General features: G+C 40.9%; 1 protein-coding gene across 2 annotated transcripts; it reads right to left on the bottom strand.

The window, feature by feature from the left end:
• Positions 1–216: 216 nt before the first annotated feature.
• Positions 217–95,527, bottom strand: scp2a (sterol carrier protein 2a). 2 transcript variants are annotated; one of them, XM_072273821.1, is made up of 16 exons: positions 95,455–95,527; positions 92,502–92,550; positions 90,575–90,646; positions 88,287–88,418; positions 83,539–83,603; positions 73,086–73,212; positions 63,650–63,713; positions 61,231–61,317; positions 57,236–57,386; positions 50,685–50,832; positions 48,052–48,159; positions 30,367–30,520; positions 27,314–27,413; positions 7,029–7,158; positions 5,302–5,381; positions 217–814 (listed from the first exon to the last, which is right to left on the bottom strand). In XM_072273821.1, the coding sequence occupies exons 1-16, from the start codon at positions 95,524–95,526 to the stop codon at positions 719–721; spliced, it is 1,635 nt and encodes a 544-aa protein (XP_072129922.1). In that variant the 5' UTR covers position 95,527; the 3' UTR covers positions 217–718. The 2 variants fall into 2 exon arrangements, with proteins under 2 accessions (XP_072129922.1, XP_072129923.1); XM_072273822.1 differs by lacking the exon at positions 90,575–90,646 and having other exon boundaries at positions 218–814.
• Between the last annotated feature and the right edge of the window lie 21,434 nt (positions 95,528–116,961).

The following is a 116,961-nucleotide window of genomic DNA, read 5'->3' as shown; positions in this document are numbered from 1 at the left end:
CACAAAGTAAATTGTTCAAAAATTTCTAAAATACAAATTACATTTATAACCCTTTTTTAAAATAATAATCGTATTACCTTCACAAATTGTAATGTTTTAACCCAGAAGTATTATTACAATCAGTCTACTTTTAGAACTGTAAAATAAATTCTGTAACACATCCAACTATGGAACGTAACAATCCTACCACATCAAAAAGAAGAGCCAACCGTTCACAAGCAGATAAAGTATGATTTAGTTTTATTCTTTGACTTATCATGCTATAACAAGTACATTATAAATCCCATTTATTTTACTGATTAAGGACTTGCAGTGGTTCCTAAACCCAATATTATTGTAAGTATAATAAATTTTTGGATTAAAGTAGATTAAGTTCTGACAGCAGAATCTTAACAAGCAATGACTTAACTCGTTTAGTGCAGGTACATAGCTAGTATAAAGCACTTTACAAAATATATTCAAAATTACATATACATCATTTTCAGAAATGTACTGAATCAGTTAGAATATAACAATTGCTTTTTGTCGAAAGTCAAACCTGCTCAGCAAGATACCCAATGTTATTAACTTCAAGATTAATTAGTGGACGTTGCACATTATTCCAATGTTTCAGAGATAAAGATAGCAGCTCCAAACCACCTCACTGGTAATCTGCCACCAAGATACCACATGGCCAAAGGCTGGTGCACTTCGAAGAAAATCCATTTGTGATAAACCTTCACAGTTTAGCTTTGCCAGGTTGAAGTTGTAGATTCTGAAGCTTCATGGCTAGTCCCATGTTACCAGCAATTTTCAGTTTCCCCTGGAAGAAGGCCTAGACAGACAAATTATACTTTAGAAAAAAAATCATTATTGCTTAAATAAGAGCACTACAGTTAAATACTTCTCCATACTTCACAATGAGTGCATATAATCCATGCATTCCCAAATTCAAGAGAATAGAATAGATATCAAATAATGATCAATAACTGAAGTGCAACTATAGCGAGAGCATTTGCACTTTTCACCCGATTCCAACCACCGTTTCATTGAAAATATATATCATTTATGTCTTCCTTAAAACTTTACATTTTAAAAAGCTTAAAAAATCTCTATAATCATTTTAACACTTGTTAAAAATGACCTCATTCAAGAATTGACAAAATGGAAAATGAAAGAGCCAGCACTCCCGAGACATCATGTAAAGGCAAAATTACATTCAAATCTGGTAACAACAGAGGAAGAACTCAGCAGCTCAGGCAGAATCAGGAAGGTTAAAATAGATGAAGGGAAAACAGCAGAGAAGAGCAACAAGTGTGGAAAATACAGCTGCAACGTGCTACTATTCATAATTGAGTTCTCTGGCCTTGGGAATCTTCATAATCAGACTTTCCACTGTACTTTGACATGTATGCTGTCCATGGACACTGGTGATCACTAGCGAACACTGTACTCAAGCTGAGGTTTCACAGCACAGCAACGTTAGACTTGCAATCTCATATTCCAGCAATGAACTTGGAGAGGGTACCAAGTCTATAAATTTCTCCAAATCTCCCTCAGCATACCCACTAGACAGTTTGTTTTATTAACTAAGGATGTTGCTTATCCTACCTCACAATTTCAGGGACATACAATCAATTCTGATCTTGGGTACTCTCCTATGAGGAGTGTGTGCCTTTAATACATAATATATCACACACATTCCCTCTCAATGCAATCTCAGTTTAGTATCATGAGAGGTTTGGATTGACCAATACATATCGGTCAATTATGCAAATTATAAACCATACAGCTCTTATTACAAATCATTCAGACACTTTCCTCAGCCAAACATCACGCCCTAGCATCACCTGCTTCTCTGTTTTAGGTAAATCTTTATCAATCTGCACCGCTTAACTGGAATACCAACTTTTAACATTTTTATGGTAGTCTTTTACACACCACCACTGTCAAAAGCTTTCTGAAAGTTTATATTAGAAAGATTTCAACATTTATTTGTGTAATTTCCTTAAAACAAAATCAGTGTGATTGGTGAGATCACACCTACAAATACTTCTCCTTCAATAACCAGATCTACCTGCTCTAAAACAGAATCTCATTACCACCTTCTCTAAAATGAATGGTAAAATATTTAATGTAAGTACACTATTAACTTCTTGACTAATAAATACTTACACAAAATTATCTTTACATATGCTAATTATATTTCGGTTAATGAATTTCAACTCAATTTAAATGAATTTTATAATTGTTTATCAAATAATGGAAGAATTTATTGCAATTAGTTTTCACGGCAGTAACTATGTTTTTAATAAGCAAAGACAAATACATTGAATACCTTTCACTGTGTTAAGTCCTTTACATCAGTGATGTAAATTACATTACTTGTAATGTAGCCATAATTGTGACACAGGCTAACGTGGATCTAACCCGCACATAGCATGCACCACAAAGGGGGAATTCAGTTAGAAATTAGTACAGATGTTGTGGGAGGACAGATTGAGAAAATAATGTTGATTAGTTTTAAAAAAATTGTTTCCTTCAATTAGCACCATGGACTACTTTAGCAAATGAACCTTGCATAGTCTTCCATCTAATTGCAGACGTGCAGTATTCTCCATACAGCTTTGAGAGGGTCTTGAACTCACAACTGTGTGACTCTAGAGGTGGGTGTCTTATCACTCCTGTTCCCATGTCCTGCCAACTGTATACTTGGACTTATTTGTTGGCTCCTGTTACGTTTCTTATTGCTTAATGGATGGATGAAATACACTATATATCAGTCAAGCAAGGTACTGACAGTGCACTTCGGTAACCCAGTTACTATGGTGTTTACTTCTGAACATTTAAATAAGAAATCATGCCAGGGAAGTTGTAAAACTAAATTCCTAAAATTGTATAATTTATATAATGACTAACAAAAAAAGCCTAAAATTCTTATAATATGTGTTGATTCTTAATATATTCAAGATTAGACTGTAAGTATATCATGAAATGAAATCTATCATAACTTAAAAGTGCAAGGCAACGCTTTTTGTTTATTTAGTACTCATATTTGAATATATACAATGAAAACGTGATGAAATTCATCACACACAAAATCCCAACTAAATACCAAAATAACAATGATTCAGTATACAGGTGTCCCCCACTTTTTGAATGTTTGCTTTACGAAACCTCACTGTTATGAAAGGTCTACATTAGTACCCTGTTTTCGCTTTCAGAAGGTGTTTTCTCTGTTACGAAAAAAAATCAGCGCGCAATAAAAGGCAGTGCGCGCCACGAGCAGCCGCTCTCCCCGGATTCAGAACTGCATTCTCGCCGGCATTGCTTAAACACATGCCTGCGAGTAGTCGTTTGCAAGATGAGTTCTATGGTATCGGAAAAGCCTAAAAGAGCTCGTAAGGGTGTTACACTTAGCGTAAAACTAGACACAATTAAGCATTTCGATAGTGGTGAACGAAGTAAGGACAAAGTGAGTTTGGCTTGTGGAAGCTGACGAACATGATGTTTGAAGAGGTTTTGGCATCCCATGACCAAGATCTGATAGAGGAAGAGCTGATGCAATTGGAAGAAAAAAGGATAACAATCGAAACCAAATGCAGTAGCAAAATGAACGTGAAGCAACTGCATGAGATTTTCGCTGCACTGATAAAGTACGACTTTAATTTTGAAAGGGTACGTAGGTTTAGGGGATATTTGCAAGATGGTTTGAGTCCTTACAAGAACTGTGTGATAGAAAAATGCATGAGGCTCAGCAGTCAGGCAAGCCTTCCACATCAGCCACAGCAGACGACGAACCTCGACCTTCGACATCGAGGCGGGCAGAGATAGAAGATGATCTGCCTGCCCTAATGGAAACAGACGATGACGAGATGACACCCCAGTGTCCTACCCCAACTCCCAGGCCACGGACAGATACCGATTTGCAGAGAATGCAGCAGTAGCCAGGAGGCACACAGCACATCTTTAAGAAAAAAGCCGAAATAAACATGCTAATTAATTAGGTGCCGCCCGACACGTAATTGTCCGCCCAGATCAGAGACAACACAATTGGAAATCGGCACTGATCTGGGCCGACAATTATGTGCCGGGCGGCACCTAATTAATTAGCATGTTTGTTTCAGCTTTTTTCTTAAAGATGTGCTGTGTGCCTCCCGGCTACCACTGAACCCCTGCATGCTTCACAGATCGGTATCGGTTGGTGGCCCGGAGGGTGGGGGCCACTGCACCACCCCAACCTGCGACGACTCAGCCTAACACACCATCGTCAGTGTGCTCGGCGCTGTCCCGATTCCGGTAAGTGATACTACACTGTACATACATTATTTCAACTTTATATAGGCTGTGTATTTTTACGTGTTATTTGGTATGATTTGGCAGCTTCATAGCTTAAAGGTTACTGACGAGCGCTTGCACCGTGTTTTTGCCAACAGCGCTTGCGTGAGATTTTCGCTCCGGAGAACAGTGCAGTAATGATTGTGGAAAAGTATTTCTACTTTATATAGGCTGTGTATTTATCATATCATTCCTGCTTTTACTATATGTTACTGTTATTTTAGGTTTTATGTGTTATTTGGCATGATTTGGTAGGTTATTTTTGGGTCTGCGAACGCTCACAAAATTTTCCCATATAAATAAATGGTAATTGCTTCTTCGCTTTACGACATTTCCGCTTACCAACCATTTCATAGGAACGCTCTACCTTCGGATGGCGGGGGAAACCTGTACCTGAAACAATTTATAAGGCAGTAGATAAATGCAAGCCTTGCACTTTAAGTTCTGGTAGATTTCAATTGACAAACACAGTATGATCTGTATCTCAGTGTGGTGCTGAGGCAGACAGAGCTGAGGTCATTTCTTGGAAGGGAGATCCTGCTGAGTGGAATATGGATAAAAAGTAACTTAGATGAGATCTGGACACTGTAGGGTGCTTTTATGGTGGGAAAGAGGATTGGGGAATGGAAACCACAGGCCTTATTCCAACTTTCTCTCAGATCCAGGAGATGTTTACCAATATGAGAGAAAATATTCTACAGATTATAGTCTTTGCAAGTGAGCTGCACCAATTTTCAAGTGAATCGCAGCAAAAATGAGAATTAAATGCAAGTTATTTTTCCAGTAAGTATATCATGTTGATGCAATGTCTGCATTTGGTTTCCGTTATTCATTTTGCTCCCATTATTTACTTTGCTACAGCAGGTGTTAAAGGCAATATAGTGAAATGAAGGAAAGAGGCACTGAGCCAGACTCTGCCATTGGAAAAAAAGCAAGCATGACATTTAATAAATTCAACCCTCTGTTGAAGCAGAAACTACTCACAGTCTGAGGATTCATCTTGCCAGTCATCAAAGCTAACAAATCATTATCAGACATGGTTATGGTGCAGTCAGCTTTCTTCTCTATAGAAAGGGAAAAGTAGTTCATAGAACTTATATGCAACACCATCAAAATACATTTGGAATTCTTTCATTACATATTAAATTGCAGTCTTGTCCCAATATTGTGAAAACCACTGATGATATGATCTATACCTTGGCAGTCAATGTCAGCAATCCCACAATTAAATTTCTTCTGATGTAGATCAATATAAATTTTTCAAAAACTATTTTTTAATAGTGCAAAGGCTTTTTGCCCAAATCCCACATTAACTACACCTTGTCCTTTCAAGCAGTCTGCTAACTACTGGCAAACTTAAGTGGCTGATTTATACGGTGGGACCCTGAGTTTAGTTATCCAGGACTACTGCTAAAAGAAACCTCATTTTGTTGCTCTAAAGTTATAAATCTGCAAGATTTAATTGTGCTACTTTATGTATTTTAATTCCTTTTAATCTGTCAGGAAAATAAAAGGACTTTAATGTGTGAGTAGTGGTTCCAAAAGGAATACTGATTTTAGCCACCTGTAGGTAATTACACTGAGTCAGATATTTGGCCTTACCAGTCTGCCACATTGTTTAATAAGCTCTACTTAAACTCTACTTTTCCTCTCATGGATTCTCATAGCTGCCAAAAATCTTGCTCAATGTCTAAACCTCAGTAATCTGCTCATTACTTGGCTTCTAATAAGTGATCTGTTTGAATAAGATTCAAAATGTGCATCTGTGGAAAGAAATAACCTATTTTTGAAACACAGAAGAAATATCAAAATCTCAGTAAAATGCAACTCATGTATCTAACCAAATTGTAAGAAAAAAACAAATTAATTTTAAGAAACAATTGTTGACTTGCTCCAAATTCTTAAGTGTTAGCTCTCTCTGCTTCATGTATAAATAAATTTGAAGTTCCAAAAAAAAGGACAGTTCAATGTGGAAAAACTTTTAAATAAACTGAGTGGCATAAAATTCATTGTGTACAATCGACCAATTCAAATGAAATTCACCAAGTTTCAGCTGTATGCTTCATGAAGAAAAGTACTTTACCCTCGACCTCTACATTGAATCTTTCTTGAACCTGAATAATTGTTGAGTTCACTGTTCCAGTACACTTCCTCACTTCATTGCTTAGATCTTGTTTTGTCTTTTTAACTACTTTTCTATAGGACAGGTTTAAGAAATGTATGGTTGCCTGCTTTCTTCACCCAAATGGCCAGAAGGAAGTAGTGTATTGCCTCCCCCTCACTCTTCCTGCAACTTGTCACCCAGATTAAATTGGAAAAGCCAAGTACAAATAACACTACTGAGCAGTTACAAGAATCTTTCAGTTATTAAATGCCTGCACTGAAATCCCTAAAGCTTTCCTTTTACTTAACTTCTACTAATTCACAACTGCAGCCTGCTGCCAAATACAGAAATTCAAACAAAACCCTATGATATTGAGCTGGATTATTGTATCTTTTATGTAATCTGTATGGCAATGGGAGCTATAGAATGCTACTACGTAAACCACTTGCATGCCTCCTTCAATAAACCACAATCAGCCAAATATAATAGAAATAAAATATTCTCCCAGACCACAGTGTGTTATTAACATGTTGGTGCTTCCTTTTCATTATTATTCAAGGGCAAAAACACAATATCTGTGTGCATCAGAGAAGAAAATTTATGGTACCAGAATTGAAGTCCACAGATCCTTTTCCATTCTTGACATCCACCACCCAGAGCCCTTCTTTGCCATCTGGGCCATCTTTAACTTTAAAAGCAAATACTCCTCCAATTTTCTTCACGAACACCTCTCCTTCCTAGGGGAAAGTCAAATCAGATATAGGAAATTCATTCAACTCTGTTCAAATGAAGATTATTCATAGATAATATATTCCAAGTGATAATGTATCAAGTCAGTCTGAAATCTAACAGCTCTAATGACATGGGTTTGATGCTGATGTCCTGTTTGAATGAAATATGCATATTCTCCCTGTGACCCCCTGGGGTGCTCCTGTGTCTTTCCATCTCCCAAAGACGTGCAGATCAGTACATTAATTGCCATTGTAAATTGCCCTGAATATGCAGATGACTGGCAGAATCTGGAAGCTGGTGAGAATGAGGAAAGAATAAAGTGGGTTTAAAACAGGAGTAATGTACAGTACTGTGCAAAAGTCTTAGGCACATTTATATAGCTAGGGTGCCGAAGACTTAGGCACCTTTATATAGCTAGGGTGCCAAAGACTTTTTGCATCGTACTGTATATTTGTCAACACAGAGCAGAGAGTGAACTTGTAAATCTGGCGGGAGCAATAAGTGTTGGGAATGATGAGGGTGGAGTGCCACGGGAGGGGTGTGGGACAGGTGGCAGGGGAGGAGTTCCAGGGGCGGGGGTGTAGACAAACACAGCCCTGAAACACCAGGCAATGTCATTTGATTTCAAACAATTTGTTTATTGATCATTACAGAATGTCTCTCTGGTGCTTCCCGCTCCCTCCCCTCTCCCTTTCTCTTATCTCAACCACGATTTCCCTCTCCCTGCTCCCTTCCCCATCTCAGTCCACAGCAGACAGCCATATCAGAATCAGGTTTGTCATCACTCATATATGTTATGAAATTTGTTTTTTTCGTGGCAGTGCAGTGCAATACATAAAATTACTACAGTACTGTGCAAAAGTCTTAGGTACTGTAGCTAGCTACTTCAGGGTAAAGAGACCACAAGCTCTGCTTAATGGGGAAAGGCGTATAAGAAAATAACACCAAGACTGTAAACTTTTTTAATGTGAGCAGGAAACTATATGTACAAAAAGATCTTTAAAAAGTTTTCAAAAATGCAACAAGAGGGAGGATTTTTCAACTAAAGCAAAGCACATAAATTTAAAACAAATGTTTACTGCCCAGAGGTTTAGATGAAAGAAAACTGTAAATTGTTACAATATGGCAATAACCAAATTTCAAAGCACTATTTTAACGAGCTACCTATGCTGACATCCTCCAAGAGGTATTCAGGCAGCACACTGCTTAGTTTTATGCTGATCCACAATCAACTACTCTGCTCACACTAAAAAGATAAAAGGACCAGAACTGTAGACAGGTTGTTTAAACATCTGGTTTGAAGCAGTAATAAATGTGAATTTATAGTTGCACTCAGTAGTTATCATGGTGTATGGTTTCCCAGCACATATACCATGAAGTAATTTACTACAGCTCCAAGTTCATATGCGTGCAGATTCAAGTTCCAACATGTAACCTAGAAACAAGTAATTACAGAACCTCGTGATAAATACAAATAGTTACCAAATTCGCTATAAAATAATTCATGAACTTGGATAAATGCAAAATGTAGCAGGCATGCAATGGGTAAAACTTCAGAGTTTTCCAACATATGGGCAAAATAACCAAGAAACTAAACTAACAAGTAATGAAAATGGGGGACATAGCTGATTACTGAGGATTAAATTTCATTGATGATAATTAAAAACTACTGCAATGTATTTTCCACAATGATCTCACCATAATTCTTCAACAGTTAGCTATTCGAAGGGATCTAGATTTTTTGTGTACAATTACAATATTGATGCCTGAACAGAAGAAAAAGAATCTGGTGTAGGTAGCATAGACATGGTTATCCAAATAATATCCTACACTGATATAATTTCTGATTCATAAAATTCTATATCAGAAACTAGCAAGAATATTTTTGTAGAATGTAGACAAGGAATATAGCATCTGAAAGCATACACTGAATACACAGACAAGCCTGGCCAAGCCAACATAAAAATTACATAATTTAAAAAACACAATGATTAAGATATCACTATGGGATGGTAATGTATCATTTGAGCTTATCATGGAAACCTGACATAATAAAAGATATAAATGAACAAATGCACCAGAATTATACATTCAACATACAAAGTAAATACATAAATCAACTGATTCACCTGCCATTCTCTTTTTTTTTTGCAAATAATGGCATAAAATATCCAAAAGGCAAGCAAACAAAACATCAAAAAACCATCAGGATCTGCCCATTAATAGTTCCTTTTGCTGGCCCCGATCTTGTGTCTACTAATGGTTGGACTACCCAAGGCTGTCAAAGAGTTCTGAATTCCCTCCTTCTTGCCGTTGTAAAACCTCCTCTGACGATAAACTTGAGAACTACATCCAAAATTTTGTTCTTTGACTTGACATCCCATGATTTTAATTAACTCTTCATACAGCACTTTGATTGATGTCACAGATAAATTCTTTAAAAGTTACAAAGTCAATACTTAAATTGAGTTGTAGTTTTATAATATATGAGGGGTGATTGATAAGTTCATGGCCTAAGGTAGAAGGAGTCAATTTTAGAAAACCTAGCACATTTATTTTTCTACATAGTCCCCTCCTACATTTACACACTTAGACCAGCAGTTGTGGAGCATATGGATCCCTTCTTTGTAGAAGTCGGGGTCTTGGACCTCCAGAAAGTGGTCCACAGCTGAGTGATAAGTTCGTGGCCCAAGGTAGAAGGAGATGAGTTATTAACTTCAAGCTTGCTGCATAATCACTCAAAAGCCTGATTTATACTTCTGCATCAACTCAACGCCGTAACCTACGCACGTTGTGAGCATTTATACTTGTGTGTTGGTGTGTCTGTGTTGCTCTGCAATTCACGCACGTCACGCATGTGCACACACCTGCCCGTGCAAGGCTTCATGGTCATGGTAGTCTTTCTCGGGGCAAACAAGAAGCGAGCATCTTTTCTCATAAAAGCGAAATGTGTCCTCCATAATTTCGGAGGTCTGTAAAGCTTTATGGAAAGCATTGCAGCCAGAGTTCCTTCCCTGCCCTCCAGTCGCCCCATGGGAAGCTATTGCAGCATAGGAGAAAATGCGATGTTACCAAACGGACCAATCACAGTTGTTGCATTCTGCGTTGCCGCGACGCGCAGTTACATTTTGGGAGAGGTGCGCGTCAGGCTACGGCATAGGGATCCGCGTCGGCTCTGCATAGGGTTTGCGGCGACGCAGTACTTACAGCGTCGAGTTGACACAGAAGTATAAATCAGGCTAAAGAGTTGAACTGCACATGCATGTAACGACAGCTGTATAACTCATCTCCTTCTACCTTAGGCCACAAACTTATCAATTATCCCTGCTGTGGACCACTTTCTGGAGACTTCTACAGAGAAGGGATCCATATGCTCCTCGACCACTGGACTAAGTGTGTAAATGTAGGTAAATGTAGGAGGGGTCTATGTTGAAAAATAAATGTGCTAGGTTTTCTAAAATTGACTCCTTCTACCTTAGGCCACAAACTTATCAATCACCCCTGCTGTGGACCACTTTCTGGAGGTCCAAGATGCCGACTTCTTCAAAGGGATCCGTATGCTCCACAACCACTGGACTAAGTGTGTAAATGTAGGAGGGGACTATGTTGAAAAATAAATGTGCTAGGTTTTCTAAAATTGACTCCTTCTACCTTAGGCCACGAACTTATCAATTACCCCCACGTAGTACACTGTTTTGCACACTCCATTAACTTAATTGATCTATTAAGGTACTTTTGCTGGCTGATATAGCAACTGCTGCACTCAATTCATGAATGACATCTGGCGTGTGCACTCCCAAGCACGTTACCATTTTCTAACCAGTGACATACTTACAAGTAAACAATATCCCAGTTTCTCACACTAATAAACGTAACGAATACAGTACTTGTCCCCAAAAGAGTATTTATAGCCATGTGGGAAGCAAGGAAGGTATGATGCTGAAAGGAGCAGAAGGATGTATGATAGGGTTAAATAATAGACGGCCATTGTGCACTGTCTCAGACTATTTTGTTGAAATGGCTGTTTCTGTGCTGTAATTTCTCTATGTGATTCAATACAATCCTTGTTTCCCTATTTCTTTGCCAATCAAATTACAGATCACATTACAAATCACCACTCAATGAAAATTGGAAATATTCCAATTTATTTTGCACAGCACCTTTGCAATCTTAACTCTTTTTTTGGGGGGCTAGTTTCAATCTAATTCTCAAAAATGAAAGGACAATGTGGATTCACCAAGGAAGTAAAACCGATGTAGCTGACCAAAATAGAATTAAGTGAAGAAAGGTGCTGCATTATTATCAGGAAAAATAAAGGAGAGTCAGTAAACTTTTACAACAGTAACAGAAATTTAATTAACCTCTTCACATCGCCCTCCCCAACTGCCAATTATTTCTCTAGCACTGATTAATCCATTTGGACACCTTTTGCCAGTATTTTTCTAGCAAAACACTGACCAGCTGAGACTGATGACTGAATTTTAACTAGACAGCACCAAACTGGAGAGCCCACTTTCAGGCTTGCATAAGAAATATTGCTGGAAGCATTCAACAAGTCAGGCAGTCTTGTGGAAAATTGGTATTTCATGTCAAGAATCCTTAATCAGAATTGGAAAATTGAGAAGACCAATGAATATTAAGTTTTAGAGTAATGCCTCTTCCACTATAACAACTAATTCTTTTCACTACCCCCTCCACTCTCTCATTAATTTGACCTGTAAAGTTAATGGTTTCCTCCCCCCCCCCCTGCCCCAATGCTGCCTAACAAATTTAATATTTCTAGCAATTTCTCTTCCTCCGGTCTTCAGCATCTTCAGGTTTTGGGATCTAATGCATTTGGAGTGGTTGCCTTTTGTTAAATCAAAACTGAAACAATTGCTTATTTATCTGATAAATTTATTTTCATGCTAAGTCACTTTTCAAAATTATATGCTTGATTGATTTTTACAAAGCATATGCATAAAAGTACAAAGGCAGAGATGAATTTGAATTCTTTCAGAATTCAGTCAAGCTAGGATAATCCCTTTACAAGGCCATATTTATAATATTCATATTTAAAAATACTAAAATAAGTATATGTAGATTATCTATGGACCAATCCCTGTTCTTTAGAACAGTAATACTCAACAGTACTGCGTCTGCTGTGGAGACCTTCAGATTTCTGGGTGTCACAATCTCCCAGGATCTGAAGTGGACACCCAACGCAGACACTCTTATCAAAAAGGCTCAGCAGAGGTTGTATTTCCTACGTCAACTCAGGAAGTACACCCTGCCTCAGGAGCTGCTGATTCAATTCTATTCAGGAATAATCCAGTCTGTTCTCTGTTCGTCCATCACTGTCTGATGTGGATCAGCTATCAAACAAGAATAGACTCCAAAGAACCGTCAGGGCTGCGGAAAGGATTATTGGTGTGAAGTTGCCCTGGATCCAGGACTTATATGCTTCTAGAGTCAGGAAGCGAGCAAGCAGCATCATTGTAGACCCATCACACCCTGGACATCACCTGTTCCAACTCCTTCCTTCTGGTAGGCGCTTTAGATCACTGTATACCAGGACAAATAGGTACAAGAACAGTTTCTTTCCATATGCCATCAGTCCTATGAACACTTGAATTTTAGTCTATTATAAACCAAGTCCACCTGTGCATACACAGGTATACCTCATTGTATATAGTCCACGATTATTTGCACTATTGTTTTGTTTGCTTTTTGATTCTGTACAGCGAGAGCTCAGGGAAACCGGCATAAAATTCCCTGTATGTGTCCACATACTCGGCGACAATAAAGGATTCTGATTCTAAAAATAGTGTCCAAGTGGAAGGTGTCCATTCAAAAACTATAATAAAAGGAAATCTCAATATTTTCAATCATACACTTCTGCTCATTTAGCCAGCCGGTGGTGTAGTGGCATCCGCACCGGAATTCGAGGCAAATGGTCTCAGGTCTGAATCTGGCCGGGTCCTTGCACGCTTTCCATCTGTGCTGGGTTAAGCATCGAGCTAGCAGCTCGACCTCGTAAAAAACAAAAAAAAATGCTATAGAAATGGCAATGTTGCCACTCGATAGGTCACAAGGCACAGAAAGGAACAACAACTTATGCTCATACAATCACTATATTTGGTCTCCTGTGTATCTTCAGAATCAGAATTGTTATCACCGGCATGTGTCGTGAAATTTGTTAACTTAGCAGCAGCAGTTCAATGCAATACATAATATAGAAGGAAAAAAAGAAAAAAAAACACAAAATAAAATAATAAATTACAGTATAGCCGGTTGGTGGCGCAGTGGTATCTGCGCCAGACTTCGGAGCGAAGGCTCCCGAGTTCGAATCCAGCTGGCTCCCTTGCATGCTTTCCATCCGTGCTGGGTTGAGCATCGAGCTAGCAAATCGGCTTCATAAAAATAAGAAAGCCTGCTAAAAAAAAAAACGCTGTCATGACGGCGTCCCAATGACTCCACTCTGAGCTAAGGGCTTTCTTCTTCTTCTAAATTACAGTATACGTATATTGAATACATTAAAAGTCATGCAAAAACCAGAAATAATATATATTAAAAAAGTGAGGTAGTTTCCAAGGGTTCAATGTCCATTTAGGCATCCGATGGCAGAAGGGAAGAAGCTGTTCCTGAATCGTTGAGTGTGTGCCTTCATGCTTCTGTACCTCCTTCCTGACAGTAACAATGAGAAAAAGGCATGCCCTGGGTGCTGAAGGTGCTTAATAATGGACGTTGCTTTTAAAGCAATAGCCGTTTAATACAAGCTGACATTTTAAATGATGCATGTGAAGGTTAGCATTTCACAAAAATGTAAACGCACATGAAGTAACTCATTATGGCTTTATGCCACGGCAGGAGTTGAATTTTATCTTACTCTGCCTGGAGTTTCAGACCATATCACCTTCAGTCCAAAGTCAGCCTGTTACCCTCAGTTTTTCTCACTCCCCTGCGGAGCTGATTTTTTTTCTGTGACAGGGCCCCCAGATGCTCCCCGCCACATCACTCACACTTACATTCCTTTTATAAGAGCCTGAACAGCAGGCTTTTGGCAAGCCTTCTAATCAGGGATGACATGATTCTGTCCTCAATGCACTTTTCCACAGCAGCAAAGACATGGGCTGATGTTTATTCCCATCCCCACTACCCTTATTCAGGGGAACTAGCAGCAATTGTAGTTCAAGACTTGTACATCTGACACAAACTACTCATACTTGGCCTTTGCAAGAGGCCATCAGGGAAAAAAAAACACACAAGCCAGAAGTCGTGCCTGCTTGAAACCAATTTTATACTTCTTGAGAAAATTGATTCAGTCAGTGAATTTTTTAAAACTTCATTTCTTGGGATGCAGGTATTGCTAGTAAGATCAGGATTTGTTGCTCATTCCTAAGTGTCCTTGAACAGAACTGCAAGCTCTGATCTTGAACCATTGCAGTTCCTGTTGTTGAAAGTACTCTCATAACTCCATTAGGTAGGGAGTTCACAGATTTAAACCTAACAACCATAAAGACCCACGTTAGGTGTGTGATTTGTAGAATACTTCACTCGTGCGAAAGCAAATCTCTCAGACCAGGAGTATCCTGGGATTGATTCACTGTTTCTCCCAAGTTTAACATGGTTTGATAAGATGGTGATAGAGAAAACGCTACAGGATTTTATGCTCCTGCTGTCATTGGCTACAGCATAAGAGCAAGTAAAGACATCACCAGCTTAACAGTACACTATCACTGGCTAGACAACTCCCTAACACCAATGATAAAGCCTACATAAGAACGATAACCACTGGGTTCTTCGCTTTAGCACAGGCAAATAAAAACAAAAGATTAATCTGTGATGATCAAACATGTTGGACCATTGGGTGAGCCAGCATACCAGTGGTCAATTGAAGCTTGTTTTATCTACACCATAGATGTGTAATACTCTTTTGACCTTAGTATGCTGAAAGACTGGTTTTCAGCATACACTAGAAGCCCTCAAACAAAATAAAAAACTGGACTGTAACTGATTGTGCATCCTCTGGAGTTTGGAAATTCATGGTTTGAGAGTAGCTGTTCTGACCATGTCATAGAGTCATAAAGCACATCCTTCCTAGAGTGGAGCAACCAAAACTATACACAAGGACAATCTAACCATAGTTTGGTAAAGCTGCAACGTAACTTCCCAGCTTTTATATACTATGCCCCGACCCGTTGTATAATGCAAACATGGCTTATGTCTTCTTCACTACCTTATCCACTTATGTCGCTACTTTCAGGAAACACTATGGCCCCTCTGTTCACCAGCATCCCTTAACATGCAACCATTTACTGTACATGTCCTACCCTGATCTGTCTTCTCAAAATGCATCACTGCTACTTGTTCGGATTAAATTCATTTTATCCCTCACCCTCATTGCCGAAGTCCACACATTGTTTACCCCTTTGGTGCTTAAGGAGATCCAGTCTTTCCTTTTCCTCTGAATAGACTTAATAAAGACTTAAGACTCTCTTTAATCTTATCATGGCTCATTTGTGCCCTCCTTTCTTGATTTCTTTCCTATATGATATTTCTGTAGAGATTCACATGCTAATAGTTGCCTATACCTGTCATGTGTTTCCTTCCTTATCCTGAACAAGCTTTCATTATGCCTTAGCTGGCTGCAATTATAGGGTGAGATTAGACAGGCTGGCTTATTCTCACTGGAATACTGGAGACTGAACTGTAACCATAGAAAAGATTTACAAAATTATGAAGGGTATAAACAGAGAAGGGAGTCAGGATCTTTTTGGCTCAGGCAAGGCAGTCTAGAGCTAAACAGAAGTCCACCTGGACAACAGACATGCTCCCTTCTCATTACTAATATCAAGAAGGAAGTACAGGAGCCTAAAGGCACACAGCCCTGCCATCAGGTTTCGGAATGGTCCCTAAACCCATGGACACTACCTCACTATTTTTGCTCTCTTTTTTGCACTACTCATTTATTTTTTATCTATGTATTTCTTATTGTAACTTCTAGTATATTTTGTGTATTGCGCTGCAATTGCAGCTGCAAAACAACAATTTCTATGACATTTGTCAGAGATAATAAAGCTGATCCTGATGGTAGTTTTCAGGTGAGGGGGAAAATATAAACGATATCTGAGGGGTAGTATTTTCACATAAAAGATGACGAACATTTGAAATGAGCTGCCACAGGAGGTCATGGAAGCAGATACTATTACAAGATTTAAAAGGGTTTGGGACAAGTACTTGGATAAGAAATGAATAGAGGGATACACTTCTAATGCAGGCAGTTGAGATTAGCAATACATAGGCATCATGGATGAGGTGGGACAAAAGGGCCTGTTTCTGGACCGTGTGTTTCTCTGAAAATTAACCTTATTTCTCTTGCACCTTTCTCCAATTTGCTTACCTATTTGTATTTCTAATTCCTGCAGACTACTGAGAAGCCTTCAGTATAATCTCAGCAAAGTGACTGAGCCATTCTTATTCCAAAATTCCACCCATGTGGCATCATTTGTCAATCTGTCCAGGATATCTTCTCCAAATACTGCCCCGATACATTCACACCAGGTGAAAAAAAAAATCACTTCGATGTTTGACGTATTTTGAAAGCACATGATGAGGGTCACACAGATAGTTCAAAATATACAGTAGATTCCAGTTAACTGGGCTATCTATTAATCAGGATAGCTGTTTATCTGGGACAACTCTTAAATGATAAAAAGTAAATCGAGAAAATAGCTGGGATTCCCTTCATTTATTTGGGACACTATGCCACGTAACTGGGGCAGGAGACTTGCTGAACAGCTTCTAACTAGTCTCGGTCACGTGCACTGATTGTTTGCTAGAAATAAGCAGTAGGACAATTGGGAATCGTTTTGATCACTGCAGTTTCAAGCATTCAGTCTTGGAGATGCCAGAAACGGCCGCGAGTGAAAATGAAACAATTTCACTCATTCAACAAGTTAGGTATTACGAAGAATTTGAAGATATCTTGAATGTTACAATGAAAATGAAGATTTGGAGGATGCAATCATCGCTAGCACTGTATGAAGGCTGTCCATTATGTGCAGTGGGTGTCTATGTTGATTTTGTTCATTTACAGTCAATCATGAGAACACGGCAGATGAATTCCTCCATCAAGAACCATTAGGAACCAATACACAGTTTTATAGTACTGTAGTAGTATTGGCAGTGATCTAATTTGTTCTGTTTTTCATTTAAGTACATAATTTGATACTCAGTTAAACGGTAGTTTGTCTTTTTATACCTTTTTTACTATTTCCATGAAACTTCAGTTAATTGGTGCAGCCAATTAATTGGGCCAAAATGTACGGGTTCCGATGTGTCCCAGTTAACTGCAATCCACCGTATAGCAATGGAATTAAATACATAAAATAGCCATACTGGAGAAAACTAGGGAGATGAACATGACATAATCAAAAAGACACTATCTAAGGTAGACTTATTAGTCACAATACCTCCCATAAAATTTACTGCACACTAACACAAATATTGTATATTAATAATGCTGCTCTGATATTTCAAAGAAGCGAAATGGTAAATTCACACTTCAATAATATAAATGTACATCAGTTTATCCACAGAAGATATTGAACTAACGTTAGTGCAGAGCCATTCCACCATACTTAATGATGATTTAGCAAATCAATCTGAAAACTCCAGCAAAACTACTGTCACTGGGTAAGGGAAAAGCTGAGCTGTCTGTGGTGGACACACCCCAGCAGTAGTGGTGTGCATGTATGAATTCTTCTTGAAGAGGTAACCGAATCTTTGGATAAAGCCAGTAGATAATATCAAGAACATTATGGAAGAAGGAACGGCTTTTGTGAGATGACACAACCAGGATTCAATTGTGACCATGGATAGTATCTGCCTGGAATTTGCACATTCTACCTGTGACCATGTGCACTTCCTTTGGATGCTTTGCTTACCTCCTATATTACAGAAACACGTGGGTCGGTTGGTTTACTGGCCACTGTAAATTGACACCAATGTGCAGATGACTGAGTAGAATCTTGAGCAAATTGATAGTTATAAATAAAATGGGATTAATGTAGAATTAGTGAAATAGATCATGGCTGACGTAGACTAAATGGGCTGAAGGGTCCATTTCTGTGCCACATCTATCTAAGACTTCATTAATAAATGTGCTCAAAGGGTATTTAATCAAGTTGAAGCTCAAGAAATTGAAGGACAGTTATTGAGGTGATAGTTCTGACACCGTACGCAGGAGAAAATGGAGTCTGTGCTCACTGGCGGGCGCTCTAAACCAGCATGTGGCTCATGGAAACCCAAAGGTCTGCTTCAGTCCCAGAACAATTCATTTTATCAATTAATATCTTGGCTGGTGGGTTATAGAGGCATATAGCCAATTTTCTCAGTAATATGCAAATGACACTTATTAGGCATAAAATTACAAAAATGTTAATATATTAAGTAAATGGAAAAACTCCTAAACAAATAGATTTCAAAAGTGACAAAGATGATCATGTTCTGCCCACAGTGGAACGCTAGTAAATAGTTTCTAAATGGTGAAAAGCTAAAACTGGTTTGAATCCAACAAAACTGAGGAATCAATAGCCACAGGTTACTAAAATCCCACAGATTGATAAAGCGAGATGATTTCTAAAGTATGGCGTAGGAGGGTGGCATTGACTTGGCTACACTTGGAGGGTTGTGGGTTGCACCCTTTAGAATGGATATATTATTTCTGAAATGATTACTCACACAGGTTGTGTAAAGTGAAACTTGGACACCCAGGTTTTAATATAGGAGAAATTACACAAACTCGTGATGAATATCTTGGAAATATGTAAAATAGAAAAAATTACACAAACTGGTGCTAAATATACAGGAATTTTGTAAATCAGGAGAAATTACATTAACCAGTGATGAGTACCCTGAAATTTTGTAAACTAAGGAGTGATTAGATCCAAGTTTATAAATTACAGGGAGTAATAAAAAGCAATTTTTTTCCCACAGGTTGGAGAAACTATGGCTGGGATCACTGTTCAAAAAACAAAATCAGGATGGTCCTATTAGCAGTGAATCTAGGAAGACTTCAATACTGAAAGGATGATGGCAGTTTGTGATCCTTCTCCCCAGCCTGCAGTAAATGTAAGAATGCTACAGCATTGTCAACCAAAGGTAAACAGGCATTAAGGAAAAAAGCAGGTATACTGTAAACGCCACTTTTCAGTTGTGATTTCGCTGAGCAACAGAACAGACTCATGACATGGGATAAATATGGTAAAATATGTACCTTAACAAATACAATACGTTGATTAAAGACACATTAACCCAAGCACCCTCCCAATTGATGAGTAGTAAGATTTTAATTCACAGCAACAAAGCTTCACTCACATTCCTTAGGGAAAAGCAAGATAGGATATTATAATTGATAAGAATGCTGTATTTTTAATCATCAATTATTTGATTTTCTTAAATTATGCCTACTTTCTCTCTGCGTGTAAAAGATGGACATTTCTAACCCAAACTTTTAGTCATATGGTTGACGCATGCATACACAGACTGGTGTTAATTGCTGCTTTAAGGGCATATAGCTGTTTCACTTCGTTTTTGTCATGCTTTACACTGAGTCCAAAGCAGGGAAGCATTGCCATATCAGTGCAAGCAGGACCCTGAGAAGACATCCAGGTCTAAGGCTGTGCTGTATCAGTAAAATCCTGCCAACAGTTCAGATCAACAAGCAAATGCCTTGGACTTGATATCAAAGTCAAATATATTTACTTTCTTCCTATTAATAAAAATGTGCTTTCTGTCTTATTAATTAATAAAGCATTATTATGTTGTTGCTGATCATCTTAATGCTGAGAGTGGGAAAGGAAAAATTTGGTGATTCTTACGTCAATAAACTGACTGGATAATGGAACTTGAATCTTACTTGCATTTGTAAAAACAGACCTTAAACTGAATGCAAAACGTTTGCAGGATGTAGTTGATATTGGTATAGCCAGCATCTAATGCCTAATATCAATTAGTCATAGTCACAGAAAAGTACAGCACAGAAATAGGCTATTCAGCCCATCTAGTCCTTGTAAAATTGTTTCAACTACCTACTCCCATTGACCTGCAGCCTTCCATAGCCCTCCATCAATGTACCTATCCAAACTTCTCTTAAATTTTGAAATTGTGCTCACATGCACCACTTGCGCTGGCAGCTCGATCCACACTCTCACCACCCTCTGTGTGAAGAAGTTTCCCCTCATGTTCCCCTTAAAATTTTCACCTTTCACCCTTAATCCATGACCTTTAGTTGTAGTCCCACACAACCTCAGTGGAAAGTCTGCTTGCATTTACCCTATCTATACCCCTCATAATTTTGTATACCTCTATCAAATCTCCCCTCAATCTTCTACGTTCCAAAGAATAAAGCCCAACTAACTTGGGTCTTCCAGACCCAGCAACATCTTTGCAAATTTTCTCTGTACTCTTTCAACCTTATTTACCTCTTTCTTGTAGGTGGGTGACCAAAACTGAACACAATACTCCAAATTAGGCCCCATTAATGTCTTATACAACTTCAACATAACATCCTATCTCCTGTACTCAACACTTTGATTTATGAAGATCAATGCACCAAAAGCTTTCTTTGCGACCCTATCTATCTATGACGTCACTTTCAATGAATTATGGACCTGAATTTCCAGATCCCTTTGTTCTACCACACTCCTCAGTGCCCTACCGTTCACTGTGTAAAAACTACCCTGGTTGGTCCAATTGAAGTGCACACATCACACTTGTCTGCATTAAATTCCATATGCCATTTTTCAGCATATTTTTCCAGCTGGTCCTGATCCTTCTGCAAGCTATGATAGTCTTCCTCGCCGTCCACTACACCCCCAATCTTCCTGTCATCCACAAATTTGCTGATCCAATTAACCACATTATCATCAAAATCATTGATATAGCTGACAAAAAGCAACAGACCCAGCGTCAATCACTGCAGTACTCCACTAGTCACAGGTCTCCAGTCAGAGAGGCAACCATCGACTACCACTCACTGGCTTCTCCTACAAAGCCAATGTTTAATCCAATTTACTACCTCATGCAGGACCTTGTCAAATGCCTTGCTAAAGTCCATGTAGGCAACATCTACTACCTTCCCTTCATCAACTTTCCTGGTAACTTCCTTGAAAAACTCTAAGACTGATTAGACACAACCTACCACACACAAAGCCATGCTGACTATCTTTGATGAGTCCATGTCTATCCAAATACTCATATCTTGTCCCTTAAAATACCTTCCAGTAACTTTCCCACTACTGATGTTAACGTCACCGTCCAATAACTTCCTGGATTATTTTTAGAGCCTTTCTTAAACAGCAGAACAGCTTTGGCTATCCTTCAATCATCTGGTACCTCACCTGTCACCAAGGATGATTTAAATATCTCTGCTAGGGCACCAGCAATTTCTGCATTTGCCTCCAGCAGGGTCCAAGGGAACACCTTGTCAGGCCCTGGGGATTTATCCACCCCGAGTTGCCTCAAGACAGCAAACACCTCCTCCTCTGTAATCTGTATAGGGTCCATGAAGTTGATGCCATTTTGCCACATTTCTATAGGCTCTATGTTAGTGGTCACTAACCTTTTTAAGCCCAAGATCCCCTACCTCGACCTTAGTGAAAGGCAAGATCTACCTACTAAATCGTTTATAGAGAAAACACAGCCCAGATTGTACTTCCAATTTGAGGCCTTTTATTTGGGCTAATTGTATTTGAATTACACAAAATACTTTTGTCAAACTTTCAAATTAGTTCAAACTAGAAAACACCGTAACTAGCATATCAAACAGGCCATAGCTGTCTTTCTTTAAGAATATTACAATACATAGACATACTTTATTGATCCCGAGGGAAATTGAGTTTCATTACAGCTGCATCAACCAAGAATAGAGCATAAATATAGCAATACAAAAACCACAAACAATCAAACAACAGTATGCAAACTATGCCAGATGGAAATAAGTCCAGGACCAGCCTATTGGCTCAGTGTGTCTGACCCTCCACGGGAGGAGCTGCAAAGTTCGATGGTCACAGGCAGGAACAACCTCCCATGACACCCGGTATTGTATCTCGGAGGAATATGGCCGGAGTCCAACAGCAAAAAGTTCAATATCCGGGCTACAAACATGTTCCTCGATCGTAATAAGACCAGGATTGCACCACCCGTTGTTAACCAGAACAGCAAGCCTCCAACTCCTTTACGCTTACCACTCTCAGTGCACTTCCAGTCAGCACAAACGGTCTGGAAGCCCTCCATGGAAAAGTATCGGTCGGGTATGTCCACGTGCAGCCAGGTTTCAGTAAAACACATAACACTGCTCTCCCGAAATGTTCTCTGACTCCTGGCTAGCGCCGTCAACTCCTTTAATTCTAAGTTTCATTATTTAGCAGGCCAGGCAGCATCTGTAGGAAGACGTGCAGTCGACGTTTCAGGCCGAGACCCTTCGTCAGGACTAACTGAAGGAAGAGTGAGTAAGGGATATGAAAGTTGGAGGGGGAGGGGGAGATCCAAAATGATAGGAGAAGACAGGAGGGGGAGGGATAGAGCCAAGAGCTGGACAGGTGATAGGCAAAAGGGGATACGAGAGGATCATGGGACAGGAGGTCCGGGAAGAAAGACAAGGGTGGTGGGGGGACCCAGAGGATGGGCAAGAGGTATATTCAGAGGGACAGAGGGAGAAAAAGGAGAGTGAGAGAAAGAATGTGTGCATAAAAATAAGTAACAGATGGGGTACGAGGGGGAGGTGGGGCCTTAGCGGAAGTTAGAGAAGTCGATGTTCATGCCATCAGGTTGGAGGCTACCCAGACGGAATATAAGGTGTTGTTCCTCCAACCTGAGTGTGGCTTCATCTTTACAGTAGAGGAGGCCGTGGATAGACATGTCAGAATGGGAATGGGATGTGGAATTAAAATCTGTGGCCACTGGGAGATCCTGCTTTCTCTGGCGGACAGAGCGTAGATGTTCAGCAAAGCGGTCTCTCAGTCTGCGTCGGGTCTCGCCAATATATAAAAGGCCACATCGGGAGCACCGGACGCAGTATATCACCCCAGTCGACTCACAGGTGAAGTGTTGCCTCACCTGGAAGGACTGTTTGGGGCCCTGAATGGTGGTAAGGGAGGAAGTGTAAGGGCATGTGTAGCACTTGTTCCGCTTACATGGATAAATGCCAGGAGGGAGATCAGTGGGGATCAGTGCATGCTTCCTGCACGCATGCAGAACTCGTTGACTTTATTAACTTTGCCTCCAACTTTCACCCTGCCCTTAAGTTTACCTGGTCCATTTCCGACACCTCGCTCTCCTTTCTAGATCGTTCTGTCTCTGTCTCTGGAGACAGCTTATCCACTGATGTCTACTATAAGCCTACTGACTCTCACAGCTATCTGGACTATTCCTCTCCTCACCCTGTCTCTTGCAAAAACGCCATCCCCTTCTCGCAATTCCTCCGTCTCCGCCGCATCTGCTCTCAGGATGAGGCTTTTCATTCTAGGACGAGGGAGTTGTCTTCCTTTTTTAAAGAAAGGGGCTTCCCTTCCTCCACTATCAACTCTGCTCTTAAACGCATCTCCCCCATTTCATGTACATCTGCTCTCACTCCATCCTCCCGCCACCCCACTAGGAATAGGGTTCCCCTGGTCCTCACCTACCACCCCACCAGCCTCCGGGTCCAACATATTATTCTCCGTAACTTCTGCCACCTCCAACGGGATCCCACCACTAAGCACATCTTTCCCTCCGCCTCTCTCTCTGCACTCCGCAGGGATCGCTCCCTTCGCAACTCCCTTGTCCATTCGTCCTCCCCATCCCTCCCCACTGATCTCCCCCCGGCACTTATCCGTGTAAGCGGAACAAGTGCTACACATGCCCTTACACTTCTTCCCTTACCACCATTCAGGGCCCCAAACAGTCCTTCCAGGTGAGGCAACACTTCACCTGTGAGTCGACTGGGGTGATATACTGCGTCCGGTGCTCCCAATGTGGCCTTTTATATATTGGCGAGACCCGACGCAGATTGGGAGACCGCTTTGCTGAACATCTACGCTCTGTCCGCCAGAGAAAGGCAGGATCTCCCAGTGGCCACACATTTTAATTCCACATCCCATTCCCATTCTGACATATCTATCCACGGCCTCCTCTACTGTAAAGATGAAGCCACACTCAGGTTGGAGGAACAACACCTTATATTCCGTCTGGGTAGCCTCCAACCTGATGGCATGAACATCGACTTCTCTAACTTCCGCTAAGGCCCCACCTCCCCCTCGTACCCCATCTGTTACTTATTTTTATGCACACATTCTTTCTCTCACTCTCCTTTTTCTCCCTCTGTCCCTCTGAATATACCTCTTGCCCATCCTCTGGGTCCCCCCTCCCTCCTTGTCTTTCTTCCCAGACCTCCTGTCCCATGATCCTCTCGTATCCCCTTTTGCCTATCACCTGTCCAGCTCTTGGCTCTATCCCTCCCCCTCCTGTCTTCTCCTATCATTTTGGATCTCCCCCTCCCCCTCCAACTTTCAAATCCCTTACTCACTCTTCCTTCAGTTAGTCCTGATGAAGGGTCTTGGCCTGAAACATCGACTGCACCTCTTCCTACAGATGCTGCCTGGCCTGCTGCGTTCACCAGCAACTTTGATGTGTGTTGCTTGAATTTCCAGCATCTGCAGTATTCCTGTTGTTTTCATTATTTAGTTTTATTTCAACATGAAAAATAAATGAATAAAAATTGACTGTTGCACTCAGTGTGATGGCTGGGGCTGAATACTTTTCTGCTAGTTCCCTGAAATTTGGCTCATAACTACAGACAGCCAGCCTGAGACAGTCTGTGAGATGTCTGTCAGTAAGACAGCCCCTGTACTTAGATTTAATAATTTTCATCTGTGAAAATGGAATTTCACACAGATAAGTTGACCCGAAGTAGGCACTGACTTTTAGTGCACATGTGGTGAGATGAGGAAACTTCTCCCTGCTGACAAGCCCCCAAAAGTCACCATCCCTTGATCTTGCTTTAAGCTTGATGTCATTCTGCAAATCAATTATTTCCATTTCAGTATCACTTGGCACACCAAATACTTGCTGGAATTTGGCTGCTATCTGTTCTATATTGATCGGCAGAAATGGGTTTGAAATAAATGCAGCAATATCTTTCATGACATTTAACTCCCCAAAATGCCAATCGAACTCTATTGCCAGTTTGTCTAGGTGAGCACAGTACTGCTCAGGGCGAAAAGCATTTTTTCCTTGATGGCCTGTAACATTTTTTCCAAGTTGGGAAAGTGTGTCAGCCTCCCATTCTTTAAATTTGAAATCCAAACACCGAGCTTGGCCTTAAATGCATTTACTGCACTTATCATGTGGGTTAGGTGTTGGTCTTTTCCCATGAGCTCATTGTTAAGTGGGTTTAATTTAGCTGTTATGTCTGTCAGAAACCCTAAATCCAGCAGCCACGTATCATCTGACAACTCCTTGTGCTCCTCGTTTCTTGTTGGCAGAAAAGTCTTTATCTCAGGTAGCAAGTCAAGAAATCGTTGCAGCACTTTGCCACGACTCAACCACCGAACATCAGCATGAAGAATTATGTCTCCGTAAGCAGCATCGAGCTCATCCAATAATGCCTTGAATAATCGGTGCTGAAGCACTTTTGCTCAAACCAAGTTTATCAGTTTGACCACCAGTGTCATTACATGAGAAAAGGCCACGACCTTTCCAGCCAAGGCCTGCTGATGAATCACACAGTGATAATCCAGGAAGCTGGGAAAATCAGGGTCATTACGGCACAGTGCTATAAAACTAACGTGCACGCCATGCATTGCTGGAGCCCCATCAGTAGTAATTGCCACCAGTTTATGAATGGGGATGTCATTTTCACGGACATATTTTTTAAACTCATTGTAAATATCCTCACCTCTCTTCTCTCCTTTCATTGCAAAAGAGTGAGGATATTTACAATGAGTTTAAAAAATCCTCACTCTCCTTTGTTGTAAAATCCTGGCAAGCCATTCTGACAAACACAACAAGCTGAGCTGTTTGCATTACATCCAGGGATTCATCAAACTATAGTGAAAAATATTCACAGAGTGACAAGATCTTTAACACTTGTCGATCCACGTCCTCTGACAGTGACTCCACCCTGCTTGTCACTGTTGCAGGGCCAAGCGGTACATCATGTATTGCAGTTGTGATGTCATTTTTGTTTTTAAAGCCATTAAAAACAGTCTCTGCAGTAATGGCCATTGCTTCCTTGAATAAATCGCCATCTGTAAAAGGCTCCTTGTGTTTAGCCAAAAGGTGACTTACACAAAATGATGCTTCAATAGCAGCCTTATTTTGAGCAGCTTGTTTTATGAAAAAGGATTGCTGGGCCTTCAACCCCGATTTCAGCTCCTCAACTTTCCTGGCACGAATTGTGCTCTTTGGGGGGGGTACGTGTCTTTAAATTTCTGGTGGTTGGTGTTGTGGTGCCGCTCCAGATTCCCTCTTTTAGTCAGTGCTTGTGTTTGGTGGCACAACATACACACACACTTGTCTTTCACCAAGGTAAATAGAAATTCCTCTTCCCATTCCGGATGGAAGTTGTACGTTTTTGCCTTCTTTCGTGGAGCCTCCGCCATGCTAGCTAGCTACCTTGCAGGATATCACCAGCGAGTGCCGTATATTGATGTTTGCGACAGTCTGTACTCTTATCTAACCTAATTGGTCACTTTGATGCAGCACAAGCTACGCTGAAAACGCAGCTCATGGCGGGGGAGCTACATACATGCGCAGCGGGCAGAAAGAATGGAACTAAAACCCTGCAACCCGGAAACAATCTCTCTTTACAAGTAGTTTTCAATAGTGAAAATATTGCTATATTACCATTATCCTCATTAGTATTACTTATTTTTATAATGCTCACATTACAACAGTATTTGTGTATTTATTTTTCTTTTTTTTTCGGGATCTACTGGGAAAGTCTCAAAGATCGACCAGTTGATCACGATTCACGGGTTGGTGACCCCCTACTCTATGTCCATCTCCTGAGTAAATACAGATGCAAAAGTCTCATTTAAGATCTCCCCTATTCCTTTTGGCTCCACACATGTTAAACCATCCAATCCCTGATCAGCTGCATATCCAACAGATACTTAGAGTACACATTAGTCTCACCTCTTGAAGTTTTTTCTCAATTTCTTTAAAAACAGTTTGGGCTTTGAAGCCATTAACACTGGATTCAGCACTGGTCGGAACTGCTTGGATGTGCTGGCCTCTGAAATCGAGAATAATATAAAGTGAAAGTCAAAGAATTTGAGCATGTTCAGAGTTGCATTTCATTGAGATCTACAACTTGTGCTGAGCTCTCATGTAGTGTAAACATAAATTTCAGTGTCAGCATCAGCACACCTGGGTCAGGGAGAGGCAATGCTTTTCTGATAGGAGTAAAAGATAAACAGTCTTATTTACTACGTAAACATCGCCAATTGTAGTTTCAATGTTAAAATGCCAGTACTTACAAAACTTCAATTATTCAAACCCACTAGGATGAATCAAGATACACAGGCAAAGATTAAGTTCTTCCTTCCTAGATATCTTGATGTAATTACATTATAAAGTCTCACACACCAGATTTCACTAATACGTCATCCATTAAAAATGCTCAACGTGATTACTGAAAAAATAACTCTGTTAATTTCAATTCCTCACTCAGAAAATGAAATTATCAAGCTCAATATATCAAAAATAAAAAACAAATACTTCACAACATGACAGACTTATTCAACTGCTCTCCATTTGTTAAAGGTTTAATATCTGGCTTAAATTGAGTATTCTAATTTACAAAATTAGTAAGTTTTCTGTGTAGAGTTGGAAATGCGTATTCTTTCCTAGAAATGTTTGTAGAATTTATCAAATTACAGCTTTGCAGAAAGATGCAAAAACAAATTAATTGAAATAACAAAGCTTTATTGCACATAATAATTATTGAGGTAAGGTTGTATATAGCAACAGCAAGGTTCACAGTTGAATGAATCATGCCGCATTATTCACAGTTGGAGATTGCACTGACACAATTGATTAGTGTTGTGTATTTAGTATTTCAGTAATACATGAGTAATGTAAATACATTGTTTGATTAAGCATTCTTTGTTTAAATAATTCATTATAGACTATATGTTAGAGTAAGGGAATTGCATACGTTATTACACTACCGTGTGATGAAGTGTGTGCCTCACTTAAAGTAAATAGACAAAACTACGTGGTCTCCCAGAATCCCCATGTATTTCTATCAATTATTTTTATGTTTTGGAGTTAAAAAACATAACACTGGTGATGAATAAGTTTTAAATGAATTCAGGAAAACTAGCTACCTGTTGAAGTGCAGCAAAATGCTCGGGTTTTGAAAAGGCACAGCAGGTGCTTCTTTGAGAAGAGACAGAGTTAAAATACAGAAAATGGACAAACTGATGGGCTCAAACTGTGATTACTAATAGTCATAATTTTAAAAAAAAACAGAAATGGCTGTCTACCTTGGAAAGATGCATTCGATTGTACAAGTGATCAGGATATTGTATACTAAGTGAGTTCAGCAGTAGTTTGAAGCAAATAAAATAGCCAATGAAAAGCTATTTTTGCTGAGCATATTGGGTTTAAAGGCAGACGGTCTGCATAGACGTTTAACTGCTCCAACCAAAACACCCAAAATGAGCTTTGCAAATATTGCGAAAGTAATCCAAGAACATTTAGAATTGAAGCCATTGATGGTTGCAGAACGCTTCAGGTTTCATAACCAGAATCAAAATGAAGGGGAGTCCATCTCAGTACACGTGGCTGAACTGAAGAAGCTGCCTGAACATTGTCAATTCAGTGATAGGCTTAATGATGCACTGAGCGATCACTTAGTTTGTGGAATCTTACAAGAAAGCATTCAAAAACTGCTCCTAACTGAAGCACAGCTTACATTTAAAAGAGCAGTTGAAATAGCTGCATCAATGGAAACAGCAGACAGAGATGCCATGTTTTATGTTTTGGAGTTACAAAAATAACAATTAGTATTGTATAAAAATTTTCCACTCATTCTTTTTTTTGCTGGAGAAATAATTTTGCCTTTAAACTGTTGTTATTTGTGTCTCTGGTTCAGTTTGATGTGTAATTAGGTTTTTATTTCCCAATTTACTCATTCATGTAACACTATTATCATTTATCATCCATCTCCAATTGTCTTTTAATTGAGGAGGTGGTTAAGAGTCAACCACAATGGTGCGTCTCGAGTTATGTCTAAGTCAAAAGTAGTAAAGGCTTCTTACCCTGAAGTCCTGTTGTAAAGGAAGCCCTACCTCCAAATCATTCTTTGGCAAAGCTGTGTGAATGCTTGTGTACGCTAATACTCTTTTCAGTTTGTGAACAAATATCTCATAGTGATAATATATATCCACAAAAATTATTGTAATTTCTTTCATGAGAGTCATGGAAAAATAAAAGCGCGCCTTGCTGCATTGAAAATTAAGTTAAGCATTTTCACGTCTACATAATACTGACATTCATATAATAAAGAATATAACAAGTTAGAGACTGCATTAATGAGTTCTAATAAATCTTATTTATTTATTGGAAATTATTCTCACCAAAGATACATGACTGCATTAGGTAAAAGTGAAATTTTTTTTTAGACAAAGAAATGTTGTACAACAGATAGGAGTGGATCCATTGACTAACCAAACTAAAAAGTTTATACTAATGCAGTAATGTATGAATAAGAACACAGAGACGGAATAACGATGGAAGAATTGTTGGCTGTTTACCCGAGGCAAAATTCTGATCTCATGGTTATCTCTCATTTTGTGAAAGTGCACCTAGGGTCAAGCAAGTGATACATCCCATTTGACAGTCCCCTACCAGTTTACGTGGGTTCCAAATATAAGATTTTGTTCAGGGCCTCAGTCTATTTGCGTCTGGTAAATAGGAAGTAGGAAGAGATTGAAAAGCTGTAATCTCATTACTGACGGGCAGGAAAAGGTTTTTGTCTGGTTCAAGTTCTTTAAGTTAAAGTGAAGGACCACATTGTTTCAGTGTAAAGGTAGACCTCTAGTTTGCATTACAGGCAATGCCTAAGCACACAGGCTGAAGCTGAATGGAGATCTCGGCTTATGCTGCACACACACACACTGCATTCACTACTGCATCTTCATGCTACCCAGTTCCCTGGTATATAAGGAGTATTAACTCACCTCACAGCATCTGGGAAACCCATCCTGTATATCGTTACAACCACAGCACCACCAAGGCCGATATTATGCTGCAAGGCGACCTTTGCCCCAGGAACTTGCCTCTTGTCGGCTTCGCCTCTCAGCTGCCAGCACAGTTCAGCACACTGGGCCAGACCTGACAAGTCAAACACAGACACAGTCGATGTTTAAGCTCGCTCAGGCACAAAACCAAGAAAGCCAGAACACAGCAGCACTTTTCAAGCTTCCAAACACGGGGTTTGATTAATTTAAATACTAGAGAAAATCGGTGGCTTTAACCAACTATGTGCAATGATAATATATAAATGTATATCATGGAGATTTTGCAAGATTGTTCCCAAAACTGAGTTATTGATAAAAGTCTGTCTGACTAAAACTTACAGGTTTTTCCTCTGTTTTAATGCAACTGGACCAAAAGCAGTATAGTGGGAATGCAGTTGTGTGGGTCTGGTTCATGCAGAGGCACATTTACAGTAGATCATTAAAAAATTGATTAAAAGATACAGACATGAACATTTTTCCATTTTTTAAGGATAGCGATGTGTACTTGAGACCGAATTACATGACAGCTTAAATCCTATCGCCCTACAGTCCCCCAAACATGATAATCCAGATGATAATTCTGTATAACACAGGACTTAAATTACTGTACTTCAAACCTGTAACACTAGTACAAGCAAAGTTTTGTCTTTACAAGTTCCCAGGCAAAGCAAACAATGCAGCTCTATGATTTTAGAGCAATAGGATACTATCAAAGTCGTCCAGACATTAAAGTAGCAAGCATAGAATTAGGATTTCTATTAACAGGAGTGCTTTGAGCAATGTGGAACAAGAGATCAATTCAAAGTAAGCAAGCTTATTGTAGAACCAGGGAAGGCATGAATATCTGTTGTTTTGAAATAGTGCTTGTGACATGACTGGACGTGGGAAGCTGGGTTTGAAGAGCAGGAGAAACATTGCTAACATTAGCAGATGTTTCTGATAAAGTCATGTTACCGATTCCTTACATTCTTGTAACTTGCATACAGAGCTAAAGATTCTGTGTGCAATCTTGGGTTTCAGCAAACGAGTTATTATGGAAAAGGAAATACAGGATTTCTGACCAAGTACCAGTTATACAGGTCACACAAAAGTAATAACAAATACTTGGAAATGTCTGCTTCAATTAAAATACAAACCATATTTTTAACAACTACAACACATGGGACAGAAAATTGCTGATAAAGTAATTTATTTTGCATCTAAATAACTCAAATAATCTTGTTTTCCCTTTCATTGAAGAATAATCCCCTACACTTGCCAACTATATGTATATTTACAGAACCCATTGGAAACATAGAACTATGTCTAATTCTCCCCATATGACCCACTTACAGTGCCTATAAAAAGTATTCACTCCCCTTGGAAGTTTTCATGTTTATTGTTTTATAACACTGAATCACAGTGAATTTAATCTGGCTTTTTTTTTGACAGTGATCAACAGAAAAAGACTTTTTCATGTCAAAATGAAAACATCTCTACAAAGTGCTCTAAATTAATTACAAATATAAAACTCAAAATAATTGATTGCATAATTAGTCACCCTCTTCAAGCCAGTATTTAGTAGATGCATCTTTGGTAGCAATTACAGCCTTGAGACTGTGAATCTGGACACATCTGTACCCTGCAATTTTTCCCATTCTTCTTACAAAACTGCTCAAGCTCTGTCAGATTGGTTTGGGATCATAAGTGAGCAGCCCTTTTCAAGTCCAGCCACAAATTCTCAATTGGATTGAGGTCTGGACTCTGATTTGGCCACTCCAGAACATTAACTTCCTTGTTTTTAAGTCATTCCTGTGTAGGTTTGGCTTTATGATTGGGGTCATTGTCTGGCCGGAAAACAAATCTTCTCCTAAGTTGCAGTTCTCTTGCAGACTGCATCCAGTTTTCCTCCAGGATTTCCTTGTATTTTGCCGCATTCATTTTACCCTCTACCTTCACAAGCCTTCCAGCCCTGCTGCAGTGAAGCATCCCCACAGCATGATGCAGCCACCACCATGCTTCATGGCAGGGATGGTATGCTTTTGATGATGTACCATGTTTGGCTTATGCCAAACATAGCATTTAGTCTGATGACAAAAAGCTCAATTTTGGTTTCATCAGACCATAGAATCTTCTTCCGGCAGACTTCATAGTCTCCCGCATGCCTTCTGGCAAACTTTAGTCAAGATTTCACATGAGTATTGTTTTCCCAATGGTGGCCTTCTCTTTGCTACTTTTCCATAAAGCTGCAACTGGTGAAGCACCCGGGCAACAGCTGTTGTGTGCGCAATCTCTCCCATCTCAGACACTGAAGCTTGTAACTCCTCCAAGAGTTGTCATAGGTCTCTTAGTGACCTCCCTCGCTAATCCTCTTCCTGCATGGTCACTCCGTTTTTGAGGACAGCGTGCTCTGGGCAGATTTACATCTGAGTCATAATCTTTCTATTTCTTGATGATTGACTTAACTGTACTCCAAGGGATATTCAGTGACTTGGAAATTTTCTTATATTCATCTCCTGACTTGTGCTTTTCAAAAACCTTTTTGCAATGTTGCCAGAAGTGTTCTCTTGTTCTTCCTGGTGTAGTTTTTGTCAGGATACTGACTCACCAACAGCTGGAACTTCTAGATACAGATGTATTTTTACTACAGTCAATTGAAACACCTTGACTGCATCCAGGTCTCCACAAGCAGATCTCCATTTAACTAATTATGTGACTTCTGAAACCAATTGGCTGCACCAGTGATGATTTGGTGTGTCATATTAAAGGGGGGGGGAATATTTATGAAATCAATTATTTTGTATTTTATATTAGTAATTAATTTAGATCACTTTGTAGAGATCTAGTTTCAATTTTACACAAAAGTCTTTTTCTGTTGATCAGTGTTAAAAAAAACAAATTAAATGCACTGTGATTCAATGTTGTAAAACAATAAAGCATGAAAACTTCCAAGGCGAGTGAATACTTTTCAGAAGCACTGTACACTGCACACAAAAAGTAGATACAGATATGTGCAACACAGAAAAAAAGCCCTTTGGCTTATGCTTGTACATGCCAAATAAGATGTATACTTAATTCAGTCCTACTTCCCGGCACCTGGCCCATATCCCTAACTCATGTTACCCATTTACCTGCCTACATACAGGACTTCTTAAATCTACCTAATGTACCTACCTCAACCACTTCCTCTGACAGCTGTTCCCATATACCTACCACTCGTTGTGTTAAAAACTTGCCTCTCAGGTTCTTACTATTCCTTTCATCTCTTACTTTAAAACTATGTCCTTTAGTTTTCGATTCCCTAACCTTGGAAAAAAGACCACTCACCTTGCCTTTGCCCTTATGATTTTATGTACCTCAAAGAGATAACCCCTCAGTTTCCAGCCCATCTAACCTCTGCCTACAATTCAGCTCCTTGAGTCCTGGCGACATCCTTGTACATCTTGTTTACACTCCTGTATATGTTTCATCACATCCTTCCTGTCACAGGCTGATCAAAACTGAACACAATATTGTAAGTGTGACCTAATGTCTTATATAATCATAACATAACTTCCCAACTTCTATATTTAATGCCCTGCTGACTGATGAATAACCAGAATGTCAAAAGCCTTCTTCACTGCCATATCTGCATATGAGTCCACTTTAGGGGAATTATACACCTGGACTCCAAAGTCCTTCTGTTCTACAACAGTACCCAGGGCTCAATGCAAACATCCTATCTTGATCTGTCCTTTCAAAATGTAACACTTTTGTCTGCCAGTGCCACTTTTGAGGACATAAATAATCTTCCGGAAATAGTAGGGGACTGAGGGTCTCATGAGATGGAGGAACTGAGGGAAACACATGTTAGTAGGGAAGTGATGTTAGGTAAATTGAAGGGATTAAAGGCAGATAATTCCTAAGGGCCAGATGGTCTGCATCCCAGAGTGCTTAAGGAAGTAGCCCAAGAAATAGTGGATGCACTAGTGATAATTTTTCAAAACTCTTTAGATTCTGGACTAGTTCCTGAGGATTGGAGGGTGGCTAATGTAACCCCGCTTTTTAAAAAAGGAGGGAGACAGAAACCAGAGAATTGTAGACTGGTTAGCTTGACATCGGTGGTGGGGAAAATGCTAGAGTCAGTTATCAAAGATGTGATAACAGCACATTTGGAAAGCAGTGAAATCATCAGACAAAGTCAGCATGGATTTGTGAAAGGAAAATCATGTCTGACAAACTTCATAGAATTTTTTGAGGATGTAACTAGTAGAGTGGATAGGGGAGAACCAGTGGATGTGGTATATTTGGATTTTCAAAAGGCTTTTGACAAGGTCCCACACAGGAGATTAGTGTGCATGGTATTGGGGGTATGGTATTGATGTGGAAAGAGAATTGGTTGGCAGACAGGAAGCAAAGGGTGGGAATAAACAGGACCTTTTCAGAATGGCAGGCAGTGACTAGTGGGGTATCGCAAGGCTCAGTGCTGGAACCCCAGTTGTTTACAATATATATTAATGACTTAGATGAGGGAATTAAATGCAGCATCTCCAAGTTTGCAGATGACACGAAGCTGGGCGGCAGTGTTAGCTGTGAGGAGGATGCTAAGAGGATGCAGGGTGACTTGGATAGGTTAGGTGAGTGGGCAAATTCATGGCAGATGCAATTTAATGTGGATAAATGTGAGGTTGTCCACTTTGGTGGCAAGAACAGGAAAACAGATTATTATCTGAATGGTGGCCGATTAGGAAAAGGGGAGGTGCAACGAGACCTGGGTGTCATTGTACACCAGTCATTGAAAGTGGGCATGCAGGTACAGCAGGCGGTGAAAAAGACAAATGGTATGCTGGCATTCATAGCAAGAGGATTCGAGTACAGGAGCAGGGAGGTACTACTGCAGTTGTACAAGGCCTTGGTGAGACCACACCTGGAGTATTGTGTGCAGTTTTGGTCCCCTAATCAGAGGAAAGACATTCTTGCCATAAAGGGAGTACAAAGAAGGTTCACCAGATTGATTCCTGGGATGGCAGGACTTTCATATGATGAAAGACTGGATCAACTAGGCTTGTACTTGCTGGAATTTAGAAGATTGAGGGGGGATCTGATTGAAACTTATAAAATTCTAAAGGGATTGGACAGGCTAGATGCAGGAAGATTGTTCCCGGTGTTGGGGAAGACCAGAACGAGGGGTCACAGTTTGAGGATAAAGGGGAAGCCTTTTAGGACCAAGACGAGGAAAAACTTCTTCACACAGACAGTGGCGAATCTGTGGAATTCTCTGCCACAGGAAACAGTTGAGGCCAGTTCATTGGCTATATTTAAGAGGGAGTTAGATATGGCCCTTGTGGCTAAAGGGATCAAGGAGTATGGAGAGAAGGCAGGTATAGGGTTCTGAGTTGGATGATCAGCCAGCCATGATCATACTGAATGGCGGTGCCAGCTTGAAGGGCCAAATGGCCTACTCCTGCACCTATTTTCTATGTTTCACACTTATATGAATTAAATTCCATTAGTCGCTCCTTAGCCCACCTACCTAGCTGATTAAGCTCGCACTGCAGCTCTTGATACAGTTCACTGTCATTAATACCAGCTATTTCAATGTCATCTGCAAACTTACAATTCCTTGTATATTGTCATCCAAACCATTCATATAGATGATAAATAACCCTGGGGCACACTCCAGCCTGTTTCCTACTGTCCAGCCAATTTTATATTGCTTGTTAGCTCTCACTGGATGCCTTATGATCCAACCTTCCATATGAAAGAGCAGCCTACCATGCAGAACCTGATCAAAAGCCTCACTGAACTGTATATACTCTACATTTATCACCCACCTCTCGACAATGTTCCCCATCAATTCATCAAAAAATTCTAATTAGTAAGACAAGATCTCCTGTGCACAAAGCCATGCTGGCAACCTTTGGTCAGTTCCTGCCTTTCCAAAAACAATAAATCTTATCCATTTCAATGTTTTTCAGCAACTTACTGGATGTTAGGCTAATGGGTCTCTAATCACTAGGTCTATCATTATAGCCCTCTTGAATAAACGTACAAAAACATCAAGAGCTTGCAATTTTTGGAAGTTACTTAGAAATGATAAAAACGCAGCACAGAAACTATCCCTGCATCCTAACGCATCTAGCTCCATGTACACTTCCTCCCAGTTTACGTCATCACACTGTGTCACTACATTCCTCGACTCCTCTAAACCTCATGTTTTTTTTTCCGGAATGAAAATTTGCTTTGGCCAATTATCTTTTCACTGCCGCCCATAGAATGCAATGTTCTGCATTTCAGCACACCACTGCATAACCTTGGAATTATCCAGTTCACAGAAAATGAATTACAGTCACTTTCAGCAGGGCTAAGAAATATATAACAATAGGCAGCACAGCAGCAAGGCTGGTAGAGCCCCTGGCTCACTGACAGGTTCATTCCTAACCTCAGGTGTTCCTTTTTGGAGACTACACTTTCCCATTGTCTGACTGCTTTTCTCCCAGTTGTTCCGGTTTGCTCTCATATTCCAAAGTCATGCAGGTGGGCAGCTTATCTGGCTGCTCTAGATTGCCCCTGCATGCAGGTGAGGGATAGAACCTGGGGGAGTTCATCAGAATGTGAAGAAAATAAATAAGGATTACTGTAAATGGTTGGTTGACAGCTAGTAAAGTCCTGATAGGCTGAAGGGCCTGCTGTGTGTTATACCACTCCATGACTGGTGGTGCAAGTTAAATATTTATCACAAAATGGTAGTTGGAATTCTGGGCATGTTATAAATCAGGACAATGGAAGAAGGTTGATTACAGTAATCATTGAGGACTTCAATCTACTTAAAAACTAGATAATTACATCAGTACTGTATTTAAAAGATGTAAACCAATTTCATGAAATGTATACTATCTTGAGGAATCAAGAAATGAAAAGACACTTGATGCTGTTTTGTGCATTGAGAAAGGGTTAATTGACAATATTTTTAGAAAGGATTATTCAAGGAAGAGTGACCAACAAACGATAGAATTTTATACTGAATTTTAGAACATTAAAGCAATTTCTGTGCCAGACTAAGCTAACTCCCTTCTTCTTATGCACCATTCATATCCCTGCATGTTCACGTGTCATCAGCTACCTCTTGAACACCACCATCATATCTTCTATCACAAATACCCTTGATCAGGTTCAGTCCAAAATTAGGCTCCAAAATATGGACAGAGGGAACTATGTAGTTATGAGATAAGAGATGGCTATGGTAGAGTGGGAAAATACACAAGTGTATAATAGCAAAATAGCAAACAAGCGTGCATATTAAGACACAAACAGCTGTGGCTTTGACAGATGAAATTTAAAGTGTTACTAAATCTAAATCTATCTCTATCAAGTCACCTCTCAGTCTCCTTCACTCAAGAGAAATCAGATAGCATATCCCATCACTTTCACTAACTCAATCCTCCATTCAAAGCAACATCCTCGTGAATCTGTTCTGTAAACTCTCCAGCTTAACCCTATATTATGGTGATCAAAACTGTACACCATATTCATATTATGGCATAACAAACATTTTGTCCAACATAATATGATATCACCACACTTAATAGTAGGAAGAGTAGATTCAGCATGGATTTATGGGTGGAAAATCATATGTGACTAATCTCCTAGAGCCAATTTTTCATAAATTCTATTGTATTTCTTTATTTTCCTGTAAATGCCTGGAAGAAAATGAATCTCATGGGGGTATATGGTGACATATATGATCTTTGATAATAAATTGACTTTGATTCTTGAAGGATACAAACACCAGAATAGATAAGGAAACAACAGAAGTGTATTTAAATTTTTAGAAGACAGTCAAAATTGTTCCTACCCAGGAGCGTAGTCAATTAGCTTAGAGCAAATTTGGGGATTAGATTTGGTTTGAGAATTAGCTATCAAGAAAACAGCAAACCGCGGGGGAAAAAGTTCTTTCCTAGCATTTGTCCATAACTAGCTGGGTACTGCAGGGATCAGTGCCTGAATCAAAGATTTGTCAGTGGGCACCAGGTTTCTTACTTCCAAGCTTGTGATGATACAAAACAAAGAGGAATTCTGAGTAGGAAGGAGGATAAAAATGAAGTTTCAAGGTGATGCGGGAAAGATGACTGAGTAAGCAAGTACAAAGCAGATGACATTTAATGAGAAGATGTGAAGTTATTCATTCGGTGCACAAAAACAGCAAAACAGATTGTTTTAATGGTGAAAAATTGGGAAATATTGATCTTCACAGGGTCTAGGTTAAGTTCAAGTTCAGTTTATTGTCAATGAATGGTACATGTGTATACCACCAAACAAAACAACATTCTTCTGGACCAAGGTGCACAACACAGTACATATAACTCAAACACACAACACATAACATAATAAATTAACAAACAATAAGGTGCATTTACAATAGAAGCTAAAAATTAAACAGTATAATGCTACTGGTATTGCACATGTGTTGAGACCTGGGTGATGGCAGGGAGTTCAGTCGTCTTACAGCCTGGGGGAAGAAGCCGTTTCCCATTCTAACAGTTCCTGTCCTAATGCTCTGGTGCCTCCAGCCTAATAGTAAGGAGTTAAAGAGATTGTTGGATGAATGGGAGGAATAACTGATAATGATACGGGCTCTGCGTATCTCTGATAGGTGGAAGACAGACCCCAATGATCCTCTCAGCAGTTCTTGCAATGCTTTGTAGGGATTTGCGATCAGATGCCTTGCAATTCCAGTACCTCTATGATGCTCCTGTAAAATTTGGTTAAAATGGTGGGGGGGCAGTGGGGAGAAGAGCTCACTCACCTCAAACTCCTCAGGAAGTGGAGACATTGCTGGGCTACTTTGACCAAAGAGGTGGTGTTGAGGGACAAGGTGAGATCGTCCATTATGAGCACTCCCAGAAACTTGGTGTTTCCACTCTCTCCACAGAGTAGGCCAATGAGGGGTGGTCAGCCGGCAGCTTTCTGAAGTCCACAATCATCTCTTTTTTTTGATCTGGCCCACGTTGAGACTCAAGTTGCTGTGCTTGCACCATTCTACCAAATGCTCTACTTCTACTCTGTACGCTACCTTGTTGTCATTGTTGACGAGGCCAACCACTGTGGCATCATCAGTGAACTTGACCATTCAGTTTGAATTGGATCTAGCAGTGCAGTCATGTGTCAGCAGCAAACTGAGCAGACAGTCCTGGGGAGCGCCAGCACTCAGCGCGATGAAGCTCGAGATGTTTCTGCCAACACAGACTCTCAAGAAGTCCAGGATCCAGTTACAGAGAGAGGTGTTGAGACCCAGAGAGGACAGTCTACTCACCAGCTTCTTCGTATTAAATGCTCAGCTGAAGTCAATAAGCAGCATATGAGGTACCATTTTCCAGATGTGACAGGACAGAGTAGAGTGCAGAGGCTACGGCATCATCAGTGGACCGATTTGAGTGATAAGCGAACTGGAAAGGGTCCAATGTAGCAGGAAGATGGGATTTAATGCAACCTATAACCAGCTGCTCAAAACTTTGTTGTGGTCAGTACCATTGCACAGGAGTCATGGAGGCAGGTTACTGTTGCCCTCTTGGGCACCGGGATGATGGTGGCTGCCTCAAAGCCTGAGGGGACAGTGAACTGTGCCAGAGAGATTTTCAAGATGTCTGTTATAACCTCAGTTAACTGTCCCTCAGCAACCAACCAGGTACAGTATCAGGCCCCAAAGCTTTACGTGGGTTGACCTGGACAAGGGCCTTCCTCCCATCAGCTGCAGCCAGAGTGCTTTCTGGGGCGTGGGGGAGGTGGGAGCGGGAGGAGAGTGGGGACCCTTCCTCGCTGGCACATCATTCTGTGTATGAGACTGAGTGTAAAAGAGCACAAAAGACAGTGTCCCAAGTCACTGAAAGCTAACATACAGGTCCACAAGCCATTAAGAAGCCAAATAGTATATTGTCCTTTATTCCACGATGATTTGAGTACAGCATTAAAAATGTCTTATTGCAATTATACTATGCCTAAGTTGAGACTCCATCTGGAGTAACATGCATATTTTTGATCTCCTTTCTGAAGAATGAGCAGAGATCGATTCCTCTAGGCCTCTATCTCACTGAAATTAGGAAGGTGTTTCCACAGGCTTCTGGACATATTCATTAAATGGTAAGCTAGAATTGTCTGCAGTGCTCTTACCCAAGCCCTGCATCTTTGTAGCAAGAGCTCTCCACACATGCACTTTTGTGATAAAGTGCAGCAGTTCATTTGTGTTTCTCCTCACACGCAGTGGCTGCATGGTACCTTTGTGGTGCTTGCACAAGGTACAGTATATCTGAACACCAGCATTCAATGGTCTCACTGTTTAAATGTTTTACTGTTTTCCTTGCTAAAGTGAAAAGCTTCACTGCTTATTCCCCTGAAGCAATTCCTGCCGGGCAATGAACGTGAACAAAAGACACTTTGAAATACATAAATCAAGCAAGATCTGGTTATAATATGGTCAAATAGAAGCAAAAAAAAAAGGAAAAAAAAAGACCTACGATGAGAGAAGGCAGACTGTAGATACTGGAGTCTGGAAGAAAAACACTGCTGGGGAATGAAGTGGATCTAGCAGCATTTGAGGAGATAAGACAGGGGTTCTCAAGGGCTCGGTTTAATGGTAGGGGTCCATGGCATTAAAAAGGTTGGGAACCCCTGAGATAAGGAATTGTTGATGTTTTGGGTCAAGACCAGTATCAGGACATCATGTGACAAACCGTTGATGATTGATGGATGCAATATTTCCTCTCAATATCCTGCATTCCTAAGGAGTTACTGTAGCAGAGATAAACCACAAGATCCTTAGGTTTTGAGCTTGATGCTAATGACAATAAGTTGGCAGTAAGATTCATTGCATTTTTTAGAAATTGCAGCAAATTGCCTACACTGAGCAGGTCTGAATAAGTACTTAACCAGTTGGATTACTAGGAAATAAACTCAGTGGTCACTTTATTAAGTACACCTACACACTTGCTCATTAATGCAAATACCAAATCAGGCAACTACGTGGTAGCAACTCAATTCATAAAGGCATGGGTCAAGTGGTTCAAACCAAACATCAGACTGGGTAAGAAATGTGATCTGAGTGACTTTGACTGTGGTGCCAGACGGGGTGGTTTGAGCATCTCAGGAACCTCTGATCTCCTGGCATTTTCACACACAACAGGGTTTGCAGAGAACGCTGCGGAAAACGAAAAACATCCAGTGAAAGGTAATAATGCGGGTGAAAATGCCTTTGTTAATGTGAGAGGTCAGAGGAGAATGGCCAGACAGGTTCAAGCTGCCAGGAAGGAGAAAGTAATTCAAATACAACGCATTACAACAATGGTGTGCAGAAGAGCATCTCAGAATGCACAGCACATTGAACCTTGAAGTGGATAGGCTGCCGCCGCAGAAGACTACAGACATACACTCAGTGGCTCATGTATGTAGATTCAACACTTTGGAGGAGAAGATGGCGGCGCGACACAGCGTGCACGGCCTCTTCAGTGAATGATATTGGTATTTGTTAAGTAGGGGACCGTGCACAATTCTGATTTGATGGAGACAGATGTGAGAGTATGGAGGAACATCTGGAGAAACTACTGAATGCCCGCTTCGCTGCCACTGCTACTGTGTGACCCAGAATCTCCGGAGGGGAAGGCCCCAAATCCTCAGCTTTGCCTGTTGCTGGCAGCCCGGGATGGGGTCGAAGCGCTCGGCAGAGATGGTGCTCGGTGCCGGAGGCTCGAAGTTTTCAGACGGACTCAGAGTCGGCTGTGGTCAGGTGCTTCCAAGGTGCTGCATCGGCAAGTTTGCGGCGCTGGAAGCTCATGGCAGGGAGAGTTTTCTTCCTTCAACCGTCTACTTGAGATGATGGGACTTTCGAGAGACTTTGAGACTTTCTTTTACCATGCCCATGGTCTGTTCTTTATTAAATTATGTTACTGCTTGCACTGTTGTAACTATATGTTATAGTTATGTGGTTCTTGTCAGTTTTTCAGTCTTGGTCTGTCTTGTGTTTCTGTGATGTCACACTGGAGGAACATTGCATCATTTCTTAATGCATGCATTACTAAATGACAATAAAAAAGGACTGCGTGTCCTCATAATCTAATCTAACAGTCGGCCATAAGCCAGCTCAGGTATTAACAAAGTGGCCCCTTAATTGCTATCCGGAGCGTGTGACATTTATTTAGCGGTACAGCATGGAGCAAACCCTTCCAGACCTTTCAGCCTCTCCGCTCCAGCAACCCCACCAACCCAATTCACCTTAATCGGGTCAAGGGACAGTTTACAATAACCCAGTAGGTCTTTGGACTGTGGATCGAAACCGGAACAGCCGGAGAAAACCCACACATTCTACGTGGAGGATGTACGGATTCCTTACAGGTGGCACTAGAATTGAACCCTGAAGCGCCCCGAGCTGTAGTAGTGTAGCACAAACCTTAACGTTACCGTGGCGCCACTGAGAGTGAGCGGTTAATGATTAGGAGCTGGTTGGTTTAGATTCAGCTTGTCAAAGCACATCCATGACTAATGGCTCCTTAATTACTTTCAGCGCAGCTGAGTTGGGAGAAAAATACTGAAATAATACATTTTATTAGACAAATACACCCTGCTGCATTTCAATATTCTGTCATTTGGTCTCTTAGTGAAGAAACTGACTTTTGCAATAGTTCATAGATGCACGGAACATTTCAGTGTCTCTCATTGGACACTGAATATCAGATTACCACTATTAGACTGGACTGGAGAACATCTGACAGCAAACCCCTATGAAGAAAACATCTGGCAAGGGGAAAAGAGAAAGCAAACTGCTGTTTCCCATACAGATTAATATGTGTACTTTTTAGAAACATTCCCTCCCTTATGATTTAACTGCAATTACAATCCAACAATTCTGTTCTGAATATATTTACATGAACAGTAACATTCATGCACAAGATGATATTAAAACTGGATTTCTGAGTGGATTAGCTTTACATATTTTCTAAAAAAAACTGAGATCATTAATATGCAATTAAATAAAAATCTCTGCAAAATATTGCAGTCATTAAATTAACCGTAGTAAAATTATTGGTCACTGCTAATATGGTGAACATATGGGTGCTGGGAAAAAGGAATAATTTCCTGTAATGAAACCACAGAATGTGCTTTCCAGATGGAGCTCAATCTAAAATGCCAGCAGAAAAGCACAGCTGATAAAATATGAAAAGCAAACTGATTAGAAGCAGCAGAGTGGTTTCTAAAGGTACATACACTGAGTATGTAAAATCATAAGGAAAACACAACTACATCTCTTTTTACTTAGCAGATTAAATTCATGTATAAAATCCAAAGGACACTTGTCATTTTGCAAACAATAAGCTTTACAGGTTAATTTTCAGAATCTACAATATTTTATATTCTAAATCCATGTTCTTCACAAATAGCACTCATTTGATTCCTTCATGACTCCTGCTTCTATCTAGAAAAATTAATTACCTATACTTACCATACTTCTTCTTTCCAAAGCTCCTCTAAGTGGCATGGCTATTCTGATTCTTATTGCTCTCTACACTGCCAAAACCGTAGCTACATAATCATGAATTCAGACCATGATATACATGTACGGAAGCACCAAAGTATGCAACTTCTTGACAGGTTTTTGGCACTGTCATTCTGATTCCACACTGATGTAAGGGGTGCCAATTTCCTGAGGTTTCCCTATGGGAATTCTGTGGCCTTGCCAATGAGGTAAGAGCCTCCTTCATTCAGGAAGTACTCACCTGGGAATTCACTCCAACTAAGTGTAGATTCAACTAGTAGGTAGTTTCCCACCAACTCTCAGGCCATTTTGTTTTATTACTGATGGCCCTTAGCTTTAAGTTCTTCAACTACAATCAGTTTTTTTCTTCTATAGTTATGTGTGAGAAAAACTATCAAAAATTACAATTAGGATATCTTTTCCAGAATTTTTCAAATACAGGAACTTACAGTAATTTCTCTATCAATTTTGAGATTATTGCCATACTAATGTATTTAAAAATTTACAAAAACACAGGGGAAATTAATGTAAACTACTGGGCCAACATCAGCATTGTAATTATACCTTACCTCTTCCTTCATTGTAAAAATATAAATGGTTGATCCAAACACTTATAAGAATTCACCCTCCTGGAGTTTTTCAATTTTTAATGCTGAAAAGGCTGCTGCCACAAAAATTAGGTTGGTTGAGTGATTAAAACTGATTAATCATGAGGTAATTCCAGTTAAATTATAATGCTATAGAAATTCTATAATATTAATGCAGTCATAGGCAGGAATGATTTGCAATTTCAAATTCAGTAGTGGTTAAATATTAAAGCTGTTTTTAATATTTTAAAAAATCAATATTAGCCTTTAAATGGATTCATGGAATGTTTTAATAGTTATTGAATACTTCTGAATAATTCCCACTCAGAGAACTACACTAGGCAGCTTGCAGACAGCCTGCAGAACAGCAGTGAGTACAGCAGCTCAATACTGACCAGAAATTCTGGGCTAATATTTTTTGTTTACCTGTTCAATAAAGGAGGTTACCTTCCCCTTGTATAAACTTTACATGTTAATTGCAGTTAATTAATAGCCAAATAAACATCTCCCTGGTGAAAAAAGTACAATATTTCTGAAATAGCATCGTTCATTCATATTGCATAAAGATACAGATATAACATTACAGTCTTCTCGAAAATGGCATAAATTCAGGATATACTTTACATTAAGGCAGACAGCTTCTCCTGGTTTTCTGAAATCACTATCTACATTAAAGATAGTTACACATTTGTAAAAATCTCTCTCCATTTTTTTTCCCTTCGTGTCTTGAAGGTGCTGACAAGCTTTGACATTTGTAGCACCATTCTCAAGGCATGGGTATAGACAGTGCCAAAAATCACGAATTTTACCATCTTTAAACAATCTGGGTTTAACGTAACTTCAGACAGGAAGGATAAAAGCACCATATTCTTGAATGACATTTAAGGAAAAAAGATGAATGAGATGCAGTTGGCAGGTTTTAATTCAGCTCTCATAAGACAATAAAATACAAAAGAAAATGCATAAATAGTTTCCAACTGGCATTAAGTAAACTAAATTTTCCTGGAATCATTTTTCTCCATGAATATTTAAGAAACCAGAGCTGGGGTTGAAAATAATAGAAACCAGGTGATTTTAGACAAAATAACAACAGCCAATGTAATGCAACAGAGTAACTATCATCACGTTTAATAAGTATATTTGAATCTTGTTTTGAGCACTATTTTTCCATATGTTTCCTATGTTGTAAGGTGAAGCTCCAAACATTGTATAATGTTCAAAGTTTAATGTAATTTTATTATCAAAGTACATGTATGTCACCATATACAACCTTGAGATTCATTTTCTTGTGAGCAGTGAGCTGAAGTAAAACATGCTGTGAATGTACAGGAACCAATGGATGTTCCATATTTCAAACTGCAGACAAGTGCAAAGTGATGCACTTTGGTAGGACCAACCATGCTTTGTCTTACACAGTGAATGGGAGGGCACTGAGGAGTGTGCTAGAACATAGCAACTGTGAGAGGGCACCTCTTCCCTCACTACCATTCAGTGCCCCAAACAGCCCTTCCAGGTGAGGCAACACTTTCACCTGTGAGTCTGTTGGGGTTATCTGCTGTATCCGGTTCTCCCAGTGGCCTCCTGTTTATCGGTGAGACCCCATGTAGAATGGGAGACCGCTTTGCCAGGCACCTATGCTCTGTCCGCCAGAAAAAGCAGGATCTCCTAGTGGCCCCCCATTTTAATGCTATTTCCCATTCCGACATATCAGTCCACGGCCTCCTCTACTGCCACGGTGAGGCCACACTCAGGTTGGAGGCTACCCAGACAGAATATAAAGTGTTGCTCCTCCAACCTGATGGCCTGGACACTAATTTACTGAACTTCCAGTGAAGCTGCCCACCCCCACCCCACCTTCACCATTCCAATTCCCCTCTCTTGTCTTTTCTCCTTATCTGCCCATTATTCCCTTTCTTCCATGGCTTTCTGTTCTCTCCTCTCAGACTCCTCCTTCTCCAACCCTTTATCTCTTTCACCACCTGCAGGGAGCTATGGACTTGCATCCCGATGTCCATCAGTAAACATTTGTAAGATCCCTGCCATTTGCTCTATGTGTCCTAACAGAATTTGACCTCTCAAAGTGCATTACCTCACACTTGAGATCACAAACAGGAGAAAATCTGCAGATGCTGGAAATCCGAGCAACACACACAAAATGCTAGAAGAACTCAGTAAGCCAGCCAGCATTAATAGAAAAAAGTACAGTCGACGTTTCGGGCCGAAACCCTTCTGCAGGACTGGAGAAAAAATGTTGAGGAGTAGGTTTGAAAGGTGGGGGGGGGAGGGGAGAGAGAACCGCAAGGCGATTAGTGAAACTTGGAGGGGGAGGGATGAAGCAAAGAGCTAGGAGGTTGATTGGTGAAACAGACAGAAGGCAATGGAAGAAAGAAAAAAGGGGAAGGGGTGGGGGGAAGAGCACCAGAGGGAGGCAGTGGGCAGGCAAGGAGATAACATGAGGGAGGGACAAGGGGATGGGAAATAGTGAGGGGGGAGGCATTACTAGAAGGTTGAGAAATCAATGTTCGTGCATCAGGTTGCAGGCTACCCAAATGGAACATAAGGTATTGTTCCTCCAACCTATGTCTAGCCCTATCCCAACAGTGGAGTAGGCCATAAAGTACCATTCAGGGCCCCAAACAGTCCTTCCAGGTGAGGCGAGTCTGTGGAGGGGTTATATACTGTGTCCGGTGCTCCCAGTGTGGCCTCCTCTTGTATTTGGTGAGACCTGATATAGATTGGGAAACCGTTTTGCCGAGCACCTACAGTCCATCCACCTGAACAAGCAGGATCTCCCAGTAGCCACCCATTTTAATTTCACTTCCCATTCCCATTCTGATATGTCCATGAATGGCCTCCTTCACTGTCGGAACATCAACTACCTTACCTTCATTATCTCCTTGGTTACCTCCTCCCCCAAAAAAAAAACACAAACAGATTTTGGAACATTATCTCCCCTGAACAAAACTCTGCTGACTCCTCCCATTCCGTCCCTGACTTTCCAAGTGAACATAAATCCTATCCTTCATAATTCTTTTCAGCAACTTCCCTACCACTGATGCAAGGCTGACACAGCCTGTAGTTTTCACACTTACCTATAATGCTCCTTTTGAATAAGGGTCTATTCCCTCATCTTCTCGTAACTCACCCATGCCTAATGAAGATGCGAAGATCTCTGCCAGAACCCCAGAAATCTCCTCCCTTGCTTCCTTTAGCATCCTGGGCTTGATCCTCTCTGGCGCTGGGTCTTTATCCACTCCAATGGACTCTGATATTATTCACACTTCCTCCTTCCTGATAAGAAATACCCTCCACAGTCACAACATACCCTTCCCTTCCCTTAACTCTCCAGTCTCCCTATCCTTCTCTCTGATGAATACTGATGAGAAATATTCACTCACAATCTCACTTGTATCCCTGGTTCCACATAAATTTCTTAGTTTTACAGGTCACATTGGAACATTTGCAGAAATAGCTGAGTTACTCTCTCTGCTTTTCTATCACATTATTCCAGGTTACTTTCTCTCAATTAGTGACAGTCCTGCAACAAAGAACAGTTTGTACCTGTAGCACCCAATGGATGTCCTTTAGATATCAGTCCGCCACTTGGATTTATGACCCATTTTCCACCATATGTATTATCACCTCTGTCAATCAATTCTCCAGCTTTACCTAGAAGAGCAAAAACCAAATCAGCAACAGGAATTAGAATCTAAATAGACAGAGAGCTGAAATATGATTCCAGCACTCCAGATTACTTGACACAAGAGGTACTGCAGATTCTGGGAATCTACAGCAATACACACAATGTGCTGGAGGAGCACAGCAGGTCAGGCAGCATCACTGGATGGGAATAAACAATCGATGTTTCAGGCCAAGACCCTTCATCAGGATATTGCTCCAGATTACCTGACAAGCTTGAACAGAAAAGCAAAATTTGTTGCTTGCTGGAAAGACGAAGAAAGGAAATTTTGGAAATGCTCAATAATCTTCCAGAACGGTAAAAAAAAATGAAGCTGTAATTGGATACATCAGAATATATCACTTCTAACAACTACATGGGCCTTCAATGGCAGGAAGAGGCGGGGATTAAAAAGCCAGATGCTGCAGCTGTCACAAGTGTTGGGGTGACTGAGGAGTGGATCAGAGTGCTGCAGCGGGAAGTCATACCTGAAGGTGAAACACTGGTTCAAGTGCGCTATGCAGAAGTCTCTTGTCAGTGACGAGTGAGTACTGAGCACTGAATAATGTTTGTACTCAATCTCTCCCAGTAAGAGGGATTGCATGGTAATAGACCATTTGACAGCAGAGGGAGAGTGGAATGGAACTACTGATACACCACTTATGTGGCCAAACCTACAGGGCCCAGGGTGTGAATGTTAGTACATTAAACTGTTTTTCTCAGATTGACATGTATTCATTCTGCAATTAGAAGAAATATTACTGATTTTGCTGTTCTGCTATCTCATTAAATCAGAGCTAATAATTAAATCCTCACTGTTATTCTGTGCATGAATAACTAGTACATTGCAAGATGGGACATTTCTAATTGCTTTGTCCAGTCCATGCCATGTGACCAGGAATTACTGTTCAAGGAACCCTGACACTAGAAACAGATTATTATGTGGACATATATAGTACTGTGCAGAAGTCTGAGGTACATATTTATAGCTAGGGTGTCTCAGGCTTTTGCAGTATTGCACTGTACTGCTGCCACAAAATCAAAACTAATTTCATTACATATGTGAGTGGTGGTAAACCCCATTCTGATATTGGTCTCCACTGTTGACTGAGAGTGGGAAGTAGGGAGGGAGAGGGGAATCATGTTTGGGAAATGGGGAAGAGGGGACGGAGCAGAGAGCACCAAAGAGACATTTTGTAATGGTCAATAAACCAATTGTTTGGAATCAAATGACCTTGCCTGGTGTCTCAGGGCTGGGTGTGACTGCACCTGCACCACTGCCCGCCCACAGCATTCCTTCTCTGCCACCTGCCCCACACCCTTCCCAGGGCACTCCACCCTCGCCATTCCAAACATTCTTTACTCCCCCAGATTTACAAACTCACTCTCCACTCCATGTTGACAAGTACAGTATCGTGCAAAAGTCTTAGGCACCCTAGCTATATACATGTGCCCAACACTTTTGCCCAATAGTATGAATAATTATCTGTGCCTTAGAAAGATTATTAACAAGAAAATTAATAATGGCGCAGGTGAGCACACTGATCTCTTTTCTGGAAATAGCGTTTTAACCTAGTTAGTCTGATGCGCTGAAGGTCATTTACATTTACAAGCTGCATTGTCTGTTTGTGAAATTCTTTACTCCAATTCCAGGTGAGAGAATATGCACAGCACTCCTCAATATTACAAAAAGATAAAGGAATATTTCGGTACAGAAATGTCATTCATTTACAATAGAGGTGGTGACAGAAGCCTCCAAGCTGAGCAATACAGAGGCCATAGATATTGCAGAGGGTGAGACTAAGGGGGAAAGAATCCAAGAAAAAGGCACAGTAGGAGCCAGCTGAAAGATCACACAAAGTTGGTATTTGAAATAGCGGGTGAGTTATTAAAAACTGGTGTGCACCAGAAGACCAGCCAAAGCTGATACACCTGAGCATAAATTCGGTACAGCTTTTACAAACTCATTTGACGCGATTACGGGTAAAACTACATTTTCATAAGAGAATGGAAGCTACAGGAAGGCTTAATTAAGTAAGAGACTAGATCCTAATTACAGAATAAAATGATTATCCACAGGTCTAGCAGTAAATCCAACAATAGGTGCATGATGTTACACAATTAGTGAAGTTTCTGAAGCTTGGATGTCGTCACTGCTACATTACCTCTCTACTTTTGTCTGCGGCTCCCAGTTACTACATTAGCACAATCTACGTCACTATTTACTAGTTATTAGCCCTCGCCGTTCTTTCCTCCTACAACCAGTATAAAGAATAAACAAATCACGACATCAGCAGATATGCTTCACTCCTCTTAAAAAAATTAAGAGCCTAATCCTATCCCACCAAATAGAAATATTATACTTCTTTATGAACAATTATGTAGCTCATTGTTAACGGACACATATTAAACATCTACTGAGGTTCTTTAGTCTTTCCATCAATCCCCAAATTATTACCATGTCAAGTTATAATACAAATAAAACTTCCAATAGTCCACTTCAATCAATAATTACCTTCAGCACAAAGTCCAAGGGCTTCGTAAGTGATGAGTTCATTCGCTGAAAAGCAGTCATGAAGTTCAATGACATCCACATCAGTGGGACGCACACCAGATTCCTCATAACATTTTTGTGCTGCTTCCTTTGTCATATCAAAACCAACCTGCAAAGCAAAAATAAACAAAGGTCATTCTAACCTTCAGAGTTGTGTGTATCACTGGCATCCTCAAATGGTGAGCCTCTGTAGTTCTTCTGGAAAAGATAGCATTTTCACAATAGCACTGGGTGGGGATTTCCAGGATTTAGTTCCAGCAGCAAGGAAGGGTGACACATGACTATGTCAGGATGATGAACAACTTGGAGGAGAACTTACCACTCCCTTCTGCCTTTTCCCTTGTTGTCTTGTGTGGATGCAAGAGTAGCCTAGGCACGCACTGCTCTGATCAGTATTATGTGGTCTATTACAATCTGATCATTTTATGATCTAATTTTTAACTGGAAACTTAATTTATATTGATCAAAATGATTACAGCATAAAAACCAGGATGAATGAAAAGGAACTCCCCACTTAGAACCTTGGTCTTATACCTATTTTTACTTTTGATCCAAAAGTTTCACACATACTCAGGAGTGAAAATCTTGGGCCTGGGAATTGTCCAATATTTATAATTTCGGACATAGTTATTTCAAAAGCCCACAGAGTAAAATTTGATTAATCAGTAACCAAATACCACTTTCTAGACATTTTAATGGTGAGAATGACCACTTTCTGGTCATTCTCACCATTAAACTGTTGCAAGTGGTGGGGACAGCCAATACTTACCTCAGGTGGATGAAGAAACATAAAACTGCATCTCTTTCATACTAAACCCGCCTGTTCCCACTCCATTTAGCCAATACCACATAACCAGAAAAAATGGTTAAAACAATCATTGGTGGCAATTTACAGATAAATCTACTACTTATGGTAATAAATATATAGCTGACAAAAAATCTCTGTTTAAATGAGTTAGAGATTAACAAAACAAACATGTCACATAAAATAACCCTGTCATCAAGCCAAAGTATTAGGTGCAACAGATGTTTCTATATTCTTCAGTCCAAAGTCATTTGTCTGTAATCTCAAACAGCTTTGTAGATTCTAATGTCTGTAAAAAGCATCAACTTCCATGATAGACAATTTGAGGATTTACCAACTCTATTAAAAGTACATGTATTTTCTTTGAGAATTCCGGGTTTTCATTTTGATAGTATCTGATGCATCAAGCACCAAGATTTAAGTATTCAGGAACATTCATGTAATCTTATATTTGCTTGTACATCTTGGTGATCATCACAAACTTTACAGAGAGAAAACCATCCTTAGGAAAAATGTTCCACCATTGCACTTCTGTGTTATGTTTTCCAATGACTGTTTCAAAAGTAAAGATCAACTCCTCTCAAGAGTATTCAAGTCACAACTGATCACGTGTTCATACTTTCTGGAGTTCGTGGGAAGACGTGTTCCACATCTTTATTGAGTCCATGTCTGCTTTTGTCAGGGATTATTAAGGTTGTACGTAGTGTTACGTACTCCGTAACTGGGTTGCCAAACCAGCAGAAATGGATCACTCAGTTGGAGTCTGGATTACTGGAACTAAGAAAGTTTTGTTAAAGAAATAGGCAACACAGTACTCTAATCAAAAGGATAATGAATACAACAGTTCAGTAATGATAAACACACATGTACACAGAAACTAGGATAATAGGATCAATCAAGCTCTATCGTCGTCTAGGGGTAAATGACCAGTTTCAAAGTGATGCAAAGTTCAGTTCAATTCACAGTAATCACTGCCGTGGGAGAGAGAGAGAGAAAGCGAATGAATATTCAAAAACGGCGTCCACACAGACCTTCGATATTCCTCGCAGTCAGCTTTCGGGCGAGCCCTTTGTAATGTCTTCTGAGGTCACCGACTGTGACCCCTCCGTTCCTCTACAGTGAACCTGGCACCCAGGCAAGGGCGGACACACACCAGGATCCCGCCGATCGTTCCTTTCCACCCTGTGCGTCTATGGCTTGGTCCCGCGACCAGCCCTCCAAAAACTCCCACCGACTTGTGGGAGACGCACTGCTTCCAGGGTCTCGTTACCTCGGGGTGTTGTGTGTGTGTTGCCTTAGCAAACCTGTCCCTTTTTATCCCCCCGCTGGGGTATCGCCTGTCCATCACTTCAAACAGTTCAGGGTTCAAAGAGGAGTCGATCTTGACAGCTCTCAGACCGTGTATCCTTCCGTTAACTCTCCCGTCCCTTCATTAACATCTCCAAATGCTGCTCCATTGTTTTCCTTATCTCTGTTTCTCCTGAAGACAGGTGGCAGACCAACTGCTGATCCCACTGGTGCCAGCACAGGACAGCTACATCTTAATCTATGTGTACTTTCGTCACAGTAGGTACTAATAATAGCAGCATACATCATGTAAGAAAATAGAATTATCTTCCATAACATTTTCTTTTGTTAGTCATCAGAAGTAGTGCATGTACCGGTAATAAAAATAACTTGCTATTTTTGATATCCAAAAAAGTAAATCTTATGAATATCAAAAATGCTGAGTCACAGGTCACAAAGAAGTGAATTTAATCAAGAAAAGTTTTAAAGCAAGTTTTGAAACTAGAAGATTACTTCCACTATTCAGATTCCAAATGATTCACCTCATGGAAATGTTATTTTCCCTTCTTTACAACCATCCTCACATTGACAAACCCCAGACTCGTCATTAACTCAGTATCAATCCAGGACTGCCATATTTCACTATTCCCCTAACACCACCACTGGATTATTAATGTAATTTATTATGTTGCCTTTGCCTCAAGACCCCACTCCTAAATCTTCTCAGTCAGTAGGAATTCTGGAAAACATTAATAAAGTGCACCATCTCTCTTCAGTACGCTTCAAAAATTGAGTTCCAGTAACTAATCCCTACCCATGAGATACTGCTAATTTAGAAATGCTGTATTTCTTGGCTTCACGTTCAGTTATCATAATGAAACACAGGGTACATTATTCTCCCATTGAACTGGTCGTGTTGATACATCCACATTATTCATCTGAAATCAGTTAACGCCGTTGAAGAGATTGAAACCCATCCGTGTTGGGATTCAACAGCTCCCTCTGTAATTGGATCTTGGATTCCTGATGTAGAGACCACAGACAGTCCGTATTGCCAGCAATATCTCCAGCTCCATCATGTTGAGTACTGGTGCCCCTCCCCCCCCCCGGACTATGTGCTCAGCCCGCTCCTGTTCACGCTGCTAACGCCCAACTGTACTGCCAAATGCCCTTCTCGCCACATCATTAAGTTCACTGACAACACAACAGTGGTTGGCCTCATCAGCAACAATGATGAAATGGCATGAATGGAAGAGGCAGAGCAGCCTGTAGACTGGTGCAAACACAACAGCCCAAGTGACAGTGGGGACAAGACTAAAGAAATGACTGTGGACTTTAGGCTCACCGCTCCCAAATGCACATCAACGTGTTCTCCATGGAGGGAGTCACAAACATCAAGTTTCTTACTGATGATCTCATCACCCCTTTAGCCAAGAGAGCGCAGCAGTGCCTCCACTTCCCGAGGAGACTAAGGCAAGTGAAGCTTCCCCCACCCGCATTCTCAGCATATTCAACCTGAACACCATCATGAGCGTCCTCACTGGCTGCATCATTGTTTGGTGGGTGATTTGCAATGCATTAGATCGCAAACCTTGCAATTGATAGTGAGGACAGCTGAAAACATCATTGAGGTCTCCCCTCCTCCATTTAGGACATATACCAGCACCACTGTATATGTAGTTCGCCCAGCATTATCAAAAGGGACCTCTGCTATTCTTTCCACAATCTATGTCAGGAGCAAGGTGTCGCAGCACAAAAACTAGAACTGTCAGGTTTAGTAACAGCTTCTTCCCCCCAGGCTGTTAGACTTCTCAATCCCCTGCTGCCACCCTGCACACCTGTACACCCTGTCTGAATGCCCTGCCGACAACCACGCACACACACACACATACCCTCATCCTGCAATAATCACTTTTTGTCTTGTTTGTTGCTGTTTTCACATATTTATATGACTGCCTGTTTTATTATAATAGTGCCCTGTCTCACATAAACATGCCGCTTGTACTTTATGTCAACCAGTAGATCTTTAGGCCCGGTTACTCAGGGACTTGTGATAATCTTATTTCACAGCAGTATACACTGGATTGTTCTTTTGACCTCCGATATGCAGACGACACAATGCTGACTGCTATTTCCAAAGAGAAGCTCCAAAAAATACGAGATAAAGTCTTTGAAGAAAATGCAAAGAGAGGATTGACCATCAACTGCAAGAAGACTGAATGTATGGTTGTCACAAAGTAGAAAGAAATACAGAAATGTGAACTGAAAGTGGGCAACCAAACAAATGGCGGTTCAATTACTTAGGGAGTGCAGTAACATCTGACAGTAGGGCTGATGTTGAAATTAGAAGGAAGGTTAGCATTGCTAAATGCATGTTCCAGTGTTTCAGCAAGACACTAAAGAAAGACAATTTCTATGGATACAAAACTCAAGAGTGTAGCAGTGCTATGTTCATTCTTCACGGACATATGGAAGTGAATATTGGATAATATCAAGGCAAAATGAGGGAAGACTCGAAGGTGGTTTGTGAGAAAGACGATGAAAATATTGTGGAAGAACAGTGCAACAAATAAGGAAGTGTTGTGAAAAGCCGGAAGAGATAAATCAGGAAACAGCAGCTATAATTTCTGGAACATGTACTGAACAAAGAGAAACTTAAGCATGATGGGAAAAATCAATGGAAGAAAAAGTCAGTTGACAGCACATGACATTCATGAGTTACATCAAGATATGGACAGGCAGAAGTCTTGAAGAGTTTATTAATACTTCCCAGATTAAAGACAGATGGAAAACCATAATAGCCCACACGGTACGTAATGATAATGATGATAATATGCTGGATTATAACTATGTGCTGTGTGTGACTATATATAGTGTGTTTTGAACCCAGGCCCCAGAGGACTGTGTATGGCTGAATGACAGTACACTTAATTTAAGTCAAACATGCAACTAACAAGCTATAGCAACTTAACTGATATGGCTATTTGCAGAAAAGCACCATGGAAGGCATTAGTTGATTTAAATCCTTTACAAATTTGTAGTCATGCTTGGTACACTTCACCTTTAATATGAGCCCTGCAATGCAAAGCTCTGTTGATAATTGTTTCTTTCCAAAAGTGAGGCATCTCCACCTAATGGCTAACTTTGGAACTGAATCCAATCAGAAAGGTTTGTCTTCGCTGTCTTTTCAGAATTGACAACCAGAATCCACCCATTTCTCTACCTCCTTTCATTCCAATCCTGATGAAGGGTCTTGGCTGAAAGATCAACTGTTTATTCCTCTCCATAGATGCTACATGACTTGCTGAGTTCCTTCACCATTTTCTGGGTATTGCCCCCCATGCTGTTTTCTATTTCAATCGTTACGTAGGCTAGGATCACTAAGCTAGGGGCCACTGTTTCATTCTCCCTTCTATCCTACATTTAAAACAATGGTGGCATTTTACACCACTTTTCCTTCTTTTCATTAAAGTATTGCAATTAATATACAGTATTATTTACCACACGGAGGGAATTTGCTATGTTCAAATGCAACATTCCTTCCAAAAACTCAAATTCATTGTTTATTTTTTCAGAGATATACTGTCATAGCCAGTGAATATCACAGGATTAATAACCAATTTATGGATTCCACAAATATTGATCATGATAACATTATGGGAAAACACTAATCAGTAGGTAGATTAATGAGTTTCATTGATCCTGATGTTAGATTCTACACTTAATCTTTCTTTCACTCTCGGAAACTTTTGGAATTGATATTAACATTAACAATTTGCTGAGGCAATTTAAAGCTTTTTTTCATTTTTCTCCTTTACAGTCAGTCATTACAGCACAACCTCAATATCATTAACAAGTTATGGTCCAGTTGAGAACATGATCCCACTATTTTCAATAACTCATGGCTGGAGTTAATGCTAGTGAGTGGGAATCATTTATCCTTGGAGGTTCTAGTCTGCAGGATCCAGATTTCAATTTGATCTCAAATCACAAACAGTAGTCTTATTTCTGGCTGGAATAGCTTTACAATAGGTAAATTGACAATTCATAACCAGTAGGTGTCATTTCTATACTGTCTTGAAAACTATGCAATATGACAACCTACTTCAGATTGAACTCTGAAGACCAGGGTAGCAAAACAGTAAACCTGTTTTCAGATGTTCATGCATATTAATAAACAGCAACCAATGGCTTTCAAAGGGACTATGGTTCACAGGCAGCACGAAAACTTGTTAAAATAGTACTGGAGTGAGTGAAAATAGTTCAAGCTACACATTGCATTATCCATGCCCTGCCCAAACCACTCATCTTGGTTTGGAAAAATTAAAATTCAAAAAAAATTGTAACTTAAAAATCTAAAATACTGCACACAAGTAGCTCTTCCATTTATAAAGATCAGACATAAAATTGAAAATCCTACCGCCTTAATGCAGCTGTTTTCTTGAAAGGTGCTGGGCAAATCAGTTCTCATTTCCTGGGCAAGGATTTCAACAGCTTTGGACTCCAGACCATGTCTCTGTACAAATTTCTCACTTGCCAGGATTGCTGCTCCTGCCCCATTAGACGTTGGGCTAGTTAGAAAAAAAAAATCACAAATTAAGTCAAAACATGGAAATATTTCACTATTTTATTAATTACAGTAATTTCATCAAACAAAAATAAAAAAAAAATTCTGGGATGGAAAAGTTTTGTTTAACTGCTATTTTGGCCCCAACTTTCATGACCCTTCCTGATGTTACTGCACCACATCCTTAGCAGTTGTCCTTTATGTGTGGTCATAGACAAAGGTTTTAAATCATGAAAAAGCATCATCAATTACCACCAACACCAAGCTCATCCATCACTATCTCCAGATACATCCTGAACCAGGAGCTGACAGGATCAGACAGTGACGGTCCTGACAAGATGGCACCAGCGACCGACAGACATGCTGCAGACAGCTCACCAAACAACTAGATACTCTTCTAGATACTCCTCTTCTTTGAGATATTCTTCTTCTCAATTGTGGATCAGTTGCAGCCTGTAATTTCTCTCTTAAGGATATATTTTTGAATTTTTAAGCCGTACTTTGAGAGCAAGATTAAAACTGTTGTGTGATGGGGTCCTAAATTACCCTTTATGAACTGTGCTCGATTACCCCTATGAACTGTGCTTTTGAAAAGAGAGAGAGAGAGAGAGTTATTTAACACTGACATGTTGATTTGAAAGAGAGAGAGAGAGAGAGACGAAGACTGCTCACAGGTTGTTTATACTTCCTTCAAGGATATTTGCCTGCTTGCATTTCTTACAGACAGAGAGGAAGGAGAAGTTATTTGAATGACAGCTGGTATCCAGTACGGTGAGATAAATAGGAGGTCAGATGATATAGACCTCAGACACATGTTTTGGACACTGAATGAGCTTTGTTGTGCCGCAGAAAAAGTGGGTTTTTGGAGGATCGATCAGGCGGATCGATCAGTGGCTCCTGCAGTGAAAAGGAAAGGTAGTGACCGGTGGGGAGTTGTTCATGTGTCCACCCTTGCCTGGGTGATAGCTCCACCACAGAAAACCGGTCCCCTTTGTTGTGGTCACAGTCGGTGACTTTTAAAGGATTTCGGAGGATGTAGAGAAGATCGATGGCATCAGCTCACCTGAAGACTCAAATCTCTCCCTCTCTCTCTCTCCATCACTACTCAACTCAATACCACCAACTGAACTTCACTCATCATCGTAAGAATGTATCTTTTTACCCCTAGACTTGAAGAAGCTTGATTTTTATATATATTCCACACTTACTTTTATATAATCATTGCTAACCTGTTTGATTTATCTACATTTACATTACTGTATTGTGTAGTTACTAATAAATATTATTAGGTAATAGCCGTACTGGACTCCGAAGTGTTTTCTATTTCTGCTGGTTCTTTATTCCCGTCATGGGGTACGTGACAGTTGAGGAAGACAAGAGCAGAAAACAAACAGCTGTTCAGCACCATCTGTCTGCATTTGACCAGTCACCCTCTCTTCTCGCTACTGCCATCAAGTGGTAGGTGCAGAAGTCTTGGGTCACACAATGCCAGGTTCAGGAGCAGTTGTTGTCCTTCAGCCACTGGGCTCCTGGACGGGCTTCACTTGCCTTAGTGCTGAATGTGCTCCACAGCTGTGCGCGCAATCACTTTCGGGAATCTACAGTTCATGTTCTATGTTCTTGTTTACTTTTTTTTCCACTATTTGTGCAATTTGATTAAGGTGCTTCAGTGCTGAACTGACTTTGCAGCTGTGGCCTAAACCTATTGGGCTCCTGGACTGGTTTCACATGCCTCAGCAGATCCGAGGCTGTGGACTCACGTTCAAGGTCACTGTGGCTAATATTCTGTGTTTTATTTGCTTATTTTTTATTGTTTGAACAATCTGTTCTTTTTTCGCCCCCACACATTGGGTGCTTGATGGTCTTTGTTTTGTGAGGTTTTTCTTTAAGCGGATTCTACTGTGTTTCTTCGTTTTGTGGCTGCCTGAAAGAAGATGAGTCTTTAAGGTTGTGTACTGTAAACATACTTTAATAATAAATGTACTTTGACTTGAACTTTAATGTCCAATCAGAATGGTATTCTCAACAAACTGGATCCCATGATACTTCCCAGCACCAATGATCATTTCATGCTGTTAGATGATGAATTGGAATTCTCTTCTCGAAATAAACAAAGACAGATATTCATTGTCAGTTGTCAAGAGTATCATGTTGTACCATTGATCAAGCTGGCAAAGTCCTGAAGAACATGCTAGTGAGATATGATCTACAATAGGTGTTGACACAACTGACGAAACAGATAAACCTAGTTGACCTCATTCTCACTAATTCTGCAGATGTAACTGTCACGGCAGCATTAGTGAGAGTGACAGATCAGATGAGAACACACCCTACCCACATCACGTAGCTTAGCAAAACAATTGCAAAACTGAATAGATTAGAACAAATAGTGGGGTGCCAAGACGACAGACGTATTTTTAGTCAGACCAAAACTAGACATCCTTTGGCATATACATGTAACTTCATGTTTATCATATCTGTCCTACATCATTAATAACAATTAAGGGATCACGGCCAATTCGAAGAAGTACAGAAGTTGGATGCAGCACCAAACATACCTCATAACAATGTCTCAAACTGATGAAACGGAAAAACAGGGCTACAAAGCAACATTGGAGTTAAAGGTGGTGAAAGAGGGCGATTTCTCCCAGCGCATATGCATAACAGTTTAAAATATTTCTTTCTAATGCCTCTTCTTTCCTTTCCAAGGTGGCTGGGGTCCTGTCAAGAGTCCATGATCTACAGCAGCATACAAACTACAGTTCTTCATGGTGGCATGTTCCTGTTCTTGAAGCTCGCTGATTGGCTGCATTTCAATATCTCCAGGAGCAGCCTGGAGACAGGCACCTTTGGGGTGTGGCCTCGCACAGCCCTGTGGATTCAATTTCCCACTTGTGTCACGAACTGAGGTGTCGCAGGAGACTGGAACACCATAACAGTGGGTAGAGCTATCGGAGGCCTCTGTACTTGCTCGCTCTCTCTCTCTCTCTCTCTCTCTCTCACGATGGTGTGCGAGAGTTTGCTGTCAATTCTGGAGTCAGGGAAATGTAATAAAAGCAGTGCCTGAGATTGTAACATTGAAACAGCAAGCTATTTGTCTCCCCTCTCGCTGCAGAAGGACCGATACTTCCCTCTCCCTTGTTGGTAAGAGAGAGCCTGTGCCATGTTGAATTGTCAGGCGAACAAGTTTTTGTTGGACTGCAGATCATAGTCTCTCTTTAGAGGCTTTGTTATTCCTTGCTTGCTGGGGGGTGGGTGCTGATGCTTCCTGCTAGAATAAGTTGGGGGGGGGGGAAGAGGAGGGTATGGCTGATGATTTAGCTGCTGCTTGCGCAAGGAAGGGAGGGGCTTTGCAGTTCTTATGTTTTTATTCTGTCATTCATTCTTGGGGTTTTTGTTGGATTTCATGAATACCTGAGGAGAGTAAGAATTCCAGGTCGTATATTGTATCCATTCTGATACTAAGTGGAACCATTGAACAGCAACAGCAAAAGCAGTGCACCTCAATCCATAAAGAGCACATCAGATCAAATCACGCAAAGCCCTGCGACAGCTTGTTCTGAAAGAGGTAGATAATGAACCAGCAAGTGAAAGGAAGCAGTCTTATGAACGTATACATATAGTTTATTTTCCTCACAAAAATAGCATATGGACAATAAAGGATCCTGGCTGAGTCAAGAGGCCACGTCCAGTCGAGCTGCTGAGAGGCCCAGAGACCTTGCAGCCATCTTCCTACCCAAGCAGGCCAGGAGACAAATGGCCCCATCACAATTTGAGTGACACTTTTTGGTTGATTTTTTAAAAAAAATATGACCAGACAACAAACTGAACAAGTAGCCCAAGCTTACCAGCACTGCAGGAGAGTCAGGAATTCAAAGACCTGACGAGACTTCATCACCTGATCAATACTGAACTCCTGTTGGAACTGGGAATATCTAAATAAAAGTATATATAATTAATTAAAAAGAGATCCAAATTTGTGATGACTACTTCATAGTCAATATTTCAACCTTAGAATAGTCAACAGAAACCAAGTTGTAGCAGTTCCTGAATAAACCAAAGAATTGGAAGTATTTGATTTATTTTACCAATCTGAATAGCCACTCTAAGGGAGTAGACCAAAAAAAAGGCAGAAGGTATACATTGTGGAAAAATAAACTATTGGAAATGAGGATTATGGCAGAAAAGTGGACAAGGCCACTGATTACATCAACTACAGTACTGGATGGGGAGCTAGCACAAAGGGCTTATTGGCCCAATCCTGCACTTCTTATTGTTAGTTTTTCCTCTGTCGCTTTCCCCACCAAATGCCATGGCTCGTTATCCCTCCAACTCCTCAGCCACAGCAACTCAGGCAAATAAACCAACAACGATTCCCGTGTTTCTGAAGTAGTTTGGAAGGAAAGTAAAAGAGAAAGAGATTTATTCTCAGTGGAGAATCAATGAGATGGGATACTCTATGGCTTTGTTTGGAATCAGAATACTTCATACAGAACGTTCCCTTGATGTAATAGTTTGTCGAGTACAATCAGCATAGTGGTTAGCGTAATGCTTTACTGCACCAGCGATCAGAAGATTGGAGTTCCAATTCCTGTGACTGCATGTTGCTGCCTGGTTTCCTCCCATATTTTTCAAAAAGATGTATATGCCAGGGGTAGGCAACCTTAAGCACAAATGATTTTCTAGCATGCATTATCCCTTAATTTGAGGCAAAACATATCTAGATGTACTTAAATGGATAATTCCCATATTTCAAGTTTTTTATGGCATTCATCTGGCCCACCGTCCGCTCATTGATATGTGATCCGGCCCACAAAGGCGAAAAGGTTGCCGACCCGTGGTATAGGCGAAGGTTAGTAAGTTGTGGGCAGGCTATGTTATCACCTGAAGCATGGGCTGTGCTGGTCCTTGACACAAAATGATTCTTTTCACCGTATGTTTCAATATTTCGATGTATATGTGACAAAGCCAATCTTTAAAAAAAACATTGAAGTACTGGAAAAAGGCAATGAGTAAAGTCTTTTATTTTGTCATCAAGCTTTTTTCTTGTGTTCTTCAAGTGACTTTTCCTGAAGCCAAAACTGACAATAGGATCAACTTTCTGGCAATAATTTGTTGTGGATTTAAACTACTAGCCTTGAACCTAAAAGTTAGGTCAAACACACAACAGAATTGTCTGTGTCATCCTAATTCCCCTCTAATAATAATGAAACAAAATTTTGAAAATGACCACCAAAATATTTAATTCCAAGTAAATCCCTGAGGGACTAAAATGTAAATTAGCACTTGCAATTTTGGACTATGACAGCCAAAATCTTTATTATTGGAAGAATATGACAAGATTAACACATCTTGGCTCTAGATATGTTTTTTTTTAAAGAAATTTGGGATTACAGATGAATGAAAGCAAATGTGTGCATTCATCATTTCAAATCAAAAATCAAGTTTCTTAATAAAAGTTTAAAGGATATGTCACAATTGCCTCACACATGAACTTCAATAACCTAAACATTCTGAGGTTCTGCAAATAAAAGATAATAAGAAGATAAAAAGCTTAATCCTTTGACAGCTAAATGCCAGCGAGAAAAAAATATATACATAAAACATTAATCCTGGAAAATCACAAGGGGAGAGTGGACTGAAGATTACAAATGATTTAGAGATATATTTTATTCCCTTGTAGAAGAGTCAGTATTCTGACCTATTTATTATCAAAAAGAAACCAGACCAAGCCAATGACCTCAATGGCAGTCCACAACCCACAGAGCTGCGTCACAGCTAACACAGAATTAATACCTTTGCTTCATCCCACAAAACTTCCAAATATTCAAAATATAAAGATTCATTATTTAGATATTCATCACAAGCTTTGGATCCTTTCCAAGGATTCCAAATTGTCAAAATCTTCATTACGCTCAGCCTTTCCAACAATTCTGCACATTAAACTTTTAAAATCATAATTTTTAATAGAAATCTCATCCTTCAGAATTCTTTTCATTATTATTTCCCCGGCTTATGAGCATTAAGAACAGAAGAACACAGGAAATCGGAGCAGGAGTAGACCATCCGGCCCATCGTACCTGCTCCACTGTTGAATATGACCATGGATTCGTCTCCATTTACCTGCCTTTTCCCGCATAACCCTTAATTCCCCTACCATCAAAAATCTATCCAACGTTGATAGATATCTTTGACCTAGGTAAATCAACAAAAATAATACAAACATCACTGTCAATGATTAATCAAAAACAAGCAAACTTTACTCACGGGTTATTTGTAGAATGCTTGTGATTTTTCCAAGCTATCTTGGCAAAGTGCTCTGGTTTCGTCCCTGCAATTAAAAAAAAAGAGGTAAAGTACTGGAAATGTATTATACTGAACCTTTAAATAGTATGAAAAACAATACAGGCTTGTACAATTCAAGTTTTCCATCTGCTAACTATGACATTTCTTTGCAAATCACTCTTCCAGATGCAAGGTTTCAACCCGAAAATGTCAATAATTCCTCTCTCCATCAAGTTGCTTCAGCAGATTGTTCATTACTCCGGATACGTTTGCAAGTTGAATCTGGGGCAACTTCAAATCAATCTGCATTGAAGTAAATTCAAAACTACTTAGAAGACAACTACATTGACACTGTTCTTCAGCCAACTTGCATGGATGTTAACACAGAGAATGAAGAAAGACCAACATTTTCGAACCTCTATGAGTCATGTATAGATTTCAACTCATTTCCCAAAAAAGTTGAAGAAAGCTTAAGTGTGAATTTTATACAACAGTAAATTCAAAATTTTTTTTAAAAAAGCCACAGACATTGGCAACACACTAAAAAGAGAGCATGAGTTGACCTAGACTGTAGAATTAGGCAAATAATAAACAGGAAACTGACTTCTCCCATATTAGGAAGAGGACTGAGGGGAAGATCAGTCTGAGAAGGAGCTTCATTACACTCCCACTAAGACAGTATAGTCAGGGTTACGTGAGCTAGATCTTGGGAGTCTGCAAAAACTTGGAACCAGCAATAATTATAAGAAGCAGACAACATTTCTGGTTTTAGTCCCTTTGTCAGAATGTTGACCACTTTCCTTTCCATGGATGCTGCCAGGTCTGTTGAGTGTTTCCAGCATTTTCAGTTTTTGGTTTAGATTTCTGTCATCTTCAGAAGTTTTGATTACCAACAGCTATCAAGAGGATGGCAGCTTGTTGATGTTAAAGATTCTCAGGTGAGAATAGCCAATGGCAAATGCTGTGGTCACAAGGCTGCAAAGAGTGGAGAAATACGAGAATTGGGCTGAGAAGAAAACGATAGCAGAGCAGTTTAAAACTCGGCAGCATAGGTAACATGGGCTAACTAAGTGAAAGTAAACCTTAAAAGTCAAATGAGAACAGAAAGGTATGCAGGTTGTGCAAGAGACCTACAAGAGTATCCATTAGTGTAACATACAGTAGTTAATGATCCTAGATTCCAACAACTTTGCAAATCCTAATGCACCTCTGCCGATGTTATTAAAAAATAGTGCAATGTGAAAATTCCCATATAAATGTTTACATAAATATTTTTAATTCACTGAGCTAACTACATGATAGCTCACTAAGGAGGAAAGCAGAGGTCCATAAGCCAGTCCTCATCGGGGAATCAGAGGAGAAAAGAGTCGGCAAATTTAAATTTCTTGGTGTTATCATTCCAGGGGATCTGTTCTGGGTCCAAGATGTAAGTGCCATTACGAAGAAAGCATGCCAGCACCTCAACTTTTTGAGAAGTTTGTGAAGAATTAGCACGTAATTTAAACTTTCACAAACTACTATAGAATCCCATCTAGGTATGGGCATCCCAGTTGTATACAATCCAGAAATTCCTGCTATGGAAATACCAATGCCCTTGTATAGAAAAGCCTACAAAAAGTAGTGGATATGGCCCCATGCATCATGGGTAAAGCCTTTCCCATCACTGAGCACATCTACATGGAGCGCTGTCACAGGAAAGCAGCATCTGTCATCAAGGACCCCCCACCCCCACACCAACCATCCAGGCCATGTACTCTTCTCGCTGCTGCCGTCAGGAAGAAGGTACAGGAGCCACAGGACGCACACCACCAGGTTCAGGAACAGTTATTAGATTAGATTCAACTTTATTGTCATTATGCCGAGTACAGATACAAAGCCAATGAAATGCATTTAGCATCTGACCAAAAATGCAAAGAATAGTGTTATTTACAAAATAACTGCAAATAAAAAAAAGTGCTACAGCACACAAATATAAAAGTACTGAGACAGTACAATATGGGTGCAATACTGCTTAGCGCTGTGATGAGAGGATCAGCAGTGTCACAGCCTCAGGGAAGAAGCTCTTCCTTTGCCTGCTGGTGCAGGAGCAGAGGCTCCTGCAGCACCTACCGGAAGGGAGGAGAGTTAAAAGTCCATGGTTAGGGTGAGATGCATCCCTGATAATGCTTTTCAACCTGCCCAGGCAGCGTTTATGGTAGATGTTCCCAATGGTGGGCAATTGGGTGCTGATAACCCTCTGGGCAGTTTTCACCACACGCTGGAGTGCTTTGCAGTCCGATACGGGACAATTGCCATACCACACTGAGATGCAGTTGTTGAGTATGCTCTCAGTAGTACAGTGGTAAAAATCTGTCAGTATCCTGGGACAGAGGTGAGCTTTCTTCATGCTCTGCAGGAAATAAAGGCACTGTTGCGCCTTTTTGATGAGGATGGAGGAGTTCAGGGACCAGGTGAGATCATTGGAAATGTGGACACCAAGGAATCTGAAGCTTGATACACACTCCACTACAGTTCCGTTGATGTAGATGGGGACGTGAGTGTGACTCCTGGAATGCCTGAAGTCCACAATGATCTCCTTGGTCTTCTTGTTAAGGGCCAGATTGTTGTCGGCACACCACATAGCCAGGTGCTGGACCTTGTCCCTGTAGGCCGTCTCATCATCCCCTATGATCAGACCAACCACTGTGGTGTCATCTGCGAACTTGATTATGGAGTTAGAACCATGTAAAGGAATGCAGTCATAGGTGAAAAGGGAGTACAGAAGAGGGCTCAGCACACAGCCTTGAGGCACGCCTTCAGGGTGAGAGTGGAGGAGGAGAGGTTGTCTAACTTAACTGATTACCTCTCAACTATCAAGTTCTTGAACCAGAGGGGATAACTACACTCAGCTTCACTTGCCCATCACTGAACTATTCCCACAATCTATGGACTCCCATTTGAGGACTCTTCATCTAATATTTTGGATATTTATTGCTTACCTATTATTATTTCTTTTTTCTCCTACATTTTGTATTTGGACAGTTGTTTTTTTTTTTGCACATTGGTTTTTGCCTGTCTTCTTGGGTGTGATCATTCATTGATTCTATTGTGCTTCTTCTTGTATTTACTGTGATTGCCCACAAGAAAATAAATCTCCGGGTTGTATATGACTGCGACACCAATACTGTAAGAGGACTAAACAACAGGAAATCTGCAGATGCTGGAATTTCAAGCAACACACAACAAAGTTGCTGGTGAACGCAGCAGGCCAGGCAGCATCTCTAGGAAGAGGTACAGTCGACGTTTCAGGCCGAGACCCTTCGTCAGGATTAACTGAAGGAAGAGTGAGTAAGGGATTTGAAAGTTGGAGGGGGAGGGGGAGATCCAAAATGATAGGAGAAGACAGGAGGGGGAGGGATGGAGCCAAGAGCTGGACAGGTGATAGGCAAAAGGGGATATGAGAGGATCATGGGACAGGAGACCCAGGGAGAAGAAAAAGGCGGGGGGGAGGACCCCAGAGGATGGGCAAGGGGTATATTCAGAGGGACAGAGGGAGAAAAAGAAGAGTGAGAGAAAGAATGTGTGTATAAAAATAAGTAACAGATGGGGTGCGAGGGGGAGGTGGGGCATTAGCGGAAGTTAGAGAAGTCGATGTTCATGCCACCAGGTTGGAGGCTACCCAGACAGAATATAAGGTGTTGTTCCTCCAACCTGAGTGTGGCTTCATCTTTACAGTACAGGAGGCCGTGGATAGACATGTCAGAATGGGAATGGTATGTGGAATTAAAATGTGTGGCCACTGGGAGATTCTGCTTTCTCTGGCGGACAGAGCGTAGGTGTTCAGCAAAGCGGTCTCCCAGTCTGTGTCGGGTCTCGCCAATATATAGAAGGCCACATCGGGAGCACCGGACACAGTATATCACCCCAGCCAACTCACAGGTGAAGTGTCGCCTCACCTGAAAGGACTGTCTGGGGCCCTGAATGGTGGTAAGGGGGGAAGTGTAAGGGCATGTGTAGCATGTGTTCCGCTTACAAGGATAAGTGCCAGGAGGGAGATCAGTGGGGAGGGATGGGGGGGGATGAATGGACAAGGGAGTCGCGTAGGGAGCGATCCCTGCGGAAATCAGAAAGGGGAGGGAGGGAAAGATGTGCTTAGTGGTGGAATCCCATTGGAGGTGGTGGAAGTTACAGAGAATAATATGTTGGACCCGGAGGCTGGTGGGGTGGTAGGTGAGGACCAGGGGGACCCTATTCCTAGTGGGGTGGCGGGAGGATGAAGCGAGAGCAGATGTACGTGAAATGGGGGAGATGCGTTTGAGAGCAGAGCTGATAGTGGAGGAAGGGAAGCCCCTTTCTTTTAAAAAAGGAGGACATCTCCCTCATCCTGGAATGAAAAGCCTCATCCTGAGAGCAGATGTGGCAGAGGCGGAGGAATTGCGAGAAGGGGATGACATTTTTGCAAGAGACAGGGTGAGAAGAGGAATAGTCCAGATAGCTGTGAGAGTCAGTAGGCTTATAGTAGACATCAGTGGGTAAGCTGTCTCCAGAGACAGAGACAGAAAGATCTAGAAAGGGGAGGGAGGTGTCAGAAATGGACCAGGTAAATTTGAGGGCAGGGTGAAAGTTGGAGGCAAAGTTAATAAAGTCAACGAGCTCAGCATGCGTGCAGGAAGCAGCGCCAATGCAGTCGTCGATGTGGCGAAGGAGAAGTGGGGGACAGATACCAGAATAGGCACGGAACATAGATTGTTCCACAAAGCCAACAAAAAGACAGGCATAGCTAGGACCCATACGGGTGCCCATAGCTACACCTTTAGTTTGGAGGAAGTGGGAGGAGCCAAAGGAGAGATTATTAAGAGTAAGGACTAATTCCACTAGACGGAGCAGAGTGGTGGTAGAGGGGAACTGATTAGGTCTGGAATCCAAAAAGAGGACTAGATAGGATAACAAATAAACTCTTCTCGAGCCCGTAAAGAGTTGGGATGGATGGGATAGTTTGTCAAATGTATTCAGGAAAGTTTTGTGAATCAGTACGTAGAAGTCCCAAAAAGAGAGCATGAAAAATTAGATCTGCTTTGAGGGAATGACAGGGCAAGTGACAGAAGTTTGTGTAGGGGAACATTTTGCATTTAGCAATTACTAGTTTCAAGGTAATTATGGAAAAGGGTAGGTCTGGTCCTCGAACTGAGATTTTAAATTGGAGAAAGGACAATTTTGATGGTATCAAGAAGGATCTGGCAACTATGGATTGGGACAGGCTGTTTTCTGGCAAAGGTGTACTTGGTAGGTGGGAGGCCTTCAAAAGTGAAATCCGAGAGCTCACTGATGAGGAAACCAGATCTTAAATGGATTTTTTTTGCAGCTGTTGTTACTTTGCGAGACGGACGCAGAGCTTATATAAGTGAGGCAAAGCAGCAAAAAGGTCAGGGACCTCATACAGATTACAGGGGAGGAAATGTTTGCTGTCTTGAGGAAAATTCATGTGGACAAATCCCCAAGGCTTGACAAGTTGTTCCTTCGAACCCTGTGGGAAGCAAGTGCAGAAATTGCAAGGGCCTGAGCAGATATTTAAATTATCCTTAGTGACTGTTGAGGTACTGGAGGATTAGATAGCTAATATTGTTCCACTGTTTAATAAAGGCTCTAAGGATAAACCAGGAATTTATAAGCTGGTGAGCCTGACATCAGTAGTGGGAAAGTTACTGGAAGGTACTCTAAGGGACCGGATATATGAGTATTTGGAGAGACATGGACTAATCAGGGATGGCCAGCATAGCTTTGTGTGTGGTAGGTGATTTCTAACCAACTTAAAAGAGTTTTTCAAGGAGTTTACCAGGAAAGTTGGTGAAAGCAAGGCAGTGGATGTTGTCTACATGGACTTCAGCAAGACATTTGACAAGGTCCCGCATGGGAAGTTGGTCAAGAGGGTTCAGTCGCTTTGCATTCAAGATGAGGTAGTAAACTGGATTAGACATTGGCTTTGCAGAAGCCAGACAGTGGTAGTAGAAGGTTGCCTCTCTGACAGGGGGCCTATGACGAGTGAAGTGCCGTAGGATGCATTGCTGCATCCTTCGTTGTTTGTCATCTATATGAATTACCTGCATATTAATATGATTAATTGGATCACCAAATTTGCAGATGACACCAAGATTGGAGGTGTACTGAACAGCGAAGAAGACTATCAGAGCCTGCAGCAGGATTTGAACTAGCTGGAATAATAGGCAGAATAATGGGCTGAAAATGGCACATGGAATTTAATGCAGGCAAATGTGAGGTGTTGCGGTTTGCAAGGTCCAACACAGGTAGGTCTGCCACAGAGAACGGTAGAGCACTGAGGAGAGCGGTGGAATAAAGGGGTCTGGGAATACAGGTCCATAATTCATTGAAAGCGGCATCACAGGTAAATACAGTCAAAAAGAAAGTTTTTGACACATTATCCTTCGTAAATCAAAGTACTGAGTACTCGAGATGGGATGTTATGTTGATTTTGTACAACACATTGGTGAGGCCTAACTTGGAGTATTGTGTGCAGTCTTGGTCATCTACCTACTAGAAAGACGTAAATAAGATAAAAAGAGTACAGCGAAAATTTGCTGGAACTAGAGGACCCGAGTTATAAGGAAAGATTTAATATGTTAGGACTTTATTCCCTAGAACATAGAAGATTGAGGGGAGATTTGATAGAGATGTACAAAATTATGAGGGGTATACAAAAGGTAAACACACACGATTGTCACTTGGTAGCCCAGAGAGCGTCCCTTCTTTTCAGCCAGAGCCAGTGACCGCTCATTTCGGCGGCATTACCAAGTGCTTTGATTGCCTTCTCATGGGCCTGCCCTCTGACCCCTACGTCCCTCAGCAGCCTTACGGTGGAACTGGCTACAAAGCCCTTGCACCCCACCTCAACTGGACGCACTTTTACTTGCAGCCTTGCTCCTCTGCTTCAACTGCAAGGTTGGCATATCGCAGCCTTTTCCGTTTGTAAGCCTCATCCACAGCCCACAGCATCCTCCCGGGGGACCGTCAGCTCAATGATAAAGTCATAGTCATACTTTATTGATCCCGGGGGAAATTGGTTTTCGTTACAGTTGCTCCATAAATAATAAATAGTAATAGAACCATAAATAGTTAAATAGTAATATGTAAATTATGCCAGTAAATTATGAAATAAGCCAGGACCAGCCTATTGGCTCAGGGTGTCTGACCCTCCAAGGGAGGAGTTGTAAAGTTTGATGGCCACAGGCAGGAATGACTTCCTATGACGCTCTGTGCTGCATCTCGGTGGAATGAGTCTCTGGCTGAATGTACTCCTGTGCCCACCCAGTACATTATGTAGTGGATGGGAGACATTTACCAAGATGGCATGCAACTTAGACAGCATCCTCTTTCCAGACGCCACCGTGAGAGAGTCCAGTTCCATCCCCACAACATCACTGGTCTTACGAATGAGTTTGTTGATTCTGTTGACGACTGCTACCCTCAGCCTGCTGCCCCAGCATACAACAGCAAACATGATAGCACTGGCCACCACAGACTCGTAGAACATCCTCAACATCCAGCAGATGTTAAAGGACCTCAGTCTCCTCAGGAAATAGAGACGGCTCTGACCCTTCTTGTAGACAGCCTCAGTGTTCTTTGACCAGTCCAATTCGTATCCCCAGGTATTTGTAATCCTCCGCCATGTCCACACTGATCCCCTGGATGGAAACAGGGGTCACTGGTACCTTAGCTCTCCTCAGGTCTACCACCAGCTCCTTAGACTTTTTCACATTAAGCTGCAGATAATTTTGCTCACACCACGTGACAAAGTTTCCTACTGCCGACGCGCCGGCAGGAGTTGGAGCAAAGGACCAGGTCAGGCCACAGGTTGGTCGTTGCAAATTCAGATGGGAAGGTAAGTTTCTGGCCTAAATCAACATGCAATTCCCAGTCCCTGGCTGCACTCAGTGGGCATGAGTCGTGAGACAAGGGGTTAGCCCCCGGTTTCTCTCCTTCCCGGATGAAGGATTGTAGTTGTGGGACCATTGTCTGGGCATTGAGAGGCCTGGCACTGGTGGTTACTCTCTTACATTCAAGTTCAGCTGCCAAACACCTCAGCACTTGGTTGTCCTCACCAGGTGTACCTGCCTTGTAATAGGCTGCTCTTGCAACTAACCAAGATGTGCTTGAGGGATGCCGGAACTGCGCACAGAGGACAGGCTGGATCTTCTCCCAGCCAAAGAGTTAGGTTTGTAGGAGAGGGCAGGACATCATATGTTGCTCTGATGATGAAGCTCAATCTGTCTGACTCTATGCTCCACAGCTCACTCTATGTAATTTTCCTCCTCTCAACACCCTCCCACCTCATCCAGCAGCCTTGTTTGGCTTGGGATATTGCTTTGGCACATCTGGCTGCTGCTTCTTGGTGGCGCACCTTCTCCACCCCCAGGTGCCGGAGTTCAGTTGTAGTAGCCTTTTGCCAGCTAGGTTCCATCGCTCCAAGGCCAAAGCCTCCTCTGCCCTGTTGGACATAGCCCACTGTGTCCCAGTGTCGGAGGGCGGCATCTGTGTCCAGCACTGCTGTGGCTGGGGTCCATTTCTTCCCTGTTGCTGGAGCAGGAGCAATGCCTCTTACGATTGGGTATCGAGATTTTTTTGAGTGTCATTTCCAGCCTTGCTTTGGCACATTTGTATTCCTCCACCAGGCTAGAAATTGGCAGAGATAGGTCTCCGTTCCCATAAGCTCCTATGCTGCTAAGGCATCTTGGTAACCCAAGCCATTTCCTCACATGTGAGTTCACCAGCCTCTCCAGTCGATTTGCATGAGACATAGTGACCTCACAGATGGTAATTGGCCACATAAGTCGGGGCAGCAGTCCAAACTGAAAGTACCAAAGCTTCAACCTCCCTGGGAGAGCTGTGTTTTTGCTTAGCTTGAGGCCACTGATTGTATCCTGCCTTAGTTGTTCCACCTGCTCTGTGTCTCTGAGGTCTGTGTTGTACCAACATCCGAGGCTTTTGATGGGCTTCTCCAACACAGTTGGTATTGGCTCAGCGTTGATACAAAACCTTATGTCGGTGAGCCGGCCTTGGACAATTGAGATACTGCGAGACTTACTGGGTTTGATTCCCATTCGTGCCCATTTGACATTTCCCTGGAGTTTATCCAGCAGGCGTTTGGTGCATGCTTTTGTTGTTATTGTGGTCATGTCATCCATATTCACCCATTCTTCAAGCGTTTCCCTCCGACCACTCATTGTGATGCTCGGATAATGAGCTCCATTGCCATGGTAACTGTTGTTAATCGACAACATAATTCTGCCTGAACTGAAATCATCCTCTTTCAGCTAACTGTAGTGTTTAACCAATTTTATAACTGAATTGTTAAAAATAGATTATTAATCAGCAAATTTAACTGCTTTTAAACTAATTCTGATGTTAAGTGTGCAGGTATAGTTACCATATTTCTCCATATGCTCTTTGCCAGCACTTCCAAATAATTGTGGTGTTACTGGAGCAGCAGATATCCCATACTTATTGTCCAGCACTTCGCAGTGTTTATCCATGGGATTGGTCCTGTCTAGGAACTGAAATACAAATGGCATGTAGTCAGATTCCATAAACACAGTATAATTTATCAGAGAAAATTTACCTGTGTTCACAAATTGGAATTGAATTGAATTGACTTTATTACTTACATCCTTCATATACATGAGGAGTAAAAATCTTAATGTTATGTCTCCATCTAAATGTGCAACGTGCAATTTCTAGTAATTTATACTAAATGGTATCTACAACAGGACAGTCAATACAACAATTGCATCAGCATGAATTAATCAGTCTGATGGATTAGTGGAAGAAGCTGTCCCGGAACCTGTTGGTCCAGGCTTTTATGCTGTGGTACCGTTTCCCAGATGGTAGCAGCTGGAACAGTTTGTGGTTGGGGTGACTTGGGTCCCCAATTATCGTTCGGGCCCTTTTTACACTCCTGTCTTTGTAAATGTCCTGAATAGTGGGAAGTTCACATCGACAGATGCACTGGACCGTCCGCATCACTCTCTGCAGAGACCTGCGATCGAGGGAAGTACAGTTCCCACATCAGGCAGTGATGCAGCCAGTCAGGATGCTCTCAATTGTGCCCCTGTAGGAAGTTTTTAGGATCTGGGGACCCATACCAAACTTCTTCAACTGTCTGAGGTGAAAGAGGTACTATTGTGCTTTTTTAACCACACAGCCGGTATGTACAGACCACGTAAGATCCTCGGTGATGTGTATGCCGAGGAACTTAAAGTTGTTCACCCTCTTAACCCCAGATCCATTGATGTTAATAGCGGTTAGCCTGTCTCCATTCCTCCTGTAGTCCACAACCAGTGCCTTCGTTATTGCGACATTGAGGAAGAGGTCGTGTTCTTGACATCACTGTGTCAGGGTGCTGACTTCTTCTCTGTAGGCTGCCTCATTATTATTTGAGATTAGGCCAATCAGTGTAGTATCATCAGCAAATTTAATTAGCAGATTGGAGTTGGGTGGCGACACAGTCATGGGTATACAGAGAGGGGGCTTAGGACACAGCCCTGAGGGGCACCTGTGTTGAGCGTCAGAGGGGCAAAGGTGCAGAGAGACAGGATGGAAAGCAGGAGAGCAAAACTGAAGCAACACAGACAAAATGCTGGAGGAACTCAGCAGGCCAAGCAGCATCTATGGAAAAAAAAAACAAAATTGAGATGTGTTTAAATATTATTTGAGTAGAGAGCAGATTAGGAATGTTTCAACCAGAAGCAAACTAATTTAATGAAGCAATAGAGCTTTACATAGGTATCAAAAATGGGGGAGGGGGGAACTAAAATTAGGTTTATAAAGACAACAGGCAAAGTTTAGACTAATACTGTATAAGTACAGATGGAGATGTTTCAGTTAGAAAGGAAAGAATTGCAACATTCTTAAAAAAAAACAAAGAGAAGAAGTTGTACAGATGATAAAATCCAGAACAACACACAAAATGCTGCTGGAACTCAGCAGGTCAGGCAGCATCTATGGAAATGAAAAAACAACATTTCAGGCAGACACTCTTTTTAATAGATACTTTAACTCTGTACTTAGCTAGTGCTGGTAAGGCAAAATTACCAGAGAGTTACAGGGAAATGTGGGGTAACTGACACTAGTATTGAAAAAAATATTACGCCATCAATGAACTTAAAAGTGTCAATTTGTCTGCTTTGAATGCTTTACATGCAGGAATACTAGGGAAATATACCCCAGAAACATCAGAAAAAAATGAAACATATTATTTTCAAATTACACCAAAAGAAGTCACAATGATGAATGTTACATTCCCATTTCATAAAAAAGGTGCTGGTGTAAGTCCGTTAACAACGGCCATTAACTCTGTCTAGTGGCAAGAGATCATAATTTTAAAAAATAGTCTTCCCATATTTCAGAAATTTGGGTTAATTGGTGCAATCAAGGAACTCATCTATAACTAATTTGCATCATATTACCTTTCAAGAAATTAGCAAAAAAAATGGAATATAGTAAGCATGGTACAAATGGACTTTCAAATGTTTAATGAAAGATAGTATCAGAGATATATTGGTAAAATCAAGACACGTGGCAGGTTGAATTAGTGGAAGATTAATGGTAGAAAGCAAAGTGTACGGTTAAATTAAAATTTCTCATTTTGTTAGTGTGTAGCCCATTGCATGCAATACGGATGTCCAAATATAAGTCGCTGCCTTGCCATAGATCTATATGATGTACACATGGGGATGCTGGCATTGTATCACAGCCTGGCAGAGATACCAGGGGCACTGAACTCCAAGAAACTCCAGCAAACCAGAGAAAAACTTCTCTCCAAAAAACAAAAGAGATTCTGCAGACAGTGGAAATCCAGAGCAACACACACAAAATGCTGGAGGAACTCAGCAAGTCAAGAGGCTCTATGGACGGGAATAAATCGTCAATGTTTTTGGACCATAACCCTTCATATCAGCACTGTACAGGACGGAGGCAGAAGTCAGTAAAAGGTGTAAGCTAGCAGGTTATGGGTGAGACCAAATGAGGGAGAAGGTGGGTATGTGGGGGAGGGGAGAATGAATACGAAGCTGGAAGGTGATAGGTGGAAGGGGTAAAGGGCTGAAGAAGAAGGAATCTAATAGGAGAGGACAACAGACAATTGAAAAAAGAGGGAGGGGAACCATGAGGTGGTGATGGGCAGATGAGAAGGGGTGAGAGGGTAACTAGAATGGGGAATGGATAAAGAGAAAAGGACAGAGGGGGAAGAAGTTACCAGAAGTTGGAGAAATCGATGTTCATGCCATCAGGCTGAAGGCTCCCCAGAAGGAATCTATGGTGTTTGCCCCCTCCAACCTGAGTTCCCCTCAGCATGGCAGTAGACACATCAAACTGAGAACTGGAAGTTGAATAGCAATGGATAGCCACCAGGAAATATTGTCTTTTGTGACAGACTGAGAAAAGTCCTCAACAAAATGTCAGGTCTCATTGATGGAGAGCAGGCATCACCAGGAGCATCAGGTACAATAGATGACCCTAACAGACTTGCAGATGAAGGGTTGCCTCATTTGGAAGGACTGTTTGGAGCCCCAAATAGTGGTGAGGGAGGAGGTGTAGAGGCAGTGTATCACCTGTCACACTTGCAGGTCTAAGTGCCAAGTGGAAGGTTAGTGGGGGAGGTACGGGTGGACAAGGGAATGAGGTATGGAAATAGAGAGTGGGAGGGTGGAGGGAAAGATGTGCTTAGTGAGAAGATCCTGTTGGAGATGGTGGAAACTAGGGAGAATGATGTGCTGGATAAAGAGATTCCAGGGATGGTAGATAAGGACAAGGGACACTCTATCCCTGTTATGACGGCAGGACAGAGTGAGGTCAGATGTACGGGAAGTGGCTGAGATCGGGTGAGGGCAGCATTGGTAGTGGTAGAAGGGAAACCCCATTTATTTAATTTTTTTTTAAAAAAGGACACTATCCTCTCATATTCTACCCATCTTCTTTAGGCCTTTACCTCTTCCACCTCCCAGCTCTTGGCTCACCCCACATACCTCTCACCTGGTATCACCTGTCACCTTGTACTCTAACCCTAACCCTCCCCACACCTTCTTATTCTGACTTTTGCCTCCTTTTTTTCCCCAATCCCGATGAAGGGTTACAGCCTGAAACGTCAACTGTTTATTCCCCTCAACAGATGCTGCCTGACCTGCTGAGTTCCTCCAGCATTTTGTGTATGTTACCCTTCTCTCTTAAAAGTTGTCTCAGTGTTCAATGCTTTAATGTTTTTCTATTGGTAAACAAATCCCTACAAATTAATGTGTATAGGTAGAAAATGGGCTAGAATGCCCAGATGTATTTTTTAATATATTGCCCTGAATATTGCTGGAGACTATATTTTCTCCAACATAACAATTGTTGAATGGAACAGTGAGGGAAATACAAGGCCTCTGGCAACATTCTTCAGGCTGCTCCAAAAGGTGAAAGATTTTATATTCAACATATTCATTCCCACAAGAACATTTTGATATACCAATAGACTCAATGTTAGCTAAATCATTAAAGCAACAAACAAGAATACAAATGTAGACAATCTGCAGAGTTTATCATTTTGCATGTTTTTCCTATGAGTGTGTATTATACCAACAATTAAAAAAGTAAAACTACTGTGAATGATGGAAATCTAAAATGAAAAGATGCTGGAAATGTTCAGTAAGTTAGAAGCATTTATGGAGAGGCCAATAAACAAAGATAAAATTTTGTATTAATGATCTTTTGTTAGAATTTCCAATTGTGGATATTTAACGTCAAATCGTTTTGCATGAAAAATATAGTTTATCTCCTATTTTATCTCCCAGTTATTTCCAATCTCCTGTTATTAAAAGGTCATTGACCTGAGACATCAGCTGTTTTCTCACTTCAAGTTCAGTGCCTATCCTGCCAGCAGTTTCTGTTTTTTTTATTCTATTTCATTGAAACGTGGTTGTCATATTGCAGACCTTCATTTTGCCAATTTATGATTTTGCCAGGAATACGAACTAAAAAAGAATTATTTACTGTTAAATCTGCTGGAAATTTTCTGACAATAGATACTTGATCATTTGTTAATTGAAGAGATCGTCAAGTGAAAGGAACAAAAACCATTGATGAATTACTGTTTTCACTACAAAATGAGTTGTTACAGTCTAACATGCACATTTTAATTAACACCTAGAGGAAAAAAAAACTTGTGCCCAAATTAATTTCCAGAACAACTATCTTGTTGAGTGCTGAAAACAACTGATCTCCAGCCTTATTATATTAGCAAAGAATGTTAATTTCCATTAATTCAGAATTCTACACTGCAATTGTTAATATCTTCACTGCACTAAATAAATAAATAACAGTAAAACAAAACACACAGGGTGAGAGAAGTAGTATTATATCTGAAAAAGCCATAAAAAAGGAAAATTGTATTAGAATCCAAAACAGAAACTGGAAACGTTTAGCAGATCAGGCAGCTTTTTTGGAAAGAGAAATGATTATTTCCACAGTTGCTGCCAAAATCTTGAGATTATTGTTTGATTCCTTCACTAGTTTTGTGATTTACTCACCTTTAGCTACATGTAATAAATTATTCCATTATCAGGACATGCAATAATTTATTACACATAGCTAAAGGTGAATAAATCACAAAATTAGTGATTTGTGAAGGAAGTATATTTAAAATTGGAGCAGGAGCTGGATGACCTGCGGATCATTCGGGAGAATGAGGAGATTATAGATCGTAGCTACAGGGAGGTAGTTACGCCAAAGGAGCAGAGGACAGGAAATTGGGTCACTGTCAGGCGAGGGAAGAGGGAAGAGGAAAGGGCAGGCAGAGCAGGGTTCCCCTGTGGCTATTCCCCTCAACAAGTATACCGCATTGGATACTGTTGGGGGGGGATGACTTACCTGAGACAAGCTGCAGTAGCCGGATCTCTGGCACTGGGTCTGGCTCTGCAGTGCAGAAGGGAGGGTGGAAAAAGAGGAGAGCGGTAGTGATAGGGGATTCGATAGTTAGAGGTGCAGATAGGAGGTTCTGTGGTCGTGACAGAGAATCCGGGATGGTTTGTTGCCTCCCAGGTGCCAGGGTCAAGGATGTCTCTGAACAATTGCATGACATTCTGAAGTGGGGGGGTGACCAGCCAGATGTCGTGGTGCACATCAGTACCAATGACATAGCAAGGAAGAGTGAGGAGGTCCTGGAGAGTGAGTATAGAGAGCTTGGTAGGAAGTTGAAAAGCAGAACCTCAAGGGTGGTAATCTCAGGATTGCTACCTGTGCCAGGTGTCAATGAGGGTAGGAATAGGATGCTCTGGAGGATGAACAAGTGGCTGAGGAACTGGTGTAGGGGGCAGGGTTTCAGATTTCAGGATCATTGGGACCTCTTCTGGGGCAGGTGGGACCTGTACAAGAGAGACAGGTTACACTTGAACTACAGGGGGACCAATATCCTTTCAGGGAGGTTTGTTAGTGCTGTTGGGGAGGCTTTAAGCTAGATTTGCAGGGGAATGGGAACCAGATTGCCAGAGCTGACAGTGTGGCTGGGGTGAAAATAAATGATGTTAAGAGTTCAAGCAAATCCGCTGATAGAAAGGTTGTGAGTGGTGGTAAAAATCTTCCGAGGTGTATATATTTCAATGCTAGGAGTATTGTGGGGAAGGCGGATGAGTTGAGGGCATGGATTGACACGTGGAATTATGACGTTATAGCAATTAGTGAGACTTGGCGACAGGAGGGGCAGGACTGGCAGCTTAATATTCCAGAGTTCCGATGTATCAGATGTGATCGAGGCAGAGGAATGAAAGGTGGGGGAATAACATTGCTTGTTAGGGAAAATATTACAGCAGTGCTCAGGCAGGACAGATTAGAGGGCTTGTCTACTGAGTCCTTATGGTTGGAGCTGAGAAACAGGAAAGGTATGGCCACATTAATGGGATTGTATTACAGACCACCCAATAGTCAACGAGACTTGGAAGAGCAAATCTGCAGAGAGATAGCAGGCAACTGCAGGAAACATAAAGTTGTGGTGGTAGGGATTTTAATTTTCCATACATTGATTGGGACTCCCATACTGTTAGGGGTCTAGGTGGTTTAGAGTTTGTAAAATGTGTTCGGGAAAGTTTTCTAAATCAATATATAGAGGGACCAACTAGAGGGGATGCAATATTGGATCTCCTGTTAGGAAACGAGTCAGGACAAGTGACGGAAGTCTGTGTAGGGGAGCACTTTGGTTCCAGTGATCATAACACCATTAGTTTCAATTTGATCATGGACAAGGATAGATCTGGTCCTAGGGTTGAGGTTCTGAACTGGAAGAAGGCCAAATTTGAAGAAATGAGAAAGGATCTAAAAAGCGTGGATTGGGACAGGTTGTTCTCTGGCAAAGATGTGATCGGTAGGTGGGAAGCCTTCAAAAGGGAAATTTTGAGAGTGCAGAGTTTGTATGTTCCTGTCAGGATTAAAGGCAAATTGAATAGGAATAAGGAATCTTGGTTCTTAAGGGATATGATAAAGAAGAAGAGGGAGTTGTATGAAATGTACAGGAAACAGGGAGTAAATCAGGTGCTTGAGGAGTATAAGAAGTGCAAGAAAATACTTAAGAAAGTAATCAGAAGGGCTAAAAGAAGACATGAGGTTGCCTTGGCAGTCAAAGTGAAGGATAATCCAAAGAGCTTTTACAGGTATATTAAGAGCAAAAGGATTGTAAGGGATAAAATCGGTCCTCTTGAAGATCAGAGTGGTCGGCTATGTGCGGAACCAAAGGAAATGGGGGAGATCTTACATAGGTTTTTTGCGTCTGTATTTACTAAGGAAACTGGCATGAAGTCTATGGAATTGACGGAATCAAGTAGTGAGATCATGGAAACTGTACAGGTTGAAAAGGAGGAGGTGCTTGCTGTCTTGAGGAAAATTAAAGTGGATAAATCCCCGGGACCTGACAGGGTGTTCCCTCGGACCTTGAAGGAGACTAGTGTTGAAATTGCGGGGGCCCTGGCAGAAATATTTAAAATGTCGCTGTCTACGGGTGAGGTGCTGGAGGATTGGAGAGTGGCTCATGTTGTTCCGTTGTTTAAAAAAGGATCAAAAAGTAATCCGGGAAATTATAGGCCGGTGAGTTTAACGTCGGAAGTAGGTAAGTTATTGGAGGGAGTAATAAGAGACAGAATCTACAAGCATTTGGATAGACAGGGACTTATTAGGGAGAGTCAAAATGGCTTTGTGCGTGGTAGGTCATGTTTGACCAATCTATTGGAGTTTTTCGAGGAGGTTACCAGGAAAGTGGATGAAGGGAAGGCAGTGGATATTGTCTACATGGATTTCAGTAAGGCCTTTGACAAGGTCCCACATGGGAGGTTAGTTAGGAAAATTCAGTCACTAGGTATACATGGAGTGGTGGTAAATTGGATTAGACATTGGCTCAATGGAAGAAGCGAAAGAGTGGTGGTAGAGAATTGCTTCTCTGAGTGGAGGCCTGTGACTAGTGGTGTGCCACAGGGATCAGTGCTGGGTCCATTGTTACTTGTCATCTATATCAATGATCTGGATGATAATGTGGTAAATTGGATCAGCAAATTTGCTGATGATACAAAGATTGGGGGTGTGGTGGACAGTGAGGAGGGTTTTCAGAGCCTGCAGAGGGACTTGGACCAGCTGGAAAAATGGGCTGAAAAATGGCAGATGGAGTTTAATACAGACAAGTGTGAGGTATTGCACGTTGGAAGGACGAACCAGGGTAGAACATACAGGGTTAATGGTAAGGCACTGAGCAGTGCAGTAGAACAGAGGGATCTGAGAATACAGATACAAAATTCCCTAAAAGTGGCGTCACAAGTAGATAGGGTCGTAAAGAGAGCTTTTGGTACATTGGCCTTTATTAACCAAAGTATTGAGTATAAGAGCTAGAATGTTATGATGAGGTTGTATAAGGTATTGGTGAGGCTGAATCTGGAGTATTGTGTTCAGTTTTGGTCACCAAATTACAGGAAGGATATAAATAAGGTTGAAAGAGTGCAGAGAAGGTTTACAAGGATGTTGCCAGGACTTGAGAAACTCAGTTACAGAGAAAGGTTGAATAGGTTAGGACTTTATTCCCTGGAGCATAGAAGAATGAGGGGAGATTTGATAGAGGTATATAAAATTATGATGGGTATAGATAGATTGAATGCAAGCAGGCTTTTTCCACTGAGGCAAGGGGAGAAAAAAACCAGAGGACATGGGTTAAGGGTGAGGGGGGAAAAGTTTAAAGGGAACATTGGGGGGGGGCTTCTTCACACAGAGAGTGGTGGGAGTATGGAATGAGCTGCCAGATGAGGTGGTAAATGCGGGTTCTTTTTTATCATTTAAGAATAAATTGGACAGATACATGGATGGGAGGTGTATGGAGGGATATGGTCCGTGTGCAGGTCAGTGGGACTAGGCAGAAAATGGTTCAGTACAGCCAAGAAGGGCCAAAAGGCCTGTTTCTGTGCTGTAGTTTCTATGGTTAAAAGTTAGAAAGATACAAATGCAGGCAAAATAGAAATACCTCTATAGAAAACTATATCTCGTATCCCTTTTGCCAATCACCTGTCCAGCTCTTGGCTCCATCCCTCCCCCTCCTGTCTTCTCCTATCATTTTGGATCTCCCCCTCCCCCTCCAACTTTCAAATCTCTTACTCACTCTTCCTTCAGTTAGTCCTGACGAAGGGTCTTGGCCTGAAACGTCGACTGCACCTCTTCCTAGAGATGCTGCCTGGCCTGCTGCGTTCACCAGCAACTTTGATGTGTGTTATCTGCAACAAGTGATGTGCCTGTGTGCCTTTGCAGAAATTCAAAATGCAGAAATGCAGAGATGCAAAGGGACTACGGAGTCCTTGTGCAGGATACCCTAAAAGTTAACCTCCAGGTTGAGTCAGTTGTGAAGAAGGCAAATGCAATTTTGGCATTTATTTCTAGAGGTATAGAATATAAAAGCGGGGAGGTGATGTTGAGGCTCTATAAGGCACTCGTGAGACCACACCTGGAATATTGTGTGCAGTTTTGGGCTCCTTATTTTAGAAAAGATATACTGACATTGGAGAGGGTTCAGAGGTGATTCTCGAGAATGATTCCAGGAATGAAAGGGTTACTGTATGAGGAACATCTGGCAGCTCTTGGGCTGTATTCTGTGGAGTTCAGGAGAATGAGGGTGAATCTCATAGAAACAAACCAAATGTTAAAAGACCTGAACAGACTAGATATGGCAAAGTTATTTCCCATGGTCAGGGAGTCTAGGACAAGACGGCACAACTTCAGGATTGAATGACATCCATTTAGAACAGAGATGCAGAGAAATTACTTTAGTCAGAGGGTGGTACCATGAGCAGCTGTGGATGCCAAGTCATTGGGTGTATTTAAGGCAGAGGTAGATAGGTTCTTGATTAGCCAGGGCATCAAAGGGTATGGGGTGAAAGCAGGGGAGTGGGGATGACTGGAAGAATTGGATCAGCCCATGATTGAATGGCACAGCAGACTCAATGGGCCAAATGGCCTACTCCTGCTCCTATATCTTATGGTCTTATGGATCTGTGATGCAACTGCAAGTTTTACATTGCACTTTGTGCATACGTATACTTGTGCATATGACAATGATGTGACTTTGACTTTATAATGTTTTCTCCCTAAAACATGTCTTCATACAAGGAAGGAAAATCGCTGGAGACAAAGTAGGAAGAAATATTAAACGGGAAAAATAAAACAAATTACTTCTATTTTTATTTCAGATTTCCAGCATCTGCAATTTTTTTTAAATTTTCAGTAAATTGTTATGGATTATATTGATGCAGAGTACAAAAAAATCTGAACTCACAGAAGTACAAGTTTAAGACATGTCAAATTTTGTTTCAAACTCACAAAAAATTCTTCTCTACCTTTGCAGTAAGGGATCCTCTTTCCATTTTTTCAAATCCCAAAGCAAGGATACAATCAGCCAGTCCTTAAAACATCGGAGAAGAATATTATATTCTTATAATGTTCGTGTGAATAGAAATCAGTTATTAGAATTATCCATGAAGTTAGCCACAGATTATCCATTACTTCGATTTCAATTATACTCAACAATGATATTTTATCCTAAAACATTTGGTCCATCATGTTCAAACCTATCTCTATCTGTACTTGAGTACCCTACCAGTCATTTACTGGAAAATCTGACCTCTGCCACCATTACAGACAGCTGGTATGTAATAAAAGATCTTGATAACCCTGTTCACAAATTGTGCAAGTCAAACTCAGACAGGAAAGTGCAATTTAGCAGTAATTTACTGTAACAAGATGTTTCAAAGTAGTTCAGAGGAACATTAATCTAAATGAACATGACTAATGTAACCACGTATCACAACAGCTGACACTGAACTTGTTGGTTTAAGGATTCTTCTGTACAAATAAGGAGAGACATGGAAGCTTTAGGGAGGAAATTCCTTAGATTAGAGTTTTTGTAACGGAATCCCTGGTCATTTAAGGTCGAGTGATTTTAAAGTACAGCACAACTAATAGAGCCAAGGCTTCACAAATCCAGCAACCCTAGTTCAATCCTGACCTCTGCGTGTACAGAATTTACATAATCTCTGAACCAAAACCAAATTTATTATCATTGCCTTATATGACATGAAATTTGTTGTCTTGCAGCAGTGGTACAGTGCAAAGGCATAAAATTACTACAAAATAAGCAAATAGTGCAAAACAAAAAGGAAGGGCCTTCCTGCGATTATAAGGGTTTCCTCTGGGTGTCTGGTTTCTTCCCAAATCCCAAGAAATGTGCAGGTTGATAGTTTAAATGGTCATTGTAAGTTGCCCAGAATGTGTAGGTGAGTGGTAAAATCTGAGGGATGGACAGAGGTGATAACCATATGGAGAGAATAAAATGTCAATTTCCTTGCTGTATATGACTCTGAAATCTTAGATATTCATGGCTGTAGTTGGAGGAGTTCAGAGACAGGGGTTTAAATGAGATTATCAAAGTGGAACAGCAAGCAAAAGGAGATTTAAGAACTAACTTACAAATTCTGAAACTGAGACACTGCCATTCCAGGAAGCCCAGGTGTGACGATAGAGACTGCAAACAAGGACAGACTGATGATACATCAACATTGCAGTCAATGGGATGAGTCGCAATGTAAAAGGGACAAAATTGAAAAGGGTGATGAATACAGGACTGAAGGTGTTACATTTGAATGCACACAGCATATGGAATAAGGTAGATGAACTTGTAGCACAATTACAAATTGGTATGTATATATGAATGGCACGTACAGTAATGCTAGGAAGTTTGTGAACACTGTAGAATTTTCTCTCTTTCTACATAAATGACCTAAAATATGATCAGATATTCATGCAAGTCCTAAAACTAGATAAAGAGAACCCAATTAAATAAATAACACAAAAAACATTACATTCGTTCATTTACTTATTGAGAAATATAATCCAATACTACATGTATTTGTTGGAAAAAGCATGTGAACTTTTGCTTTCAGTAACTGGTGTGACACCCTTGTACAGCAATAACTTCAACCAAACGTTTCTGGTAACTGTTGATCAGTCCTGCACATAAGCTTGGAGGAATTTTAGGCCATTCCTCCTTATAAAACTGCTTCATCTCTGGGATGTTGGGCTTCTTTGCATCAACTGCTTGCTCAGGTCTTCCCATATTTCTACAGGATTAATGTCAAGACTTTAACTTGGCCATTCCAAAACATGAATTTTCTTCTTTTTAAACCATTCTGTTGTGATTTACTCTCGTCTTTCAGATCATTGTCTTGTTGTATTATCAAACTTTTATCAAGCTTCAGGTGAAGGATTGCTACCCTGACATTCTCCTGTAAAATGTCTTGACACAATTTTGAATTCATTGTTCCTTCAGCAATTACAAGCTGTTCAGATCCTGAGGCAGTAAAGCAATGGCAAACTATGGTGCTCCTTTCACCATGCTTCACAGTTGGGATAAGGTTTGGGTTTGGTGTGCAGTGCTCTTTTTCCTTCAAACATAGCAATGTGCATTTCTGCCAAAAAGCTCAAGCTCTGTCTCATCTGTCCACAGAACATTGTCCCTGAAATATTGCAGAACATCCAGATGGGCTTTTGCAAACTTGAGATGGGCAGCAATGTTTTTGTTTTGGAGAGCAGTGGTTTCCTCTGTGACGTCCTTCAATGAAGACCATTCTTCTTCAGTGTTTTTCTTATAGTGGACACATGAGCAGGGACTTTAGCAAGTTCTAGTGATCTCTGCAGGTCTTTTGCTGTTACCCTTGTGTTCTTTTTCAACTCCTTCTGCATTGCACATGGTGCTCTTGGTGTGATCTTTGCAGGATGCCCACTCCTAGGGAGTTCTTTTATTTGTAGACAATTTCTCTTAATGTGGACTGATGAACACTCAGGTCTTTAGAAATGCTTTTCTCACCTTTTCCAACTTCATGCATCTCTACAATTCTTCTTCTAAGGTCCTCTGAAAGTTGTTTTGATCAAGGTATGGTGAACATAAACAGATATTTTTTTTTTGAGAAGAGCCAGCTCTGTTAGTAACCTGACTTTCGTGTGTCTTTTTTTTAAATATATATATATAGGGCAGGAAACCTCTACAACCCACACCTCCAATCTCATCTCATTGATTGAAACACCTGACTCAGAACAGTTTTTGTAGAAGGCATTACCCCAGAGGTTCACATACTTTTCCAACAAACACATGCAATACTGGATCATTTTTCTCAATAAATAAATGAACAAGTATAATGTTTTTGTGTTACTTATATAATTGGGTTCTCTTTATCTAGTTTTAAGACTTGAGTGAAGATCTGACCACATTTTAGGTCATATTTATGCAGAAATAGAGAAAATTCTACAGGGTTTATAAACTTTCTAGCACCACTGTATTATGTATGGGCATTAAAGAATCATGGCTGAAATATTATAGCTGGCAGCTTAATGTCCAAGAGTACACATTGTTTCATAAGGACAGGCAGGTAGGCAGAGGAATGGGGTGGCTCTGTTGGTAAAGAAATGAAATCAATCATTAGAAAGAGGTAACATAGTATCAGAAGGTGTAGAAGCCTTGTGGATTGTGTTAAGAAACTGCAGGGTAGTAAAAAGGCCCCGATGGGAGTTATATACAGACTTCTGAACAGTAGCAAAGATGTGGTCTACAAATTACACAGGGAGATAACAAAAGCATGTCAAAAGGGCAATGTTTTGATAGTCAAGGGGGGATTTCAATATGCAGGTAGATTGGGAAAAACAAGTTGATTGAAAATCAGGCTGAATCCCAAGAGGGGAAATTTCTAGAATGCCTACAAGATGGCTGTTTAGAGTAGCTCATGGTTGAGCCCACTGGGGGATGAGCTTTTCTGGATTGAGTGTTGTGCAATTAACTGGAATTGATTAGAGAGCCTAAGGTAAAGGAACCCCTAATGGCCAGTGATCATAATATTATAGAATTCACCCTGCAATTTGAAAAGGAGAAGCTAAATTCAGATGTATCAGTATTATAGCGGAATAAAGAGAATTAGAGGCATGAGAGGGGAACTGGCCAAAATTGATTGGAAGGGAACACTAGCAGGGATGACAGCAGAGCAGTAATGGCTGGAGTTTCTGAGAGCAATTTGGAAGGCACAGGATAGGTACATCCCAAATAGGTATTCTAAAGGCAAGATGACAGAACCGTGGCTAACAAGAGAAGCCAAAGCCATCATAAAAGCTAAAGAGAGGGCATATAATAGTGAGAAGCTAAAAGATTGAGAAGCTTTTAAAAACCATCAGAAGACAACTAAATATATCATAAAGAAGGAAAATATTGAATTTGAAGGTAAGCAAGCCAATAATATTAAAGAGGTTACCAAAAGTTTCTTTACACATATAAAATGTAAAAGAGAGGCAAGAGTAGACATCAGACCACTGGAAAATTATGCTGGAGAGGTGGTGATTGGGGCCAAGGTATTTTCTTCACCACAGGTGGTTCCTAAGCATCAGAGCTATTTTGTAGATTCTCAAGTTATTGATAAGACTGAATGAGAAACCCAAACGGAAAAGATGATTGGTTGGTTTGTGAAGGGCATTCTGTCCATTACTTATGCACAATCCAGGTGCATGGCCTGGACATCCTTTGATGCAGCTCACAGCCAAAGCTCCCAGGTAAAGGAGTCAATCTTCAGAACAACCTGACAACACTCCAGAGTCATAGCCACCCAAACTTGAGTCGACAAGCTGCTATACTCAGACATCTACCAATAGTAGTGATCCTGCAGTACAATATGCTTCTGAGACCAAGGCTACCTAGAGCAGACAGCCAAAGCGGTCTTCACTAAATTCTTGAAATTCATTTCAAGAATAAGCAAACAATGGTCAGCATCCTTTCCCTGGCCAGTAACCTCAGCATTGAGGTTCGGGTCACTACTATCTAATAGTAGCTAGGATGCAATCTGTATCAAGATAACTACATTAATTTTTATGATGCTTATTAGATCATAAAATTAATGAGCATACGGGGGGGGGAGGATACTAAAATAACATCAGACATCTTGCACATTTCTCTCTTTATTATCTTATTTTTAATTAACTTACTTCTAATTTAGTTTACTCCAACTCAAAGGCTTTGCTACTTGTATTTAATTCTAAAGCTGTGATAGCTTACCTCCTTGTATCAGCTGTCTGGCCATGAACAGAGCTGTAGAACCAGTCGAGCAGTTGTTGTTAACATTAATGATAGGAATTCCAGTCATTCCCAAACTGTGGTAGATTGCACGCTGGCCACAAGTTGAGTCACCTTCATAAGAAGGACAACATAAAATCATTACTCCTGGTTCTGATCCTAGCTGCATCCACAAAAGAGTGTACCTAAAGCTAAAAATAAATGCTGCAAGAAAGAAACAGCAGAACCAGAAGATGATCACTTAGCCTCTGGAACACACGTCGTCATTCAAATAGATCAGATGATCCTGTGTTTCATCCGCTCTGCCACCTTCTTCCCATATGTTTTAGCAGCTCAAATATTAATGATCCTAGCCTTGGAATAGACTAAGCACCCAGCCGTCAGAGATCTCTGAGGATTTACATTCTCTGCTTTAATTAGCAAGAAGATTGATTCACTATCGTGTCCAAGGCTGCCCTGTAAAGATTTGTGCCAATATTGTTTTATCTTGCTCCTCAGCTTTACCCCAGAGATAGTAAGTGCACCTAGCAAGCCTCCACTGACCTTGGTCAATGAGTGACATCTTTTATGCTAAATTTAATTTTAATTAACTCACATCAGTTTAACTGTTTTAAAATAATTTACATTTCAAATGCATTCATATGTAGGCAGCATGGTAGTGCAACAGGTTAGCATTATGCATTACAGCACCAGTGATCAGAGGTCAATGCCCAACAATGTCTGTAAGGAGTTTGTAAATTCTTCCCATGACTGTGTAGGTTTCCTCCACATTCCAAAGATATATGGGTTATGGGTGAGTTGTGGGCAGGCTATATTGGCTCCAAAAGCATGACAACACTTGCATGCTGCCCTCAGCACTTGCTGGTATTGTGGTCTTTGATATGGAGCTTAGGAGGTTAATGGCATCTAATGGCAACCCCTTTGCTTGCATCTTCGGAAACAGCTCTATTTCCATCTTTAATATCTCGATTTTTCCCTTTCAGGGTTCTTTTGAAGACCCTGACCTGGAGTTACACGCTGACTACGGTTCTTTGCGGGAATAGGACCCGCTATCGGGGTTCTTTAACTGGCCGTTGTTCAGCACACCAAAGGATCTGATTCAAAAGTCTAGGGTCTCGGGGCTCTGAAGACAGGCGGATTGAGGGTCAGTGTCACGAAAGGAGACCCGTGTGTCGTCGGGGGAGTTGGGATATCTGTGACTGTGCACCTGAAGACCCAGGATCTTTGAGATCTTCAGGCACAGAGCTCGAGAACAGCGACGTGGCAGAGTATTAACGTGGTAAACCAGCGAGTTTGTTATGTCTCCCCGCTCGCTGGGAAAATGGAGACACTTCTTTCTCCCTTATTAGGGAGAGAGAGAGAGCCTGTGGTATGTCGAATACTAGGTGAAACGCGAAGTCTTTGGGATAGCCGCAAGTCTGTGTCTTTGCTGTTGCTTTGCTCACGCTTGAGTGCTCAGTGGCGGGTGCCGATGCTTTTTTTTTTCCAGTGGGGGGAGGGATGCTCATTGCTCGCTGCCATTTCTGTGCGGGAGGAAGGAGCTGGGGGAGACTTTGGGGTTCTAATATTTGACTGTCATTCATTCTTTGGGGCACTTCTCTGTTTTTGTGGATGGTTGCAAAGAAAAAGCATTTCAGGATGTATATTGTATACATTTCTCTGACATTAAATTGTACCTTTGAACCTTTGAAATAAGGCATTTCACTATATGTTTTGATGAAAATGTGAAAAATAAAGATAATCTTTAAAGATCCAGTTTTTGCTGTTTGATAGTAGACTGTCAGCAGGGCCTCAGATTGCCCTTTCCAAGGCTGATTTGCCACTCATGGTCCACTCCACCTTGTGGAACAGCTGCAGTAAGACCACTGGGAGCTGCGTGGCTACAAAAGATGTGGACAGTCACGGCAGGAATAACCATGAGGTACTGGCCAGGTCGAATACAATCCAGCCTAGGGTTATGAATACTTCACAGGCTTAAATTTGGATTTTATTTACAATATTTCACAGCACTATGGCCTATTGCATTTAAATATTTTTGAATAGTTTAGCCACAGCTGCAGTGTTTAAGACATGCCAGAAATTTTGCATTTAACTAAAGCCACAGACATTGTATCATAGACAAAGGAAGTTTGACAGTGTGGGAGCAGTTCTGAGGAATGCCACAATTGTCATGGTGGCTTTCAACACAAATGTCTCTTCGTGGAAAGAATTATCATATTGATAAGCTATAGGACTATCAAAGTAATTGATCCTAGGTAAGTATCCCTTACCATACACATAACCCACACAAGCTTGTTCCACAGCAGAATATGCAATGCCTGCATCAGCCAGCGCCTTCTCCGCTACAAGGGGAAGCAAATAACAAATTATATCTTCTCATCTGTAGAATTTACTTATCAAATTCAGGATAATGCCACCAATTCATTTGATGTGGTAATTAAGAAAGTAGTAAATAAGTAAATAACGAAATGGTTGACTAGTTTAAGCTCAGTCTTGCCAATGCAGAGAACAAATAGTTTTGCACAGCATCTGTCTGTAACGGCCATTCTGAGCTTGTAGTCGCACGTCATTTCAACTTCCTCTCCCATTTCCACACTGATCGGTTCTTGGGCTTCTCTACTACAACAGTAAGGCCAAACACAAACTAGAAGAACAACATCTCATATTCTGATTGGGTAGTTTGTAACAAAGGTATGAAAAATGAATCTTCTAATTTTAGGTAACCCATACCCATGTTCCTATCCCACTCCCACCAGTCCATTCATACTTTCTCTTTTCTCCACCTTTTCCATCCCTCTTCCTTTCTCCACCTGACTCTACCTGCCTATTTCCCTTTTGCTGGATCCATCTACCCCATCATCAGCTTGTTTCTGTCCCACCTTTTCCTTGCACTCCTAGAAAATGGCCATCCTTTCTTATCCCACTACCCACTCCCCCCGCCCCAACCACTCCACAGTCCTGAAGCAGGGTCTTAACACAGAAACTCATTACAGTGGATTCTGGTTAACTGGGTCATCAGTTAATCATGGCAGCTGCTAATTTGGGACAACTCTTAAAGTATAAAAACTAATCGAGAAAGTTGCCAGGATACCCTTCATGTATTTGGGACACAATGCAATTTAATTGGGACAGGAAACTGTTGCCAAAGTTTCTAACCATCATCAGTCGCATGCGTTACGTGGCTGTTAGACACTACACCACGCTTCAAGAGAACAGCTTTTAAATAACACCAGTTGTATGTTTTTCTGTTCAAAAAACAGTGATTTTTGTCACTGCTAGTTGGTGAGAAATAAGCAGTAAGACAATTCAGAACTGGTTTGCTCACTGCAATTTCAAGCACTCACGTTTGAGGATGCCAGAAAGAGCCGGGAATGAAACTGAAATGATTTCATTACTTCAACAAGTTAGGAACTGGAAAGAATCTTAAGGTATCAACAATTATCTGAAAGTTACAATGAAAATGAAGATTTGGAGGATGCAATCGTTGACAGCATTGTATGAAGGCAGTCCATTACTGCACAAGATGTCTGCTGATTTTGTTCATTTACAGTCAAAAGACCACAATGCAGATGAATTCCTCCGTCTCTAGATATTAGGAACTAACAGGTTTATAATACTATAGTAGTATTGGTAGTGTTCTAATTTGTCCTTTATTTCATTTAAGTACATAATTACCATGAAACTTCAGCTAATTTGGGCAGATGCTTAATTGAGCCAAAATGTACTGGTCCCGATGTGTCCCAATTAACCAGAATCCACTGAACAGCCTCCACAGATGCTACTTGGACTGTTGAGTTCTTCCAATAGTTTGATTTTTGTTCTGGTTGTGAGAAAGCTCTGGTTTCTCTTTAATATGAATAAACTGCAAAACATAACTGATTGCTACAGGACTTTACATTGTTCTATTCATAAATTCACACAGTTCGACCTGGCATTCGGATTGCTCCATGCTATGGGCTAACCACTTGACATTAACTGTATATCAAACAACCTTAAAACCTCAGAATGTTCTTTGGGACCAACTCCAAATATCTCACTTCTTGAACATATTTTGTTCACCGTCAATTTTAACATTAAGAGACAAATGCAATATCATGGTATTAAAGCATCCTGATAGTCAGTGAGTTCTTCTATTTAAAATGTCCAACTTCTCATTACGAATAATCAAAAAAAAAATTGCCAAAATGATTCACCTACCTGCTTCTTTTGCCATGTCAGGATAGTCTAGGTCCCCAGGCTTTTCAAACTAGAGGGGGGAAAAAAATCACATTCCCTCATCTATTGACAATAACTGTTAACTGCATCTTACTTGAAAAGCTTTGGGAGAAATTCAATACTAATGACAAATTCATAATACAACAAATGACTCTTCAAATTTGGAAAATTGAGGATTTGGATATACTGGGGTGCTTGTGCTTACTGACAGCAATTTATTCTGTAACAGGGTGGTGATTTGAGGAGGGGGGAGGATATTGAATCACAACTGAATGAAGACCCAGTAAGTGGATCCATGGTACTGTAACCAATGCTACTGTCCTACATCATGGGGCAATGGGAAAAGGACCATGAAATGCCTTCCCCTATGAGTCAGAAGCAGATAAATCAGCAATGATTTCATACCCACTATCCAGCAACATTTAAATGATTCATCAAGGAGCCCAAGAAAACCTGAAGACAATGGTCAGGCTGTCGGATAACATGCAGGAAAATGTATCCCCCATCACCAAAACAAATGTGAGGAGTGCAGCAGGTTTGTTTTTGACACTAAAGTTGAGACAATCCAGTTAGCTGACTCCTCAGGCTGTTTTCAGAGAGCAGAGCTGCTGGACAAAGTACACTTGGCTCCTGCAAAGAGTATGTGTTTTTGTTTGGTTTCTCTGTTATCCCACTCTTGGCCTCTCCAAGAGCTTGTTGCCAAAACCCCCAGATCCGCTGAACTATAAGTGATGTTGATATAACACAACTTCCAAACCTATCATCCTCAACACTCTAAAAGAAAGAAACTCTTGACCTCTTGTTCTTAACAAAGCACCAACATTGCCACAATAATATACACAAAATCGTGCAGGGACTTAGGACACAAGGGAGCACATATGAGAGGAATAAACTGTCAAGGTTTCAGGCTGAGACCCTTCATCGGGACTGGAAAGAAAGGTGGCAGAAGCCAGAATAAGAAGGTGGGGGAAAATCACTTTGCCATCTTGTACTACTCCTTCCCCTCTCCCACATTCTTATTCTGGCTGCTGCCCCCTTACTTTCTAGCTCCAATGAAGGGTCACAGCCTGAAACATCGACTGTTTATTCCTCTCCATAGATGAGGTTGAGTTCCTCCAACATTTTGTGTGCATTGCTCTGGATTTTCAGCATCTGCAAAATCTCTTGTATTTATAACTTATCCACAATGCATTTCCCTTTCCAAACCCTCAAAATGTATAGCAGCCTCTCAAATACATTTTCATCCTTCCAAGAACTGGTGCAATCTTTCTAATTACATTAACAAACTCGTGAAAGTACTGAAACACACTCATCAACAATCCTAATCCATTGTGACAGTGGTATCCCTTTCACACTTTGAATACAGTTCAGTGTTTTGCTTGATGAATTGGTGTAGACAGATTATTTTGAGGAAAGCATAGATAGACTGGGCTTCAATATGCTGGCGTTTATAACAGCAGAGGGATGGGGACTGGAATGAAATATAAGATCTTCACAAGTTTTGACAGGAGTGGATGCTGTCTTTAGTGGGAAAATGTAGAAATACCACTGTTTTTAAGATATGATTTTAGGAGTATTTCTCCACCATCTTTTAACTATATCAGCAAGGATTAAATCTGCTCTTGAACCTTGTTTTACAAAATGATTGATGCCGTTTTTAATTTCTTGCCAGGTGGCAAATCGCACCCTGCCGAATGTAGTCATCTGCATCAAAGACCATCACATTGTGGGGAACCTCCAAGGTGCTCCAACCACCAGGAAATGATTGTTCCCTGTTTTTGATAAGCTCTCATCCATGTTTGGCTCTCAGCAGGGAGGGTCTTTGGGACACACATAATCGAATGTTGGATCTCCTTTGCCCCTTTCCCCTCATTATCTGTTCCTTATGTCACAAGTTCTTTGTGGATCTCAGCATTTAGGTAGCAGTTGATCATTTTATTTTTCCTCAAGACATTATGGTGTTTTCAGTCCAAGAATACTTTGCTCACAATTAATTAGTCTCTTTATACCCCGCTCTCTCTCATTACATGAATCTCAATACTTAGTGATAAAAAGCCTCTCTTCCTGGGTATTACTTATGGTTTATTCAGGGCATGTCAGCTACTAGACACACTTAGCTGGGAACCACCAAGTTGCCTGTGGAGGTGACACCTATGTGGAGATTCCTGTGAAGGGCTTTTGAACCCTTCAGTATTGGCCTGGTATGATCCAAGGGGCAATTCCCCTCCATAACATAGAGAAACCTCAACTAGATTAGACCCAACCATTCAGTGCTCAGCCAAGTTGATAAAATTTGCCCTCCCAAATCAGCAAATCCTAATCATATGTTTGAAGCACTATGTAGTAACTGCAAACATGATGTTCTTTCAAAAGTTAAAACACCATATAGTCAGTTTAGAACTGTCAACAAGATCTGACTCAACTACAATCTGCAAAATGTAATAGAGAAAAGCACACCAACTAAAAAGGAAAAGAAACACAATATCTAGTAATATCAAAAGCTCCACCTTTCACACTGCTATAATATAACCCGTCCCCGCCTCCAGAATACGGTAAGAATGAGCAGCGTTGTTGAAGTTCGGGGAGGTCGGATAGAATTCGTCAAACACTGACTGAACCACAGTCGTGCCCCACAGAAGCATATGCCAGTGTATACTGCACTCTCTGCTTCTTTCGGTCGTCATCTTACAAGGAGAAACGGGAGCGTTTGGCCCTTGCGGATGTGCCAATGCATTTGCTCATTCTCCAGGAGAGCCCTGTTGGCCGGCTATGTGACAAGCTAACCCATATAAAACTCGTTTAAAGAGCCACCCAAAGTCTTCTGTCTGGAACATGAGCCAGAAGGCTCATGAGGCATCGGTCTCTTTACTGTAGATAACACCGCTGTAAAGCACCCGTGCGCAAACTTTGCCTTTTTTTTCTGTCACATATATACCTTGGTCATTCCCACTCCCACAACAAACACTCGACTCTTGATGGCTGCCATGTTTTCTGTCGGAAACACCATCTTTAACCCGGAACAAACTTCACTTCTAATTCCACCGCCCCTTAAAGCTGCACAACGCGCGAAAAAAAACCTGTAACAAAATACATCTTGTCGCCAAATGTACAGCACCGGAGTCTAAATGTTAATTGTTTTATTTTCGATTTAGATCAGATTTATTCTCCATTTTAATTTTTAGTTGTGCAACAATAATTGCGAAATGCAAGTGGTGGTTTACGTAAGAAATAGGAACAGCAGTGGACCATCTGGCCGTTCAACAATGTCATAGCTGATCTGGCCAGGGACCAATCTCCGCCCACTTGCCTTTTCCTTTTCCACTTGCCCCTAATTCCCCAGATATGCAAGAATCCATCTAACTGTGTCTATATTAAATGAGGTAGCTTCCCTGGACAGAGAATTCCACAGATTCACTAATCTCTCAAAAAAGCAGTTTCTCCTCACGGCCATCCTAAATCTATTCCCAAAAATCTGGAGGCTGTGTCCCCTAGTTCTAGTCTCAGTGACCAATAGAAAGAACTTTCATGCCTCTATCTTATTTATCCTTTTCACAATTTTATATGTTCCACTAAGATCCCATCTTATTCTTCTGAATTCTAGTGAGTGACTCAATCTCTCGCCATAGGCTAATTCCCTCATCTCCGGAATCAATCTGGTGAACCTCTTCTGCACTACCTCCAAAGCCAATGTATTCTTCCTCAAGTATGGAGCCCAGAACGGCATGCAGTGCTCCAGATGCAGCCTCACCGGTACCCTGTGCAGTTACAGCAAAAGCCCTTGCTCTTAAATTCAATCCTTCCAGCAATGAAGACTAACATTCCATATGCTTCCTTGATTATGCACCTACAAACCAACCCTTTGTGATTAATGCACTAGCATTCCCAAGTCCGTCTACACAATGGCATGCTGCAATCTTTCACCATTTAATTAATAATCTGATTTTCTATTTTCTCTTGGAAAGTGGATGAGCTCACATTTACCAAAGTCATGCTCCTTTTTCCAGACCCGTGTCCATTTGCTTAACCTAACTATATCTCTCTGCATCCTCTGATTTTCCACTCAACTAAATGTCATCAACATGTGATATGCTACACTCAGTCCCTTCTTCCAAATCGTTAATCTATATTGTGAACAGTGCTTCTTCTTCTTCTTTTTTGTTTTATGGTGGTTGGCAACCAGTTTTACAGTGCATTACTGCCACCTGCTAGACTTGTGGTGTTCCAACCAAATATGTCCCGGAGTTCTCTACTTTAGACAATCTAGTTCAGCCTGCTGTTCTCTATTAGCATCACTCTGTATCTGCAATTCCTCGTGAATGCTTAATGCGCTCATTAGATAATGCCGCAAACTGCTATTCTTCCCTAATTTTGTCACATGTTTTCATGTACTTGCATTACCTCAATTACATTGATTTCATCTACATCACTTGTAAGACTAAGATCGTCTTATTAACGAATAGTAATTACCACATGCTATACTTTTAAAATTGCTGTTTTTCCAAGTCTATCTGCTTTTTCAGGTTTTCCTTTTCTTGGATCATAGCCTGCAGTTGTTTACTGAGACCTCGGAGTTCTTCTTCATTTGCTTCCATGTTTTCACCTATTATCTGAATGTAGATAATTCACTTTGCAACAAATTCCTTTTCCTTTTGTATCCTTGTAATAATTTCCTCCATTTTCCAATCTCTTTCCAACTCACAGTTGTTCTTGTCGGGTACTTCCATTTGTTGTTGGAGTTCTGCACATTTACCCTGGGCCTCAACCATAAAATCTGAGGATTTTCCTTAAGTTCTGAAACATATTTTTTAAATTCTTGACCATTTGCGATAAATATACTGCCATTAAGATTCCATCTCCCCTGCCTGTGAACTATTGGATCCTCCATTCAGCATTTCTTTGACTTCCTCCCACCTTTAATACCAAGATACTTTTCTACAGACTTGACTATAATTTTAATTTTCTCAGTTTTTTTGCTTGTTTGCACTGAACAATTAATTGCATCCACCATAAAAAGTATGAAATCCTTTCTACTCATTAATAGTGTATCCTTATTTTTCATATTACAGCCCTCACAATTCACCAGTTTATTATTCCCTGTATTTGTTTGCTTTTCAGCCTTTTTTTCATCAAATTCTTTTACTGCCTCTGCATAACTGATTCCTTGAGTTACTTTTACATACTGTATCTCAGCCACCTTCTTGCTATAAATGCACCCTCGATTAGCTGTGCTGTGTTCCTCACCACAATTGCAGCATTTCAGCCTAGCTCCCGCTTCACATTTCCCATATTCATGTTCTCCAACACATCTCCCACATCTTTGTTTTCCTCTGCAGACTGCCGCAATGTGCCCAAATTTCTGACATTTATAGCATCTTAAAGGCAGTGGTATATATATTCTAACCGCATAACACATATACCCTAAGTAAACGTTAGTCGGCAATCTCTCTTCATCAAAGTTAACCATTACTGATAAACTATCACACTTTTTCCCATTTCTTGTAACTTTCAAATGTTTGGCCTCAATAATCTTTGCTCCTTTTATGTTCTGTTCAATCTCATCCATAGTAACTTCTGTTGGTATCCCCGAAATAACTCCTCTAGTCCACTTTCTATTGTTGGGTATTGAGCATTTTACTTCTTTGCCGTCTATTTTACTTAATCTTATCACTTTGCCTTGCCGAGCACTATCCCGACAAATGACTAATAGCGAACCATTTCGTAAAATCTTTGCTCCTTTAATCTCGCCTATAATTTTGTTGAGCATCTTCGTCAAATGAATCGGGTTCCAATAACCAAAAGACGCCCCCTCTTCACTTAGTTTTATAATTGCTTTAATCTCATCTTCTTTCCATTGTTTTGCTGTCCTGTTTTGATCATCCACTGACTCCTCAGAGTTTGATATCCCATACCTCTGCTTTCTTTACTTCCTCTTTCCATTCCGTTCCTCTTCCCGCAGAGCTCCATCTCTAGTTCACTTCCACTCTCGCCAAAAACTTCCTTCAACAGTTTGGCTCTTTCTTTGATGTTCTCTCTCTCCGCCATTTTCCAGTCAGCCGTCTCAACCCACTGCTTCCAACACACCTGTCGTTTGCCAAAAAACCTGCTCATTGTGAACAGTTGTGGGCCCAGCACCCATTTATCCAAACTCTCTGACTTCTTTTGGATAACCAATTCTCTGTCCAGAATCAGACATCCCACCTTTCCCGGAACTTCCGGGGGTCTCCCGCATGTTAATAGTGGCTCCCTGATGCCCGCAAATTATATACAATATCATGGAAATCAATTTTTTTGAGAGCCAGTGAGAGAAAAGCAAGAGAGAGCACGCGTACGAGAGCGAAGGCAAGTGAGCGCGCGAGCGAGAGAGAGCGAGTGAGCAAGAAAGCGAGAGAGAGCGAACGAGCGAGAAAGCAAGCGAGAGCACTTGAGAGCGCGCGAGCGACCACGAGAGAGAGAGAGAGAGTGAGAGAGCGCGCCATGGGAGAGTGTTCCAAAAAAAAATAAAACGTACATCATCCCAGACTACACTAAAATGTACCCCTGCCTAATAGGGGTCAAAATAATGACAGTGTTGCTCGCTGCACTGTTTGCAACAATGACTCCACTAGTTGGCATTTCTCACTCCTGTACGCAGTCTCATCTCCATCTGAGATTGTTCCAACGATGGTTGTATCATCAGCAAATTTATCGATGGTATTTGAGCTATGCCTAGCCACACAGTCATAGGTATAGAGAGAGTAGAGCAGTGGGCTATGCACACACTCCTGAGGTGCACCAGTACTGATCATCAGCGAGTAGGAAATATTACCACCAATCCACACAGATTGTGGTCTTCCAATTAGGAAGTCAAGGATCCAATTGCAGAGGGAGGTACAGAGGCCCAGGTTCTGTAACTACTCAATCAGAATTGTAGGAATGATGGTGTTGAATGCTGAGCTATAGTCGACAAACAGCATCCTGACATAGATGTTTGTATTGTCCAGGTGATCTAAGGCCGTGCGAAGAGCTATTGGGATTGCATCTGCCGTTGACCTATTGTGGCGATAGGAAAGTTGCAATGGGTCCAGGACCTTGCTGAGGCAGGCGTTCAGTCTAGTCTTGACCCCCCAATGTTAACATATAACCCCCAACTCCATGCATCCTTCTCTTATAGAAAGTCTTTTTTGTTCAAAGTTCAAAGTAAATGTATTATTAAAGTATGTATACATTATATATCCTTGTGATTCATCTCCTTATAGTCAGCCACAAAGAAATCCCAAAAAAAAACATATCTGACACCTTATCAAATGCCTTCTGGAAATCCAAGTATACAACATCCATCTGTTGCCCCCTATCCCTGCACTCATTATATCCTCAAAAAATTCCATTTAGTTTGCCAAACAGGATCTGCCCTTTATGAATCCGTGCTGTGTCTGCCTGATGAAACCACTTCTATCCCGCTTTCTCGCTACTTCTTCCTTTATGATAACTTCAAGCACTTCCCCAACTATAGATGTTAAACTAACTGGCCTTAAGTTACCCGCCTTTTGTCTTTTTTAAAAAAACAATGGGGTGACATTCCAGCATCTGCAGATTTTCTCTTGTGCATGACATTCCCTGTTTTCCAGTCAGCCAGGACCTGCTCAGAGTCCAGAGAGTTTTGGTAAATCATTACAAACCTACCTATTACAACTTGTGCCACTTTTTTCAGTACCTGGGATGCATTCCATCAGGACTAGGTACTTGTCTACTTTTAAGCCCCCTAGTTTGTTCATTACTACTTCTTTAGTGGCAAAGAGTGCATCAAGGTACTCACCTCCTATTACATCCATAACATATCTTTAGCACGTTAGATGTGTCCTCCACCATGTAGATTGATACAAAATAGTAATTCAAGGCCTCAGCAATTTTCACGTTACCCAGTATTATTTCCCCGTTTTCAACTTCCAAAGGAAATACTTTCACTTTAGCCACCCTTTTCTGCTTTTTATAATTATAAGAACCTATACCATCTATTTTTTATTACATGTGTATATTACGTGAGCTACATGTATACAATATGATTGAAAATGTGTTTCTTCAGACACTGTGCAATTAAGTATAGATTCTAATGAAGATATGTGAAACTCAACTTGCTATTTTACTGAAAGGGTGGTGGGATCAGTATTTTGTGTATATTCTTATATACGATAGATGAAAATGAGTCAGTCCAGGACTGGTACTTCAATAAAAGTAATTGTATTATTCTGCATAGTTCTTCTAAAACAAAAACACTTAAAGTTATCAATACCAAGAAGATTAGTCATGACCACAATTTTTCTATTCATCCCAGTGTATTGGCTATAGGCTACCTAGATAGATAGATACACACTTGATTGATCCCAAAGGAAATTACAGTGTCACGGTAGCTTTACAAGTGCACAGATTTACAAGTATTAGAAGTAAGAAAGAATAAAAAGTAAGTTACCTCAAACAGTCAAACAAGAGGGAGTCATCACTTCCCCAGCTATAGGTTGACTCATTATAGAGCCTGTTGGCCGAGGGCAACAATGATCTCATATAGTGCTCTTTGGAGCAGTGCAGTTGTCTTAGTCTACGACTGAAAGTAATGCTGTTATCTCACTACTTACACTTCCTTTCTCCCTAACATCCTAAATCATGTGTTTGTCTGTCTTCATTTCTGCTACCTACATATTACAATACTGCTTGGCTAGTATATAGTTCCTAGGAGCATCATAAAGTTATGTTTGCTTAATATTTCAGTAATACTTGAGTAATGTTGTAAATATCTTATTTAATTAAGTTTTATTAAATATTCTTTGCAGTTTGCATACTGTAATTCATTACGGATTATAAGTAAAAATACATGAATGGCATACGTCATTATGCCAACATGTCACATACACATGCCATGTTAAAAGTAAGAATGAAATAGACATGTTATCCCCAACTCTGTTTTTCTTTCAATTAGTTTTGGAGTAACAAAACATAACAATAGCGATGAGTCAGTTTTAAAATGAACTTGAGAGGACTACCTACCTTTTGAAGTCAGTGAGACGTTTGAGCTTTAAAATAAGTGCAGCATGTTTTATCCTTCAAAAGGCAGAGAGAAGGACAGTCAAGCTAAAGGAAAGGCAGAAAATGCACAAATTCGTGGGTTCACAAAAAGGGAAAACAGATGATAAAATAATTATAAATTCAATAAAAGAGCAGAAGACATATGAAACACCCTGGTTTCCTTGGCTGCGTAAGTCTGGGGAAGACACTCTCAAGTCCGCCAAATTCGGGAGACTGAGACAGCTCGTCCCACTCCAAACGCTGGTTTGTGTGGATGCTGTGTAATTTTCTACCCTGTTACGAATTAGTGCCAAGAAATATCAGACAGTATACTGCATACAATTAAAGGAATTATCTTTGTGAATCTTAACTTATCTCAAGGGTTAGTAAAGAATAACAAAAGAAAAGGGCCCATTCTAGCTAACAGTCAACTGTGCGCCAGTTGGAGCTCGTCTTGAACTTTGGCACTCACTCGCCAGGCCCTCGGTCAGCAAGAAAGCACACACCACCTTCTGAACGTCGCTCACAATCCATCTCGAACAAACAGGTCTCCCACCGGATCGTATACTACGACTGGTTTCCTCGGTGTCTTCTCTCTCCATCTCCTGCTGAACACAAGCCCAAGACCAGCCTTATTGTCCCTCACCAAGAAAAACTCCCAGATGGCACACATTCCTCATCATCCCTTATCTTCAACAATAACCCAAACAGCCTGAAAGCACAAAAACAGCTCTTACAGAACTGCTAAATAAAATACCTACAGCATAACTATAAAGATGTGAACCAGGACATTACACATACAAAAAGCATTATTGGGCAGAGAAAGTAAATGGACAGCAGAGGGAACACATAAAGATAAAAAAATCAAAGTGCAATTTCAAAAAGAGCACTAATCTGCATGCTGTTAATGAAAAATTTGATAATGATGAGTGACACAGGACTAGATAGCCTTCAGATTTACAATCTGAAACTACCAAGAGACAAGCTTACAACAGAAGTGAACAGCAAATTAATTAAAATGGAATTGGATGCTGGCTTGGCTATTCCACAAGATGAATATGAATGGCTTTTCAAAGATACTGAATTGAAGCCTGCAGATATCCAGTTAAGAACTTATACTGGAGATAAGATGACTCCTGTGGGAATGACATTTGTGAAAGTGAAATATCAACAATCACACTGGGCTTGTATGTAGTAAAAACAGGAGGGCTAGCATTGTGGGGCTATGATTAGCTGAGACAAGAAAAACTTGATTGAAGATCCATCCACAATTTGCATGTCACATCCCCTGCAATAGTCAATTGAAAGTGAATTAGATTATGAAGCCATGTAGTCCTCTTTTATTGTCATTTAGTAATGCATGCATTAAGAAATGATACAATATTTCCTCCGGAGTTATGTCACAAAACACAGGACTGACAAAACTGACAAAACCACATAATTATAACATATAGTTACAACAGTGCAACAATACCATAACTTGATGAAGTCCGTGAGCACAGTAAAGTTCAAAGTCTCTCAAATGTCCCACATCTCATGCAGATGGGAGAAGGAAGAAAAACTCTCCTTGCCGTGCCGACCACGATCCGACTCTGAGTCATCGGAAAACTTCGAGCTCTGTTCAGCTCTCCGACACCGTGTACTAAGCGCCACCTCTGTCCGAATGATTCGACCTCCTTCTCGGTCGCCAAAAGCAGGCAAGGCCGGGGATTTTGAGGCCTACCCTCCGAAAGATTCCTGACCACGCAGTAACGACAGCAGCGGACGAGCGTTTCAGAAATTTCTCCAGATGTTCCTCTGTGCTTTCACACCCATTCTCCATCAAATCGGAATTGTCCACGGCCTCTATTTAACAGATAAATATCATTTTTCACCAGAGGGCTGCGCACGCGCAGGCGCGTCGCCATCTTCTCCTCCCTTACGAAAGTTACTGGATGATGCCACAGCAGTGTTCAAGAATAGCACTGGAAAACTAAAACATATCAAAGGTAAGATAGTGTTAAATAAAAATGCCACGCAAGTTTTACAAAGCCCATTTGATTCCTTATGCCATCCGTGATAAAGTAGCCAGTGAGCTAGATCACATGGAGGCTGAGAGAATTCTTTCCAAGTTTGAGTGGAGCCCATGGGCAATGCCAGTGGTCTGAGTAGCCAAGAAGGATGGGTCTGTCTGTGGTAATTTTAAGGTCACCATCAACCCAGTACTGAAAGTAGATCAATCTCCTCTGTCCAGGATAGAGGATAGTTTTGCAAACCTCTCTGGGTTAAACACTTCAGCAAAGTGGACTTAGCAGAAGGACCTACATCATGTACCTACAGATGGAGATGGAAGAGGAGTCTGTAGTGTTTCTCACCATAAACACTCACAAAGGGCTTTATCACTATAATAGGTTTATTTTTGGAGGAGCATCTGCACCTGCACTCTGGCAGAAAGCTATGAACCAGGTACTTCAAGGCTGCCCAGGCACTCAGTGTTACTTCAATGACATCATTGTCATTGATAAGGATAACAAGGAACATTTCCAAAATCTCAAACCAGTACACTGTTAAAACGATTAGAAGATTAAGGGCTCAGAGCACAATGCAACAAGTTTGAATTCTTTGTTCACACCATTGACGCACAAGAATTACGCAAATGTGCTGAGAAAATTCAAGCAGTTGTGGCTGCCCCAAGGCCAGAAGACATGTTGCAGTTGATCCTTTTTAGGATTTCTCAATTACTATAACAGGTTACTGCCAAACTTGGCCACTGTGCTCCACCCCTTGAACTCATTACTACAGATTGGGAAGAAATGGCAATGGACAAAGCAGTGTGAGATGGCTTTCAAAAAGTTAAAGGAAATGGTGATGACAGACACATTATGATCCACATCGCCTAGTGAAGCTTACCGGTGACACCTCACCTTATGCTATAGGTGCAGTGATGTCACATGTTATGAGTGATGGAAGTGAATGCCCACAGCCTTTACATCACGTTCCCTTACCAGTGCACTGACCATCAACCACGAGTGTCCATTTTCAATCCACAGAAGGGTATTCCACTAACAGCTGCAGCAGGAATGCAGAGATGGGCTCTGTTTCTTGGAGGACACAATTACAGGATCGATTTCAAGAGGACATCTAATCATGGAAATGCTGATGGATGGTCACGTTTGCCCTTGGAAAAGTAAATATCTGAAAAATTTTAAAAAGTGGACACTCTTTATTCTCCCTAATGCAAATCTAAAGTCTCCCTATTACAGCAGAGGTGATCCAAATGGAAACCAGAAAATACCCCACACTGTCTCAGGTCTACATGGCCACCCAAATGGTAGGAATATACGACAGAAATTCCAGATCCCTCATTTTAACAGCATTTGGTATGAACTTGCCCTTGACAGTGGTTGACTTATGCGGGGGTTAAGTGTTGCTGTTATACCATTCATGCTAAAAGCTAAAGTGTTGGAGGAGCTACATGCTAGTCATCTAGACAAGGTCAAAATGAAAACTTTGGCTCGAAGCTTTGTCTGGTGGCCTGGAATAGATCAGCAGATCGAGCAGCTCACCATGCACTGTCTGGGATCCCGACACATCCAGAAGATGGCAACAACTGTGCCTCTCTATCCCTGGGAATGGTCTACTTCGCCCTGGCAGAGAATTCTTGTGTATTTTGACCATTCATGGACATAAATTTCTGGTAACGTGGCCAGAAGTGCCCCCAATAGCCTCCACTACAGCCTCACACACTTCAGAAGTCTGTTGTTCCAGAACAGTTAGTCAGTGACAACGGACCACAGCTTGTTGCAGAACAGTTTGAGTCATTCCTGAAAATCAATGGAAGAAGACATTTCACATCTGCACTATACCACCCAGGTACAAATGGCTTGGCAGAAAAGTCTGTCTGGAGTCTAAAGAACACATTTCAAGCAATGTCAGCAGAACACACTACATTGACACTGAATCAGGTGTATAAGATGATGAGGGGCATTGATCGTGTGGACAGCCAGAGGCTTTTTTCCAGGGATGAAATAGCTTACATGAGGGGGCAGCGTTTTAAGCTGTTTGGAAATAGGTACCAAGGGGATGCCAGGGGTAAGTTTTTCACACAGAGAGTGGTGGGTTCGTGGAATGCACTGCCGGTGGCAGTGGTGGAAGCGGATACAATAGCGTCTTTTAAGAGCCTCTTAGATGGGTGCATGGAGCTTAGAAAACTAGAGGACTATGCGCTAGGGAAATTCTAGGCAGTTTCTAGAGTAGGTTACATGGTCGGCACAACATTGTGGGCTGAAGGGCCTGTAATGTGCTGTAGATTTCTATGTTCCATGTTATATCAGAAGCTCACCAATTTCTCTCTTTTAAATCACAATGCAACACACTCCACAGTCAGCAACTCACCAGCTGCGCTGTTCCTAAGTCAACCCTGCACTCATGCTTGGATCTCCTCAAGCCCAATCTCAGAAGGAGTATTCAGGACAAATGGCTGATTCTAATTGACAACTCTTCAAACAAGGAGGTTTGATGTTTCACTCCTGAACAAGCAGTTCTGGTGAGGGACTACGGAGGTGATAAAAAATGGGTACTTGGAAAGATTAAGGACAAAACTGGACCACTCTCCTGCACAGTGGAGATTGTATCTGAAGTCTTCTGGAGACGGCACATCAATCAGTTGAGGAAAGCAAAGTCCTGTTAGAGAAGAAAGGTGTCCAGAGCTGTCAGAACCACTTCCTGCAGTCCCAGAGTCAACTCCTGCAATCACCACGGAGGAGGCCCCAGAACCTGACATTGTTTCACAGCCTCAACTTCCACCTGCCAAGCAAGGTGACTCCACTTGTCAGGAAAGATAATTATCCCACAAGAGTAAACTCCTCCGTAGCATTTAAATCTTCAGACATGAATGAGATAATTTAAAATTTACTATGCTGTGGACGTCTATGTAGTATTTGTATTATATGTTATGCTGCGCACATAAAAAGAGAGAGAGAGAGAGAGAGAGAGAGAGAAATACATTAAATGTTGAGTTGTGATGCATTCTATATTCAGTTGGGGTTTAAAACTAAGCCGAGAGGAGTATTGTGTATTTAATACTCCAGTAATATTTGAGTAAGAGAGGAGAGGAGAAGATGGCAGCACGACGCAGCGCGCAGCGGCCACTCCAGTGATTGATATCTGTTATCTGTCAAGTAAGGTGCCGTGCACAATTCTGATTTGATGGAGGCAGATGTGAGAGCACGGAGGAACATCTGGTGAAACTTCTGAAATGCCTGTTTCACTGGCACTGCTACTGCGTGATCCAAAATCTCCAGAGGGGAAGGCCCTGAGTCCTTGGCTTTGCTCGTTGCTTGGCAGCCGGGGCGGGGTCGAAGCGCTTGGCAGAGATGGTGCTTAGTGCTCAGTGTCGGAGGGCAGGTCGGAGGCTCGAAGCTTTCGGACGGACTCAGAGTTGGCTGTGGTCGGGTGCTTCCAGGATGCTGCATTGGCAGGTTTGCGGCGCTGGAGGCTCATGGCAGGGAGAGTTTCTTCCTTCTACCGTCTGCGTGAGATGTTGGGGCTATCGGGACTTTGAGACTTTTTTTTACCATGCCCATGGTCTGTTCTTTATCAAATTACGGTATTGCTTTGCACTGTTGTAACTATATGCTATAATTATGTGGGTTTTGTCAGTTTTAGTCTTGATCTGTCCTGTGTTTCTGTGATATCATACTGGAGAAACGTTGTATCATTTCTTAATGCATGTATTTCTAAATGACAATAAACAAGGACTGAGTCCTCATAATCTAATCTAATATTGTAAATATATTGTTTGATTAATCGTTCTTGTTTGTTTAAGTAATTCATTTCGGGTTATATGTAACAGTATGTAACAGCATACGTCATCATGCCACCATATTGTAAGTGCATGTCTTACTAAAAGTAAGAACAATGTAGACACATTATCCCCAGCTCCGTGATTTTCTTTTGATTAGCTTTGGAGTTACAAAACATAACAGTTTGTTAAGGGGAAAGGGGGAGTAACAGGGTAATTCTGATATAAAATCAGAAGAGAGTGTGGGTTGAGAAGTTGACGGGATGTGAGAAGAAAGATTAGGTAAGAGGATGCTAACATCTTTGATGGTTTAAACATGACACCACTATTTAAGAAAGGAGTACCGGTATGTGATAAAATAGGATGAAGTCAGCATTGTTCCATTAAGGGGAGATCTTGCCTTATAAACCTGTTAGAATGCTGTAAAGAGGTAACAAGCAGGTTAGACAAAGGAGAGTCAGTGGATGTTAATTACTTGGATTTCAGAACTCCATTGACATAGTATCGCATAGATATCTGCTAGACAAGATGGTGTTAGAGATAAGGCACTAACATGGATAGATGACCAGCTGATTGGCAGAAGTCAGGGAGGGGGTAAAGAGGTCCTTTTCAGGATGGCTGCAGGTGACCAGTGGAGTTCTACAGGGGCAGTGTTGGGTCTTCTACTTTTCATGTTATATGTTAATGATCTGAATGACAGAATTAATGGCTTTGTGGTCAAGTGTGCGGAAGCACTTGGACAGGTTGGAAGAGTGGCCAATGAAGTGACAGATGGAATGCAGTGGAATACAGCATTGGGAAGTGTGGGGTTATGCACTTTGGTAGACAGAATAAAGGTGTAGGATGGTTTCGGATTCAGAAAACAGAGCTGCAAAGGGATGGTCATGCACTTTGGTAGTAGAAATAAATGTGCAGACTATCTTCTAAACAGGGAAAAAATCCAGGAATCTGAGATGCAAAGGGACTTGGGAGTCCTTGTGCAGAACATCCTGTAGGTTTCCTTGCAGGTTGAGTCTGTGGTGAGGAAGGCAAATGCCATGTTAGCATTCATTTCAAGAGGTCTAGAATACAAGAGCAAGGATGTGATGCTGAGGCTTTATAAGGCACTGGTGAGGCCTCACCTTGAGTATTATGAACAGTTTTGGGCCCTTCATCTTAGAATAGATGTGCTAGCATTGGAGAGGGCCCAGAGGAGGTTCACAAGGATGATTCCAGGAAGGAAAGGGTTATCATACGAGGAACGTATGATGGCCCTAGGTCTGTACTCACAGGAGTTCAGAAGGATGAGGGGGATCTCATTGAATCCTTTCGAATGTTGAAAGGCCTAGACAGAGTAGATGTAAAAGGATGTTTCCCATAATGGGAGAGTCTAGGACAAGAGGGCACAGCCTCAGGATAGAGGGACGCCCTTTCAAAACAGAGATGCAGAGAAATTTCTTTAGCCAAAGGGTGGTGAATTTGTGGAATTTGTTGCCACATGCAGCTGTGGAGGCCAGGTCCTTGGGTGTATTTAAGGCAGAGATTGATAGGTTCTTGATTGGACATGGCATCAAAGGTTACGGGGAGAAGGCCAGGAACTGGGGTTGAGGAAGACAGGAAAAAAAGATCAGCTATGATTGAATGGCAGAGCAAACTCGATGGGCCAGATGGCCTAATTCTGCTCCTATGTCTTATGGTCTTTTGATACAAAGTGGTGGGGCAGGTAGTGTTGCAAAGCAAGGGAGTTTGCAGAAGCACTTGGACAGGTTGGAAGAGTGGTCAAAGATATGGCAAATGGAATGCAGTGGAATACAGCATAGGGAAGTGTGGGGTTATGTACTTTGGTAGATAGAATAAAGATGTAGGATCATTTCAGATTCAGAAAACAGAGGTGCAAAGGGATTTCAGAAGCCTAGTGCAGAATTTCCTCAAGGATAACTTGCAGGCTGCATTGGTAATAAAGAAGGCAAATGGAAGTTTAGCATTCATTTGCAGAGGATTAGAATATAAAAGCAAGGATGTATTGTAAAGGTTTTGTAAAGCGTTGGTCCCATCATATTTGGAATATTGTGAGCAGTTTTGGGCCCTATATCTTAGGAAGGATGTGCTAGCCCTGAAGAGAGTCCAGAGAAAGTTCACAAAACTGAGCTAAGGAATGAAAGACTTAACAAACGAGATATATTTGATGTCACTGGTCCGGTACTCAGTGAAAATCAGAAAGATTGGGAGGGGAAAATCTCATTGAAATCTACTGAATATTGAATGGGCATCAAGAGGATGTTTCCATTTGCAGCAGAGTCGAGGATCTAAGGGCTCAGACTCAGAATGAAGGAACATCCCTTTAGAACTGAGATGAGGAGGAATTTCTTCAGACAGAGGGTGGCTAATTTGCTGCCATAGATGGCTGTGGAGGCCAAGTCGTTTGGTGTATTAAGGCAGAGGTATATGGGTTCTTTACTGGTAAGAGTGAGAAGGCAGGACAATGATGTTGAAAATCAATCAGCCATGACAGAATGGCAGAGCAGACTCGATGGTCTGAATGGCCTAATTCTGCTCCTATGTCTTATAGTACAAACTTGCCATTGACCATGACCTCATAACTGGCTCTACTAATAATACCCCTCAGAGAGGGTTAGAAAGTGCAGCTGTGCTGCCCCACCTAATGACTATCTGTGGTCTGCGGTGGTGAATTATCTTTGTCTGTGTGACGCAAGAGTGTTGGTGAGCGTGTATAAAATGTGCAGGGAAATAAGGAATGTATCCGCTGAGTTAGGAACCTCTCACGGAGAGTCATAGAGATATACAGCTTGGAAACAGGACCTTTAGCTCAACTCCTATTGACCCCTATTGTGTTTCTTGGCTTTACTGTGTATGTCTTCATGAAAATGAATCTCAGGGCTGTATATGGTGACGTATACATATGCACTTGGATAAAAGATTTACTTTGAACATTGCTAACCAACTTGCCTAACTAGCTTAGTTCCATTTGCTGCATTTGGCCCTTTAAAACTTTCCTGCCTATGAGAGTAGAAAATAGGAGTTCAATGAAGCAGGTTTTAGAAAAATTGAATCTAAAAATTAGATACTTTTTAGTCGTGGAGGGGCAAAGGCTTATCAGGTCTTTCTATGATAGCATATAAACATCCATATTATAATTAGACAACATTATGAAATCCATTAATCTGTCAAGGATTTTTGGTGACCAGTCTTTAAATTCATGCAAGCCACAAAAAGATGTTAAGACTGGTTAAATAACCATTAAGTAATCACAATTGTGTGGTCTCTCAAATGGTTTTACTCTGTTATAAGAGCTCCTTAAATGCAGATTGTTGTGGTCAGATCTGTGGGGAAGCAGACAAGTTACTGGAACATGTAGTTTTGGGGTTATGTAATTAGAAAGATGGAATTAGTGGAAAATGAATGGCACAGGGAAGAAAATAAAAAGATCTACTTTGAAGGGGAAGAGGCAGGACGAAAAATGTTGAGAAAGTCAAAACTTAGTGTGTGACTTCACAAAGAGATACACGTTACAGTAAGTAAAGCTGAATTCTGATGAGAAGGGAAGAACAAACAACTGATTGTATGAGAACTTAGCTGAATGAAGTATCCTGTCAGGAGTCTGTAATGTTTATGATCACGTGCAAAGAATTGAAAAACCCTGACCCAGTTACAATGGAATTAAGGTTTGGAGACTGCTGGTTTTGTAGCTCCATCTACTGGAAAGCACAGTACATCTGCATTTGTATCTGCATCCAGGTCATCTTGTTTGTAAAGGAATAACAGAAAATTTTACGAAGGAGGAAGTACACCTGCATACTGACTAAACTGTCATTAAGAGGACTGGCCTGCAGTAAGTTATTGTTGCCCCTTCCCCAACTCTATTCTTCATCTGCCAATTCTAAATAACATTTCCATTTTGAAAATCATTCCTTACTGTTAATTTTAGAACTTTGTATCTTTTGCTCAAATAAGCTAAAGAAACCTATTGCACAAGATTAAAAATAACATGAAATTCTGTTTCAAAAGAGCAACAAACATTTTCTACTAAAAAGTTATATAATTATTCTTTGATCTGTTGTACAAATCTCCTCCATTTAGTAGCTTCATTATCTCTGCCTTTTCACAGAAATCCTACGCAATAACTTCCTTCCCCTTTCATTGAACCTTCAGGGTTGTTCTTCATCTTTCTAATTGCGCTCGGAGAGTAATTCTCTTTCTTTCTCACTATTTCTATCTGTAATGTATTTAGATACCATTTAAACACTGTGAGTATATAAAGGGCAGAAATTTATTTTCAAGACAAGCGGTCTGGACTACTCATTTCTGTACTGTTAAATGTTACATCGAGCTGATATGTCTGCCTTGCAGCTCATGAGCTTCACACCCTTCATACCCAGTAGTAATGGCCAAAATGAGTGCCACTCCATGCTGCCTGCCAAAACCTTGTCAGTCCTTCTGAACTCCCAAAGAAATAAAGTAATCATGCTGACACTGTAATTTCATTTGCTCTTAATAAATATGGGAATATTTTTTTCTCACTACAGGTTCTTCCATTGCACGTTTTTCTAAACACAGCAACATGTTTTGTAACTTGTTTTAATCCATAGTAGACTACTTCAGTAGTAGTTCAAAGTTCAAATTATATTTATTATCGAAGTACTACCATGAGATTCATTTTCTTGAGGACGTGCCCAGTCGAATAAAGAAATACAATATAATCAATGAAAAACTATACACAAAGATATAAACCTTATTTTAATCATATCCTCAAGCTTTCAGTCTAATCAAATAACTTTTGATAAGATTAGTCTAGTTGATAGCAAGGTTGTCAATAGCTGCTATTGTTTTGATAATATGAATTTATTGAGTCTTTGATGGACTTCGATGATCTTGGTATTTGTTTGGTACAGAATATGCCAACTATATATTTCTGTGCATATCATGACTACATCTGTAGACTTTAGGTTCCGAATTGTATGACTGCACAATTAGCTCTGCAGATGGAAACATGGACAACTCTGTAGTGGTGCTCGACAGAAAGCAAACATTTCCATTTTGGGCAATAAATGTATATTTGATATCTTCAGCATAAAACTGTAATAGAATATTAGAAGCATCATTATAAATTCACAGGATCTTTTTATTTTTTATTAACATACAGCACAGGGTTGGCCCTTCCAGCCCTTCGAGCTGCGCCACCCAGCAATCACCCAGTTTAACCCTAGCCTAATCATGGGACAATTTACAATCACCAGTTAACCTACCAACCGGCACATCTTTGGAATGTGGGAGAAACTGGAGCACCCAAAGGAAATCCATGCAATTACAAAGAGAACGTATACACTCCTTACAGGCCGCTGTGGGAGTTGAACTCAGGTCGTTGGTACTGAAAGGCATTTTGCTAACCACTATGCTACCATGCCACCGTTTGTATCAGTGAGGAATTGTATTGTGCAAGGATTTAACAAAATGACAGAAGAGGGACATGAGATATCCTTGGCAGATAAAGGTAAAGGTGAATATGAAGAGATTCTATAACTAAAAGCAGAAGGGTAATTACATCATCTTAAGAATCCAATTGATTATCTATGTGTGGAGTCACAGGGGATGGGGAAGGCCTTAAATTAATACTTTTCATCCTTATTTTTTGTGGAGAAGTCATAAAAGCTAGAGAGCTTAGGAAAGACAATAGTAATATCCCAAAGCACATTGCCATTGCAAAAGAAGAGGTGTTGGCAGTATTGAGATGCATGAAGGTGGATAAATTCACAGGGCCTGACCAAGTTTACTCCAGGGCATTATGGAAAAGGTGGGAAGAAATTTTAGAAGCATCTGAGAAATGCATGTAAGTTAATTTGTCAAAGTGTAGGTTATTGACAAAAATAATCAAAACTGGAACTGATGAATGCGTGTGAGAGAGAATAAGTTGCAGGGGCACAGGGAAATATAGGGAATGAGGCCAAAGGGATTGTTCCATGGAAGCCAGCAAGAACCCAATGGGCTGAGTGGTCTTTCTGAATGATTATAAGTAACATCAATGCTGAGATTCAATGGAAGACAGATTTAATCTAAAAAATTATTTTTGGAATTTTCCAGATCCATTTACAGGGTTCGGCGGTGAGTCCAATTTTGGAGAGCTTGGATGCATGTTTGAACATGGAAAAGGTTTTCAGATGAAGTAGTGAAGGCAGCAATAGATGAGAGGGACAGTGGCAACATTAATGTAAGAGATGATTCCATCTGAGAGATGAGCCATCAAGTCGGGCTGAATGAGTTGAATGCAAGAATAAAAATTGACTATTGTATTCATTATAGGAAACAGACAATGGACCTCCAAACCACCTCAAAGGAAATTGAAAAGATAATATGCAGACAAAATCTCATTGGTGGTTATAGTAGGGGTTTGAATTACAAGAATATTACTGGGATATAATCAGTTTTAAAGGTACTTTTTTTTGGGACAGGGACAATGCAACTGAAAGGGATATCAATGGAAGAACATGTTTGAAGCTGTGATCATGACTTAGTTGGATTTAGTCATTCAGATTCAGATTTTGATTCATTTATTTATCACATCTACATCAAAACATATAATCAAATGTGTCATTTGCATCAAAAACCAGCACAATCTAGGGATGTACTGGGATCAGAATCAGAATCAGAATCAGGTTTATTATCACTGGGATATGACGTGAAATTTGTTAACTTTGTTACATAATTTGTTACATAATGTAGAAGAATAAATCAATCATTCAATTACAGTATATGTATATTGAAGATTAAAAATCGTGCAAAAACAGAAATAATATATATTGAAAAAGTGAGGTAGTGTCCAAGGGTTCAATGTCCATTTAGGAATTAGATGGCAGAGGGAAAGAAGCTGTTCCTGAATTGTTGAGTGTGTGTCTTCAGGCTTCTGTACCCCCTACTTGATGGTAACAGTGAGAAAAGGGCATGCCCTGGATGCTGGGGGTCCTTAATAATGGACACTGCCTTTCTGAGACACCACACCTTGAAGATGTCCTGGGTACTTTGTAGGCCAGTACTCAAGATGGAGCCGACTAAATTTATGCCCCTTTGCAGCTTCTTTTGGTCCTATGCAGTAGCCCAGACATCCCACCCTGCAAAAACTCATTTCAAAACAACAAATGTCACTACATACAGAATGCCAGTGATATTAAACCTGACTCTGATTCTGACCTGCAGAGATCACTGCACTTGGGATCTCATTCAGTAAACATTCACTATTCAGACTAGCATAAACTCGATTTAGTAGATGAGCTGAGAATAAGCAAATGCTCACTTTGCTTGAAACAATTTTTTCTTCTTGACTCAAGAATTAAGGCTTAAGTGTGGTCTCTGTCTTTTTTTCATCAAGGGTTTTAAAGATAAGTGCCCCATGGTAGTATGAAAAATTGTTCTATGCTCTAGTAAGAAATTATTAATGCAATGTTTCATATTGAATATCCCTCCACCATCTATTTCTTGAGAACTACCTTGATTATTTTGATATGCCCCTTGACTGCTTCATTTTAATTTGGATAATATGAGAAAACAAAACCATGTTTCATACTATTCCATTTTATAAAATCTCTAAACAGAGTGGCTGGAATCTGAAGTCTATTTTCAGACACCAGCTTCTCAGTAAAACATCAGAATGCACTTATAGATCTTAACTCATCTCCAGTTCTGTATAGTTGTGGTACATGAATGTATCTGTTTCACTTAAGTCCACTTTGAAACACTGTCGATTAGTATCAGGAAATAGTTATTTTCTCTTTTACAAACATCTCCAAGTACACTCTGAAAAGGTCTTATAGACCATGACAATGACTGAGAAGTGGTTTTGTTTATGTACGTATTTGTTTCTTGAGGTTTCTGTTTAAGTGAAGCTAATAAACAAAACTTCATTTATTTGATTTAGTGATACAGTGCAGAACGGGTTCTGGCCAATGTTCCCTCTAATTTGTAATGACTTGTGTGCAGAAAAATCTTGTGCTGTGCAATTTTTTTCCCAGGGACAACAACACATGCGCACTGAATAATTTCTTCAATAAAGCAGTATAAATAAGGCAGTTCTAAAATCTGCAGGCAAATCATCGCAAACTCCCCGTTGTCAACATCGCCTGCATCAGAAACCAGAAAAGGAAATGTGATTGTGTACAATCCTGAAATATACTTAACATGCCAATGAGGTAGAGGGTGACAAACTTTTGTTTGAGTTCCTTTATGTGCTATTAGTAAAAGATGTGTGTGTGTGCGGAAACATTGCCTCTGGCCTTTTGAGTCACGCTGCTCAGCAACCCACTGGTTTAACCCTGGTCTAATCACGGGACAACTTACAATGACCTATTAACCTACTGAAGGGTAGGCTTTTGGACCATGGCAGCAAACCCATGCACACACTGGAAGGAACGTGCACACTTACCTACAGATGATGTCGGAATTGAACTCTAAACTCTGATGCACAGAGCTGCAACAACTACACAATAGCGGCGTCCCACAAAACTGCTTGCACTTGCTTTCTTAATGACTATTCCTGTGTGTTCACTATAAAGATTTTCTCCGAGTGGTAGGTATTAGCCGATCAGAGCATGGTATACCCCCTATTTGTGTGACTACTCATATACCAGATGAGAAATAGATTCATGTCCTTGTCTTTTAAGTGAGGAGTTTACCACATCTGTTTATTGATCTTGTTTGGTGCTGATTTGTCTGGATTTTGTCTGTAATTTTAGATGCAGTTACTGTTAAGTTTTCATGAACTTGTTGACCACACTTTCACCTAACTTTGAAGTTCTTATGCAGATTCTATGACAGAATATTTAAGCTGTCATTCTACTTGAAACTGCTGTATTCAGTGGTATAGGTGTATAGTTATAGAAGGTTTGCTTGTCACTGCATCTATGCAGCTATTTAGGGATTGCTAATATGCAACAGTTAGCTAATAGTGGTTTGCGACCAATTATGAGGGTAAGGGACCTATTGAAGGAAAACACATTCATTGTATGCTGATTCCTCACCACCTTTGGTTCAGCCTACAACAGTGGTGTTGTCAGCAAACTTGAATATGGCATTGGACCTGTGATTAATCTCCCAGTCATTAGAGTAAAGTGCAGAGGGCTGAGTACCTTGCTGATGGGGATTGCGGAGGAGATGTTGTTGCTGATTGGAACTGACTGGGGTCTGCAAGTGAGAAAATCAGGGATCCAACTGCACGACTTATTGAGGCCATGGTCTTGGAGAGTATTGTTTAGTTTCGAGGGGGAATGTATTGAATTCTGAGCTGTAGTTGATAAAGAGCATTCTGATGTATGCATCCTTGCTGTCCAGATGTTCCAGGGTTGAGTGAAGAGCCACTGAGACGGCATCTGCTGTGGACCTGTTACTCTCGTAGGCAAATTGGAGCAGCTCCAAGTCACTTCTCAGGCAGGAGTTGATATGTTTCATCTCCAACCTCTCAAAACATTTAACCACAGTGGATGTAAGCGCTTCTGGTCGGTAGTCATTGAGGTGGGTTATCACGTTTGTCTTAGGCACCAGTATAATTGAAGCCTGCTTGAAGGAAATGATTACCTCAGACTAGGCATGGTTAAAAAGAAGGCTTTGGCCTGAGGCTTTGTCTGGTGGCCTGCGATAGATCAGTAG

Source organism: Mobula birostris, chromosome 12, assembly GCF_030028105.1.
Source record: "Mobula birostris isolate sMobBir1 chromosome 12, sMobBir1.hap1, whole genome shotgun sequence".
Taxonomy (NCBI): domain Eukaryota; kingdom Metazoa; phylum Chordata; class Chondrichthyes; order Myliobatiformes; family Myliobatidae; genus Mobula; species Mobula birostris.
The sequence above is the reverse complement of the archived record's forward strand: the minus strand, read 5'-3'. Positions and strand labels throughout refer to the sequence as shown.

Excerpts from the sequence above, each read along its gene's own strand:
- scp2a (XM_072273821.1), bottom strand. The coding sequence starts at position 95,526 with ATGGTGTTTCCGACAGAAAACATGGCAGCCATCAAGAGTCGAGTGTTT. Across the intron at positions 92,551-95,454 it reads TGGGAGTGGGAATGACCAAG|TTTGAAAAGCCTGGGGACCT; the intron begins GTATATATGTGA and ends TCCCCCCTCTAG. Across the intron at positions 48,160-50,684 it reads CCTTGGACTTTGTGCTGAAG|GTAAAGCTGGAGAATTGATT; the intron begins GTAATTATTGAT and ends TTGCTCTTCTAG.